Source organism: Zootoca vivipara, chromosome 10 (assembly GCF_965207765.1).
Source record: "Zootoca vivipara chromosome 10, rZooViv2.hap1.1, whole genome shotgun sequence".
NCBI lineage: Eukaryota > Metazoa > Chordata > Lepidosauria > Squamata > Lacertidae > Zootoca > Zootoca vivipara.
The window spans coordinates 16,675,894-16,820,072 of record NC_142593.1 but is presented as its reverse complement, the minus strand read 5'-3'; the positions used below and the strand labels follow the sequence as shown (position 1 = coordinate 16,820,072).

At 42.9% G+C, this 144,179-nt stretch overlaps 2 protein-coding genes across 3 annotated transcripts; one reads left to right on the top strand and one right to left on the bottom strand.

Annotated features, from left to right (window-relative positions):
• The first annotated feature begins 46,608 nt into the window (after window positions 1–46,608).
• SRFBP1 (serum response factor binding protein 1) lies at window positions 46,609–89,099 on the top strand. 2 transcript variants are annotated; one of them, XM_088653152.1, is made up of 9 exons: window positions 46,609–46,764; window positions 56,705–56,867; window positions 67,528–67,616; window positions 68,670–68,742; window positions 78,831–78,902; window positions 84,341–84,422; window positions 86,137–86,869; window positions 87,640–87,677; window positions 88,754–89,099. In XM_088653152.1, exons 3-9 carry the CDS (start codon window positions 67,537–67,539, stop codon window positions 88,930–88,932), a joined length of 1,257 nt encoding a protein of 418 aa, XP_088509278.1. In that variant the 5' UTR covers window positions 46,609–46,764; window positions 56,705–56,867; window positions 67,528–67,536; the 3' UTR covers window positions 88,933–89,099. The 2 variants fall into 2 exon arrangements, with proteins under 2 accessions (XP_088509278.1, XP_034955710.2); XM_035099819.3 differs by lacking the exon at window positions 56,705–56,867.
• Window positions 89,100–92,208: 3,109 nt separating this feature from the next.
• LOX (lysyl oxidase) lies at window positions 92,209–109,804 on the bottom strand. The gene is made up of 7 exons (XM_035099963.3): window positions 107,826–109,804; window positions 106,333–106,441; window positions 103,586–103,723; window positions 100,230–100,386; window positions 98,841–98,936; window positions 98,623–98,738; window positions 92,209–96,081 (listed from the first exon to the last, which is right to left on the bottom strand). Exons 1-7 carry the CDS (start codon window positions 108,469–108,471, stop codon window positions 96,075–96,077), a joined length of 1,269 nt encoding a protein of 422 aa, XP_034955854.2. The 5' UTR covers window positions 108,472–109,804; the 3' UTR covers window positions 92,209–96,074.
• Window positions 109,805–144,179: the final 34,375 nt, after the last annotated feature.

Below are 144,179 nucleotides of genomic sequence, written 5' to 3'. Positions count from 1 at the left end.
AACCTCAATCTGTTAGCTGCCATCCATCCTCCAACCGCCTCCAGGCACTCACACAGGACCTTCACCGCCTTCACTGGTTCTGATTTGTAAAAGAGGTAGAGCTGGGTATCATCCGCATACTGATGAACACCCAGCCCAAACCCCCTGATGATCTCTCCCAGAGGCTACATGTAGATGTTGAAAAGCATGGGGGAGAGGACAGAACCCCGAGGCACCCCACAAGTGAGAGCCCAGGGGTCTGAACACTCATCCCCCACCACCACTTTCTGAACACGGCCCAGGAGGAAGGGTGCAACTACTGAGAAGTTACCCGCTTATGTAATCAGCCATTTGCCCAGCTTATTTATTGAATTATTTTGATGCCATCTTCCAAACACATTGGCATTCATGGTAGCTCACAGTCAAGTGACCATCACTGAAGACAAATGTACAGCAACTTTAAAAACAACAACAGCAACCTGCCGCATCAGTAACACCAAATAATTGATGCGTCATCAGTGTCTGAATCAGCAGGAAAAGCCACTTTGTCTCAGTATCAGGAAACCAAGCAAAAGAGAATAGCATTTCAACCATAACCAAACGAAAAGCTCAGGTGAGCAGGACAGCCGTCTCATGCAAAGGGGGTGTGTCTTGCATGAGAAGTGACACAGCCCATTAAATAGAATCTAGCTTTTTGAGTTAGGACTGTATAAATCAGATATGAGCTTTGAAATGGCGAAATGCCAAGGATTACCACTGATCCCATTACTCCAGCTAAATGCAAAGTTAATGAGCTGCAGATTCTGCTATTGCATCCAAGTAAATAAAATACAACAAGATGTCAGGAACATTTAAACAGAGAGAATGTGTGTTATTACACTGGCAAGAATACATTTGTGGAAAACTATACACATGGCTGTTTCTAATAAAGAGGCAATTGTAAGTTGTCAGGTTCCCCCATCCCTTTCTTTCACTAACGGAAACAAGTTTATTCACAAGCATAATTGTCCTTAAGTAATTCAGTGCTAGGGCACCCTCTTGTGGACAGAAGTACCAACAGGCACACTATCCTCCTTCAGCATAAGAGCTTTGTCTGTAGCCAACCCTTCCATTAGACCGCCTAAGGTGGCATCTTCCCACTGCCCAGTGGTAGGGCTGGTCTGTTGAAATATATTTGCAGGCTAGATCAGATGGTTTGGGCAAAATAGCTTGGGAATAGGACTGGACTGTATGCTGGATCCTGATTTTGTATATGGGAAATGGACATGAATCACTATGAAACTGACAGCAACAAAAGCAAATAATTGAAAGCAAATGTGTGAGCTTGTGTTCAGGATGTCCTATGCACTATATGCAGGGCTAATTTTCTAGAAAAGGAGGTGCCAGGACTCAACATGAACTTGTTCTCTTATACAATCATACCTTGGGTTACGGCCGCTTCAGGTTGCGCGTTTTCAGTCCCGGAATGGGTTACTTCCAGGTTTTGGTGCTCACATATGCGCAGAAGCGCTAAAGCGCATTTTGCACATGCGCAAAAGCGCTGAATCATGACCCGCGCGTGCGCAGATGCGGCGCTGCAGGTTGCGAATGTGCCTCCCACATGGATCAGGTTTGCAACCTGAGCGCCCACTGTAAGGTCAATGGCGTCCACCTGAGAGGTGCCAGAACTGAGTTCCTGTGAGTTCCAGCTGAAAAAAAGCCCTATATGGCTACTCTTTTTTAGCACTAGCAGGTGACAAGTCTATTACTGAAGTGCCGGCCCTCTAAGTTGTTTGTATGCACAAATAATGGAATTGTAGAGTTGGAGGAGACCCTGGGGATCATTTAGTTCAACCCCCTGCAATGCAGGAATGTGCAGCTGTCCCATACGGGGATCAAACCTTCAACCTTGGCACCATCAGCACCAGACTCCAAGCTATCCATTCTGATAATCAGCACCAGAAGGAAACAAACACTGCTTTTCAGCAATGCCCAAAGTAGCATTAGATTTTTCTCAGATATTAATTATTACACTGTGCCTGTGGTTGTTGTTGTAGCAAGTGTCAGGTGAACCCTACGGAAGACTGCAGTGTATAAAAACATTGGGAGTGAGAAATTATTCTAGTGGTCTTGTTGCCACCGCAAGGAGTTTACTGCCTCTTTGTTACCATCAGGCTGTTCATCTGTCAGTGTGACAGAAGCATCCCGTATAGAAATTTTGCAGGTGATGCTTTTGGGTAATGGAGAGAACATAATAAGAGCGCTGCCGGATCAGAGCATCCTGTTCCACAGGAACCAGTGCAAGCAAGACGTCGGTGTTGTCATGGAATTCTACTCAATATTAATCCAGAGCAGAACTCTGATGCATAGTTAGCAAAGTAACAACTTAAACACGTTGCAGGATTCCGATGCCAATGAAAATTTCATCCAGCAGAACTTTACTGCTACTGAAGGCAAATGAACATAATGGTCACAAATTCAATACATTCAGGACTGGCACTGTCCATAAGAAATCCAGTTGCAGCAGAGTTAACTTAAACTTACAATAACTTATAATAAGTCTAAACCTTAACACTATCTATGCACAGAACACAACACCAGAAGAAGAGAGATAGAAAGAGAAAGTGAAGCTCAGGCTCCTTCTGGCCTTATTCTTATAGTCAGCATGACCTTGACAGAAGAGATAACAGAACCAGTTTAAGCCAGCTGTGCTAGCTTCTCTGAAGGTATAACCCAAACAACATGAACCTTCTGCTTGTTTCTTTCACATGGAGAAGCTACCAGAACCCCCTTGAATTACCTGAATCTGCCCTACCTGAATCTAGAACCTTTTGAATTACATACAATAGGAAATATCTCTAGACGTCAGATCAATACTTTCTGCACTAAGAAATGCAAACAGCAACTCTTGCCATCCACAGCAACTGGTCTACAAATGCACACTGCGTCTGATACTGGTTGGCTACAACATAGCCATCATGAAGTGTCAATTTACTTACTGACAATGTAGTCCTATGCATTTGTGTGTAGCCTGGATAGCTCAGTTGGTTATAGTCTGGTGCTGATGATGGCAAGGTTGCAGGTTCGATCCTCATATGGGGCGGCTGCATATTTCTGCATTGCAGAGGCTTGGGCTACATGATCCTCAGGGTCCCTTCCGACTCTACAATCCTATGCTCTTTACTCAGACGTAAGCCTCAATGAATTCAGTGGTGTTTATTCCCGGGTAGCTTTCTATAGGAAAGCAGCCTGAATTGCTATGAGTCAGGCTGTTATTTAAAGGATGGGTTTGTTTTCTTGCTTTTAAAAACTGGCAACTTTAATTATAGCTACGGTGTTCCTGTGACAAAATAATATTGGAGAGAAATGGTAAATGTGGTGAACTTGATAAAACAGACAGAGATATTGTAACAATCCTTTTCATTTGCTGACATATAGCAGAGGAGAGGGGACACGTATATTGTCTGCTCAGAAGTAAGCCCCGTTGACTTAAACGGGACTTACTTGCAGGTAAGCCTGTACAAGATTTCAGCTTCATTCTGGTAAATCTATATCATTCTGACATACCTAGAGACATTACTAATTAAGTCCCCACAAAAATGTTGCACCATCTTCTATGGATTTCAGGAGGCGGGTCTCCAAAAAAGACTTCAGAGATACACCAGTGAATGCTGTCAATTATATTGGTGCAGCTGCCAGCCTTCATATGAATTGGCCTTAGAACATTGTTTTATCTCTCACTGAAGCTGCTAAGGATTTTCCAGCCATAATTCAAGATGCTACCTTTATATAAAAAAAGCAGAGACATCACCTTGCCTACAAAGGTCTGTATAGTTAGAGCTATGGTTTTCCCAGTAGTGATGTATGGAAGTGAGAGCTGGACCATAAAGAAGGCTGATCGCCAAAGAATTGATGCTTTTGAATTATGGTGCTGGAGAAGACTCTTGAGAGTCCCATGGACTGCAAGAAGATCAAACCTATCCATTCTGAAGGAAATCAGCCCTGAGTGCCCACTGGAAGGACAGATCATGAAGCTGAGACTCCAATACTTTTGCCACCTCATGAGAAGAGAAGATTCCCTGGAAAAGACCCTGATGTTGGGAAAGATTGAGGGCACTAGGAGAAGGGGACGACAGAGGACGAGATGGTTGGACAGTGTTCTTGAAGCTACGAACATGAGTTTGACCAAACTGTGGGAGGCAGTGCAAGACAGGAGTGCCTGGCGTGCTATGGTCCATGGGGTCACAAAGAGTCGGACACAACTAAACGACTAAACAACAAACCTTTATAAAGTGTTAAACAGAGGGTTGGGGGACCCTCTGGAACATAAAGGCATATGGCACAGGGGCTGTGCCAGGAAGGGGCAATCTGAAAATTAGGAATTCCCACTTGCCTGAACTGAAGTGCCTTCTGCTTGCACAGCAAGACCCTTATGCCTGTTTTGTGGACATTCAGAATAGTTGTCCTAGAATCGGCAACATTCCCAGATGAACACCAACTGTCACCTAATTCTGGACAGATAGCATAACTTATACCACAAGCAGGGTCTAATCAGAGCTACCAAAATAACCCAACGATTTTTCCAGCTATGAGCAATTGCTCTAAATATCCTGGTGCCATAACTTCTCCAGAAATCATGCTGTTTTATGGAGTGTTCTGACTACAAGCTGCACTCACCTAATAAGTAGCTAGCACAGATTGCTATCCCCCTGGCTCTTAGTAATGAACTTGTTTGCATTAAAATTCACTTTATCGCTTTTGGAGTAAGCAAAAGTCACAATGCCTTGCCAAATTCCGTCATAACCCAATAATATAAATTATAAAGTCAAATCATGGCAGCCATGCCTACAATATCAAAACCAGATACAGCAGAAGCTAAAACTGGTCAACAGTGGATCCAGAACCCATGAAAAGCTGGGATGAAATAAAAGTCTCACCTGCTTTCTTGAATGCCAGGAGAGACCAGGATTAGAGGGAACCTCACAAATGTGGCTACAGAGAAGGGCCTATGAAGCAGAGGCACCAAGTTGCGCCCAACATTGAAGGGCCCCGTCGCGCATCACATGATGTCACATGTGCATGACATCATCATGTTTTAATTTGTATACCAATTTTCTATCTTACAATACTCAAGACGGTTTACAAGCTGTAGAAACAAAAAAATGTACATCTTATAACAATCTAACGCAATACAAAAATGTGATAATAAAACATAACTTTAAAATAGGCAACCTACGTCAAAAAAGTAACATTCAACAATCATTAAAATAGTATAAAATAATAATATCAACATACAAAAGTTAAACAGAAACCCACTCAACAGTTACAATAAATAATATCTAAACTATAATCAATAAAACAAAGGCAAGCCACAGTACATAAAATAATACAATACACATTGAGAAGCAGAGGGTAGAGGGTAGAGCAAGGCCTTGCCTGACGAAGTCTCTCCCCTCACAGTTCTCAGGAACAGCTCCCTTATGCGGACTCCTAGAGCCAGAGGGTGGGACAAGGCAGGTGGAAGGAAGCCATGTGCATGACATCACTCACAAGGCAAATGCCATACGCAGCACTCATCAGCAGGGTCGTGCTGGAGCACCAGAGATCCACCCCTTTAATACGACTCTGCTGGCAAGCACATCGTGCCTTGGATCTTCACACGCTGGGAATGCCAACCATCGGGAGGAGGCTGAGTGCGGAGCCCAGCTCCGTGCTTGCCCTCCTCTGGTTCCTCAATATTCAGGGGGCCCAGCCCCTTTGTCCCCAGATATTGAGGTGGCCAAAGACCCCCTCAGCCTCCTGCAGTCGGTGCCCCTGCTGTTAAGGGCAGCAACAGTGTAGGCTTCTTGTATTGTTGAAACAGGGCATTTCCAGTTAATCTTTGTGGCTAAGGAAGTGAATAAGGCACACGGCACAGGAGGAGTTTTTCACCCTCAATATAATCTCATGCGGATCAACCTGCAGCTTCTACATTGATAATTAATTAAATTTGCATACTTTCCTTCATCCAAAGATCTCAGGGAGGGCTGCTCGCATCATAAAAATACAAGATAAAAACACAAGAGACATACGAAAAACAAGAACAGGAAAATACCAACCAATAGCACCTCCCAAACACATTTAAAAGGACATAGGATGTCAAGCAGCCAATGGCCTGGTTGTTGAGGAACATTTTTACCTGGTGCCTAAAGGTATATAATGAAGGTGCCAAGGAAGACTCCCTGGGGAGAACGTTCCACAAAGATCTATATCCATAAAACAGAATTTAGAAACACAAAGCCCTCCAGAGGTTGATAAATGACAGCTGCCATCATCCTTGACCATTGGCCATGATGGCTTGAGCCGATGTGAGCTGAAGTCTGACAACATCTGGAAGGTTGCCTGTTCCTCATCTCTGGTATAAGAGAATCAGCCATAAAAAAATATAAAAATTGACAATTATCAGACACAGTCCTGCACAGCCCAGGGTGCATCTCTTATGAATCATAAAGCTAAGAAGCATTTGGATGGATAATACTTTCTTACAAAATTCACAGGCACGGAAGCAGATGAAAAAGACACATAGAATTTTTTTCCCCCCAATGACTTTGGCAGAGTTGGTACCAGTGCTTCTTGGGAGTCAGCCAAAGTTGTCGTCCGAAGTAGGGAGATAGGCTTATCAGCAGACCTAAAAGAATGGTCTGTCAATTAGAATAAAAGATAAAAGCAGCAACGACAAGGCAGGGGGAGCTGAATGCAGCACTACAGGGAATCTGTTTGGAGAAAAGAAATATGGAATACCTATGTCCCTGCTTCTCAGGCAGGAATGAAATGTTGAGAAAGGGAAATTGCCACAAAACTCTTGACAAAAAAATGGCAACAAACCTGATAGACTGTTAACATAATGGGAAATGATGATAGCAAGCTCCATGATAAAGGGGAGAAGGAAGGGATGCCTCGTGCCAATCTCTGATAATTCTATCATTGAGTAGGTAAATCAATAAAATTCAGAAGAATTGTGGCACCTTCTGGTCCACTCCTAAATAACACAGAACATGAAATATGACCTGCATCCTGGAAGCCCAGCTGATGGCTATTTCATATAGACAAGCTACTCAGGTGTGTAAGAATATGACAGAGCTCCATATCCTCTGGAATCCAGGCTGAAACCACACCAGCTCTGGACACAGGTGAAGAAACCCTTTGCACAAAGGCGAGAGTGTTTCTGCTTCCTCTTTCTGCCTCAATCAGAGGCAGCAATGTCTCCCACTTTGCAAGCTCCAGGACCCTCTCAAACAGAGAAAGTATTAGTTTACCACCCAAGACCCCCTCAGTATATTTTGCCACTGCTACTGCCCCAACTCCTCTGCCCCTCCTGCCACCTCAGCACCTTTTCACCGTGCAAAGTGACATACACGTCAACTGTCCCAGAGAAACCGGGACATTATGCCCCCCCCCCAGCCCATGAGAGCACAATGGCCATTTGGGGCACCGTGCTCTGGCTCATTTCCGGGTCAAGATATCACTCCAAGAGAAAAAAAATGTATAAAACCAATTCACATCTTTGCTGGAGGTGTAAAGAACTAGAGGGAACAATAAACCACATGTGGTGGAGCTGTAAAAAGATTTTAAAAAAGCTTTTGGGAAGTTATTTATAATGAACTTTTAAAAAATGTTTACATTAACATTTACCAAAAACCCTGAAACCTTCCTCTTAGGTATTATGGCGCCAGACATTCCAATAGAAAGGAGGATTTTTATGTATGCATCAACAGCAGCGAGAATGCTGATAGCCAAAGGGTGGAAAGGAGAAAATACCAACTAAAGAGGAGTGGCAGATTAAATTATTTGAGTATACAGTATATTTAAAAGAACATTGTACCCACATCAGACCCACATCTAATATGCTTTGACTAACTCGCATAATAACACAAGTCAAAAAGAATTCAAACAACATTTAATATTGGTTAAGTTTACTGAAAAACAGATGCAGTCAATAAAGAAATAAAGGACCCACACAGAGGAGGTCGGAAGCCCCTAAACAGAGAAGAAAGTTACTTTCTTTTTTTCTCTTTCAAGTTATATTGTCCTATTTTTGTATTGGTAGTGGTTTGCTTGTAATGCTTTGGTGTTTTGGTGTTTCAAGGGGAATGGATGTATTGTTTAAAAACCAGGAAGGATTGAACTGATTAAAAAGAAAGATATCACACCGAAAAAGCACTTTCTCAAGTCCGCAATCTCACACGGCGTCCCAAAATGCTACACCCGAAAAAGCGCTCTTTCTGGGTCCACATTCTCTCATGGGATGTGTTGCCATCTTCTGGGAGTGCGGACCAGGAAGATGGAATCCCAGTTTGGGGCCATGTCACGTTGGAGGGTATGCAGTGAGGTGGCTGGGTGCTGCGTGGCTCTTTTGCCTCTCCGAGGCCTTCCCTCTGCCGGGAGCCTCCTCTTTCCTTTTGCCCGATGGCTATGTTGACACACTGAAGGCAGTGGGAGAGAGGAAGAAAAAGGAGGCTAACTCTCTGAGCTATGATTGGAGAGTTTAGCTTTGAGGATGGGATGCCATAACGACTCTGTAACATGTGTGAGAGCAGTGTTTTGTGGTCTTCATCATTTGTCTGGAGCTCTTAGCTTTGGGAAAGGGTTACAATGTGGGAAATGACATATAATGAATTTGAAAAAATGTTTAAAATAACCTTTGTAAAGAAGAAGAAGAAGAAGAAGAAGAAGAAGAAGAAGAAGAAGAAGAAGAAGAAGAAGAAGAAGAAGAAGAAGAAGAAGCTTTTTTTATTAGGAATTGTAGGTCCCAAAGGAACAGAAAAGACTTTTTATGTATACAACAACAGTCGCACGGATGCTACTAGCCCAGAGATGGAAAGAAGACAAAGTCCTTACCAGAGAGAAATGGCAAACCAAGCTGTTGGACTATTAGCAGGATTCTAATCTAATAACACTTGTAATGTAACAAACACTATGGACAATATGGAGAGATAGAAAAATATGGATTATGAAATAATATGCAGTTGAGAAGGTGTACAATAGGATCCATGAAGGGGAAGGTGGGAAGTCCAGAGATACGAAGAAATCTCTAAATATGGATATGCAATTTGGATTGTTATAATTCTATATTTGTAAAATCAAATAAAAATTACTTTAAAAAAAGGTAAAGGATTGCAATGAAGACTGTGGGCCAGCCAGCAGCCATGTGCTGACCTAGCAACCACCATATTTCTGCTGACACCACACATTGCCCCATCCTCTTCCTTCCTACTCAGTGGCGGCAGATCATACTTAACAGTATGCCACCAAATTGGCTGTTCCTTGAATACTGACCATTAGTCATGAAGGAGGGAGGCTGCTGTTTATATCATCCTTCCACAACCCTGTACCTCCAGATATTTTGGACCACAACCCCAAGCGTCCCTGACCATTGGTTGTGAAGGATGGGACAGAATAGTGTAGTTCAGAACATTTGAAGGGTGCCAAATTGGGGAAGGTTGGTTCAAACTTCATCCCAATTATATTCCGTACAACATGTTACAATTTTGCAAGTATTTGTTAAGGGTAGGATACCTCTGAATTTAGGGTTTTCCATAATTTCTATAACTATGTGTCACTGCCGCTAACAGCTGTTATTTTGCAAAATATACCCTGGATGCCGCCTTAAGAAAATTTTTGTTTACTGTCTTAGGCGAGTGGAAATAAAGGGAATAATGATTAAGCTTGCATCCATTCCAAAAACCACCTTCTCCTATCCTGCAAGATCTCAGAAAAACGGGACATGAGTTTTTGCTCACAAGTAATAGGCATACATTGAGAAAAGCTCTGTAATTTCCTGCAAGTATACCATAGTAGCTACAACATAACATATCATTTTAGAAGCTCAGTGAAAAACCACAAATGTTATGGAACATTAATCTGTAATGAGCATAATTTATGAGAACATTTGTCCTACAAAGGTGAAGGTATTTCTTCATAATAGGGGCATGTTTCATCTGGTTCTACTCTGATGTTGGCTTTAGCAGTTATCTTATGAAAGCAGCTCTTAGAGGAGATATACATCAGGGAAAGGTTCCCTGAAGGGAACAATCATTTGAAGGATGTCTCTTTACATTTAGTGGGGAAGTTTGTCCTCCTTCAGAGTAGCACAACTTAAGCTTTGCAAATGTAGCTCCCAGTGGCCCTTGCAATACCAGCTGACATCTCTACTTGCTGTCTCATTTAATTGTACACGACTGACATAATTCACAATCACATGCAGCTTGCCTGTAAATTTAATCCAGTTTACTCTATTAATCCTATTCATTTTCCAACTAATCTCTCATCATTTATATTGCAGATAAGGATGTGAAAAACTGTCCCATTTGTTTCCATGAATGCTTCCACCATTGGTGAACAATGTGTCGTCACATGTTGAGGACACTTATCAGCAAATGCAGCAATGTGGTTCTTAGGAACAGACAAGGCTGTTGTACAGTCAGACATTGGTTCTTGAACGGAATCTGTTCTGGAACTCCGTTCGACTTCCAAAACGTTCAGAAACCAAGGTGCGGCTTCCGACTGGCTGCAGGAAGCTCCTGCAGCCAATCGGAAGCCACGTTGGACGTTTGGCTTCCAAAAACAGTTTGCAAACTGGAACTGTTACTTCTGGGTTTACAGCATTTGGGAGCCAAAATGTTTGAGAACTAAGCTGTTCGAAAACCAGGGTACGACTGTACTTGCAGACTTTCTAACTGCTAAACAAGTTACTGTTTCTTTTTTCCCATTGATCCACACTAACTAATATTTTGGGGACTCAGGTGGCACTGTGGTCTAAACCACAGAGCCTAGGGCTTGCCAATCGGAAGGTTGGGGGTTCGAATCCCCACAACGGGGTGAGCTCCTGTTGTTCGGTCCCAGCTCCTGCCCACCTAGCAGTTCGAAAGCACGTCAAGTGCAAGTAGATAAATAGGTACCACTCTGGTGGGAAGGTAAACGGCATTTTTGTGTGCTGCTCTGGTTCGCCAGAAGCGACTTGGTCATGCTGGCCACATAACCCGGAAGCTGTCTGCGGACAAACACTGGCTCCCTCGGCCTATAGACAGAGATGAGCACTGCAACCCCAGAGTCGTCCACGACTGGACCTAATGGTCAGGGGTACCTTTACCTTTCTTTTTAACTAATATTTTGCTTCAGAGACTGAAAATCATAGATATTCACAGCATCCCTTACTGTGATCTCCACAGGGGTCTGTTTCTTTTTATAATGTAACATTGTGGATATTTATTTGTGTGTCAAATACAAAATCCATAATGAACAAAATAGATACAGTAATCAGTTCTTAGTATTTTATTGATACAGTCCGCAAACCTGTGAACACTTAGCTGTGACACTGGGGTTTATTCTGAGTAAGCATGCAGAGGTTCTGTTGCAAAGATGTCAAATGAGCATGCTTCCCTGAGAAGCAGTGCTCATCAAAGACTCATTGATACAGTAAAAGTAACACATCTGCACAGATTCAGCAGAAAAGAATGGAATGGATAGGATATTTTAAACCACATTGCTAGTGGGAAATCTGTAAATCAATAGGCATGTGCCAGTGATTTTAATGATAACATTACTGTGTTGTCTAGAGACAGAATCAAAATGCAAATGCGCATGATTATATATATTAACATAACCAGATGCTTACAAGACATTTATTGCAATTAAAGTGACATTAAGTAGTATGCTGAAATACAGCAATCGTTTCCCTGATTCATCCAAAAGAGAAAGCGGTGGAGTTGTTGTTTTTTTACTGCCAAGCATAACATTTAAAAGTATATAATAGCACACCTGAACGTAGTTCTAAAAATCGCTAACTGGCTATGGGCAACTTCTGAAAAAGTATTCCCACAAGTGGCTCAGCATTTTCAATGCATGGCATCCATTGATGTGTCAGATATAAGCAGGCAGAAAGACAAATCCCTTCACATTATAATTTTCATTGTAGGGTTCCTTTGCAACTGCTTCCCAGAACTTTGGGCTGGTGAGATAACCAATAAACAGATGTGGGGGTGTTTTGTTTGGTTTTTTTTTAAAAAAAATATGGGAACTGAAAATATGAGGCCAGGATGTAAGTGTGGCAATGCATCAGTGAAATACAAGGTGAGAGAATTTAGAGCCACAAAATCTGAGGAGAAATTCGTAAGCATCTAATTCTGTCTGCCATCCCGTAAAATATTACTATTAGCTGCAATTTTGTTGTCTTTTAATATATGCTGTAAGCCACTGAGAGTGACTGGAGAAACCCAGCCAGATGGGCGGGGTATAAATAATAAAAGGAAAGGGAGGAAAAGAGGGAAGTTAGGGAATTTATAAAAGGAAGGTGTTTCTATGGAGATACAAGATGTGCTAGGCAATCCAGATAAGACGGCAAACACGTAGAGTACACTCCAACATTTATCCAATGAAAGTAGGGACGCCCTACAACAAAGCGGGACATTTCAGGATGAAATCAGAAACTGGGATGGCTTCTGTAAATACGGGTCTGTCCCTGGAAAGTAGGGACACTTGAAGGGTCTGCAAATATGGGGGGGGGGAATCATGGAGAAATGGCCCATTTTGGGAAGAAAAAAAAAGCTCAGGGAAAAGTCTCAAGGCCTGAATATTTCAAGGTCAAACCAGACATGCCTAGACATTGGCATGCATGTTTTCTGTTATGTAAATTGCAGCCTTCAGGAAGTCTTTCTCTCCCTGCTAGAGTGCTACCATAATACATACTGTATCTCCTCTCTAAAAATGCTATTTGCATTTCAAGGAAAGCCTCCCTTTGCACTACTGGGAACTTCAGTTTAAATCCAAGTGGCAGCTTTAGAGAGATTATCTTTGCCAGGAGCACAGGGAGAGAAAGGGTTAAGCTCTCCCTCTGCACCTCCTCTCCCCATGGCTCCAAGCTCCCCCAAGGTTGCTATTTGCACAACAAAAACCATGCATGCCAATTGTATTCCCCTCAACCCAGTGTTCCCCAAACTTCTACACTTGACAGAATCTTTATGGCATCCATGAGTGTTTATTGCCTACTGTGTGTACCTTTAACCCTGAAGATGCTTCCAAGGAAGGAGCTGCGTTGAGATATAACTCTGCTGAGCATGGATACTGTCACACACAGAGAGTGAAAGAAATCCTTCTAAATCATCCATCAGAGGTTGATGGATTGATCCAACAATACTACCCAATGGTCTCTTTCACATGTCTCTTTTAAACATGTTTAAAATAAACCAGGGTTTAAAGGTGAATGTGCAGCATGCTCATGTACGCTGCTGAAATTGCAAGTGCTTCAGCCCTCCCCCTTTCCTGCTGCTGTGCTGCTGGGGGCTAAGTTTGTGTGGTGTCTGAACCCAGGCTCAAGGTTTGTTTCTCTCCAAACAAACCATGAGCAGTAAGCTAAGAACAAACCTCGATTACAGGTCATAGGTTTTTTAGAGTGATAAACAAACCACGATCCCAGGTTAGCTCCTCTCAGCAGGAGAGAAGCGGAGTGCTCTTGTTTGTTGCTTTTTTTCTGGGTTGCACTAGTACACACGATGGGGTGAGCTCCCGTTGCTCTGTCCCAGCTCCTGCCAACCTAGCAGTTTGAAAGCACACCAGCACAAGTAGATAAAGAAATACTGCTGTGGTGGGAAGGTAAACAGCGTTTCCATGCGCTCTGGTTTCTGTCACAGTGTTCTGTTGCTCCAGAAGTGGTTTAGTCATGCTGGCCACATGACCTGGAAAGCTGTCTGTGGACAAACGCCAGCTCCCTCGGCCTGAAAGCGAGATGAGCGCCACAACCCCATGGTCGCCTTTGACTGGACTTAACCATCCAGGGGTCCTTTACCTTTACCTTTTAGTACAGTTTAAACCAGGCACCCCCAAACTTCGGCCCTCCAGATGTTTTGGACTACAATTCCCATCTCCCCCAACCACTGGTCCTGTTAGCTAGGGATCATGGGAGTTGTAGGCCAAAACATCTGGAGGGCAGCGGTTTGGGGATGCCTGGTTTAAACTGATTTATGTACTACCTAGGTCAGTGCGTACATACATTAAAAAGCAGTATAGTGATCCAATCTATATGTTATTCCCATGGGAAATGCCATCCTTGTGGCAGATGTCTCCTACAAATCATAAAGCAGAACCGACCGTGTGAAATCATCATATAGCGAATTACAGTGCTTGTTTTGTGGACCTGGCAAAACCACCACACAATGCTTACGCATCTAGTAGTTTTATTTCACAAAGATTCATGTTCTCTTTTATGACACAGTTCCCATACCCTATACTAAAGTAGTACATCATTTCAGACAAGGTCATTTATCATTACAGTACATTATGCACTAATTTCTTGCATAACCCGGTAGCATAATTCTTAATCATGCATGCAGCTCACATATTATAAACAACAGATATTAAAGACATTTTGAAAATGACTCTCATTACAAGGATGTCAAAAGCAAGGATAGATTTATTTCCAGATTTCCTCTTGTGGCAGAACACACAGTGCACTTACTCTACATACTAACAAGATCTTTTTATTTTTTTGGTTGCGGCATTTTTTATTTAGTTGAAATGAGCCACTGTTTTAATACAGAGGTGGTGAGTCTCAGGCCTGTGAGCTGAAAGTGCCCCCAGCCACAGCATTCCTATCTCGCCTTCAGGCACAGCCGGCCCACCCAGGCCGTCGGCCTGCCCAGGTTTAAATGTATGATAGACATTGCACGTTCTTTTGTAATTCAAGAAAATATTTGTAAGGGGGAGGGCTTATAGGGAACAGCCGCCCCTCAGCCGCTGGCTGGCCCAAACTTTCCTCTCCCCATCGAGAGTCGAGAATCTCTGTGGCCTCATTGACTGCCTCTTCCCGCTCTGCCCATTTCCAAAATGTCCACATATATCAGAGGTATATAAGAGGACAACCCAGCCTGCTCAGGCCTGTGGCATTTTGCCGCTCTGCCCATTTCCTAAATGTCCGCAGTGCCAGAAGTTGCTTCTATGCATGTCCGGATGTGCGTAGAAGCGACATCTGGTGCTGTGGACATTTTGGAAATGGGCACAGCGACATCGGACGTCGCTTCTACGCATCTCCGGAAGTGCGTGGAAGCGACTTCTGGCACCGCTCTGCCCATTTCCAAAACGTCCGCATATATTAGAGGTATATAAGAGGACGACCCGGCCTGCGGCATTTTGCCGCTCTGCCCATTTCCTAAATGTCCGCAGCGCCAGAAGTCGCTTCTATGCATGTCCGGAAGTGTGTAGAAGCGACATCTGGCGCTGCAGACATTTTGAAAATGGGCACAGCGGCATCGGAAGTCGCTTCTTCGCATGTCCGGAAGTGCGTCTAATTATTTCCCGCAAGAATTAAATGATAACTAATCAGAGGCAGCTGCAGGAGAGCTATGAGATTCAGGTGAAAAAATGAAATGTACCCTGAGATCATCTTCTGCGGCCCTTCTTTGTCTGCCTCCTCCTTCAGAGGTCCGGAGGGTGGCAACATGAGAACAAGGCCTTTTCTGCAGTGGCTCCCTATCTGTAGAATGCTCTCCCCAGGGAAGTTCGCCTGGCGCCTTCATTATACACCTTTAGGTCTTAGGCAAAAATGATCCTTTTTAACCAGGCCTTGGGTTGATCTAATTTACATCTTATGCCCTTGTAAAATGTGTTCTTTTGGAAGGCAGGGCTATTGGGTTGTTTTTATTTTAATTATGTATTTTGTGGGTTTTTATTTTTATTTTATTCTGTGAACTGCCCTGAGACCCCCAGGTATAAAGCAGCATATAAATAAGAAGAAGAAGAAGAAGAAGAAGAAGAAGAAGAAGAAGAAGAAGAAGAAGAAGAAGAAGAAGAAGAAGAAGAAGAAGAGGAGAAGAAGAAGAAGAAGAAGAAGAAGAAGAAGAAGAAGAAGAAGAAGAAGAAGAAGAAGAAGAAGAAGAAGAAGAAGAAGAAGAAGTGTGCACATGAATATGGTTTCATCCCTTTTGAGCAAAGCACACCTTGTATTATGCTGGCAAATCCATTGCCTTCTGCCCTGGAAAACACAATATGATTCATGATTGCTGTAAAGTTTCTCACACCAGTTCCTATGGGAAGCCATATTTCCACAACATGAATTCGGACAAGTTTCTTTTACCTCTCACGCAAGTACATTGATCCCTAAAACCACTCTACAAAAGTATGATTAAATGCTACAGCAGAACTTAATTTAAAACCCACTTATTGGTCCAGAGAAAAAATCAGCCAAAACATAATGCTCCAAAATAGTATCAGGGCTATTTAGAATTTTCAGGAATCATGAATTTGTCGACAGATGCAAAAAAACCAAAAAGGGGATAGTAACTATTTAGAAATGCCCCAACCAACAACAAAAAAACCCACTTCTTTTTTATTTTTATTTTTTAAATCGTTTATTTGCCACAGCATATATTTCAAACATTCTCATAATCTTAAAAACCATAAAATAACACATCATGTGCTCCAATCTCATTAAAAGGAAAGGGATGCATTAATGCATAATGCAATGTAATCCACTTCTTTTTAAATGTGGATTTGTTGCACTAGGGTAATTTAATCCACTTTAAAATGCACATACCAAAATTTCATAATATGTACTTGAATTGCTGCTGCAGTCAGGAGACACCCGAAGTTTTTCTCAACCTAATGATCAGTGGCTTCAGCAATTTCAATTCTCCCTGCCTCCCAGGTGAGAACATCAGGTTGGGAAGAATCTGGCAATATTCCAAATCTGCATTGCCTGCTGTTTTCTGAGTGAAGATCTAAAAAGGCCCCATTCACAAAGTTTTGGGTGATTTGGGTCTTGCGTGAGAAGTGTGAATCAGATCTGCTTGCTGCTAGATCTGTGCTTTCTGCCAGAAAGGTTGGGGCTCTGCCAGGTTTCTGCCTTTCTGCTAAAACAGCCCAGATATCTTCCTGGGAAGATCCTGATATTGCCAGCCTTAAATCCATGTATCGCTAATTGTTTTCCGTCTGTATCTAGATGGTAAAGTTTGATAGTTTGTCTGGTCTGGCTTTCTTCTTGCAAGCACTAGGATGAAAAACATTGCTTTAGAAGAGCAAACAAAAATTGAGCTTTTCGGATAATTAAATTAATCAGAGGTGGTTTTTTTGCAGGGAGAATAGTGCCTACAACCAAGTGCTTAATTGTGTGTGAAGGCACATTTTTGTTCCTTTGACACATGCAATTACAATGCTACATTTGCTGCATGCAGATCTGTTTTTGTTGACTAATTCCACTTATGGGTTGTTTCCTTTCAAATTGTTTCGCGCAACTTTGGCACCTTCAGACATCCGGGAGATGTGCTACTCAATTTTTGGATCTCTCGCATAGCAGTAATTGGGAAGAGAATAAAGTGACATTTAGCAGGAAAATGGAAATCTCATATATTATTTGTCATCTGCCTCTCAAGAGTAGAAAAATTGCCATATTTGCAATATTTATTATAGAGTTCTCCAGAGATTGTCCTGTACCCATTAGTTAAACCCAGGTTTAATCCTTTTTGAGGATTTTTGTTTTACTCCCTGCCATAGAATTTTTATTTTTATTTTTTTCATATTTTAATGAGGGAGGGACTCATTGCAAACCCTGGAGTTTCCCAGAGCTGAGTTCTATTTCTCACTTATGTGCAGATGGTGTCCCTTTGTGTTCTTTAGGAAAGACACTCAGATAATTTGTTTGCTATGAAAATGTCGGGGCCTGCAACAAAATGTTGCAGCATGGAGTGCCATTGTTCAGGTTTCCTCCCACTCCATTGCATTCAATAGTTCGCAGCAGTACGAGCAAGACAAGCAAAATAGGACGTGTAACATTAAAGGACACTACCCCAAACTTGTGCAACTGGGCATTTATTTATTTTTTACAGACTCAACATTCGTTGGGGCCAAATGCATAATGCATTTCCAGTTTGAATCATTTGAGTGGCTAGGAAATAATGCTAGTTGCCAAATGACAGCCTGCTGCCACCTTTAGCGCTTTCCAGATCGAATGTGCACACCAAGGTCACATGTCTGCACTTCTGCCACTGAACGAATGAATGACAAGTCGTGTGTTTGATCATTTAGAAAGGCATGGACGAAACCCAAATAAGAGAAACTAGAAGCATCGGATGCTAAATTATTCTGTGCCACCCTGTTACTCGAAAATACAAATTAGCCTGTGCTCAGGGCAACGAGCTGTTGAAGTTTTAATGTGGAAAGTTCTGCTTATTACCATTAATTAGAGGTGTCCTGACAACTGCTTATCACTCACATGCCAAAGAGGACCATGCAGAGATGCCCAGCAGGACATGAGTAGCAAGTAATTAATGACATCATTTTGCGAGACCCACCTTAGGACAAGCCAAACTCTTGAGGCTTGTGACATTTACTTACAGAAAATGAATTATACATGGTGATAAATGGGTCCCTGAAGGTCCAAATCAGGATTAGCCTCTTTTCTGATGTGCTGGTGTTGAAATGTGACAAAGGCAAGACACATTAAAATTTAGCATATATATCTTAGTGGAGATCCAGCAAGGCAAAGGGCAATTATACACCCCTTCCAAAAGCAGTAACACTATATTAATAACATTGCCTCATACACAAGTTCTCAGTTATTATTTCTAGACCATCTAATCAGGCACTTGCCTTGGGGAACTTATATGGAAAAGTATAGCCAAAGCGTTCTAAACAAAAATGAAAATTGTGTGCGTGTGTGGTAAGGAAGGTGTTTGAGGTTTCTCTCACTGGGGATGGATGCAAATTTTCAAAAGAGAAAGCCTTGTTCTGGTTTTGAGTCAAAAGGAACTATTTAGTAAACATAGGAGATGCAGAGTCAAACCAATGGTTCCTCTAGCACAGTATGTATCATTACACGCCACCCTAATTTTCAAGTGGTGTGAGATTTCAGGGGTACCAGGCGCACCAATCAAGGTCTATGTTTCCTTTTGGACAATGAGGCACCGCAAAGCCTGTAGTGTCTTTATGATATAAGGTTTATTTACACATATATACAAAGGTAAAGGTAAAAGGTACAAGGCCCCTGGATGGTTAGGTCCAGTCAAAGGCGACTATGAGGTGCAGCGCTCATCTCGCTTTCAAGTCGAAGGAGACGGCGTTTGTCCACAGAAAGCTTTCTGAGTCATGTGGCCAGCGTGACTAAACCGCTTCTGGAGCAACAGAACACCGTGACGGAAACCAGAGCGCACGGAAACGCCATTTACCTTCCAGCCGCAGCAGTACCTATTTATCTACTTGCACTGGCATGCTTTCAAACTGCTAGGTTGGCAGGAGCTGGGATGGAGCAACGGGAGCTCACCCCATTGCACAGATTCGAACCGCCGACCTTCTGATTGGCAGGCTCAAGAGGCTTGGTGGTTTAGACCACAGCACCACCCATGTCCCTGAGATGCAGGGGCGTAGGAAGATAGGGGTGGTGGGGGCAGTGCGCCCCGAGCAACGCGATCCCAGGGGCACCATCGCAGCTGCCCGCCCTGCCCCCCAAACGCGCGCCCTGCCCCTGCGTGCAGCACGCCCCGCCCCGGAACATGCGCCACGTCACTCCAGAATGCACGCCACGTCACTGGGGGCAGCGCGCCTGCTCTCCGCCCCCGGTGGCGGAACATGAAGCTCTGCCACTGCTGAGACATGTGTGTGTGTGTGTGTGTACACACACACACACACACAACCTTAGCCTAGATGGAGGGGTTCACAGCCAGGGCCGTCTTAAGCATATCTGGTGCCCTGTTGCTGTGGTGCAAAGATCCCTCCGACCCCCCACCCCACCCCGTATCCCAGCGTGGCTGTCTGGCGGGTGTTGCGCGGCTGCCGCAGGCACAGCCACGCGCACCCCCCTGGCGGCCCGGCGGCCCCCTGGCGGTCGGGCACCCTGCGCCACCCAGCCTTGCCGTAGGGCCGGCCCTGTTCACAGCAATGGTACCCCAAAAGGTCCCTGCTTCTGCTGTAGCCATAGCCTTGCACTCCAGCTCACATCCCAGCTAACTCTAACCCACTGGTCTAAACCCTCAGATTTTTTGAGGGAGAGAGAAAGCCTATTCAATTTGTGCTTTTCACATCTATCCCCAGGGGAAAATTGCTACTTAGTGCTTCACACCGCTGGACCTGCCCAAGTGAGAAATGGCTTGGCACATGGAGACCCATTCTGAATATTTGGTGTCATTTCCTCAGGATAGCACTCACAAATCCAGTTTATCTAGTTTCATATAACATTCCTCCACCCGACACCTTTTGTGCCGATGTTAGTGGTGGATTGAGCTAATTGCTGCCTTTGTCACTGGGAGAAGGTTGCACACAGCATTTTCTCATTTAGTCATGTCATGTTGCATATGAGGCTACCGAAAAAGGCCCTACGGAGATGTTTGGTACAGGTTGGCAACTCTCCAGCTGGTGCATAACAGGGCTTAAACGTTTATGCAGGATGTGAGAAAAGATACTGTTAAATGCTCTTTAGCACCACCCCTTCTGGGTTTAATGCTGTTCTCTCTGATAGACATTTCTGAAACATAAGTCTGGACAGGTTCTTTGAACCGACTGATCCACTTTGGAGAAAAGGAGTAGATACTCACTCTGCATATAAATCCCGGAATTCCTCCTGACCAACAATTTTCTGTAATGTCACGGACATTAGAATCAAAGGGGGAAGCTTCCATCCTCTCAATCTTGCATTCCTGACTTGTGTATTATACAGATTCCAAATAGCCCTCCAGATATTCAGTACAGTCGTACCTTGGATCCTGAATGCCTCGCAAGTCAAACGTTTTGGCTCCTGAACGCCGCAAACCCAGAAGTGCGGTTTGTGAACGTTCTTTGGAACCTGAACATCTGACATGGCTTCCATGGCTTCCAATTGGCTTCAGGAACATCCTGCAGCCAATCAGAAGCCACACTTTGGTTTCCAAATGTTTTGGAAGTTGAACGGACTTCCGGAATGGATTCTGTTCAACTTCCAAGGTTGGATAACATAGCAGCTGACCTGATGCGTGCACAAAACTCTCAGTTAGTGGTGCTGCTAGTGGTGTATCTTGAGGCTGAGATTCAGGGCCTCACAGCCCAATAAGCTCACATATGACCACCCAGAGAGCAGCAGACGATGGGGGCAGCATCATACAGGGCCTGCTGGCCAAATGGGCCTTTTTTTTCCTTTGTAAAAGTCTGTTATAGCCACAGGGTGGTCAGTCAGGCATGCGGATGCTTAGATATGCTCATCTTATTATCTTTACTTTAAAATAGTTTATCATTTTCTACAAAAAAAGATTGCTTATTTCCAAGTAAGGGCTTATCCACTCTTCCTCTTGTCCTCCTTCAGGGAAAGCTGCTCTTTAGTGCTCAATCGGAGCAAATAGACATTCGGGTTTTCCCCAGGTGGCCATTGGATCACTAATAAAGGGTGGTCTTTTGAATCAGGGCAGCGAAAGCAAATCCCCGTCCTTGTAATCACGGCCACGCTACAATTTAGTGAGTTTAAAATATGGGGCTGCACATGCTCAGTTCCTTTTTAAAAAAAAATCTAGGTTGGCAAACTGCGTTTGTTTTTTTGCTCCCCGCATTGTCGTTGGTTAGCTCCAGGAATAGCTAAGAAGCCCTCTTATTGGAGCGCTCCCTTTGGTAACAAACTGGGCAGTGGGGTGGGTGAGAGGCATGCAATGGGTTATCCCACTGGGTGGCCTCCCATGCTCCCCACTGCCTGGCTGATCAGTGCTCAGGGTGCCTCGTAGCTGTTCTCTGGTGTAATCGACGGGATATAAAGGAAGATGCATTGCAGCCATCTGATGTGATGGGAGCAGGGGAGGGGTGCTTGTATGCAATGGAGCAGGCTGTGTGCATCAGTTTGTGCTTATCTGTGCATATGAGTGAAACAAAATGGAGAGGGGGAACCCCCATCCAAGCATGTGGGATGTAGATGTATTTTGCTGTGTGCTGGCTCTCAGCCAGCAGCACATGGGCTCATTCCCATATGGGATGAACTCAAACTCTCTTCTGTAACTACAAGCTAAAGTCTGCCTTCAGGGAACCTACTGTGAACTGAATGTGAGTAAACGTCTTATCATTACTTTTTTTAAAAAAAGTCTGCTGTGTCTTTATTCTTTTTAAGAGGGAAACAAAGGACATTTACCAGGATCAAACCCGATCTGGACAAAGCCAGATGGGATTGCTTAAGTAAAGAGATTCAAATGAAATCTACCAACTAGCTTCCTGCTATATACTGGGGAATGTACTCTGCTACTGACTCACTAGCATAAGTGAGGAAGAATAATATTTAATCAATATATTCTCTCCTAGTATCCACAACATTCCCACACAGCAGACCTGGACACCACCTGCATGCAATTCTCAATCCACTGGGTCCCCTCACATGGGGTCCTCAGGTGCAAAAGATTTCCCAAGCTCTTCTGTTAAGTATATAAGGGCAAGGGGGACTACAAGGTGGTTTGGGAAGTCTGGCTGAAGGCTTCACGTGAGGAAATTACTGAAGTATGGACAGCAAAAGGATTAATAAACAGAACCAGTATTTTACTGTGCTGTTCACATATACTAGCAGCCTCATATCCAATGTTGCTCTGGAATTCTAAGAAACCAAAGAAACAGTGCCGTTTTGAAAGTTGCAGTCCGCCATCTTGATTCAAAATGGCATCCAATTGCATCCAAACATCAACAAAAAAAACCCTCCTTGATATCAGGAAGCAATCATTCAAATCTCATTACGATATCTTAAGTGGTGTCCAAACACATAGAGAACACACTAACAAAGAGCTTTCCAAAATATTTAGCAGATCGATCTGCTACTCAACATAACTTTAGAACATAGGTGCATCTTACGAACAGTGACACTGTGCCATGAACAAAACAAACTGTTAAATTAACATTACTACCAAGTGGCATGGTTATTCTGGAAATGTTTCCTCTAGCTAATCAACAATGACCTGTATATGGCTGTTTCTACGGTCCTTGAGACCTCTTAATTATAGTACAGCAACCATTACGCTGCTGGAAAATGCATTCCATCTCCTTAGCTGACTTCATTTTTTAAAGCTGTTAAGTACATTAACAAATTAGCATCATTTATTAATGCCATAATTCTGTTATACTGTTTGAACACTGAATAATGCATAAACATCATACTTGAGTCTCATTTAGGGACAGATTATCAGGCTGAAACATACTGCATTAGTGTTACTAGCAGTGATGAAATCAAGCTGTTTCTGATATTGCCCCACAATGCAAAAGAATATTTGAAATCACATGTGAGCAATCTGTGGTCCAGGGGCCATATGTAGCCCCCAACCTCATTTTATGCTTACCCACCTCCTGAAGCTATCTCATTCTTCCTCTGTAAGAAGAGGTCTGATGCCTCAGCCAATGGCCCATATCATGGGTTGGCAAACTAAGGCCTGTGGGCTGGATCAGGCCCAATTGCCTTCTGGACCCAGCCCACAGACAGTCCAGGAATTGCTATGTGGTTCGCCAGCAGGCACGTTCTTTCCCTCTCCCTCCCACGGCGCCGGCACCTCCTCCCTCCCTCCTCCTGGCTTCTCCCTGCCCTGCCTAGAGGAGGAAGGGGGCTGGGTTTTGTTGGTGCCAGCAGCAGCAGCAGCAGCTCTTGAGTGGCTGCCATTTTAAGCAGCCCCTCTCCGGAGCCCTTTTGCGCATTGCTCATCGTCCCTCCACCGCTGCCGCTGCCACCAGCCCCTGCCACTGAAAAACTATTGTGCTGTTAATGTTGCTTCAAAAATAATTAAGCCAGAACACGTCTAAAATGTTTAGGTTGCTAGCCACTAAATATCTCTCTCTCTCTCTCTCTCTATATATATATGTATATGTATATATATGTGTGTGTGTGTGTGTGTGATCTTTTTCATCAGCTGCTGCTACATACTCAGTAATCACATAAGTATACAATAAATTTGGGAATTTGATCTTCTTTCCTTTGTACCACATTTTTAATTTGTCTACATTGAGTTCTCTTTTGTTCCTATCTACCCACCTTTCCAAGGAGAGATGATTTTGAATTTATCTTATAAACTGGAATTTGGAGAGGCAACCCTTCAGGGGTTCCTTCAGGGGTAATTCCTTCAGGGGTAATCAGTTGAGGACTGAATGAGACTTTTGTAATCCAATGATCCTACGGAATTTAAACAGGAAATGCCAAGTGCCTACAGATTTATTTTGCTTACAGCATTATTATTATTATTATTATTATTATTATTATTATTATTACCATCACCATCATCACATATGCAATACTCAACGAAGATGCAATACGGTATTTGTCTTCAGTTACCCTTTCAGGCTATGCTATGTTGGTATAGCACACATTTTAGACCAATGCACATGGTAGATACACAGTATCTTGGATTGGCAGGGCTCCGAAGAATGTGTGGTTGTTAGGGACTAGACTGAGGAGGAATGGTGGAGACCGCCCCCCCCCTCCTGAACCTTCCAGAGAAGAGGAAGACAGGTTACAACAGTGGTTTGAGGAAGGTCACAGTTCAGAGGTAGATGAAGGGCAGAGCTGGGAAATAATGGGAGAGGAGGAGGGGGAAGCAGAGCCAGAGCAGCTGGCTGACATGTTACCCCTAGAAAGCATTCCAGACCCACCCCCTTATCCCAGAACCCGGCAAGCATTGAAAGTGGGAGAGCAAAGGGCTAGGAGACAAATGGCCATAAGCGGCCACCATAAGGTGGGTGGTGCTGTTGACGATTGAGGAGAGAAGGGGGATGGAGATTACTCCAAGCAACGTCATTACTCTAAGCCTCTCTCAGTGAATATTGAATAAAAGACTTTGGTAAGAACTCTCCTTGCCTAGCTATTCCTGGCAGCCTACTGACAGTGGCGAAGGCAGGGGACCAGGAGAGTGATTTATGGTATGTGACACTGCACACAAAGCAGGAGCTATGGACGGACGAAGAGTTCGGGCAACCCAAGGCAGAGGAAGGTGCACAGGAGAAAGAAGGGATGGGTCAGGCAAGAGATGGGTCAGTCGATTTCCCAATGTCTCCTATAACCAGGAGGGGCTTGGAAAGGTAAGAGCGGTGGTAACTTCCATGCAGGAGAAGTCTCAGGTTACAGGCACGCAACCCATCAGAGAAGAGTATGTAAGCCCTGCTGCTACAACTGATCTATAGGGCTCATACCTGTGGACCACTGCTGTGTGTGTTTGTATTGGAGCACCGTGGAAGCTGCTGTAAGTGTTTCTCTTTCCAAAAAGTGCTGTCAGGTGTGTGCTTCTTCCTTATCTGGTATGGGCCACGACACACAAATGTATTTCCCTCTGATGTTTGGTCTCGTTTTCTGACTCTGAGGTGTAATTAGCAGAAGAGGTGAAGGAGTCAGTAACACAGGTCTATGACTGCGGCAATAGAAAAAGAAATCTAAGAGGAAAACACGAAGCACCAACATCCACTACTGTGTCTCTCAATCATCATTCTGACCACCGCTACACAAAATGTCATGGCATTGTCATGTGACGGAACTCATGCTGTTGAAGAAACAGAAGATCGTTTCCCACCCCTGTCATTAACTATCAAAGAATTATAATCAGCTTTAAAGCTATAAAATTACTGTTCCACTTTATCAAATGTGACAGCTATCCTCTTGTGTCCAAAGATAACATTTTCTTGTGTGATGATTATACATTCCCATCAAGCTGTTACTACATCTTGCTACTAAGACTTTGTCTTGTTCAGTTTTTGCCCTCCCTGGTTAGCACTCCTTGAGAATCTCATGTTTCAAAGTTATGTCTCTCATCCTCTGATGCTCAGTTCATCTTTATTGTATATTTGCTGTCCTAAAATCTAATATGAAATTTGGATCACTTCCAGATGACTTGCTTATCAAGCATTACTTCTGTTTTTGTTTTGTTTTGTTTTGTTTTGTTTTGTTTGTGGGGAGGTTATGGCATCACATCAAGCAGTTATTATCTCTCACTTTGCAGCACATTGCCTGTAACTTTCCTTACTGCAAAAAGTCCAGATAGTTTGGGAATTTGTTGTGTGCGAGCATCAAATCCACATTAACTGTGTAACCTGAATTTGCCAGCATCTGTCTAAAAGCAGCTTTGGCCTTCTGTAATAGAATTTAATTCTATGAACAAAAGAAGCTATATCTCTGGGTCCTCGGCGCCATTGGACTCATGAAGCACTCTTTGTGTATTTCAGTTTGCAACAAATGGTGGGTTAGTTCAAAACTAGAATAATTCCTAGAAAAGGGGAGAAGTGGTTTTAGGGTAGCACAACTGGTGAGTTGCCCTGGGCACCATGTTGCAGGAGGCACCAAGCAACGCTTTAGAACTGAATGCAAGAGGTGCCAAATTTTAGTGATACATAGAGTTGCCATATGTCCAGATTTTCGCAGGTGTGCCATGTCCTCTTTTGGGGGGCCAGATGTTTTTGGTGCTTGGCTTTGTGCTGTTTCCAGTGGCCACCAGGCCTTGCACGGCCTTCCTGTGGCTGCACTCGGCCTCGTGCTGGTTCCTTCAGCCGCCAAGCCTGGTGCAAACTTCCTGGGGCTGCTCAGCCTCCCATCATCTGGAGATGTAGCATTTCATGAGCTGGAAGCCAAAGACAGCAAAGGTGAGAAAGGAGGGGGAAGGAGGGGGTGAGCAGGTAGGCAAGAAAGAGGTCAGCGGCAGAGAGGGGGGAGGGACAAGATTGTGGCACGATGTGGGGAGGTACCTGGAATGTACCAGGGTTTTTTCTCTTTAGAATATGGCAACCCCAATGTTGCACAGGGCGCCACTCAATTCGAGAATCCAAAGTCTGCCAATATCTCTCTCTCTCTCTCTCTCTCTCTCTCTCTCTCTCTCTCTCTCTCTCACACACACACACACACACAGGCTTTTTTCGGGGGGGCCCAGGGGTATGCATACCCCTAAACATTTTGTGAATCTAAGTTTGGCCTCATTGAGGGGCAGTATTTCAATATGAGTAGGAAAATGAGAGTACCTCTAAACATTTTTTTGGGGGGGGGGAAGCACTATATATATATATTTATTAGTTTTCAATTACAGTCCAGCAAAAGCTTCATTATTACAATACCAATATATAATAAAATCATTAATACAAATCATTCAAATACTGAATTATATAATTTAGATAAAGTGGCCCTCCGCATGCTAAATTTGATGATTTGATGATTTTTCTTATTTCTGCATTCCAAAATCATATTAATTTCCACTAAATAATAATAATAATAATAATAATAATAATTTTATTTATACCCCACCCATCTGGCTGGGTTTCCCCAGACACTCTGGGCAGCTCCCAACAGAATATTAAAAACACGATAAAACATCAAACATTAAAACAGGACTGCCTTCAGATGTCCTCTAAAAGTCAGATAGTTGTTTATTTCCTTGACATCTGATGGGAGTGTGTTCCACAGGGCGGGTGCCACTGTTGGGAGATTCATTCCCCGTGTGCAGTCATAGGTTTATTGTGTATCATATGACTGTATGTGTTTTCATTCCAGAGTGGAAATGACGTAGACAGGATGTTTGTCTTACTGTGTTCCTAAGTGGGACTGTTGTTCCTTTGTTCTTCCTCTTTGCTGTGTGATGCTAGAGAGAGAGAGGGAGCCATGATGAAGAGCTCCGAGTGTGTATTTATATGTAAATAAAGTAGATTAGCCAAATGCTGTGCTACTGAGTCTGTTACGCAACTGTGCAAACCTCTGCCTATCTGTGAAGTGTGCTGGTGTTTGTCTGACACCAGTCGCTGTGATGTTCGGGCTGGAGAATGCTTATGAAGCTCCCTAACGATCACCCGGGAGGGGGAGAACATGCCAATCCATGATACTGTATATCTACCATGTGCATTGGTCTAAAATGTGTGCTATACCAACACAGCATAGCCTGAAAGGGTAACTGAAGACAAATACCATATTGCATCTTCATTGAGAGAATTTCAGAAATAGACTGGAAAGAGAAGTTGCTGAATTGCAACTTATCACCAAGCTCAAAACCATGGAGGGACCTGGTTTGAACAGAGATATCGGATTCTTATCTCATTATACATGATAAGCGATCTTCAGCCATCTCTACCCTTGCTTTTTCATGCAAAACCATTTGCAGTCGTTTGCGGTCATCAACAGCTATCAGTCAGTCAATCACCCATTTCCACCACCCTTCTGAGTGATCCCCCCTCCCCATCCCCACCCCTCCCCACCCCTTCTCTACATAAGTGCCTGGAAACTTCCATTTCACTGTATCTGAAGAAGTGTGCATGCACACGAAAGCTCATACCAAAATAAAAACTTAGTTGGTCTTTAAGGTGCTACTGAAGGAATTTTTTTTATTTTACTTCGATCCAGACTAACACGGCTACCTACCTGTAACCGCATCTTCATTGAGTATTGCATATGTGATGATGGTGATGGTGATGGTAAGGCAAGGCATTAAATTTCTAAAAATCAGTAGAAATAGATTGTCCCTTTGTTTCAAAGCCCTGCCTTTTTCGTATTAAACAATCTTGCTTTTTCTGCATTTTTTAAAATTAATTACTTTGATTTGTACACTGTGCCCCCCCCCATTAAAAGCATCTCGCAACAGAACAACCCAAATGCTGAGCAATGCATTGTTTTTCTTCGGTAGGCTCTCTTTCCAGCCACAATTGCTGCAGGGTCAGGGCTTCTGTCACCATCAAAGAGGCAACAGCTCTCTATGTTGTAGCCTCTTCTGTGGCAACTGGAGTTCCTCTTTGAAACATTCGAGACCAACCTAGATGAAATATACTCGGAGTCACATAGTGATTTCATGCTCTTTATCGCAGCTCGTAAAAGAGTGAAACTGAAAATTTCCCTCAAATCCCAGGCTTTATATACTGTACATTCTTTACACAATGGGTCCTGTCTGATTGGCTGATTCTGCTTTCCTCCTGGAGCCTGATTGGGCTGCTCCTGCAGACCAATCAAGTTGTTGCATTCTAGGATTCTACCTGCCTATTGTTCTGGGAACCAAGCTCAGTACATAACACTAGACATGACTTCAAACATATCATGGTCACACTTGCCTCAGAAGGAGGCTGTCTGAACTGGAGCCAATGCAGAGAAAAGGAGATTATCCTTTTCCCTGCACATTTCCCTACCCAAATTCCGCGCCAGAGCTGCTGTTTTCACCCCAAAATGTGTCATTAGGAGCAGAAAGCAGTTTCGGGAAATGAATGATCTCCTTGTGTGTGGCCCCAATCCAGCAGCTATTTTAAAATGTGTGTGTTTGGGGGGGCGGCGGGAAGAGTAAAAATGCAAGAGTGACACAGGCATGTCCTGCAGCCTTTTTGATTACCTTAGATTTTAATATAGGACCATTAATTAAGCTTAGAAGTATGATGGAAGGCCTGAATAAACTGACTTATAATCACAAAAACATCAGATAATAATGAGCCGCATTATGCTCGGGGAAATTTTATTTGTGAGAAATGAATGAATGTGTCTAATAATATCATGAGCACAACCGGAGAGGCCCTCCTTGAGATTATTACAATCTGCGAGGCTGTAATTAAGGAATGAGAGTAATTTCTGAAATATAGAAAATCGTATAATACTGCTTTCATAACTCTGCTCCAAAGAGTCTTATGAGCAGATGATTTTTAAAAAGAAGTAATCTCAGACAGGGTTCAGTGAAGGACACACACACAAAAAAAAGTGCAGTTATGACAGCATGAGTTATTTGTTTTACTTAAAAGCTACCTGAAGTTGAATTTTTCTCCTAACTAACTACAGCACACAATCCCCTTTTTAGTTTTAGGGTAATTTCACTTTCTGCCAGGTTCTCTTTTCTCTCTCCACTCTCACTTCCCGTATCCTGGGAAGTTCTGGGACTTTTTAGGTGCCAAAGTTATTCATTTTATTTCTACCTGCATAGAAGGGTCAACAAACTAGCGATTCAGATTTATAGACAGTTACTCTAGTGAAAATTGTGGAAACCTTTTGGAAAAAGTGTATCTCTGAGGTTTGATTATTATTTTTTATTTTTGGGGGGAGTAGTACCATAAAATTATGTATTAGTGGAAAGATAATTTAATGAAGAATGTAATGCAACAGAGTTTGTTCAACTATCTGTATTCTATCAAAAGTTACCGCCAAATAACCAGAAAAAAAGAAGCGCAACTTGCTTAGGTTGACGTGCAGTTGCTTTCCTTCATTTGAATGTACTGTAGCCAGGGCCGGATTTAGTTCTGAAGAGGCCTTAAGCTACTGAAGGTAATGGGGCCCTTTATATGTCCAGCTGTCCATTGTCGACAACAAATGGTCACTGTTTTTTGTGTTGAATGTATGCTATATGGTAATTTATGGACCTAATAGGTATCTAAAGCCATTTGCACATAACAAAATATGTATTTTATCAAAGTAATTGTTGAATTGAAATACAATTAAGAAGAAGTATATGGCAAAACTAACCAGGAGATTCAGGATCCAATAAGACAAGAACTTTAAAAAAGAATGGGGGAAATTTATAATTTACTTAGGAGACCATTGTAAGCAAATTAAAACCTTAGCTGGACTTTAAACCTCACTTGTAGTGTAACAAAAACTACAGTATGGACAATTCAGAAGGATAAAAAATTGGATAGCAGACTGATATGAAGTTGTAAACATTGGTATAAGGACCTATGTAGGGGATGGGGGGGAAGTCTGGAGATTCAGAGAATCTCACTAAATATAAATAATTTTGTTATAAACATATATTTGTAAAAGCAAATGAATGTTGTTTTTAAAAAGGAACAATTTGGCATTTAATTATTATTGTAACGATGCATTGATCGGCATTTTGGTTGTTCTGTTGTGAGATGCTTTTTATAGAAAAATAAACAGCGTACAAATCTAAGCAATAAATTAAAATAAACGCAGAAAACAGATCAGATCAGAGAAAAGCAAAGTCATGTGGTTCTGTGTGTCAACTTACTCTTACAATCAAGCTGTTAGTTTTACGATTTGGATCAGAAGCTTCTGAGATTTTCCAGTGCCCTCAATTTCAAAGACGTGCTTTCATAGTGTGACACTTGAAAAGAGAAGTACGCAGTTTGAAGGCTACCACACAGGAAAAATCCACAATGTTTCAAAAATAATATGTTCCTTTCCTTTCATTTTCTCTTGGCAAGGCAGCAGAGAGGTCCACAAAGGACAGGGTAAATGGGAGAAAGATTGCAGGCTGCTGAAATAAAAATAAATAAATAAAAACAAGAAAATGCCAGAATAACACTTCATATCCCAGTAACCAGTTATTTCAGCAATTTTCATCGTCACATGCAATGCTGGGAGCATCTATTAACAACTGGCTGTATTTTTATTAGGAGAAAATCTATAGTATTGAGTACTGCCTAAACTTTACAAAATCTTCAGAGATATTGCTGCCGTGCACTGCTTGCCAGTTGCTGTTTCCTATGCTAAAATTTTAGCTTTCCCCCCTTTTCTGTGTGATCTTTTTTAAAATTCTAAAATGAATTAGGCCACCTGGGTTATTTATGAGACAACTGCATTGTGAAACTCAAATTATTCCTAATACTTTTTAGCAATATTGATATTGCTCTCTGTGTGTGTGTGTGTGTGTGTGTGTGTGTGTGTGTGTGTGTGTGTGTGTGTGTGTGTAGTACAAAAGGCTACAACTTTGAAAACAGGATCTGTCGTTTTCTTTTCTATGTACTGGAGTCTTCAGAAAGAACCTACACACGGGGGGGGGGGGTTGCCATAAATAAGTCAGAAATTAAATCGTTATAACAAAAGAAAAAAAAGCTATGGGAAACTTTTTTTTTGCTCTCCAGCAACATTGGTGTTGCATGTTTATAACACATTCAAATCACTGCTTTATAGATTCAAAAGCTTTATAGCTGAATGGTGTTGTCAAAGCTTGATAGTGCTGTTATTGCAATCTGATATAGCATGTATCATATGCTAAACACTGTACGCAGAAATTTAAAAATAAATAGGACTTGCTGGCTCATATTATAGGAGCTGAAGATGGAATCAATGGATAATGAGTGATATTCTAAGCCGTACCCAGGGTAGATCCATTGAAATAGAACTGAAATTCATTGTTTTCAAATCTTCCCTGGAGCAGGAAGATAAATTTGGAACAGTGGTTTGCAGAGGGACATAGTTCAGAAGGCAGAAGCTGGGAAATACTGGATGGGGAACAGCTAGCAGAAGAAGCACTAGAAGAGAGTAAGCAGATTCACCGTCTCTGGACAGCATCCACCCCCTCCCCTTCTCCAAATACACAGAGAGCTCAGAAAGTGTCAGAACAGAAAGTGCAGAAGGTACAAACTCAGATTACAAGATGTAGGAGAGTGACATAGATTAATAGGGACAGAGGAAGGAGTGTCCCTTAATTGGGAGCACCACCATTCCTAGGAGACGTGTTCTTTGTTCTCTCACTGTGATTATTAAAGATTCTAACTGGAAAGATGTTCCTTCCATTTGATCCTTTATTTACTGCCATGGGGGAGTAAGTTGATTGCCCAAAGCCTGACACCACTTGAGAGGTGCCACGACTGAGTTCCAGTGAGTTCCGACTGAACAAAAGCCCTGAGAACAACAAAGGGATACAGGAACGCAGCAATACCTGGGAAGAATGTGTTGCTTGGGCAAGACTCAACTGCAATAAGACATCTTCATATAATCTCTCCAGGAGGTTCCAGTAGCCAGCGTGGATTGGTGGAGTCAGCCATGGGCCTGAGGGTACTTCAATTCCAAGGGATGGTTGATGCTACAACCTGCATTTGAGTGGCTTACAGGCACATAGATTCATTGACTGTTGCTTCAAGTTTCTGTAACTCCAGAAACTACCCTATGGATCCCATGGAAATAAATTCCATGAAAACTAATACGGGAAACATAAATTTGTGACATGGGTTGGGTACCCAATGCAAGTGTGTGGAATAACTTAGAGCAAAATATTTGTCACTGAAACATTCTGGAAAGGCAACGTTCTTCCTTTATTCTGAAAAGGGAACTCACTTTTTCAGAATCTACAAAGAAGAAAGTAAAAATTTCCCTTCAGCAGTAGGAATATCACCTTGGAGATACACACAAACTCAAAAGGGGAGATTCTTTTGAACAGTGTGAACTTTTCAGGAGATGTGTGAACTTTAGAAAAAACCATCTCTTTTCGGGAAGTCAAGTCTTTAAAGAGTTAGCTACCCTTTCAGTGTTTCTTTATAAAAAGATCCCTAGCAAGATAACACCAGAAGTGACATGACATCTACACCTCAGAGGTTGCCCTTAATTGACACTTCTTTTCCTTTTGGAAACTTGCTGCCAGTTTTGGTTCACGAGAGTCAAGATTACTATTAATCCCTGCACTAAGGCTAAGGAAAAATTGCTGCGCTTGGGCATAAACTAATGGATGATTAGATCTGATTTTTGAGTGAACTCAGAAATTATTGTTCAGTGACATTTTAAAGCTGAGAGAACTTCACAGCATACATCCACCTTAATTGGTGATTACATAATGTTCAGTCGACTGTCAGATTTAAATGCTTCCTCCGTCTTACTTCCAACTCCCCTTTCTGCAAAGGTGGGCTGGATTAAGCCTAGCTCCTGTTTAGTTTCCACACTTGGAATGTGGAATGATGGTGGAGATGAGGCAGTCAAGATACTTATTTGATTTGAACAATCCTCTTCTCATTATAAAGTCTGTTATAAGCTAATTTGGCTCATTTCACCATCCCACGCTGACAGTCTTGCCTAGAGATGTGAAGGCCTGGGAGGGGGAACCAGGAAAATGCAGGGGGGCAGGTGGTTCCCCCCCATTTTCTCTTTTTTTTCCATTTCCCCCCGGCTTTTTCCAAAGCCTTTTTTTCCTGGAAAAATGGGGGGGGGGTGTTTTGATATAGTTTGAATATTCCAGGCACTTTCAATTTTTCTGGAAAAAAAGCTGCTTTGGGGATTAACGGGTAAAAACTGTGTGCCCCCCATTTTTCCTGGGTTTTTTTCCAGGCCTTCCCATCTCTAGTCTTGCCCTATCCAATGTACAGATTTTACTCAGGAATGGGAAACCTGTGGCACTTCAAATGTTAATACTAGGTAAAGGTGAAGGGGCCCCTGACCATCAGGTCCAGTCGTGTCCGACTCTGGGGTTGCGGCGCTCATCTCGCTCTATAGGCCAAGGGAGCCAGCATTTGTCCACAGACAGCTTCTGGGTCATGTGGCCAGCATGACAAAGCTGCTTCTGGCAAACCAGAGCAGCACAAGGAAATGGCGTTTACCTTCCCGCCGGAGCGGTCCCTATTTATCTACTTGCACTTTGATGTGCTTTCAAACTGCTAGGTGGGCAGGAGCTGGGACTGAGCAACGGGAGCTCACCCCGTTGCAGGGATTCGAACCGCTGACCTTCTGATCAGCAAGCCCTAGGCTCTGTGGTTTAACCCACAGTGCCACCTGGGTCGAAATGTTAATACTATGCAAGCGTAATACCAATCATGGACATGGCAGGCCTATAAAAGAGAAAGAAAATAGCATAAATATAGGTTTTTACAATACTGAACAGATGCAATACTGAAATACACATTTTCAAAGAAAACCCAATGCAAGAGAATCCACATCTTATTGTAAGGTAAAGAATAAGGGTGTGGTGTGGGAATAGACAAAAGATAAGTCATGGATGAGGAAAATGAACAGGGGAAATGTTAATTAAAGCTAAATCCAGATGAATTCATCCTTTGCAGAGACTATATTGAGATGGGGTGATGATTAAGAGACGTCATACGGGTCTACCAAATACCAGCATAAGCCTCAGTTTCTGCAGTTCCCCATGATGCCTGATTTTTTTCCTTGTCTGCAATACGTACAACCTTTTTTGAGCCAGTTCTCGATTGCAAAAAAATGAACCATCTTTTTATCCCTGGGCTATAACAAGGCAACTACAAGATGAAGGATAAGTGGTTTTAATGTGACTGAGGAGTTCTGGATATTATTCTTAATGATTAATAGCTCTCTGGAAATGCACATGGTGCTTTAAGAAATATTATGATTAAAAACAGATATATATATATATATATATATATATATATATATATATATATATATTCCAGATTCAGAGAGAGAGAGAGAGAATATTCTCTGACTGAGATTCTAAAGCCAATTTTCAGGACAGCTTACAAGAGCTTTGACACATACATATGAAATATTTAGCATTGCACAGTTTTTGAAAAGGTGAAACAACATTTTATGTATTTTAATTCAGTTGCATGTGGTGGAGTTAGCCATCCCTACATTCCTCCCTTTGGAAACTCCTGGTGGCTGTTTTCAAAGTGGCTTGCAGGTTGGAAGTAGCTTCTTCCAAAGCAAAGACTGCATATGTGTCAGTTTGCACTTTAATTCCTGAGTTTGCTTTTGAGTGAACGTGCTAAATGTTCTTATGATGGCCTGTGAATCACGACCCTACTTTAAACCACAGGGAGAATGGTTTACTGACAGGACAGGGACAGGACAAGCAAACACAGCAATAGAACTGCTATAAATCCGCAGGTTTTCAGACTCATGTTTCTATATATTTAGCATCGTGACTCTGCTGAAATCTCACAGGCATATTCACTCAGTAAATCATGTCAGTTTGGGAGGCATTGCTTTAGTGGAAATAATGACACATAGTGGCAAAAAGTCCCCAGGCATTGTAGCTGAACTGCTACTTGCCACAGTTGTCACAACTCTGAAAAATGTCCAAGCATAAAGTGAAGCACAAAAGTACTAACTGTTTAGAAATTGCTGAACACACACACACACACACACACACACACCCCATGATATCTTATATATTTCTACAAAAAAAAATTGCTTGATTGTGTTCAGTTGGGTTTATGGATTATGGAAGAATATGTCGGGCAGGAACGAGTGTGGTTTTGAGATTTGGAGTGAAACTTTTTTTAAAAAATTGCATGACATTTTAGTTGGTAGCACAACCTAACGTACCTGACTTTAATCCAGTTTAGACCAGTTCAACAAAGGTGATGTTGAATAATCCTTGCTTCCACACTGGTGAACTTTGCTTCTTCCAGTACACTGGCATTAGTTTGTCTGTCTTCCCAAGCGATATGTAAAATTTTTCAGACACACTGTTGATGGAATTGTTTGAGGAGTTGGAGATGGCTTTTATAAGTGCTCCATGTTTCACAAGCATACAGTAAGGTTGGTAGTACAAAAGCTTTGTAAACAAGCATTTTGGTTTCTTTCTGGTCCTCAAACACTCAGGAGAAAGCTGCACTCACAGAGCTCAGATGATGCTGGAGTTTGGCATCAATATCAAACCTTTTGTTAACCAGAACTTAATTATAGAAATGAATTCCAAATATTGATTAATTTGTCCATGACAAGTCTACATTTGTACACAGCTTGTTCATGTGTAACCAGTTTGACCATATCTTCAATCCAATCGTTAAAGGGAGCTGAGTCTTTATTTTTCTAATTCAACAATACCATTTTTTTGTCATAGTAAGGGTGCAGAGAGTCCCTTCATACTGTTCCTACAAATATATAACTTTTACAAGAATGTGTGAGAGATGAAAAGCTAAGCGAGAGTCACATTTGGTGCGGACTTAATGAACAGCTTGCAGCTACGCAACCTTTTCCATAATAAATCACTGGTGTAGGGAAGCCCAATTACTACTGTGTAGGCCAGTGATGGCAAACCTATGACACGCGTGTCTGACGTGATACGCAGAGCCCTCACTGCTGGCATGCGCCCATCGGCCCTTTCGCGCTGTTGTTGTCCCCCCCCATTTGTTCTCCCGCTCCTCCTCACGCTACAGCTTGTCTCTGCTGTTAAAATCGGATCCTTTTTTGTTGTTGTTGTTGCTGGTAGCCAGAGATTGGTTTTTTAACCCTTTCTGTGCTGTTTTTCTGGCGCTTTGGCAGACTACCGTGTTTCTCATATTATAAGACACGTCTTATATTTATTTTTTCCTCAAAAAAACACACTATGGCTTATTTTCAAGGGATGTCTTATTTTTTTTCCTCCTCCTCCTCCTGCCGCGGCCGGCATTGCTGCTGCCCCTATCACTATGTCTTATTTTCGGGGTATGGCTTATATTCCTTGAATGCTTAAAAATCCTGCTATGGCTTATTTTATGGGCATGTCTTAAAATATGAGAAACAGGGTATGTCAGTGCTGCGTGTTAGTTCCAGCAAAGGCATTATTCATCATTTATTTCTGTTCTCTTCCCCCCCCCCAAAAAAAGTGCAGCAGCTTTGGGGCACCCCCCCCCCAAAAAAAGCAAAGCAACTTTTGCACCTCCCCAAAACTTTGGCCAGCAGCTCCCCCAAAAAAGCTCAACAATTCTGGGCACTTTGTGATAAATAAGGGTTTTTTTTTTTATAAATACTTTTTTATTAAATTTTCCAATTAAAAAAAACAATTCAATTATTTCAATTATATCCAATTATACATATACATATCAATTAAGCCAAATATTATGCCAAATCCTTAAAACAATTTTTTTTCGACTCCCCATGCTCCAAAGTCCTGGGATTTTAAGCAGCTGTTAACATTGCCATCCTAATCCTATTGTCAAAATCTTGCTGTTATCCATCATAGTCCCAATCTTTTCAATAATCCTTCTAGATGTTTTCCTCTCTCTTTTATCTTTCGTCGCAGCTTCTGAGATAAGCATCAAACAAGATTTAACACTGTCCATTTTTCCTGTGTGGATTTTTTATCCAGTCCAACCTCCCCATAAATCTCTCTTAGTCCAGTATGCCTTTCTTGCCACATCAACAGTCCGACACAAACCAGCGCCATTTTAGGAATCTCGGATTCTATGCACTCTTCTTCCAAACTTCTTATAGATTTTGCACGAGTCCAGCTTTTGGCGTGGAACAGCTGTTTCACATTATGTATAACCTCTTATGATTGACTTACAGCCTTCCTCGTCCTTCAGCTGGTCCCCGCACTCCGAGACTCCCGTTTGGCTGCTACTATCCATCAATTTTCACATACGCCACAACTCAGCGCCATCTTGAGTGCCTCGGGATATACCTTCTTCTTCCAAACTGATTATGAACTTAGCGAGAGAACAGCTTTTTAGCGAGGGGCCGTAATTGATTTATAGCTTTCCTCACCTTTCTGCTGAACCCTGCAGTCCGAGACTCTGATTAAACCACAATTAGCTCTCAGATTCCAAAGACGCCACAGCTCGTAAATCCCACTCGTCAGCGGCATTCAGGCAATACTGATAAACGTTCCGGGGAGGGAGGGTTTCCAGTTAAAAAAAAACATTTTCTAAAATCATACCAGATGATAATCCTCTATTTAAATAAGATCCAATTCCACACAGTTCATTTCCATTTCTCATTTGTCTGAAATAGTCAGGCAGTCCGTCCAGAAAAGTTATATGTACGTCTTAAAATATAAAAGTAGAAAGTTCGATAAATAAGGGTTTTTTGGTTTGGTTTGGTTAAATAATTAGTTTTTTGTTTATTAAATACAGTTATATGTTACAATTGGGACCCAGGTGGCGCTGTGGTTAAACCACTGAGCCTAGGGCTTGCCGATCAGAAGGTCGGCGGTTCGAATCCCTGTGACGGGGTGAGCTCCCGTTGCTTGGTCCCAGCTCCTGCCAACCTAGCAGTTCGAAAGCACGTCAAAATGCAAGTAGATAAATAGGTACCGCTACAGCGGGAAGGTAAACGGCGTTTCCATGTGCTGCTCTGGTTTGCCAGAAGCGGCTTTGTCATGCTGGCCACATGACCTGGAAGCTATACGCCGGCTCCCTCGGCCAATAATGCGAGATGAGCGCGCAACCCCAGAGTCGGTCACGACTGGACCTAATGGTCAGGGGTCCCTTTACCTTCACCTTTATATGTTACAATTATACATTTTTGTTATTTAAACTATAAATATCGTGAAATTATGTTTTTTTTTCTCGAAGTGACACACCACCCAAGTTATGCTCGGTTTTTTGGCGAATTTTGACACACCAAGCTCAAAAGGTTGCCCATCACTGGTGTAGGCACTGGGTGGAAAGGGGAGAATTGTGTCTTTACTCCACTCTGAGCTTGGAATGGAGAGTTCTCCTTCACCCCAATTCCCTGTCCGGCTGAGATTGTGTCATGCTGAAGGGTGGGTTTAAAATACTTTACCTAAAATCAGCACAAAATAGCTTCCTGCTACCATCTTAAGTGCACATGTAGTTTGGCCCCAAGTGCCTCATATCACTGGGATCTCTGAGGATTTCCACACCTTCGCTGTTACCTGTAAAAATCGCTAATTGAGTGGAGGGGGGGAGCGCACCACTCTTTGTAAAATTAAAGGATGTGAATTTAGAGGAGTCTGTAAAATGGCCAAGGTATTAAACAAGAACTTTGATATATTCACAGGAGGGCCTGCTGAAAACCTTGCCTTAAATATTTAATTCCGTATTCGGCTTCCCAGCTGACCGACTCTTATTAGAGAAATGAAATTTAGATTAACTTGGCACAAAAAGCAGATGGATATCACTTAGGGGTTTCAGCAATAGAGGGGAGGAGATGGAAAATGCTAAGTACCATTTGCAAAAAGAGAGAGATGGCTTTTTACCCAAGGATGCATAGTTAGCATCCTTAAGAGGTCACAGCCTACATATAAATGAGGCGGCAGCTTTAGTTCTTCGGATCTTTAATGAAGTGTTGTCTCTGGATGTTCCTAGTCCTCTCATGTGATTCCTCTTTATCTCATTCAGAAGTTTGCTGCATGCTCCCTTCTACCTAGACAGTGGAATTAGTGGAAGCCTGGAATTTAAAACAGAGTAACGCTGAAGGCCAACTCACCCTAAGTTTTGTTGTTGTTGATGATTTATTCGATTTCCCACCCTGCCCTTCACCATAAGATCCCACTGTGAGTTATATAACGATTACAAGAGTAAAACTTGTTAAAACAATTTGGTTAGAAGAATTGGATGGAGATACAAACTCTCATATACACAGTGTCAAAGTGGAATTAGCTATAATGAATGGGAATCACAGACCTGTGCAGCAGTCCTCACAATAGATTCATTCAGAGATTACTCTCTGGGCAAACATGCAGGAGAAAACGTGTGTATTCCTTTGAAGCAGGAACTGAACACTCTAACCCAAGGACCACCTCTTTCCATATGAACCTACCTGGACCAGGGCCGGCTCTAGGGGTAGGCTGGGTGGCGCAGGTGCTAGGGGGTCAGCAGGGGGGCGCTGTGCAATGAAGCCGCGCGGAAACCACGCTGCGCCCGCCCACCAGCCACGGGAAGAAACGGGGCGGGGCAGGGGCGCCAGAGCGATCTGCGCACCATGGCGCCAGGGCGCCCAACCTGCTTAAGACAGCCCTGACCTGGACCCTGAGATCATCTTCTTTTGTGTGTCTCCTTTTTTGTGTGTCTCCTTTTTAAGATTTACAAAAAAAATATTGACATAATACTTCCTCCCTTGTCTCTGCACTTAAACAGCTGCTACAGCATCTTATTGCTTTTGGATCCTTGAATCCAAGCTCTCCAAATATCCTTTTACCATCTTTGAAAAATAGAAACTTTATGTATTTTTTTATTTATTTGAGCAAGAGGATATGGGATGATGAGATCTGAACTCTTGCTTTTTATTATTGTTGGCCTGGAATACTGTGTCATCTTCTCTCTCCTAAAGCTTCTGCCTGGATGCATCGATAGCTGCACATTCTACAAAGCAACGGCGGGGTTTCTTGACCGTGTTAAGGCACATCAAAACATCTTACTTCATTTGGAGCTGTGGAAGCCTCTAATTTTCTCAGTTTTAACACCCCTGAAAAATGACACAAGGACACATTTCATTCCAAGGCAAAATAGCAGCAGTCTTAGACAGGCAGTATTTCTGTTGCCTTTTCAGCAGCTAATGAAGACTTGCCTTTTTAGCTGATTCTCTCTCCCACCCCACCTCACCCCAGTCTGCACCTGTCCTGGAACTGTTTTAATGTTTTTATTGTTTTATTACTCGATGTTTGCCATCCTGGGGTACTTAGGGAGGAAGGTGGAATATTGTTTTAATTAATTGATAAATAAGATATCTCATGGACTATCCTTATTACAGAGGGGGTTATGCTCCTTTACACAACTCCATCCTTTTGATGATAATGGAAAAGACGCCAGTAAGTTGCAAGTAGCTAGGCAAGTTTAATTTCCCCTTCTGCTTTGCTTAGGTAGGTGGAACTGACAAGGCACCCTGCAAATGCAGTTTTAGGCTGATGGGAGCTGCAGTCAACGTCTTCTGAAGGGAAGATCTAGGACTATCCCATGCAAGTTCTCCAGCTGTTTTTGGACTACAATTCCCATCATCCCTGACCACTGGTCCTGCTAGCTAGGGATGATGGGAGTTGCAGTCCAAAAACAGCAGAAGACCCAAGTTTGGGAAACCCCAGGGCCGGCCCTAAGGAAAGGTTGGGTGGCGCAATGTGCCAGGGCGCCGGACCGCCGGGGGCGCTGCAGTGCGCCTGCCAGATAGCCGCGCTACGCCCACCAGACAGCCCGACTGCCCTCCCGCTCGCCCTGCTCCTTGCCTCCCTCCCGCTGCGGGTTCGAGTCCCGGCCTCAGCCTGGCAGGTTGGGTCGGGGGCATGAGGAGGACAAGAGGCCAGGCGCTGCGCGGCACCCCCCCCCCAGTAGAGGCCTCAGCACAGGAGAAGGCGGCACCGGCGCCTCGCAGGACAACCAGGCAGCCTGGCCCACCCACTGTGGCACCCCTGAGCCCAGCCCACCCTCAGCGCCCGGCCCGCCCATGCCATGTCCCTCCTCTGCGTCCGCGGTGAGTTGGGGGGAGGGGGGAGGGACCTTTGCGCCATGGCACTCGATGTGGTTAAGATGGGGCTGGGAAAGCCTGATCCTTTGAAACAGTTTCTTCAGTAGGTTCATAAGACAGAGTCATCTGTGTAGAATGTGTAGATGTGTTTTAAGACTATCACACACTTTCATTATTATTTGAACATTTTAAATAGCTATTTTAAACTCTCTTCACTGATAATGTTATTGTTTTATTCTTTTGTAAACCACTTTGACATGTTGCCAAATTCAAAAAATCTGCCCAGAATAAAATTTCACCTTCAAAAAAGAGGATTTGTCTGGGGAAAACTGGATGTATAGCAACCCTACTCATTGTTGTTTTCTGCTAACATAAGTGTTGTAACCTTAGATCAAGTGATAAAGGTATTTGGTTGCAAATCTCCATTTTGTAGGGAGTTGCCTGTTTAGCCTTTCTCTGAAGATGATAGAGAACAGATGGATATAAATGCCTCTCTAAGAGCTGTCTAGCCTTAGGCAGGCTAAGGTAGGCTAGAATGGGGGAGAGAGACACGTTTTGATTTCTGGAGTTACCTTTTGATTCTAAGATGCTGATCCTGTGCGGACCAGCATCTTAGAATCAAAAGGTAACTCCAAGACAATGTATGGATATTTTGAATGTATCTTTGATATTTATGTTCGTTTTGAGGAGTTTTACAAGTACAAGTTTGAATTAAATTTTTTGAATCTGGACAATGATTTCTTCCAAAAGGAGGAGTCAGTTCTTACGTTTCAGTCGCTTCAAACAGTGCAATATTAATATCTGCAATACCTGCGACTTTTCTTTTGTGGAATCAGACTTTCATCTTGCAGTGGTTGGTGACAGGTGCCCACTTGCATAAGATAGCTGACTGTAAATATAAAGAGGTGCATGAACCAACCGCATGAGAAGCTGGGTGTCCATAGTGCCTGGTCAAGAGACAAGATGAATTTGATCGCCTCTGATCTGAAATGCGAGGCAACAAAGAGTAATGAAAATGTGCTTCCATGTGGGGCTGGATGCTACAGATGACTTCTGCCCAGGGCTTCCGCATGTCTCCTTCCAGTTTACAAGTAGGCACCATATGGCTGGTAACATCTCTCTGTAGCCACTCTGTATTAAACCTTGTATAACTGCTTATTAATAGGATTGCCTGTAACTTTTTGCAGCTGCAAGAGAAGCAGACTTTCAACATATGTTGCTTTCCTAACTGCTGCATCTCTATGACAATTAAACAAACAAACCAACAGACCCACACCTATTGAATTTTTGCCCTTTGCACAGCTATTAAAGGCACAGAATTTCAATCACAATTAACTGCACTGCTAATGGAGCTTTCTACCAACGTTAACCAACGTTAAGCTTTAAGTGATGTAACCATGTAATCAGCTATGAACTCTGATTCTGATTACTTTAACTGCAACTAGGTGCTGCCACATCATCTCACAAATATCTACACAGCATGTTCATTATCTTCACCGGCGTAAGATATTTCTGGCATATTGTCTCCAGGAGATTTCATAAAACATAGTCATATTTGCCTTCATCACATAAAGACAGCAGAATGACTATGTAATCTCAGGTAGCATCAAAACATTACACACTTCTTGGTATATTTGCTCATTTGCAATGTGTCTCAAGTGTTCACATGGGATGCAGCTCAAGAGAAAATTATTTGTCCACCAGAGCAATTTGCCTAGTGGCTAGAGCAGGAATCCCCCAAACTGCGGCCCTCCAGATGTTTTGGCCTACAACTCCCATGATCCCTAGCTAACAGGACCAGTGGTCAGGGATGATGGGAATTGTAGTCCAAAACATCTGGAGGGCCGAAGTTTGGGGATGCCTGGACTAGAGTGTCTTACAGATACCATCTCGTTTCCCCCTATGGTTTCAGAGGGGCACCACAATTTAAGAAGGATATTGAAAAGCTGGAACATGTGCAGAGGAGGGAAACCAAGATGATCAAGGGTCTGGAAAGCAAACCTTATGAGGAACGGTTGAAGAAGCTGGGTATGTTTAGTCTAGAAAAGAAAAGACTGAGAGGAGATTAGATAGCCATCTTCAAATATCTCAAGGGCTGTCGCATGGAAGATGGAGCAAAGCTTGTTTTTTTTTTCTTACTCTGGAGGGTAGGACTTGAACCAATGACTTCAAGTTACAAGAAAAGAGATTCCGACTAAACATCAGGAAGAACTTTCCGACAGTAAGAGCAGTTTGACAGCAGAACGGTCTCCCCCGGGAGGTTGTGGACTCTCTTTCTTTGGAGGTATTTAAGCACAAAACTGTTCTTCTTCCTGTGATGGAAAGCTCTCTTCTGTGTCTCGTGTTGCTTTTCATTGCTGTGACTTTTGCATTTTGTGTTACTTGAGTTGTATGATGTTTTTAGAGATGTTGATAGGTGATAGATGTTGGGTTTGATATGAGATAAGCAGAATACAAATCATTTACAGATATAAATGCTCTGGCTTGCCAAGAGAAGAAAAGAGCTGATGCAAATTCAGTGTCCAGCTTGTCTTGCAACCGGAGTAAAACCAGATCGATCCATATAAATCATGGACATAGCTCCTGTTTGTGAAATCAAGCTTTTTATTTGTATCAGTCCCCTTTCTTTGCTTGTCCATGATGTTTATCAAACCAGGCCCATGTCTAAGTGTGAATCATGACAGAGGACAAAATGCTTTATCAAAAGAGATGCCCAAGAATGATCTGAACTAAGGTGCCTATTAATCCTCAGCAGTAGACTTCAGCCTTTTCATACCCAGAACCCACCTTTAACCCATTCATTATTTTTTATCATATATATGTCTGGTGACAGTGCTGATGTTGCGACTCACATGACCTAGTAGTCTGTCCTGACTCAAACCGTTGGTCTAGAGCAGGGGGTTCCCAAACTAAGGCCCGGGGGCCGGATGCGGCCCAATCGCCTTTTAAATCCGGACTGTGGACGGTCCGGGAATCAGCATGTTTTTACATGAGTAGAACGTGTCCTTTTGTTTAAAATGCATCTCTGGGTTATTTGTGGGGCATAGGAATTCCTTCATATTTTTTTCCAAAATATAGTCCGGCCCCCCACAAGATCTGAGGGACGGTGGACCGGCCCCCTGCTAAAAAAGTTTCCTGACCCCTGGTCTAGTGCATTCCCTGAAAGTGTTTGGTGGAATCTGAGTCCCATACCCACAGAGACTTACCTTTCCACAACAACTTCAAACTCAGGTCTATTGTTTCTAAACTGGAGGGGAGAAAGCAGCAGTACTCACATTGCCCTCACATTCCTGCACAGACACAGGGAAGGCCTCAAAGACAGTAGGGATATCAGTTTTGTTCCCAAATGAATATGGAACACTGTGAAATTTTAAAACAAACACAAAGTGCAACTAGTAAGTTATTAGTGCACTGAAAACACTTCAATACAAACCAGAGGTTTCTGCCTTTTTTAAAAAAAACCACACAACTACCTAACCTCAATATGGTGTGCAGTATGATGCAATTGCAATTATAGTGCAAGGTATCTGAGCTTGCAGCCATCCACAACGAGCTATCATTACTATAGGGTGTTCTCGTGGCAGTTAAATATACTGTATATGACTTCTTCACAGGATTGGAAGGTAAGCTCACTGGCAGCTGCTAGCAAAAATAGCAACATTGCCTTGCAGAGACAATGTGTTTCTGACTACCAGATGTTGGGGATTAACAATATGAGATGGATATTGCCATCCCGCCCTGCAGGCGAACCTCCTTGAGGCTTCTGTCTAGCCACTGCCAACAGAGCGGATGCTGAGCTAAATGGACCATTGTCGCAACCCAGCATGCCCCTTTGCAAAGGTGCACAGATCCAAATGTTAAACCACAAATCCTATAAAACGGAGCCATCTGATTTAGATTTAATTCAGATTTCCCTTTTTAAAAGTGCCTTAAAGAATATAATTCCTAGACAACAGTGCCACCCAGAGGCCAGCGAGTCACAAGTGTACTGTACTCCCCAAAAAGTTTATTTGACTAATTATCCTAAACAACAGTGCCACCCAGGGACCAATGAGTTAATAGCAGATTTATTTAAGGATATATTAAAGGTAAAGGTAAAAAAATAATTCCGAATAAAGCACAGTAGCCTAGTCTCTATCCTAAACAGTATGAACTGTAAGCAGCATGCAACTTGCATTGCACAGCAGTGCTGCTGCTGTCAAAGGCTTTGCATTTGAAACATCCATATAAACATATACAGCATGGCTTGTATCCAAAATAGCACTCAGCCAGTTGTCCCATTAGCAGGAGGATTTCTGCTTTGCAATGGAACTTCCTCCCTCTCCTCCCCCTGCACTCCCCTAAATCTGTTCTGGAGGTTCCCCCAACCCCCCAGAGCTTATTTAGAGAGGGTGTGGAGTGCATGTGGGGGGAGGAAGTTCCATTCCACAAGTAAAAATCCTTGTGCTAACGGAACAACTGCATGCTACCGTACTGCCCATTTTGGCTTAAAGAGCTGAAAAAGGCAATATATGTTGGCAAAAGAAGTGAAGGAATGCAAACGTTTGCAAACGAATGTAAAATGACTAGAATTATAGCGCTTCAAGAGCCATAATAATAATAATAATTTATTATTTATATCCCTCCCTTCTGGCTGGGTTTCCCCAGCCACTCTGGGCGGCTTCCAACAGAATATTAAAAAACAATAATCTGTTAAACATTAAAAGCTTCCCTAAACAGGGCTGCCTTCAGATGTCTGGATACCACATTGCCTTACATTGAACATAACCAAAAGAGAGGTTGCATTTTCCTTTGTCATCATGAAAATCTTTAATAAAAATCATTTTTTTAAAAAACCACAGAACTGAAGCGGACTCGAAAGCAGCCAGTTTGCCCTCCTAAACTATAGAGGATGAGCTGCAGAGCGGCACCCGGAAAAAGCGCGCCGGAAGGAAGGGCCGCGCATGCGCGTTGTTGTTGTTTCGCTCGCGTCCGTCGTGAGGAGAGACGCGAGGGGCGGCGAGGGTGTGTTGCGCGCGGTGCTGCGCGCGTGTGTTTGGGCACAGAGCCGTCCCTTCCGCGGAGCCCCCGTGCGCGCGATCCGAGGGGAGGCGATGGCGCAGGCGCTGAACCTCAACAACGAGGTGAGCGGGGGGTGTGTGTGTGGAAGCGCCCGGCGGGTTCAGGATGACCGGTCGGGGAAATGCGCGCGCGGGGTGGGCTTGCTGAGAGAGGATCAGGGCCCTTCTAAGGGAGTCCTTGCGGGGGGTTGGATTGGATGACCCTTGGGGAGCTCCGTGAATCTCATCGCACCGCTGAGCAGGAGATGTCGAATTACAGATTTGGGCGTAATTATTGGCTTCGGCTTCGGTCTACTACCCTTAGCAAAAAAGGGGGGAAAAGAATAAAGGTAAAGGTGAAAGACCCCTGGATGGTTCAGTCCAGTCAAAAGCGACTATGGGGTTGCAGCGCTCATTCCGCTTTTCAGAGTGATGAGTGCTGCACCCCATAGTCGACTTTGCCTGGACTTTGCTGTCCAGGGGTCCTTTACCTTTTTGACCTTTTTCCTTATGTATTTTTGTGTTTTTATATTGTAAACTGCCCTGGGATCTAAGATAAATGTAAAGGGCCCCGGGACGGTTAAGTTCAGTCAAAGGCGACTATGGGGTTGCGGCGCTCATCTCGCTTTCATGCTGAGGGAGCCAGCATTTGTCCACAGACAGATTTCCAGGTCATGTGGCCAGCATGACTCAACCGCTTCTGGCGCAGAGGAACACCGTGACAGAAACCAGAGCGCATGGAAACACTGTTTACCTTTCCGCCGCAGCGGCACCTATTTATCTACATGTGCCGGTGCGCTTTTGAGTTGCTAGGTTGGCAGAATCTGGGACAGAACAACGGGAGCTCACTGCCGTCAGGATTCAAACCATCAGCAAGCCCAAGAGGCTCAGTGGTTTAGACCAGGGGTCAGCAAAGTTTTTCAGCAGGGGGCCAGTCCACTGTCCCTCAGACCTAGTGGGGGGCCGGACTGTATTTTGGAAAAAAATATGAACGAATTCCTATGCCCCACAAATAACCCAGAGATGCATTTTAAATAAAAGGACACACTCTACTCATGTAAAAACACCAGGCAGGCCCTACAAATAACCCAGAGATGCATTTTAAATAAAAGGACACATTCTACTCATGTAAAAACATGCTGATTCCCGGACCGTCCACGGGCCAGATTTAGAAGGCGATTGAGCCACATCCGGCCCCCGGGCCTTAGTTTGGGGACCCCGGTTTAGACCACAGTGCCACCCGCTTCACTACCCTTAGTATCACAAGATGGTCACGAGAGCGCTTGGACTAAAATGGTCAACCCAGAGCTTTACATTTCTGGTTTATCACCGCAACAGTTATTAATATTGGGCTTCGGTAAAGCAAATAAGTAAATCACAGTGCCTATATGATATCGAGCAACAGAGTAATTTGGCCACCATAAGGAAGTTTTGTCCAAGGTATGGTTATTTGCCACCTAGTCGTTTTGATCCGTTGGCACCCTATCTGCAAAATGTAATAATTCCAAAATACAGACGTGCTTTCAATTACGCAAGATTTAATATACTGTACTGCCTTTGGCTGTACTTGAGGGTCAGTTTCAAAAAATCCCACTGGAAATGTTTCTTTCCACGTGGAGATGGCAGTATTGAGTCAGTGGCTTATGTGCTTCTGGCTTGCACTCTTTATAAAGATTTGAGGAGTGAGATTATTACCCCTCTACTATTGTCCATGGTGAGTCATTCAACCATTGCTACTGTGTTCTAGCACATCAAGATAATCAGGTGACAGCAAAAACTGCAATTTTTTTTATAGCAGGGGCAATTAGAATAAGATCTATTATTTTATTATTGTTGTAAACCTCAAGAATGTATTTTCTATAGTTAAGTTTTTACCTCTATCTTCAGTTCATTTTATTTTATTTTATTGCTATGGCTAATGGCTGATGCAAATAAAGATTCTTCTTCTTCAGGAGCTCTGCCTTGGCTATTTTGGCCTTGTAGTGCTGCTGCAAAACTCCGGAGCCCGCTCAGTGTCCATTGCCCTGCAGATATCGATAGCAATGCCCATTTGATTCTCCATAGGGTCATAGAGTTGGAAGGGACCCGGAGGGCATCTAGTCCAACCCCTGCACTCTGCAAGGATCTTTTTTGCCCAACGTGGGGCACAAGCCTAAGAGTCTCATGTTCTGCTGACTGAGCTATCCCACACAACATTTCCCAGGTGCTTTTGGAACAGCTGCAACCCCATGCCTCTGCATGTTTACCCTCAGTAGTAGACCCTGCTAAGTGCAGTGGGGCTTAATTTCAGTTTAGGGTGCAGTGAGTTACAGTATTGGCTCCCCCCCCCCCCCAAAAGGGCACTGTGTTAGGTCACATCGAAAGCATACATTTAAAGCACTTTTCTACAACGGTCATGGCTACCCGCAAAGAAGCCCGGGAACTGCAGTTTCTTAAGGGTGCTGACCTCAAAGTCCTACTATTGCCAGCACCTTTAACAAACTATAGGGTTCTCCATGGCTGTTAAACTGGTATAAGAGCATTTTAAGTCTATGGTGTGGGTGTGGTCTTAGTCTTTTACAGCAAAAACAACCGAGTGTCTTGTCACACCTGGAAAAAAAATTCATCAAATTTATTATAGCATACTTTTTTTTGCAACTTTTCAAAATGCATGTTTATATTGATTAAATGACCTGTGGTCCGCAAAAGTTTATGTCTTAATGCTCCTTCTGTCGACCCAACATTTGGTTGAAACATTAACTTTGCCTTTCCTCCATTTCTGTGACTCTCTTTCCTCCTCCTTCCTTCCCTTCACATACACCTGTCTTCATTGTCTTCTTTTCATAGTTAGTTTTGTGTTTCACGTTCTCCCACATCTTCTCTTTCCCTGTTTCATAGTGTTGCTGTGTATTTTTTGTGCAGAAGTAAAAGAGCAATCCTGCTCCCTTCCCTGGGGGACTGCTGAAAGCATGAGTGGGCAGGCACTACTGCCAGTGGTGGCCTTACTGGTGGTAGCCAGCACAAGCCCTCAAAACAGGGAGTTGTTGGAGTAGAGAAGGTGTGGAACTGGGCCTGTTAAGGATTTGCTGGTTCAGCTACTGGTTGGGTCTCTATGCTGCACCAGCATGGAGTGGATGCAATGAAAACTCGAAGCTTGTGGCCATAAGTGGTAGGGCTGTGGACGCGTTGTTCTGCGCTGCTACTTCTGCTTGGGAGTTAGACTTGCTCCATAAGGCTTACAAAATACGTAAGGACACCAGTTGTGAAGGAGAAGGTTGGATTTCCTCCTACGTGTGCATCTCTTTAGTGATTGCATGGAACAGCATCATGTCGTTGACACCTGAAGAAGTAGGTCAATTTCTAAGACTGTAAATGATGAACTGTTCTGTCCTCTGGTGTCCGACTGTAGGTCCAGTTAGATGCCTTGACATTCAATTCTTATGATTCTCTTATTTGACAACTTCCAGTGGGATCACTTTGTCAGTCTGTTACACCAAAAAACAAAGCAGGTGAAGTAAACTCTAGTCCATGAAAGCTTATGCCATAATAATTTTCTTAGGCTTTAAGGTATCACGAGATGCCTTCTTCTCTTTCATTGGGTGTTTGATAAATTGGATACTTGCATCAAGTTCACCCATGCTATCTTTTATTCTTTTTTTAATGCTAGTTTTAATTGTTTCTTAGTTAGTTGTCATGCCTTATGCTGATTTTAGTTGGGTTTGTGCCTTTATTGTTTTGTTGTTTTTATTGTGAATTGCATTTACTATTTTAGGTTTAGATCTGACACACTTGCAAGTGCTAAAAAATACAATAAGTGGTAGAAATTGTTTAAGGTTATGAAAGGGATAATACATTCGGGCAATACACTTAATTTTGCAGTTGTTTGAATATCAGACATAAAATTTAACACTGGTTAATACTATTTTTTATCTATATATATAAAAAAGTACACACTGTACTACTGCCTCTTTATAGTCTGCTTCTTCCTGCTGTCCAACTTGATCATACAGTATGACGGCTGCGGTTTATTATGAATTCCCTCCTTTTCATATCCATGTAAAGTACCTTTTCATAAGAGATAGCTGTTATTGGGTAAGAATTGCATGAGTGTCTGTTGCTGACTTGGAATTGGGAGTAGCGACAAATACGTATTATTTTATTCAATTTCTAAACTGCCCTTCATAATCAGTTACGATCCCAGGGCTGTTTACAAAACCAACGTCAAATTATTAAAACAAAGACTTTCAACCAACAGTTATATTTTTAATTGGAACAGCAGACATCGCTCATAATCCCTTCTCAAATTATATTCCCCAAAAGATCTGGGTGAAGAGGTAAGTTCTCCAGCTGGGTGCCAATAATGATGTCACCAGTCATACCTCCAAATGAAGTTTCATAGACAAGATGCCAACACAGAGAAGGCCTTATCCCATGTCATTGTCACATGAGCAGAGTTAAGAACAATGTGTCCTGCAGATCCTAATGCACAGGCAGGATAATATAGGAATATGTAGCCACAAGAAGCCATTGTGCTGTATGTGTGTGAATATTATTGATCTCATTCAAGTCTCTGAACTGCTGGGAAAAGAAAAATAATCTATTCATACATTGGTATGAAGCAGGCTTCATTTAAGGTTAGTGTTGGAGCAGGGATTGATCCCAATTTGCAATTATGCTTGCGGTCTGGAAACAATCATTTCCCAGAGACCTTAACAATCAGTGATGCATCGTTACTTTGTATAATAGAATTTTGTTTCTTCCAGGCATGACATTTTGGCAGAGAATAATCTTAAAGAAAAAATTAAGATGAAATGGTCACATATTTTAAAATATACACGTAAAATGGCTTTATGTGCAAAATATACTTGAAAACGTTGCTAGGTGGCAGCACAAAATAAGTAATAAGCTCCTCTTAACCCTCACCCCTGCACTGCTTGTACAAGTTCTCTTGCAAATGTGCTTAATTTACAAACTGATTAAAGGCTTAAATATATGTAGTATTCCAAACAGAATTGTGAGATGTATTCTTTTAGGACAGAATCCCCCCGCCCTTCAATGTTTATGTATACACTTTTAATGGCACTTGGGTATTTGGGGTGAAATTTCAGGACTTCATTCTGCTTTCCTATAGATGGAGCATAGCAAAGCCCTCTCACCTATTTTGCGAGGAATTTGCTCTAATGGAATAAATATTACCGCTTTGTTTCTCCCATTGCATCTATTATATTTAAGACCACATAACACCCATCCTGAAATACCTACATAGACTCCCAGTACGTTTTCAAGCACAATTCAAAGTGCTGGTGCTGCCCTTTAAAGCCCTAAACTGCCTTGGGTCTGTATACCTGAAGGAGCGTCTCCACCCGCATCTCTCAGCCTGGACACTGGGGTTCAGCGCCGAGGGCCTTCTGGCAGTTCCCTCACTGTGAGAAGTGAAGTTACAGGGAACCAGGAAGAGGGCCTTCTCAGTAGTGGTGCCCGCCCTGTGGAATGCCCTCCCATCAGATGTCAAGGAAATAAACAACTATCTGACTTTTAGAAGACATCTGAAGGCAGCTCTGTTTAGGGAGGCTTTTAATGTTTGATATTGTCACCTTTTTATTATTAATATTCTTTTGGGAGACACCCACAGTGGCTGGGGAAACCGAGCCAAATGGGTGGGGTATAAATAATAATTATTATTAGTTTAGTGATTCAAGCAGACTTGTAAACTAGGTGTATGAAAACAATTTGTGTATATTGTACAGTGGGGCTTACACTGTTGGAAATATATTTAGGACAGTATCCATTGGTCTAGTTCACATGTGCATAAGCAGGAAGGTTCACATGTCACACAAAATTATGGCTTGGTGAGGCATGCATTAGCAGAAACAAAGTATCAATAACTTAAGGTTTGCATGCTCTCTTCTCCTCTTCTTTCCCTGCAGCTGCAACAAGGACTACAGCAGGGTTTTTTCCTGCTTTCCCTGAATCCTGGATTGTCATGTTATCCAGACCAAGGATCATACTTTATAACAAACTTTTGTAGGTTTTAAATCAAGCCAATGTCAAAGTGTGGTTTCTGAAGCTCAGTTGTTTAACAGAAAAGCACGATCCTTGGTCTGGACAACACACGAAGTTGATTTGGTAATGGAAACCAAAACTTAAAAGCTACCCAAGTTGTCCTCCCAGCTGCAAGGAGGAGAAGCGGGAAGGATGGTGGTTTCTTCCTGCTCATGCACGTCTCAGAATACCATTTCTAGGCCACAGAAGTCAAATCTTGAAAGCAGGTTTAGAATTGAAAGGTCATTTCCTAGCCCTTATGTGTTGTAAAGCCAAGTGCATTTTTCCTTTTTCAAATTTCAAAACTACAGTAGACCAGGCATCCCCAAACTTCGGCCCTCCAGATGTTTTGGACTACAATTCCCATCTTCCCCGACCACTGGGATCATGGGAGTTGTAGGCCAAAACATCTGGAGGGCCGCAGTTTGGAGATGCCTGCAGTAGACCATGGGTAGGCAAACTAAGGCCCTGGGGCCAGATCCAGCCCAATCGCCTTCTCAGTCTGGCCCGCGGACGGTCCAGGAATCAGTGTGTTTTTACATGAGCAGAATGTGTGCTTTTATTTAAAATGCATCTCTGGGTTATTTGTGGGGCATAGGAATTCATTTCCCCCAAAAAATATAGTCCGGCCCCCCACAAGGTCTGAGGGAGAGTGGACCGGCCCCCACTGAAAATTTTTGCTGACCCGCTCCAGTAGACTAAATACAAAATTTGCCCTATTGGTAGTTTTATAATTGTCCAGAAAAGCTACCGGCAAGTATGCCTTCTGTTTGTGTAAATGGAGGGCTTCAGGTTTCCCGTCCTTGACATATATTGCCATCTTCTTTCACTGCCTAAGCCGGATAGAAGTCTTTAAACTTTTGAGTTGGACTATTAGTAGACATGGCGTGGAATTCAGTGTTATGATACAACAAACGTTCCTTATATACAAGCATTTCAGCTTGCCAGGCAGAAATGCCCACCTCTCCTCCCCAGCACACTGTTATAGAGGTTCTTCTGCTTCCCCTACAAAGCCAATTTCAGGGTGTGGAGGCATGCAAGAGGAAATCCCCATTGCAGAAGCACCTGGTGGGACTCATTAGGTGAAATCCATCCATAATACCTAAGCAACTGAGCCAATGGCTCTGGAAATCTGTTATGTGAACTGCCCTGAGACCTCTAACAACAACAACAACAACAACAACAACAACAACAACAACAACAACAACAACAACAACAACTCCCTCAGCTTAATACTGCAATGGGTTTCAACTAGGGATGGGCGATATTTGGTTTTCAGCATCAAAATATATCGCCAGCTAAACACCATGATATACCAATATATCATTCTCTAAAATAAGGATGGAGCTATGTAGAGACTTTGGCTGGCTTCACGGTTCTTCCTGCATCGTGATTTTTGGTGGCACCTGCTCTTGTGATTCTCTGCTCCCTTGCAAAAAATGGGGGCAGTTGAGCCAGCAGAGTTAACGGGCTGCTGGAATCATGAGAAGCATTGGCTGGCTTCCCGGTTTCTCCCACATTGTGATTTTTGCATAGCGCGCACACACACACATCATGATTCTCGATATATTGCTGGGTCAAAAATGATAAAACCCGATATCACGATATGGATTTCAAACCAGTTTTGGACAAGACATCACCCAGCCCTAGTTTCAACAACATAGCCTACATTTTTCAGGTTTTATCTGTTTTGGAGGAATTTTGGGCAAACTACTACTATTTGCAAATATATATTAGAATGGTGATGACAGCGCTATCGGTAATCAGTAAATTAAAGTGCCTTATTTTATTATGTTGGTTTGACCATAGCTTTGTCCTTTTCAAAGCTGGATTTGACTTTTGAAAACTGATACGCACAGATGTGCTGTTCAGTCTGTGCTATTTAATACATGGAGACTTGAACAGTGGCTCTGGCTAGATATTTGCTCAGAAAAAGCTAATAATTTCCTAGGGAGAATAGCTGGCCACTTCACACACACACTTCCCCCTGCCCAGAAATATGCTGATTTTCCCCCTTTTAATTTCTAAAGATAAGGATGATGAGCTAAATTTAGACTATTATAGTAAATTGATAATTCGACACATCTACCAAGTATCTCCTACATAGAACTTTGTCAGTGTTTGCTAGAAGGCATTGGCAGACTGTATTCAATTCAATTTAGTCTTTTTGTTCAAAGGCATGAATGTGTGGATTGTTAAGAAGCAAACCATTCTTAGGTTGCCCTGATCCTTTCTTCATTCTTTGAGAATACGTGTAAAAAGTTTGTCTCTTGTTTAAAATAGTTTAATATTCTCTAGCAAGTTCTTTAGTAAGAATTTCCTGTGATGGATTGAGTTCTGCTGGAAAAAAATCTCTTGACATTCTTTCGGGCCATGTCAGTGTTCTCAGCAACCATTCTGATGAAGCTTATGAAATTTCCAAGCTCAGCCTCTGAGATAGAATTTAGAAGAACATTTCCCCCCCCCCCCTAGGATCTCTTCCAGCAGCTATTATTCAAGTTTTGAGTTGCCACATCATCAGTTGCAGAACATTAAAGGCATACTGTGACCAGCAGATTCAAGCACATTTTTTGCAGCAGATTATGAAGAAATAAAAAATGCAGAGACAGCCTGCGTACTTGTTGCAAGCTGAGCAATATTAAATGAATATAGATGAAAATGAGATTTTGCCTTCCCCTTCTGCTCAGAGTGGTTTGTGTGAAGTGCATTTGGTTGGGCCACGTAGGCTAGTTAGAGGTTGCCAGAAATAAAACGTGGCTGCTTACTTGGGCTGGTGCGTAATAAAAAAAATTGCAAGCTCAGTCATGGGAGCTTGCTGTTGACTATATTTAAAGAAGCTGTAACAGAGCTGTGATGAAAACACTGTCTGGTTAACTGGCAAAGCTACAGGTGTCTAAAAGAGATAGTAATTGTACCAGGTGACTTTTAATCAGAACTGATCATTCATATTACTTATTGCACATGACACCCCTTCATTTTCAGTCATTGAACTGCTGAACACATCATTCATTTTTCTTTGTAATTGGGATGAGGCTGTTTTTAGTGTGCCTAAACTCTGAATGTCATTCCTAAACCTGAACAATCGTGTCGTGTATAACTGAAACTCTGATGCGTACAATTCAATTTAATTTGGTGTTTTTCCAGCATACAAAGGGAAGATGCAGGGTTTCCCCCCCCCCTCCCCAGTCCACTTCTCGGTCTCTCTTCTGATTCAATGACTTCTACTGCATGCAACTCATCACAAAATAGACCCTCCTTTGTAGAAATGAGAAATATGTCAACTTTTGCCTGCCTTCTCCTTGCCAGGCTCTGTAGTACAGTATGTTTCATTTGTTTTTTAATGGTTCCCTGTTCCAGTTCTGCTGGCGAAGGCTTTGCAGTATGGTGGTTAGAATTCTTTTTGTTTAACTTTCTGGTCCTGTCAAAAACAAGAGAGAGACAAACCACAACTTACACTCTCTTGGTGTAAACACTAATTTGAACCACTGAGCTTATGTATCTTAGGACCTATGACCCTGAGCTACAAGGATCTCTTCTTTCGGCTTAAATGGAGCTACATGCTCTGTTGCTGATCCTCAGTTGTGTCCTGCTTCACTGCTTTTCTTTAATCCACAGCAAATATTGACCATAGACCCAAACATGACACTCTGCACATGTCCAGAGACCTCCTTGCCACTTACTGTTCCCAGGGCAAGGAGTAATTGGGGCATTAAATGGCCCACAAGTAAATTGGGGCATTAAATGGGACATTCTGCCCCTCCCCTATACTTCCCCAGCTCTATAGCCATCTCTCCATTTCTTTTCCCACAGCTCACCATAAACTAACAAGGAAAATCAATAAATTAGCTTGGAATTCTCTGCCATACATTTATCTGATTGTCCTTTGCTTTTGAAACACTTGCCTGTTTGGTTTAGGTTGCCCTGGGGAAGAGAAAACAACTAACAAATTCTAATTCTAATGATGATGATGATAACAACTTGACCTCATTCATTGCTCTCTCAGCGCCACACTCTACCCATGTACAGCGTGGGGATAATCGTGCCTACATGCATATCTTTTTATGTTTGGAGCATTTGGAATGTGCCATTTAAATGCCTTCTTTACATGAAGCTGGTTTAACCAAGCCTTCGGCTGATTAATATTCTACAGCCATTTGTGTTTGCAGGTGGGTGGTTACTATTTTGTTGCTTCCATTTTGACTATTTGTGCCTTGAAGGGCAGTACAGTGGTACCTCTACTTACAAATTTAATGCGTTCCAAATGCACATTCGTAAGTCGAAAAAAACTGTAAGTCGAATCCCATAGGAATGCATTGGGAGAAAAAATTCGTAAGTCGAAGCAATCCTATCTAAAAATTCGTAAGTAGAAAAAATCCTATCTAAACCGCATCCAAGATGGCGGACGGAGCTCCATTCGTAAGTAGAAACATTCGTAAGTACAGTTATTCGTAAGTAGAGGTACCACTGTATATAAATCAAACAAATACATGTGGGAATGTTGTAATAATGTGTAATTTATAATTTGAAAAGAATGTGAAGTGTGCCATTGGTTCTTGGTATCCTCCTTCAATGTTTCTTCCACATTAACAGGGATTTTGTCAGTCTTCAAGATATTTTTGAGCAAGTTGGCAAACAGTGCTGATGATAGTACCAGCTAGGTTCACAAGTAAAAACTTTTGATTCTTGTGACTTGGCAAATAAGATTTGACATCCAGGTCACTTCTGTTTTATATTTCCTGTCTTTTTAGGAGTGTCAGCTGTTACAAGTTTTGCTTATGAGACCATGTATTTGGCATAAGAAAAAGTTGCTTTCTTGCAGCAACTCCATGATAGATGGTGGAAAATAGGTGGCCAGTACAGTGTTAGCTCGGGTTACAGACGCTTCAGGTTACAAACTCCACTAACCAGAAATAGTACCTCAGGTTAAGAACTTTGCTTCAGGATGAGAACAGAAATCGCACGGCGGCAGCAGGAGGCCCCATTAGCTAAAGTGGTACCTCAGGTTAAGAACAATTTCAGGTTAAGAACGGACCTCCAGAATGAATTAAGTTCTTAACCTGAGGTACCACTGTATTAAACATGCAAGGAATGCCGATTGCCAGTAATGGTTGGGAGGAATAACGGTATACACTACCCTAGAATGAGGTACAGTGAGGGGGGAAAGTATTTGATCCCCTGCTAAATTTGCCCTCTGACGAAGAAATGAGCAGTCCATAATTTTAATGGTAGGTTTATTGTAGCTGTGAGAGACAGCTACAAAATAACAACAGGAAAAAACCCCAGAAACCCAGAAGACAAAAGGCAGATTCAAATACAAATCAAAATATAAAACTGTTTTGTTCCGTAGATGATAGATAGATAGATAGATAGATAGATAGATAGATAGATAGATATAGATAGATAGATAGATAGATAGATAGATAGATAGATAGATAGGAAGGCCTAATTTAATATGTGTGTAATACTAAGCCTTCCCAATCTTGGTTTCTTTTGACATGTAAAGAGAGTGCAGAGTGGAGAAGCAGTGGATGTGGAAAGGAGGTGCTTAGAACCTTTCTGATCATTACAGTGGTACCTCGCAAGATGAATGCCTCGCGCAACGAAAAACTCGCAAGATGAAAGAGTTTTGCGTTGCACGAGGGACTCACAAGACGGCGAGGTTTTCTGTGGCCGCTGCTTCGTCTTGTGAAGTGCAGCCATTAAATGTAGTGTGGCAAGGCGGCAAAGGAAGATCAGCTGTCAGCGCGGGAAGCTGACAGCTGATCTTCCTTTGCCATTGGGGACGGAGCCGAAGCGTGGCGGTGCGGTGGCTGCCCCCGCCTGTCTTCCCCGAACCAAGGGGAAGACAGGCGGGGGTAGCCACCGCATCACCACGTACAGCCGCCATGGGACAGGGCTTCGGAGACCTCCTCCGAAGCCCTGTCCCATGCCGCTGCCAGTCCCCCGGAGCTCATAGGACCGCATTGATTAAGTTTCAATGCATTCCTATGGGAAACCGCGACTCGCAAGCCGAATTTGTCGTAGGACGAATTGAGTCCTGGAACGAATTAAATTCTTACAGTATTTATTGATTCAGATGGGGAAGAGCTTCTCAGGGGAAAGGGTTGCAGGGGATAAGCTGTGGTGGGAACAGGTTAAGTACCTGTTGTTTTCTGCTGCTTCTCCTTGCAACTGTGTGATTCTACTTTGTTTATAAGAGCCAAGCTCCAAACTGGAAATCCTTAGTTGGGCACTGATATTTAGTTCCAATCGTAGATCTCTTTTCTTTCTTTTTTAAGAAAACATTGGTATCCATACCAAATTAGTTGCACTTATATTCCCTTTGCAGTCATTGGGACAAATTGCTCATTACTTAAGTCAAATTGATTTCAGTTCATTAACTTTTTGGTCTACAGTTTTCTAGTGTGTTACTTTTTGTCTGTAGCTTTTTCTCACTGTGATGATTATGCTAATTTGTAAGTGATTATACTGACTTCCATATTATAATCCAAATTTGTTTAGCTAAATGAAGCAATTTAGTCTATATTTGGTCTTTGTACTCCGTCCAAATTGGATTGGCGGCTTATCATATTTGAATTAAGGCAAGCCATGAGAATAAAGCAAAGAAGAATCCAACAAGTTTGAAAGGGAACTTACAGCTTACTGCCAATTTAAGAGAATTGTGGCCATAGCATGTGTGTTCTATATAAAGCTTACTACAGCTGTTTTCATGTCAGTTAAGGAGGCCTGAAAAGGGGGCTAGAATCTAAAATTCAGAAAACATTATTCTCTTAGAACTGACCATTCAGAAATCTTCATTTTATTTGTTTTTATGCAAAATGATTTAATCTGCTAAAATCTACTACTCATTTAAGTGAAGGTTTTCCTTTGTATATAATTTTAAGTTTGCAATGCCTACAATTGTGGCAGCAGTTTTTTGGGGAGGCAGGGGGCCAAGTTTATCTGTGTACTTTTCTTCACCCAATACTCTCTTCATGCAGGAATGCTGAACAGAAGAAGAAATATTGTTTCACAAAAATTCCACAAAATAGACAGACATTTTGTAAGGAAATACTTCTCACTGCCTTCTTAGTTTTTAAAGCATTTTTTTTTCCAATTGAGGGAGGGTAATCTGCTTGTAATTGAATTCACACACACCCATCCACCTCGTACCCTAATTTATGTCACAAGTCACTGGTTATTATAGTCTCTATTTTCTAATGGTTCCACAGACCAACTTGAAAAGCAGGTGCAAAATTTGATGCTTGCTTGAGTAGCAGTTGTTCTTTGGGCAAGCAGGTGAGCGGCTGCATCTGTCTTTCATCACACACCACCACCTTTCAACAAGAAAAAGCATGTTGCTGTCAAAAGATGTGTCTGGCATAATCAAAACTCTACCAGTTGCAATTTGCAAGATGCTTAAGGAAGGGTGCATAATAACGGGTACAGAAAAGCCAGTGCTCTCAACAAGATTGCCCAGGTAAGGATATCCAGAGGGAAGAGGGAGTGAGGATTAGCTTGGGTGGAGCAAAGCAGAGCAGCTTGAGTGAGAGAAAAGTTTTCCTTTACCTGATGCCAGATCACTTACTTATTTCACTAGTTTATCTTGCTCTACAGCCAGAAAAAGAAAAACCCACCCCCATAGTGGTTTACAAATTGTCAGTGAGAAGTCGGTCCCAGGCCTCAGGCTCACAACATAGGAGACACAACATGAAAGGAGAATGGACAGGAGGGGAGTAGGAAAACTGAGCTCAGGCAACAATTCTTAGTTACAGAGATCTTGTGGTGAATTGCAGGAATGGAAAAATTCAAAGAGGAAGGCAAAATTTGCCAGTCTAAAGAGAAGCTGCTCTCACATCCTGATGCAAAGGCTGTTTGGGGAAAATTCACACTTTGATTGCTGATGGTAGCCACTGCCATGTGCAAAGTTAAGTTTTGTGCATGCCATTGAAGACACTTGAAAAAGTGACCTTGGCAACAACATCCAGCAGTTGGATGGTCACTGAGTGTTGACGTCTTGTGGGCTCAGTGGTCATATGCCTTGAAACTAACAGAATTGAGGTGCGGTAGGAATGGTGTCCCGCTGAATGGCTTCTAAGTTAACATTGTTAGAATCATAGTCAAACCTGCATTTTAAGTTGTTTTATAGATGTACTAGCTGTACCTGGCCATGTGTTGCCATGGCTTAGTCAGGGCCCCCGTTTCCCAGGACAGGGGGAGGATGTGACCCACCCCCACGACCCCTGTCTGTTTCCCCCCCCCATATTAAGGATTCGTCGTTTGGGGAGGGTCTGTGTGGGTCCCCCGGTGGGGGAGGGGGGTATCTGTAGGTAATGTTGGGGAGGGTCTCCCGTTTCCCCCGTGGTGGAGGTGTTTTCGGGGAGTAGTCTGGTGGGGGAATCGGGCCTGGTTCCCGGAGCGGCCTGGATGTCGCTGGGCAGTGTTGCCTCTGGGGTGGCCTGGTTCCTGGGGCGGCGCAGTCTCTCGGGCGGCCTGGATGTCACTGGGTGGAGCTGCCTCCAGGGCGGCCTGGCTCCCGGGGTGGCGCGGCCTCCAGGGCGGACTGGATGTCTGTGGGCGGAGCTGCCTCCGGGGGTGGCCTGGCTCCTTGGGTGGCCTGGATCTCGCTGGGCGGCGCTGCCTCTGGGGCGGCCTGGCTCCTGGGGCGGCCTGGATCTTGCTGGGCTGGTCGGTGAGTTAAGAGGAGGAGGAGGGGGCAGGATTACGGCCCTATTGCTACACAATGGTGTCTTTTCCTTTTATGTCCACTGGAGGGTGCAATTTTTTTTGCACAAATTCAGGTTTTAGGTGTGATATCTGTCCAGTCTAAGTGCATGCAAACACTCGCATATTCGCATGTGACGTTGTGGCCAAATTTGAATACGATCGGGCAATCAGTTTCAGAGAAAAGTGGGCTTTAACAAACAGATAGATATTCAGTCCAAGTGATTTAATAGTGTCCGTAAGCTTTTACTATAAATTCAGTGTCAGTTTTTCTTGACTCTCTTTTACTACATGGGTGTTCAAGAACAGAATATAGTTCTCATCCTGACCCAGGTTGGTGTTAATGTTTTCATACTTTGACCTACCGACGGTGATATGCTTTAAGCTATAGATTTGTACCGTTCATGAGAGCTCTTTCCCCTTTTGGTCAGACTTTCCTATGAATGTTCTTAAATTCTTGGCTGTGGATTCGCTTAGGTTGGACCCCTTCTTTCTCTCCAGATTTAAAGCAAGCCCCCAAAGTAGCCAAGCATAACATTTTATTCTAATGTAATATTTCTTTCCAATATTTGCCACCCCTTACAAGGTCTTTACAATGTATAATCTTTGGTTGTGGTCCAGCGAGTCCTTTTAATACACCCTCTTGGCATTCCATCACCCTCCGCAATCTCTAAAGCATGCCTTAAACTTCTCTGCAGTTTGTTAGTTAACTGAGCTCTGCTAGATTTTTTTCTTTCTTAAACTCACTGCACCACAGTTGTCATGAGTGGAATAATCAGATGCTTGGGATTCCATTGGGTGTAGGAAAGGAAGGAAGGAATTGTATTTGATTAACATTCTCAACTAAGTTTAATCTGTATGCCTTCTCGAAGTTGGGTTCATTTTGGCTGCATGGGAAAACATGATTACAATTGAGTAATTACGTGAGAGCCGAATGAAGTGATATTTGAAAATGACGCAAGAATGACCTACACTTGTGAATTTGCTAGAGGAGGCATGGTGGACACATGTACCGCCGAAGTGCTGCCGTTCCAATTTTCAAGTTCAGAACATGAATTCCCATTTTTTTTCTTCCTTGGTTCTCATCTGGCTCTAATCCAGTTCAAACCTTCCCTTACATGATGCTGTCCTTCCTCTTCCCTCCCCCTGCGATGCTCTGAAAGTGCTATGTTAACCATCTTTAAGTATCTTCAGTTCCAAGCATGGATTTCCCAACCATCTGCTACATATTTCCCCATACCCAGGTCAATATCTTGCATTGTTAAGAAAATAACATTTACATTAGAAATATTAATGTTTACATTTCAAAGCACTGCGGTCTGCGCAAACATCCCAAGCCCAATGTGTTCCCACCATGCGCACAGTTGATATCTATTTGCTTTTGCACTTTACCAGCCCCCTTGGATGAATAGGGTCCTGGCTTTTGCCCCAAACCACACAACAAAGGAAATTGCATGTAAGTGAAGAAGTAAACACTTTTTATATCAGCCTAGCGATACAGACTCGGTAGCTAGGAAAGAGCTCTTACAAAGGCAGACAAGCAGCAACGAAAAATTCAGTCCGACAGCAAAGGCCAAGGTTACTGGCAAGAGCACCAAACTTCAGGAGAGCTGCTACGTTGTTTCAGTAAATTTCCCCGCCTCTCTGCCAAGCTTTTAAGCAGGGAGAAGAGGCAGATTAGTAATGAAGTCCAAAGACAATTACCATATTTTTCCGCGTATTGGACGAGGTTTTTTGACTCAAAAATTACGTCAAAAAACTGGGGTAGTCCAATACACGGATAGTGGCGTGGGGGGTGGGGAGAAGCGGCAGCCAGCTTGTTGGCGGGAGCACAGCTTCCCCTGATGCCACACGGAGCAGGGAGCGATCTTGGGGGTGTTTCCTGCGCACAGCTACAGGCGGGGGGGGGAGGAGAGAAGCTGCACACCGCCAGCCACCTCAGTGGGAGCGCAAATTCCCCCGATGCTGCGTACGGTGGGCACTCCCTGGATTGTTTCCCGCACAGCGGCATCACAGGAGATTGTGCTCCCGGGAAATGATCTAGGGAGTGTTTCTTGCCCACAGCTGTGGGGGGGGAGAGGCTCAACAACTTTGGGCCATCTCCCCTCATTTTCCTAAAATTAAGTCCCCAAAAATAGGGGGGTCTCATACAAGAGGCTGTCTTATAGATGGAAAAATATGGTATTTCCAGGACTCTGAGGGCAATGGTAGGATCTGCAGAAGCTGGTTGGTTTGCCAGACACATTCTAGTCCCTTCACATTTCCTTTCAGGCCACCAGATACCCAAGTTGTTGCATGTAAGGTTATGTATTGCACAAAAAGGCCAGCTGTTCAGCTGTCACGGCATCGTTGACGTGCCTGAGCTCCTAATGATTCAGGATACATGCGCAGTTAACAGTAGCCAAGCCCACTCGCATGGAAAAGGGAGAGTCTTTGGCTCCTTTCCCTTCTGCTATTTCCTGCAATTTGGTGAGCACAAATAGGTCTTGCAGTTACAGAATCATACAATGGTATTCATACAATTTTCACTGTATTCATGCTGTTAACCCAGAAGTGGCTTCAGCTAACACCCCACCGAAGCTCTTTGAGCCCGTCTTTGGCATCTAAATGCAAAGTCAGATCTAATAGCTCTGTCAGGCTGTGGGAAATCCCAGTAAAGAACTCCATCTTGTCTGGATTAGGCGTCACTTTATTACCTTTTCTCTCTCTCATTGCTGATCCAAACACGTGTTCAGAAGATTAATACCCTGAGTAAGAAGAAAAACTAGATGTTGGAAGCATATTGGTTGAAAGAAGCTTGCTGGAGACATTGGACAGCAGCTGATTTTTCCACATGATACTGTACTGATTTGGACTAATGTGCCAAATCAGTATAAGATAACATGTCCATATGTTCTTATGCCACAGGGTGTGTCCTCTTTCTTGCATCCATGGCCAGCAGTTAGTTGACCCTTGGGTTCCTAAAAATATACTATGTCTCCACACATAGTCCTGGAAAGAATAAATTAAATATTGGATAGGAAGTTGAAAATATATGTTTGAGTACGTAATGATCTGCTGTGATTCTCTAAATGGTAGGCCTTGCTTGTGCCTGGTTGTTGTTGTTGTTTTATTATAGCTTGGGAACTTTTCATCTATATCAGCTAACATATCCATGGAAGTAGGTGGGTTTGCCGTCAGTTTGCCAGATCTGTGACAGGCAAGAATTGAACTTGTGCCGCTAAGGAGAATGTATTAACAACTGCAGACATGTCAAAATCCAAGGCACAGTCCCTTGTTGAGGAGCAATGTTGTAGTGACAAGTCAGATGTACAAGTCTGAGCACCTGATTCCTTAGGAGAAGGTTGGAAATCTGGTGGGAACAGGTTGGATGGGCAGGTACAGGATAGACGATGGGCCTTGTTTGGCCCTGAAGTTTTGGCAGAGAAACATTTATATAGGGTGGCCAAAAACAACTGATGGGAACCCCAAATTTAGTTTGAGTACTTGTGATTTATAAACTCCATTTTCATATCCGTACATAAAAGAGTGACCTAGTGAGTTCCGATTAAAATATTTTTATTTTTTACATGATAGTTTATTTTAAGATTTGTGCACGGAGCCTTTTTCCTTATAAACACTATCAGGGATAATATTTATGGACAATCATTTGCTATTACAGGCATCGTTTATTTTAATTTTGACTCTGCAGAAGTATTTTTGCAAGCCAGTGCTTCCTGTTTCCACGGTAGTAAGATGGAACCGTAGCGTGGCATGGTCACTCTGGCCAAATTTCTAATTCCTGACCCAATTGGTTTCAGATATGCAAACACTTCTACCTTGCAGTAAACTGTTTTTAAAGGGTTTTAGTTTTAGTACCGTTTTACATCAATATTTGTTTCACATGGGGTGCATTTTCCCAGAGGGAGGCTGTCTTTTGGGAGACCGTCACCAGGAAAAGGAAAACAAGCCTTGTATATTCTCTTGACTCTTCAGGTCAGGCTGATGGTTTGGAATTGCTGCTACACTTATACTTCCCACTACTAAACAAATAGGAAGTGTCTACAGAGTCGGAATTTGAATAATAAACTAGTTGTATTAATAAATATTTTCTCAGATCTTAGGAGAGGAAATAGTGACATTTTACTTACAGTATGTGTTTTTTAGTAAATTTCTAGCCTGCTCTTCCAAGGGCAGCAAGCAATACAATTTACAATTTAAGGCAATGCAATTTAAAATAAAAACATTTTAAAACATTTAGAGCATCTAAAACATTTTAGAGCAATCACATAACTTCATAGTTGCTAATTTCAAGGTTGCTATGGTCACCAGGTGGCGCTGTGGTTATACCACTGAGCCTAGGGCTTGCTGATCAGAAGGTCGGCGGTTCGAATCCCTGTGACGGGGTGAGCTCCCGTTGCTTGGTCCCAGCTCCTGCCAACCTAGCAGTTCGAAAGCACATCAAAATGCAAGTAGATAAATAGGAACCGCTACAGTGGGAAGGTAAACGGCGTTTCCATGTGCTGCTCTGGTTTGCCAGAAGCGGCTTTGTCATGCTGACCACATGACCTGGAAGCTATACGCCGGCTCCCTCGGCCAATAATGCGAGATGAGCACGCAACCCCAGAGTCGGTCACGACTGGACCTAATGGTCAGGGGTCCCTTTACCTTTTTTTATGGTCAGTAGTATCCCATCCAATACCTAGCTAGAAATAGATTTTTTTTATTTTCTCCTGAAAGTCAGCAATGAGGGAGGCAGAAGCAGCTCGCCAGGGAGGGCATTGCACAAATAGAAGCACCCCCTAACCCAGTCCCTGGTCCATGCCAACTCGGCAGCAGCTACAGGTAGCACCATCAACTGGGCTTCCTATACCCGGAGGTCTCAGGGCAGTTAACAGGAAAAAATCAGAATATAAAACCACAAAATATATAATAAAAATAAAACAACCCAGTAACCCCCCCCCCCAACACACACAAAACCACATTTTAAAAGGGCATAAGATGTCAATCAAAGTAAGCCAAGGCCCGGTTAAAAAGGAATGTTTTTGCCTGGTGCCTAAAGGTGTATAATGAAGACACCAAGCGAACTTCCCTGTGGAGAGCATCCTGCAGGAGCTTCCTGCAGCCAATTGGAAGCAGCGCCAGAAAAAAGTTCGAGAAACCTTTGCTTCCAAAAAAAGTTTGAAAACCGGAACACTCACTTCCGGTTTCCGATTGTTCGGGAGCCGAAATGTTCAGCAACTAAGCCATTCAAGATCCAAGGTATGACTACCACATTTCATGTTCTCAAAGCAATTGACCTGATCTCAAGTATGGCACCACATTGTAAGAGAGGCTAGTGTTGGTATTTTTGGTTATTAAACATACTTTAAATAACTTGGGTAGGCTAGCATTCTATTTTTAACTTTGGAGTGTGGTGAGTTCTGTCTTATTTTATTTATATGGGTTGCTTTTTTAAAGGTGTTATCCCTGTCTTTGTGCTTCAATTGTTTTTTTACCTATTTATTGCATGCTGACCTCATGTTGTAGGACATCATGGAAGTCCTGTAGGGTTGCCTAGAAATGTTTGATCTAAGATAAAATTTGGGCCTGGGGCTTCTTGACTGTCAGTGCCCATTTAGTCCATTCACTGCACCAGAAAACAGTCTATTTCTCTGTGAAATGGAATTTGAAAGAGTGTTTTTCCAAAGAATGAGTCAGGTTTGCATTAACATCATCTTAAATTAAAACATTCATGTGGTTAACTGAAGGAAGTCTTGTTCTGTAGAAGGCTTAGAAGAAAGTACAGGTGTTTTGTGGTAGTGCGAGTACATAAATGAACAAGTAACACAAATAAGCCGTCTTCACCTATAGCCAAGCCTAGGTCTAAGAAAATTAAACATGACTGCCTAGGAATGTCCTGGCTATTTTATGGCTTGTTTCTTTTCAGAACTCAGACATGTTTTGAGACTTGGTTTGTTCCTCAACTGGCTGGCTGTTTTTGGAAGCAGTTTTGACTTTTAGCAGCAAAAAATGAATTCAATCTTTTGTTAAGCAAGGGAGCTAACTATGCTCAAAGCTGTTTGTAAACTTTGAGTGTTTATGCAAAATATGCTATTGATGTTGTTTTTTACAATGCATTTTCTTTCCCCCCCAAAAAAACAGGTTGTGAAGATGAGAAAAGAAGTGAGGAAGGTCAGAGTGCTGACAATTCGCAAGCTAACTAGACATATTGCAAAACTGAAGGCAAAAAAGTAAGCTTAACAATTACTCTTTTTATGGTTTTCTGCAGTCCCAGGGCAACTGGTAGTAGGAGCTACTGGCTCTTTCTAGCAGGAAGGTGGGAAGCAAGCATCCTGCCCCTGCCCCTCTCTGACCAAAAAATATCCCTCTTGCCATGATGACATACTTCTTCCTATAGCCTCCCCAGTGGTCCTAAGTCTCCTGATTAGTAGTGAAGGTCACATCCTTTCATTTTCTATAAAGTGTTTTAGAATTTCCGGGTCAGTTTGGTAGCTAAGCCAATGGACTGTCCAAGCCTGGAATCATGGTTAAGGAATCTCCTCCTTAACCAGAGGCATAGTGTGGGGAGGGCCAGGGCGACCGTGGCCCTGGGCGCAGATTTTTGAAGGGGCACGACGAGGGGGCACAGCCAGGGGTCCTCATCAAGTTTGCAGCAGTGAGAAGGCAAGCCAAGCTGCACCTGCTCCAGGCCTTGCGGGCTGGGGCAGCACTGCCTGCACCTCCTCTGGTGAAGGGCCATCTGTGTGTGCCCCACCCCTGAGCCGCCAAGAGGGAGTAAGGGGGAAGGCCCCACCACCGAGGAGAGGTGAGTGGCTCTGGCAGCCGTCTCCTCCTTTGCTAACAGGGGTCCTCAACCCTCAGGTCTGTCCTCATAGGGTGGCTTTGAACCTCTTTCTTCCTCCCCTCCCCTCCCCTCGCTTCACCTCCCTTGCTGCCGACTCAGACCGCCGTGGCTCAGTTGGCGGTGAGGGTTTGGGCTGGCATGGCTTCCACACGTATACACACACACACACACACCGGGCTCCAACAGCCCATGCTACACCACTTTCCTGTAGCCAAGCTAAGTTAGACCTTGGATTAGCTGCCATTCTGCACTCATATGATGTGCAAACCATTCCACTATGCTCCCAGTGCAACCATGGATAAGAGATTGCCAAAAAAAGGTGGGGGAGAGAACTGCACTAGGCCTTGGTAACTATTACCATGAATTATTTTACAGTGAATAATAACGGAACATAACATATGTAGTATTGCAATATTATTTAAATACCTTCCTCTTTCAGGGGCACAGAAGATGCAGTATTGAAAAACCATAAGCGTGCAGAGAGGTTACTGGAAGAAATTCATGCCATGAAGGTAATGCTATGCATATGCTTTTGAATATCTAGTCTACAAACTGCTTAAATTACAAACATCTGTACAGGTCTTTTTTAAAAAAAAAACCAAAATCCACTTCAAATAAATTTGTTTCAGATTTTGTATGGACTAGTTTTGGCTGTAAATAGAACATATGAGAGAGCAACAGACCACAAACGTGGTGGGAGACTATTTTTAAATTTATATTTTACTTTTTATTGGTGCAACTGTCAAGGTGCTAGACTAATTTGACTTGTATGTGTTGCCAAGCTAAACTAGCATTTGTTTCCAACAGACCAGTTTGCCTCAATTTTTAATTCCTGAACTAAATGATGACTGTTCAGTGCCTCTGCTGCTCAGAAATGCGATGGACATTTTGATGGTTGACATCATAGTTCCTAGTCTTCCCACTTGCCAACTCCTTACATTTTTCTGCAATGCTGTCACTGCTCTAATGTGCAAAGCAGTAACGGACAAAATGGATTGAAACCAAAGTATTTTTTTCTCTTCTGAAGCCAGGGTATTCATTAGCATTTGCAAGGCTCTTTTACTTCTCTTACACTGACATGCTGAGCCAGTAAATGTCTGGCAGGCTCTTGAATAACAGATCTTTTTTTGTAGCAATGAATAGCTTAATTACAGTCTCTTTTCTTCACACAATATTTATAATTTTTAATGTCAAAGTGCAAGACTGGTCTTTCAAACTTAGCCATAAGATTAAGCTGTAGGAATGCTGTTTTGCCCTGCTAATGAATGCATAGTTTACTGTTCTAAACAGGTGAGCTATAGTAATTTTACACAATATGCTGGTTCTTGGAAGTATTTAAGAACTCATTATTAATGAAAAGTAGATTAAACCACTTCCACTTAGAAGGTGCCTATAGAAGTGCCCTAAAATGTATACAACAGTTTTCAAAGCACATAGCAAATGCACTGGTCTTTGTATGCTTATAACTTTAAAAGGGGAAATAAGGAAATGTTATTTTAAGTCTCTAAGACAGGCTACAGCCAAAAAACAAAATAATAGCAGCACTGGGATGGATCCAGAATTTTGCTTAGCAGAGTTTCACTGGCACTGGAAGGAAGAAGTGATTTTAGTTTATTTGTTCTTTTCTCTGACAACCTCTACACCTTCTGAAAACTGCTCCATAGGGTTGGAGACCTGCAGGAGCTCTAGAGACAGCATGGCAAAGGGGGAAGTCAGTGGAAATCATCTTCCATTCCGCTGGACAGAACCAGAACCCAATGCCTTCTATGAATGAACTCTTCCATTGAAGGAATAGCCACTCTGGATCCAACCCTTTCTGCCCTTTCTTCATTCCATCAAAAATGAAGGCTTTGGGTATCTGTGTAATTGCAGGGCACAGCTATGTTTTTGGACAAGCAAATGGACTTGCATTACAGAAACTTGATGGTGGTCTTTCAGGTATCCCGCTCCCTGCAGAAACCAGAAATACTGATTACTTGTGCCATTAATATAGCTATTCCTATTCCCTTCAAGTTCACTAGAAAACTCCCTGTATAGGAATTTCTGCATGTTGCTGTCCCTGAAAGGGGTCAAGCCTTTGAAAACTTTGAAGCACTCATAAAGTGAACCGTTGCAAGCTTGCATTTGGAGCACTTTCAGAAAGCTTAGAGGACACACACAAAGCAGCCCCTGCCAAAATTGTCAACCTCCTTTCCCTGCTCCAGGGCCTGGGAACTTTCCTTGGTGAAAGGAGGGGAAGTGCCTGAGGCAGTGAGTGCGCCTTGGGCTCCTCCGGTTGTCTTTTCCTGCAGGTGATGGGACTGAGACTACCAAGCAGAGGCTCTCATATTTTACACTCTCACTTGTGGGGTGTCTCACTTGTGGGGGCTCTCACTTGTGGGGTGCCTCAGGGTTCTGTTCTCCCCCCCCCATGCTTTTTAACATCTACATGCAGCCACTGGGAGAGATCATCAGGGGGTTTGGGCTGGGTGTTCATCAGTATGGATGTTCATCAGTATGCGGATGATACCCAGCTCTACCTCTCTTTTAAATCAGAACCAGTGAAGGCGGTGAAGGTCCTGTGTGAGTGCCTGGAGGAGGTTGGAGGATGGATGGCGGCTAACAGATTGAGATTGAATCCTGACAAGACAGAAGTACTGTTTGTGGGGGACAGGAGGCGGGCAGGTGTGGAGGACTCCCTGGTCCTGAATGGGGTAACTGTGCCCCTGAAGGACCAGGTGCGCAGCCTGGGAGTCATTTTGGACTCACAGCTGTCCATGGAGGCACAGGTCAATTCTGTATCCAGGGCAGTTGTCTATCAACTCCATCTGGTACGCAGGCTGAGACCCTACTTGCCTGCAGACTGTCTCGCCAGAGTGGTGCATGCTCTAGTTATCTCTCGCTTGGACTACTGCAATGTGCTCTATGTAGGGCTACCTTTGAAGGTGACCTGGAAACTACAACTAATCCAGAATGCGGCAGCTAGACTGGTGACTGGGAGCGGCCGCCGAGACCACATAACACCGGTCTTGAAAGACCTACATTGGCTCCCAGTACGTTTCCGAGCACAAAATGTTGGTTCTGACTTTTAAAGCCCTAAATGGCCTCGGTCTAGTATACCTGAAGGAGCGTCTCCACCACCATCGTTTTGCCCGGATACTGAGGTCCAGCACCGAGGGCCTTTTGGCAGTTCCCTCGTTGCGAGAAGCCAAGTTGCAGGGAACCAGGCAGAGGGCCTTCTCGGTAGTGGCACCCTCCCATCAGATGTCAAAGAGAAAAACAGCTACCAGATTTTTAGAAGACATCTGAAGGCAGCCCTGTTTAGGGAGGCTTTTAATGTTGAATAGATTACTGTCTTTTATTTCTCTGTTGGAAGCCGCCCAGATGGGCGGGGTATAAATAATAATAATAATAATAATATATTATTATTATTATTATTATTATTATTATTATTATTATTATTATTATTACAAGGATCTCCGCCCAAAAGATTCTGTAACTCCTATTTTCAAGCTTTTCTCCAAGTGAAGTTCATTATGTTTGTACCTCTGTCACAAGTAAACATGATGTTTCTTTGCGGAACAGATTTTGAAATGGATTCAGGGGCAAAACCAGCTTTAACTTGGAAAATAAACCATTTCTATTTTGCAATGTAACTTGCATTATATGAAACTTGAAATACAGACCTCTGTGTGTTGAGCACTCTAATCTCATGTCAAGTTGGGGTGTGAGTTTACCTGGTTTTTTATTTTAATGTAAAATACTTTTCAGGGTTAAAACAATCTGCTACGTGCTAACAGTTACATATGAAGAATTGTTCAGTAGTCCCTGTGTATGGTGCCTAATAAGATTTGGGCACTTGCGCTTTAAAAATGACTACCAGCCAGAGGATGGTATGTATTTGATGGAACTTGAGAAGTCCTGTCACTAACTGTTAAAAAGATTAAAGTTTTTATCTATGGCAGGTTTGTTCTTAAAGTATATTACAGCAATGTGGTCTGGTCCAAGGGGCTTTCCCCCTTGATATTGTCACTTTATATTTATTAAAAGAGGACTAATAGGCATATGTTGTAATCGGATGATTCAGTAATCCCAAACATTCCAAACTCAAAAGCTAGAAATATCCTCTTTGCAGGGAAACAACATTGCTTAAAAATTCTAGCTACGTGGATGAAAAAACTGGGTTAATTGTTTGCAGGAGTTCTTGAAGCTATTGGAACAGAAAACTGTTTTTAGATTCTTCAGGCTTCATTTTGCCAGAACTGTATAAAACATTTATTTTAAAATACAGGAAAGAGACAAAGAACGCTATGAACCTAGCTAGTTCTTCCTCTGTACGTGATTTATTTTATGGATGTCCAAACTGGACATATAATATGTATCTGTAGAAAAAGAAGATGGATTACAATAATACTACCATTTGGCCTTCATTGATTCAATTTATTCTATTTCACAAAATATTTATATCACGTGACATGTTACAAGTTTTCATGTAAACCCGTGACACTGTTCTGAAATGAGCATTCTGGGCCAGTGTAACAGAGCTGGGGTGATGCCCAGATAACCCCTACTCACGGTAGACCCATTGAAATCAGTGGACTTATGTTACTTAAGTTCATTGATTTCCATGGATCTACTGTTAGTGTGGATTAGTTGAATGTTGCCTATGATCCGTAAACCCTAATTACGAAATTGGGAACTTGCCATAAGATTCCATGGTCCCGGCAAGGAACAAATTCCCTCTTCCTGCCTTAACAGCAGTTAAGACACACTTCAGTATCAACACAGCTGACCATTAAACCTAAAGAAATGTCAAGAATAATATGCCTCCTATGGTTCAGAGTTGGTTATGAATTTGTCTGCATTCAAATACAGTGGTACCTTGGTTCTCAAACAACTTGGAACCCAAACACTGCAAACCCAGAAGTAAGTGTTCCAGTTTGTGAACTTTTTTCCGGAAGCCGAAAGTGCTCCGTTTTGAGTATTATGCTTCCGTTTTGAGTGACACATCTGTCGGTTTTGTGTGACACACTTCTGTTTTGAGTGTTACGCTGAGGTCTGTCTGGTTTTGCTATTTATTTTGCTTTTTTGTGACTGTGTGAAACCCAGTTCAGCTACTGATTGATTGTGTGACTGCAGTACATTGTTTATTGCTTTCATTTTATGTATCAATGGTCTCGTTAGATAGGAAAATTCATGTTAAATTGCTGTTTTAGGGGTTTCTAAAAGTCTGGAATGGATTAATCCATTTTGCATTACTTTCTATGGGAAAGCGTGGCTTGGTTTTGGAACGGACTTCCGGAACGGATTAATTTTAAGAACCAAGGTACCACTGTATGGACCTTATAGATATAAACAGTTTTCTACATAAATTTGTATATGTGTTTGTATACCAGCAATAGTTTTTTGGAATTGTTTGAGTGTATTTCTTCAAAGTGTGGTGGCAAATGACAGCGCATTGATCAAGTGACAGCGCATTGATCAAGTTGCCCTGTTCATTAGCTACACCTTGGATAATAGTTTTACTTTAGCCACAGAGGAAGTGGGGAAATCCTTCAACACGATGAGAATGGGGCTGAGCTATTATGGCCAGCTCTGAACAGCAGGCGGGTACCCCTTTATTTTCAAACATGATTGAGGCAGTTCATTAACATTAATTTCTGAAATAATCGCCACACGCCATTTAACAAAACTGAATATGCCTTCTTGTGCACTCTTTCATCCGCAAGTCGTTTGTTCTTCCATAAGGGGATGAAGTCTTTAGGGATCAGCTGTCAGACGGGAGTAGTAAGTTATGTTGAAATGCTATCAGTCAGAGTGCTATTCGAGGATGTCAAGTACAAACACTTAAGAATAATAGGATGACTGTTGGGGGATAGTACCTGAAGAAAAATAGCCCAAGAGACAAGGCTACCCTTGGCATTTAATCAAGGTGTGATCACTCACTCCTTGTTCTGTTCGTTGTCTCCACTCTCATCGATTTATTTTCCTTGCAACTCCCTTGCCCGCTTTAGAATGGCTACAGAGTTGTACATGTATGCATATTCACTGTTTGTGCCTATAATGCGATACATGCAAGACAAAGAAAGATATGGGGAAAGGCAAAGGACCCCTGACAGTTAAGTCCGGTCGCAGACGACTCTGGGGTTACGGCGCTCATCTTGTTTCACAGGCCAAGTGAGCTGGTGTTTGTCCGCAGACAGTTTTTCCGGGTCATGTGGCCAGCATGACTAAGCCGCTTCTGGTGAAACCAAAGCAGCGCACGGAAACGCCGTTTATCTTCCCGCTGGAGCGGCACCTATTTATCTACTTGCACTTTGGCATGCTTTTGAAATGCTAGGTTGGCAGGAGCTGGGACCGAGCAACGGGCGCTCACCCCATCGTGGGGATTTGAACTGCCGACCTTCTGATCGGCAAGCCCAAGAGGCTCAGTGGTTTAGACCACAGCGTCACCAGCATTGCATTTTAAAAAATGTTTCTGGAATGAGTTGCAAGCTTTTGGGGGGGGGGGGGTTACGTGATTCTCTCCTCCCAGCAAGATGCATATGTTCCTGGTATGAAGACGCTTCCTTCTGCTTTTTGAAGTTGCCACAAGTTGCCTTTTTTCTATATGTGTGCTGCTGTAGCAGGATGGCAAAATATAAGCAGATTAGAATGGCTATGGCAGCTTGAACTTGTGCTCTGTGCAAGGAAGAGTATTAATATCACACAAGAGAAGAACAAATGGCTTCAAGATGAAATTTTTATGCACCACATTGTCTCTTCTGATGTCAGTTCAGGGAGTAGGATCATAAATAATGTTTGTTTTTCTTAATTATTGGGTAATGACAGCCAATACAATCCAAAACAGCTTAATGGCTTGCCTTGTGCCCAAAATGGAATTTTAAAAATCTGCTCTGTGTTCAGACTGCTTTTGCTGCTTTTCTCTTCTCTCTGCTTGAATCTCAACCATTTTAAGCATTCTTGCAGTTGTTTTTCAGTGCCTGTGCCATGTTGGTAAATATGATTGCAAGAAAATGGCTCATTTATTTACACACACACACACACACACACACACACACATATACATACATATTTCTTGAACTTGAATTCTAAATTTGCTACCAAATGGAGTTTAGAACTTTCCTGAAGAATTTATAAAGCAAAAAAAGGAGATGGAACTATGTGCTGCCTGTGAATTTACAGCTGGGTTTTCGAGCGAAGGATTTTTTTTTCTACTTTACTTTTACAAAGTGGCATGAATACTTCATAGGATGTACTTGTAAGAGCAGTGGCTAGCTAAATTACAGTTATACCTATGCCAATGAAATACCATAACATTTAAATTTTAGGACTTCCAACTGTAATACCGTTTTGTGCCAGAAAGGGTTTTAGTGGACTGTTCAAGTTCTAGGTCATGATGAGTTTAGATTGGCTTTACCTGCAGCCAATCGGAAGCTGTGGAAGCCCTGTTGGATGTTCGGGTTTCAAAGAGCGTTCGCAAACCGGAACACTCACTTCCAGGTTTGCAGCATTCAGGAGCCAAAATGTCTGAGTACCAAGGTGTTTGGGATCCAAGGTATGACTGTGTTTGAAAATTAAAGAGAAAACTGCTTATGATGATAGTTACTACCTAAGTACATGGCCACATATCAAAACTAGGAAAGCTTATTATTGCTTTAATCCTGATATTGCTTATAATTGAAATTTGATTTTGACTTTGGGGGAGGTGATGTGGAACACATTTCAAGTAAAAATTAGAGGATACTATCCCAAGCGAATGCTGACATACACAACTGAAGAATTGCTAAGGAAATGGAATGTTCAAACATTGCAATTTTGGTTTTTGTGATTGCCCCACTAAATGATGTTATGACCCAGCTTTTTCCTTTTGTCCAACTTGGTTTTTGTAGCATCGATAACCAAAATACTTTCTGCAGTAGCTCGCAAGGAGCAGTTTGGAGAGCTACTGCTTTTTAAACCACCACAAAATTACGGTCTTGCAAATGAATGTTTTCATCCTAGAGAAAAGACAGTTAATTATATTTCCTATATGTGACTACTGACTTGAATGGGAACCATGGGGCTGAAACCATGCCTCTAGTTACACTGTCTAAAATGCTCATATCATAGTTTCCAGTTTAAACTTTAAGCTGAAGTCATTGCTTCCATTTTGTCTTGGAAGCCTTTTAAAATCATGAAAATAAGTTTAGGAGCATGTCATTGCATTTGAAAAGTTAACTGTGCCAACACTTTTGTACTTAGGAAGTCCAAATCATATCTCACTGATTTCATTGTTGCTTTCCCCAAATACAACAACAACAACAACAACAACAACAACAACAACAACAACAACACTTTATTACAGTTGTAGACCAGAATAAGGAGGGAGGGGTACAATCATTTAAAATCTAAAAAACAAAAACAAAACACTGAAAGGAGTTAAAACAGAATATATACTGGTATATATAAAAGTCCAAAAGAAGCTTGGCTATATATATTCTGTTTTAACTCCTTCTAAAACAGAAGTATATAAAACAGAACATATATATATATATATGTTAGGAACATCAGACAAGAGTGAAAGAGTGCAAAAGGCTAGTATATATAAGACCACTGCCCAACTTTTATCAGTTACACACTATTTCTGTGCCATCACCCAAGATGCACGCTAAATGTTTCTTTGTTAATTCAGTGTTGCCCTTAAATATGAACTTGGAGATACAGTCGTACCTTAGAAGTCGAATGAAATCCGTTCCGGAAGTTTGCAATGGACATTTGGGTTCCAAAAAACGTTCACAAGCCAGAAGAATCACTTTTGGGTTTGCGGCGTTCAGGACCCAAAATGTTTGACTCGCAAGTCGTTTGAGATCCAAGGTACGACTGTAGTGGGTATCAAGTTCAAATTAGTTTTAACTGATTATTCTTCCTTTAGGTTAGGTGGAGGTGGTGTTGGAACTCCTTGTGGGTGAAGTTTATTGTAAAGCTAGTAAGTGGGGTGGGTGTGTTTTCCCTCAGAAGGCATGAGGATGTTTTTCCCCAATTGGCACCAAAACTTCAAATGACATTCCCATCTGCAAAACCTGGTGTGAATTTGACCACAGTAGCAATCAGACGGCTGGAACTTTCATCACTTTGCTATGACCAAAAGGGGAAAAATGCCCTTGCTATTTTAAATTTGCAATTCCAGATGTGATGTGTTGCTTGCATTTCTTACCAACAACCAGACAATAAACAACAAGTTTTAAAATAGAATACTGGAACGAAAGTCCAACATACTGAATTAGCCTAAGCCATTCTCCATATTGTAGCATATTTTGGATGAATTAAGAACATTTTAAATGAAACTGCATAAGGATACCCGTGAACTGCATGTTCAATCCACTGCTCAATGCATTACTTGAATTGTGTCTTGTCCATATGGAGTTGCCAAGATACAGAGGTATGCCAGGGTACCATAGGAACCAACTCCCAGGGGCTGTGGGGGCTTTGACCCCCACAATGAAATATTGGGGGGGCAGACCCCCACAAAGTTGATGGGCATTCCCATTCAAATGGTGTGTGTGCGCTGTATCATGTGATCGATTATGCAGGGTGGGGCTTACCTGCCCCCCTATATTTTATTCAGGTTGGCACCCCTGCATTATACAGAACATCACTAAAGAATGCAATGCCTTATATCCGTTATAAATCATTTACATTTCCAGGTTGACCCAAAGTGGAAGCTGTGTGGATTTTTTTTCTCTAAATCTAACGATTCAAATGCAGATTCTAATCTTGAATTTCATGTACCTTGGTTCTCGAACGTCATCCATTCCAGAAGTCCGTCCAACTTCCGAAACATTCGAAAACCAAGGCATTATTTCCGATTGGCGCCAGCGCCCTGGAAACAATAGCCAACAGCCACATCGGATGTTTGGCTGCCGAAAAACGTTCAGAAACTGGAACACTTCCAGGTTTTTGCCATGCGGGAGCCGAAATGTTCGAGCACCAAGGCGTTCGAGAACCAAGGTTCCACTGTATTTCCTAAATAAGCATGTGTACTACTTGTTAAACTAGCTGCTGTTACTCTGTATTGTAACTCTACCTCATAACTGTACGTTGTATCTCTACCTAGTGTAGCCATTTACACATCACCAGCCCAAAAAAATTTGCAACAAAATAAGGCTATTGTGGCCAACCTGCTCCGAAAGAAAACTGTACAGGAGGTGGAGAACTGTAAATGCCGAGTGGTTGAAATTTGGGGACATTGTTAACTGCACTATGCAGCCGGCATTATCCTAGAAGGGCTGTGTTATAGGTCAATGTGTGTGTATGCGGTGGATTTGTTTTGTTTTATTAACATACAAAATCGAGCATAAAACAAAGCCATCACAGAAAACAGATATGAAATATGAAAACAGAAACAAGGAGGAGGCCAGAGACATCAGTAATGCCTTCCAGATTTTTGGTATAATAGAAATTAAAACAAGTCTATATATATAAAAAAACACCATTAACATAGATATCTTATTTTTCAAGAGGGATGAGTTGCATTTCCAGTTAGATTTTAATCCAAAATAGATTTTAATCCCGTTTTGCTAAAAGGGTGGAATGGAAGCCTTTAGCTAACTCTTTCTCTCTCTCCTTTTCCCCCCCACAGGAGATAAAGCTTGACCACGTTACCAAATTGGCACTCGAACAAGAAATTAATTTTGAGATTGTTTGCAAAAAGGTAGGATTCTTTGTACATTTGTGTGAAGTCATCATATAAGCATGCTCGCAGGAAAGAACCCACTTTCGACCTGGGCAAATATATTTACTGTACAGTGGTACCTCGTGTTACGTACCTAATCTGTCCAGGAGGTCCGTTTGTAACCAGAAACTGCTCGTAACATGAGGCGCGCTTTCGCTAATGGCACCTGCCGTGCTGCCGGAGCGCGACTTCCGCTCGCATCCCGAGGCAAAGTTCACAACAAGGGGCATCTACTCCCGGGTTAGCGGAGCGCATAACCCGAATCATTCGTAAGAGGGATGGTACGTAACACGAGGTACCACTGTACAGCCATCCCAAAGGTTTGTCACAGGGTTTCATGTTGTGTTGGTGCTGATGGCGTATGTCATTGTAGATCCTTCAGAACACTTTTCTAATGTTCTGACTTTTCAACAACAAAGGCATGTTCAGATGCCTGCTTTGGTCATGATGGATGCCTTGATGAGATTTCTGCTCTCAGTTGCAAATGTCTCTGTCCTTCGTTTTTTTCCCCCGTGCACTGCAAGTTTAGAAGAAAAAAGCTCCATGGGATTGTTTTTTCCAGCAAGTTCATAATTTGCAATGAAAACCTCGGTGTTGGAGGTTTGTTATTGCTTGAAATGGTCAACATTTGTTTCAAAAATCATATATTTCCTACAATCAATGGATAACTTAATAGCAAGGATATCATATCACAGGACGGAGCAATTTATTTATTATTGAGATCCATCTTGTTAATTAATTGATATAGTTAGAAAGAGCCAAGTTTCTTGTGCCTGCCGGTGTCCAGCTTACAGCTGTCTTTGAAAGGGAGGCATTCTCAGATTTCTACCAATGCCCTACCTTTCCTTTCAGACCTTGCCAAAGCAGAATGAGCCGATGTAGGCAGATTTGCTTACTCTCTGTAATATAATTTAAGCATGTAATGTGAGTTTCTTTGGTGGAATTTCTGTTTCTAGCAAAACCACAACGTACATACTATTCACCAATATGGTAGTTTAGGGTTTGTTGTGATCTCTTTTTGTTGTCATTGGTTGATGTTTTAAAAGGAAAAACCAATTTATTAATACAAGGTACAGGAAGCAATGGCATTCCTCCTTTCAGTGCTGATCAGTGCATTTCGTTTGGGCCACCACATTTTAACTAGTATGCATACATTAAAAGGAAGCGGAAATGATTTTCAACGCTTCGGGAAGATGAAGAATTAGAACGTAGAATAGGGTATGTTTAATTTAAGTGGAACAGTGGATTGTGGTCAACCTAGCACAAAGTTGGCCACAATGTTCTGCACTCTCCTACCCCATTTGTCCCCTAAATTTGTTCTGGGAGTTCCCTCAACCCCTCGGAGCAGATTTCAGGATGGTTTTAGGGCATGTCCTGGGGGAGAAGAGGAACCCCATTGTGCTAGTGCTGATCATTGCGTCAAATATTTGTGGGGTGGGGAATCTGCTTTAGAGAAGTACATGAAGGGAGAGTTTCTCTCTTGTGCCCCTCAGTAATGGGGAACCTGTGGCTCACAGGCCTTATTAAGCAGGCCAGGCTTCTCTGTTTGGGTCGTGAGGCCATTTCAGCTAAGTCACATCCACCTGTACTATACCTGACATCATAGATATATGAAATAAGGTACAGAGCAGGAAATGGGGCTTGACAGCACCTGCAAGCTACACTGTTCAATACTCAGCTGTGCACTGGGCTTTAGAAGTTGCAAAACACCGACAGTCAGCTTATCGGCAGTGCCTGCAAAGTACCATTCTTCAGCTATGTGGTTTGATTTGAGACCGCACCGTCAAAGGGAAACGGGTCATCTGATGTTACTGTGATATCAGGTGACTGACAGGTGGATGGCTCCACCCACCTGTCAGACACGGCACCTAATGGAGAGCAGAGTCCAGCCCACGGACCAGCCCTAGTTCCCCCACCCTCCATTGCAGCGATCTTATAAGGAGACCGTTTCTCCATCATCAAAAGCGTGAAGGCAAGAGTTTTCTTGGTCCAGATGTGGAACAGTCTGCCTCGACCATCACTGTTTTTGTAAAAAAAAAAAAAAAATTGAAGATGGGTGAAAACAGGTCTTTCCCCAATATATATGTGCCAATAGATTGTCAGTTACCGTGTTTCTCATATTATAAGACACGTCTTATATTTATTTTTTCCTCAAAAAAAAACACTATGGCTTATTTTCAAGGGATGTCTTATTTTTTTCCTCCTCCTCCTGTCGCGGCCAGCATTGCTGCTGCTCCTATCACTATGTCTTATTTTCGGGGTATGGCTTATATTCCTTGATTGCTTAAAAATCCTGCTATGGCTTATTTTATGGGGATGCCTTAAAATATGAGAAACAGGGTATTTGGGACTCGGTATAACTTTGGCAAGCTTTTATGGCTAATGATTGAATAGTATTTTATTGGTAATGCTGTGTTCTTTGTGAGCCATTTATACACTTCAAAAATAAATTAATAAAAAAATTATTTAAAAAATACTTAAGCAATGAATGCATGAGAAAGCCCATTGCTTTTATGCAGTGTGCATTACAGCCACTTGAAATTTATTGATTCAGAAGTTTTGGAATCCAAATCATGATGCTGGCTCAAGGCCATTCACTTTGAAAATGTTATGTTTCCTTCATGCTAATTATACATTTATGTTGCTTGATAGAAGATGCTGGCATTTGTTACGTCATTAATAACAGAACACATAATTATTTACTTGGATTTTTAACATTCTTTGCTTTATTTAAAAATAAACTCTGTGTGCAGTCCTTAAGCCAAGAAGAAACAAACTTCTGTGAAATCTCTGCTGTCGTTTTTTAGCTAAATAAGTCATGGTATTTGTTGGTGACATCTTATACTTGATGTGTACTTTGTAGGAAGTGTGTGCTTGGGATTCTGTCAATATGCATCTCATCCTAAAGTCAAAAGATACATGTGGTGAGCAGGTATCGTTGCTTTTGTGATTTGCACATCTTCAGGGCCAGACCTTATACAAAGATATCCCAAATTACTGCAGTGGGGTAGCCCTGTTAGTCTCTTGTCGCAAATAAAATAAAATCAAACCCCAGACTGTTGTAGCCCCTTAAAGGCCTTTATGGCATTATCGTTTGTGAATTCAAACCCACCTTGTCAGATCTCTGCCCAGTAGGGCTTTTTTCTAGTAGGTTAAAAGGCTGCTCAGAGTTCCCTGGGCACGAATGCAGTAAGAAGCAAGTTTAATGTTTCTTCATAAGGCACAAGATAAGATATCCTAGGAATAACCTTTATAGAGCTTGAACAGTCCCCCGATTCTGTCTGAAATGGAATTGACTGTGGGTGTTTAAAAACCACTGTTTCCTGATAAATTTCCATGGCAAACAGATGCTAACTTCAAACACAAATGGTTGTGGTTACTCTTAAGAACATTGGCGATGTGGGAATGTTTCATGAAGGTGTAAGATTTGTCTCCCTGTGACTAACTCTGTTCCTGCAATGCAGATGATTCAGCCTTGTGGTCTTCAAAAGATTTGTACGTTTGAACTATGTTCTTAAATATTTTCACAGCCTTAAGAATTTGTTGTCTAGCTTAACGTCTCCTCGGTGCCAAAGGTACACTGTCTGCCCGGTGATTTTTGGCTTTTGAACGGAAATGAACTAGCTCAAAAAAAGTTTCAAGAGTTGTAATATCCAGTCCTGGTGCCCGGCCGTGTATTCTTCCTGTTGGTCTACCTCCTCTAAACGCTGTGCAAAAGCATAATGGATAGTTTCCATGTGTACTATAGCCTGCCAAATGGCTTTCCCCGTCACATAGATTATTTCTTCACCGCTAGGAGCATGGGGAAAATTTCAATGAGAACAATCCATTTAATGGGGTTTTTCTGTGGCCACCATATAGAACAGCTGCTACAAATAAGCTGTTTAATGGAGCTTTGCAATGGCAATGCAGTGTTGAGACCCTGAGAATCCTGAGAAATGAAGGGTTCCCCTCCACTCTTGACTACAGAGGAAGTGAGTTCAGTTCCTAAATCAATGTCTTACGAATTTTGTCCCATATACCAGTCCAAAATCCTGCCTCATTGTTGAGTCTCCTACTGATGCAAGGCATGCACTTCATACAAGGAGTATGGGCAGCAGAGATCTGGATGAGATCAGTGGCTACAGTCACTGTGGGAAAGACTTTAAAATATTTTTGTTTTGTTTGGCATTTTAACATCTATGAATAAGCGAGCCTAGGATAATTGTTATCCACTATGCAGTTGACTTTTGGTTTGTTTTTTACATTTTTAATGTTATAGCATCAGAGGTAATTTTTAAGCTAAGATTGAGAAGTGAAAGAGCAGGGTTCCCCAAACTAAGGCCCGGGGGCCGGATGCGGCCTGTGAGGCTCATTTATGCGGCCCCCAGCAATCCCTGCCGCCACCCACTCTTACCGGCGTGGCGCGGCACAGCCGCCCACTTCCAGGTCACCGGGAGCGTTGGAAATAGCTTGCGCGCATGCGCAAGTGTCATTTCCGGTGCAGTTCCGGGCTGGAGGAGGCCCATGCGCACAAGTGATTTCCGGTGTTCCGGCAACCCGGAGGTGCGCCAGAAATTGCATGTGCGCATGCGTATGGGCGCGCGCTCTGGCCCACACCACGATCGGTGCTGGCCGCACCGGCCCTCGGCAAGGTACGTTCGGGGACCCCTGTGAAAGAGTAATGCAGCCTATACATAAAGACTTTGGACTAAGCCCCAATCAACTTGGTGGAATGTACTTCTCGGCAAACATACAGAGCATCAGGTTTTAACTTGATTCATCTATTCATGCAATCCTATATATGCTCATCAGAAGTACATCTTACTGAGTTCCATAGGATTTAGGATTGCAGCATATATGTACTTTAATCTTCATACCCTTGGATGCTTTGAAAGACGGGCCAATATTTTTGGCATAGTGTCATGAGTGTTCTTATTTGAAAATATGACTGCTACAATCTTTTGCCGGAGATATATGTGCAGAAAAATACTAATAAGCTATAAAAATGTGGACGTCACATTGTATGTTTAGCGACCCTTTTTCTCTCAACTGTAACTTTAAATGGGAGGAAATTGAATTTGTTGTAAAATGAAAGATTTTAGTATTTTCCATTCGTGCATGAACTAAAGGTATTCGGTACTCACACAGAAGCTATGGTTGCTCTTTGGTCACGAGAAAGTGTTTCCTAGTCCCACAAATTGGCACAAAGTTAGATTAATTTTTAGAAATACAGATTCTAGCTGTTCCTAGGTCTCTGAAGATAATAGTATTTGATCTTCAGAAATGTCGACTAGCGTGTAGTTTGCTGTAATACCACTGCCATTGGTAACCTTTCAAGCCCCTCATTACAGGATGTGCAGATTTAGTCTTGATAGGGTTGATTTTCCTTTTTGTTTTGTCACTCAACAAGATGCTTCACCATTTTTCTAATACAGCCTAATTCTACAGTAAGAGAAAGAGCCATTGCTAGATTGACAACTCACCCACTACTGAAGACAAAAATTGCCAATATTAAAGGTAAGCCAAAATTTACCCAGCTAATCTTCGTACACTGGAGCATGTACAGCTTTTTTTTTTAATTATCATTGTCTTAAACTGAAGTGTGTCTAGGCATTGATTACCCTCTCAAACTGAGCATTTGCAATAGTTGAGTAAGCTAAATGTATTGTATTCTGTGTACCTGAAATAATGGGGGAGAGAGATCTCACAAGGAAAGCAGTGCATGTACAGATGCATAGCATGCTCATAAGCCAAATGTTTCTGGGTGTGTCTAAGATTTACAGGACTATTCTACAACCATGTACACTATTGCACATATGTATTGTTACTCATACCAACAAGTTGAGGGGTTACGCTAACTCATAATTATCCACTCTTGCTTATTTCCATAGTTGCTAAGCTAGTGAAATTAAACAATGATTCAGGAGGTTCTGGTAGAACAAAGAATACATACTACCGTATTAAAGCAAGACACGTGCAGCTCAGTTTTTATTTAAAGGCTTTTAGAATGAGACCCTGATGAACTGCTTAAGTCTGTGTGTGCTCGAAAGTAATCTCGCTATGCTCAGTAGGACCAATTTTTCTTGGTAACTTATCTTTTCATCTTTGTTTGTTTTTTCTGAGAGCCCTGGAAAAGAAAGGGTCTCTAATTCCCCCACCTCTGTCTTTACTCTATTACTTGGAGAGTTTTACAGCCTTGTATCACTGGGGTCATCTTTAACTTACTTGAAATTTTTCAGTTGTCTTTCTCCAGTAGCTGTAAGAATATGCTTAAGTGCCTTCTAATGACTTTCTAATTAGATAAAGAGTTAGTAGCTTTCAATTCTATGCACACTTACCTACGAGAAAGTCCCATTGAACTTAATGAGAGACTTGGGGTCATCCCATGGCATAATTGTCACCGGGAGCCATTGAGTAAAAAGTCCTATACTCCTGGCTAGCTTTCCAGGGCTTTCATGCCTCTTGGTGCATGGTTCAGTGGACTGGATTAAGAATCCAAATTGTGCGAGAAGGCTTCATATGTCCTGTAGCAGACATAGAACTCAGCTAGAAGGGTAAAGAAAAAGTGATTTACTGGGTATGTGTGTTGGATGTGCGATATAACATTGTGCCACCAGATGGCAATGTGGAGTCCCATTTTTCCGTACCTGCTTTCCCTGTTTAAATTTACAACGCTTTAAACTGAAACGCTTCTTCGATCCAGGCTTAGTAGTAGGTATGACTTTAGGCACACTTGCCAAAGGCGTTGGTCGGATGCCTTATACTTGATGTAAACATATTCCTCTAGAAAACTGCCTTCCCAAACACAGACCTTGTCTGGACCATGTATTCTCCACCCCCATCTTTCAGCCTGGACACTGAAAGGCTCCAAGGGTCTTCCGGCGGTTCCCTCACTGTGAGAAGTGAGGTTACAGGGAACCAAGCAGAGGGCCTTCTTGGTAGTGGCACCCGCCCTGTAGAATGCCTTCCCATCAGATGTCAAGGAAATAAACAACTATCTGACTTTTAGAAGACATCTAAAGGCAGCCCTGTTTAGGGAAGTTTTTAATGTTATATCACTTTTTTGTTGTTAATATGAATAATCTCTTCACGTGAGGTGCCACAGAGAATTTTTTTTCTACTACTGTACTACGGGGGCCCACTCCACCACCCTCCACAATGAAATGGGTTTGCTTTAGAACCCCTTTTATCATTTCTGTTTGTATTTTTACCATTTATGCTTTTTTTTTAGCTGCTGTAAAAGCCTTCAAAGATGTGAGACAGAAGCCAGCAGGACCCATTTCTTCAGAAGAACATAAATCGGAAGAACAACTTACCAAACAATCTGAGCTAACCCAGCATTCCAGTAGCAGTCTACATAACAAAACAATTAAACAAGCTGGGAACCAAAGCAAAATAAAGGTGAAAGAGAAGCCAGGCTCTGACATGGGAAAAGAACAAATTTGTGTGAGAGAGAAGCTGAAAATGGCAGACGGTGAGAAAATATGCGTGTTGGATGATGTTACAGTGCAGGCTGTAGAGCATCATAAATTAGCTCCTCAGGCTCAAGCAGAAAAGTCAGTATATTCCGAAGTTACAAAATGTTTGGATGACCTCCTGAGTAGAACAGAAGTTGATGCATCTGATAGAGAGACGAGTGAGGAAGCTGGAATGGAGAAGGAATACTTTGATGACAGTACTGAAGAAAGATTCTATAATCAGTCTTCTGGCTCTGATGAAAATGATAGCAATGATGACTTCTTCATTGGCAAAGTAAAGAGAACGAAGAAAAAGAAGGGAACAACTGATATTTCATTACCTACAGACCAGAAAGGCAAATGTATCCAGCTCAAAAAGGGCTCGCAGTCTGACACAGCCCAGGACACAGACGCAAAGGGCAAAAATCAAAGCTCAAAAACAATGAAGCTAGAATCCATGTTTTACTCTTCACTGTCAGACACAAATAAGTCCAAATCACTGAAAAGGTAAGCCATCAAAACCCATAATCTAGTTTACAACCTTTTTGGACAAATGTTTTCACCCTTCAGGTGGCTTACACGTTGTGATAAGTCTTTGCATGTTTTCTGACTAGCCTTCTCTGTTGAGTCAATTTTCGTATTAGATTTTCCCTAGAGGAGCTACCATTGTCAGATTCAATAGCTTTAAGGAAGCCATGGAAACCTGAGCCTTATTCATGATGAGACCTTAGGCTTGGCTTGGCTATCCAAACCCATTGGTGCAGAGCAGGGGCAAGGAAAAAAATTGGCCAATTGGGTGAGGTTCTTATCTTCCTCAACTCCATAGATCTACTGGCAAGCGGGCAGGGTCACTGCTTGTCAATCATCTGACGTAAAAATGATGCCCAGTGAATAAAGTTGGCCTGCAGAGGTGGGGACAGAGAAGTCTCACTCATCAGCATATGGACAAGGGGGTTCAGTGTGACTTTCTTTAAGGAAAGCAGCCACATCTCTGCCTGCCCTCCACCTCATGTCGCATATGATGTCAGATGTGGAGTAGGTGGGTGTGGTTTGGAGAAAGTTGCCTTGTGGGACAAATGGGGAGGCCTGGCTGGCCATATTTAGCCCATGGCCAGAGGTTCCTACCCCAGATATAGATAATTCTCAGGTCTACTTAATGTGCTTTAGGTTTCACAGCTATCACATGTTTGTCGCACTCAGTAATGTCTTGACTTCTGAAAAGAAAAGTGAGCATTGCTCACTTTTTACCAATAATATCACACTTTTTTCTGTTCTAGAACTGTAAAAGACCACCTTCCCAGAAGTAAAGCAAAAGGTAAGTCAAGTTGATGTTGCTACTTGGATTCATGCAGCATCAGAACAAAATCTCATTTTGTATTTAAATTGTAGCAGTACTTTTTCAAATGCTTTTAATTGTGTTGATTTTTTTTAAGCATTGCACTTGAACTTTTTAGAGGCTTTTAAATTTTTGGGAAGGACGTTATTACAATCTAGATTTGTACAGCTAATTTTACTAGCCCGACTCCAGGTCAAGCAATCACTATGATTTTACTGACGTTTTGAATAATGTGCTATCCTGGTTTTCATGTTTTCCAAAAGGGTTTATAAGGCACAGGAGTCTCATTTTCATATTTTATTCAAATTTTGGGAGGAATTCAGTGTTGCACCAAGAAGATCATTCCATCAGGGAAAGAAAGCACTTCAGCTTGTCAGATGTAATAATCCCCTTCTCTCTCTCCCCCCCCCCATCCACTGTTCTGCAAGTTCTCCCTGTCCCACCCCAGGGCTAATTTGGGCCTCTGATAGCCCAAAACTTTACCAGTGCCACATAGTTCAGTACTATTTTATACGCAATCAGAAGAAATTACTTTTGAAAACCATATATCTCTGTACCATATTTTGCAGTTTTGCTTGTCCTCCAAAACTGCATGAAATTCCACTTTGCATTGTCATGCCTGGAAGCTTTCCATAAGATAAATCAAAAGAATGTCAGTGGCTTCTGTTTAATGTGTCAATGTAACCGGGGGTGTTGCATCATAAATATATAATAAATAATCCCTAAAGCACATAGGATAGGGGGGATCCCGACTTGTGCTCAGTGGAGCTCTGCGATCTCCCCTCATCTTTTCCCAGGTGCCCCCTCACATGCTGCTCAGGAGGGATGGGAGACATTCTGAAATACCATTGGAGGTGGTGCTGGGGGGCTGCAGAGGGAAATGGGAGAAAATTACAGCTTCACCCTCTTTGTATATTGAGAAGTCTACTGCGTTCTAGATGGGAAATATCCCATCTGGATCCAGCTTCTTATCTCTGAGGCACCAACTAGAAGCTGTATACCTCTATAGTGCCCGAATTGTCGATGCTCTTAATGTCCTATGAATTCTTGTGCAGGTTTTGAAAGAAACGGTCCACAGAAACAGATGTCCAAAGGTTTGAGTACGAAGCAAGGTATCAAGAGAGAACAATTGGAGCAGCCACTTCATCCTTCCTGGGAAGCAAGCAGGAAACGTCGAGAGCAAGCATCTCAAATTACAGCATTCCAAGGGAAAAAAATTAAATTTGAAGACTAAGGGGGTGTTATTTCTTCTTAAGGACTCTTTTTCTTTTCCTCCCTTTTTTTATCTCATCTGTTGACAACTTGTTGACACAGCTGTATAAACTAAAAACAAAGACATTTTCATTTATATATTTCCAATATAACTGTAATATATAAAATAAATTGTTGGTTTTGAAGTCATTTGTCGCAAGAGGCTTTTTTTCTATAGAAACTATTCTACGTTTGTCAGGAATTGCTCCATTTGCCATGTTTTTAACTTCTTAATGGGAACTTGCATGAAAGATCATGGGTATCGACAATTGGTGAAGATACACCTCTTTGTTCAGGTCTTAGATTCAGTGGAATCCTTTTCCTTCTCCTGCATGACAGTTCTGTGCTCCTGTTTTGTTGCTTTGCCATTGGTTGTTTTGTGGTTTTCTTTTATGATTTGAATGCAAATTGTACTCGCTTACATTGAGACATTCAGTGAAGGGCTGGCTAGCTGTTGTGGAAATCCCATAGGCAGAAAAAACATTTTGCTGTACATCGTAGTATCTTAGAATTGTAGCTGGAAGCAACCCCAAGGGTAATCTGGTCCAATACTCTGCAATATAGTAGTAGTAGTAGTAGTAGTAGTAGTAGTAGTAATTTATTATTTATACCCCACCCATCTGGCTGGGTTTCCCCAGCCACTCTGGGCGACTTCCAACAGAATATTAAAATACAATAGTCTATTAAACATTAAAAGTTTCCCTAAACAAGGCTGCTTTCAGATGTCTTCTAAAATCTCAACAAGATCATACATGACTGATGGCCATCTAGCCTCTGCTTAAAAACCTCCAAGGAAGGAGAGTTCACCACCTGTGGTGGGAGTCCATTCCACTGTCGAACAGCTCTTGCTGTCAGAAAGTTCTTCCTGATGTTTGGTCGGAATCTCCTTTCTTGCAATTTGAATCTATTGGTTCGGGTCTTAGCTTCCAGAGCAGAGAAAAAGAAGCTTGCTGCGTTGTCCATGTGACAGCCCTTTAGATCTTTGAAGATGACTATCATATATGGCAAATGATACCATTCTATGCACCTTGGTGGTGTTTTGTTGCTTTTTAAGATGCCACAGGCCTTGGCTGTTTTTCCTTAAAATGTCAGAGTTTGTATTAAATTACTAGTTCTGGAACAAATGTATAAACAGAAACCCCTGGAAAACAGCATGTGTCTTGCAGTGTGAAAAACTGACATGTGCTGTCCAAAAAAGGAAGACTCTACATCAGAGGTCAGGAACCTGTGTCCAAACGTTGGATTCCAGCTCTTGTCAGCCCCAATCAGTATGGCCAATGGTCAGGAATTATGGGAGTTGTAGTCCCAACAACATTTGGAGGGACACAGGTTTACCATTCATGCTCTAAGTGAATGAATCTGTTGTTAAATCATATATTTACCTCCCTACTACAGTGGTACCTTGGTTGTCGAATGGCTTGGCTCCCAGTTTGCGAACGTTTTTCGTAAGCCGGACGTCCAACATGGCTTCCGTGCCTTCCGATTGAGTGCCAGAAGCTCCTGCAGCCAATCGGAAGCTGCGCCTTGGTTTTCAAACAGTTTCGAACAGAATGGATTAAGTTTGACTACCAAGTTACCACTGTACTGTTAAATGAAAGTTGAAAATTTGTATCTATAAATGGTTTCATTAATTTGTGTTTTGATATTCTGAGATTAGAAGGGCATTTGACTGAATTGAATGTCATTATCTATTTTCAGGTCAATTAATTCTTTTGGTTATCTAGAGTGCATTAATTGAAAAAGTAGGGTGTTGTTTTTTATTTTTTTATTTTATTATTATTATTATTATTATTTGCTTATAATACTGCAGGATTTGTCTTTTACGTCCAAAAGGAATTATTTTCATATGGTCCTTCATTACTCTTGGGATTCAAGCTTCGTGTTAACAAGCTGCAACTATTAGTGGCTCCACTGCTTTAAAAGCCTTTCCCCATTTTATGTGCATGTTGGAGAGAGAAATTTTATATATGTTAATGCTAGCCCATTATTAGGTTTTTCTATCCCTTTATTATTTAGTCTCTCATTTTCCGAAATTTACAAATACTACACAACATGCCCTGAATCTCTCTAGTTGATAAAAAATCTTTACATTGGGGAAAAACAAGTTGTGAATGGCTAAAGAAAACTTGCACACTACATACAAAGTAATAAGATAATGCCTTTTCCTGTTTTAGTTGAAAATAGAGAAACTTGAAAACTTTATAGCTTGGGTAGCATCTCTTTACATGTCTCTGGACTGCCAAGAGTGCTTAGTTTTTCTTGGCAATTGATGAACAGGAGAGAATTTCTTACTGATATAACTTATGACCCTAGCAGTATTCCTATGGGGTGTCTAGCACATCAAAGCATTTTTTAAAGTGCTGGATTTACAGCAAAGCTTTTGATCTAAGAAACGAGCTATGTAGACTTTGTCTACATAGGAGGGCAATACCAGGTGAATGTAAATCACATATCTTGTTTTCTTCTATTCAGATAAACCAGTGTTTTTAAAAGAGACATACAGAGAAGTAGCACCAGTTGAAAAGCACCAACATGGAAGGAAAGTCTAGCAACTTTAAAATACATTACTGAATGTTTTTGTTTAGCGGCGTTTTGGACGCATGGCGGACTAAGATTCCGCTGTGGTCATACTGTATTGATACAAAAGTCTCTCAGTCTTATACTGTACTGTATTGTATTTTGTAGAAATAGAAACATTCTGAACTCAAGGAAACATTTGAGTGAATTTACTAGGCAGGCTTACTAAAATGGTGATACAGGAAATTAAACTAGCCTACTGAAGACGTGTTGACTATCTGTCTAGTCTTGTGGCATGGTCCTGATCATGAACATCACTGTTATTTTTATCCTATGAGCTTTGTCCCATAACAATCTTGTCATCATGCATAATTAGTAGCATTTTTACAAGCTTTCACTCTGGAAAGTAGAGGCAGCCCTGTTATAGACTGTTCTCCAAGCTCAATATGGTCTGTCAGCTATTAGCATTAACAAACTTTCTGCTTATATAAGAACTGTGACTGATACATACAAATTTCCTTATCCATGTGTGATGACTTCTATAAACTCCTTTAGCTCTTTACGTTGACCCTCCTTTCCCTAGCAGGGTAATTACAAAATTATCTAAGGTTTGCATCTGAAGTGTCATGTTTGTATTTTTTAGAGAATGAAATGGTTCCCCCATAGAGAAAAACGATACAGTCATGTATATAGAGATTGCTCTTAACCTGTAAGAAAGATTTTGGTGAAAGCTGGAGAGACGTTCTGAGCATTTGAAAAACAAATTTATTCAGGTCATTTTCACATAAATCTGCAACCACGATACAAGAATTAAACGAGAATATGGAAGTGCAATGAAGAATACAAAGCTAGTGTATGAATAATTATAAATAACTTCTCAGAGAAAGATGCAAAGATTTTAAAAGCAAGGCTCTTTGGGAAAAAATGAAGTAAATATTAGAATTCCTCGCAAGAAGTTAGAGTGGCTCTTCACTAAATTTGTAACATTTGGTTGCTTATAAATTTCCTGGCATAAAACTCTATTTCAATTCAAGTTAAAATATGTAAGCACCTTTGTGGTATCTGGAATGTGAAAATGATGTTTTTGATGTAAGGCACAGGGTAGACCACTTGTAAGAATATAGTACTTCAGTTATCTCCAACTAAACCTATGGGGAGGTACAAAAAGGGTGGCTGGGGAAAAATCAGCTTACCATTTAAAAATCCCTTTGATCTAAATGTGAAATATTTGAATTAGAAACATTTTCTGTGCTGTAGTCTGAATAAGGGCCTGCCAAAAAAAGTGCAAGAAAATCTGTGTCATGCAGCTGGAAGGGAAAAGGATTAGTTTCTCGCAAAAAGATGTAGCCCATTAATTCCTCGTGTGTTCCAAAAACCACAAGAAAATCTTCCAAGTTGCCATGAATCTTCATGAATTAGTACCTTTCTTTGTTAGAACAGATCTTGGCAAAGTGAATCTTGGCTGAGGTCTGAATCCAAAAGTGTCAGATATTCCAGTTCACATCATATGTAACAGCAGATAACCTGCTTCCCGCCTGATAAATGGAAACCCAATTTTGTAACTGGAAATGCTGCTAAATGTGGGATAGTGGTCCTACGAAGTTGCTCAGCCCTGTTCCTTGAGATGCCATCGTCAAGCCATCAGCTTTCCCGCTCCCCTGCTCTTCTTAGTAGTCACTGACTCCCCAATACCAGCCCACAGTTTTTCCTGCTGCTACTAAAACACTTTTAAAAAGAAAGAAAAATTTCTACATATAAGCAAGCAAGGCTGCTTACACGCGTATCATGTGCATAGTTACAAGTAGGTAGCCGTGTTGGTCTGCCATAGTCGAAACAAAATAAAAAAAATCATTCCAGTAGCACCTTAGAGACCAATTAAGTTTGTTATTGGTATGAGCTTTCGTGTGCATGCAGACTTCTTCAGATACACTGAAACAGAAGTCACCAGACCCTTATATGTAGTGAGAGGGTGGGGAGGGGTATTACTCAGAAGGGTGATTGGCTGATAGGAATGGTAAACCTGTTAACGGCTGCAATTGGTCTTGTAGGAAAAAGCAAGGTGAGATGGCTAAAAATTATACATTTATCATGTATAATGAGACAAGAATCCAATGTCTATTCAGACCAGGTCTCTCCATGGTTTTAAGTTTGGTAATAAGTTGCATTTCAGCAACTTCTCTTTCCAGTCTATTTCTGAAATTCTTTTGCAATAAGACAGCTACTTTGAGATTTTGTATAGAATGTCCTGGGAGATTGAAGTGTTCTCCTACTGGCTTCTCTGTCTTGTGATTCCTGGTGTGAGATTTATGTCCATTTATCCTTTGGCGTAGGGTTTGGCCTGTTTGTCCAATATGGAGAGCTGAAGGGCACTGTTGGCATTTGATGGCATACACAATGTTAGAAGATGAGCAATTAAATAGTCCTGAGATGGTATGTTTGATGTTGTTGGGGCCAGTAATGGTGTTATTCCCACCACCCTGCTGAGTAATACCCCTCCCCACTCTCTCACTATATATAAGCGTCTGGTGACTTCTGTTTTAGTGTATCTGAAGAAGTGTGCATGCACACAAAAGCTCATACCAATAACCAACTTAGTTGGTCTCTAAGGTGCTACTGGAAGGAATTTTTTATCAGGTGGATAGCAATTGTTGACGTATGAAAGGGTGTTGCTTATGATCATGTGCGATATTGGACATACTACACATGGTAGGACTGGTGATTTGAAAATCCACCAGAACTATCCAAGCTAAGGGGAAGGCACTGGCAAGCGAAATAGGCAGAAGCAGGTCTTGTCAGCCTGGACAGACAGTGGTGTGGAGGACAATTTTTTGTTTAAATTTGCAAAACAAATTATAGTACTAAAAGTGGAGGAGCTTGAACATCTTCAAGACAATCTGAAACGTGTATTCCAAGCCATCAAACATCTCCAAGAAATGGTTATTGAAAATGTCCTTATATTCCCCATGCTTAATGTATATCACTTCTTTCATATTTAATGTATGGAATGCACTCAAAATGCAGCAAGTTTTAGTTCTAACAGCTAAAAAGCATGGTCAACAACTGAATATTTATAGGGCCTTTCAGAAATCTAGTAGTGGGAAGGAAGACTCCCATCTGCTAGAAATTATTTCACAGTTTCTGGGGGGTGGAGAAACCCATCTATTTCACTTTAGCCAAAGGAGGAATGATTCTTCTACCTCTAACAACCAAGTTAGAGGAGTTATGATTTTCTTCACTTGAATTATTTGCATGCTTGCCTGTTGAATCTTGCATATGGCAGGTATTGTTATCATATAATACAGTACTGCATTATTTAGTATGCAGCCTACTGAATATCCTGCTAGTATGGCTTTTTTTAAAAAAAAACTTCATTCTTTCTGACTGCCTACAAGGTTTAAAATACAGTATTCATGAAGAACATCCATTAGCTCCTTGTGAATCAGTCTTTTAAGCCTTATTTTGTGATGCTACCAAACTATATTACTCCTAACCCTTTTTTTAACCAATTAAAGTTTGCACTAAATACTGGAATATATTGAGAAATTCCACCTTTGTAAATAGACTATTTTTTCCTGCTGAGTGTATACATCAGCTTTAATCCACGTTACCCAAATTCTATGAAGGGAGAATAGTTTCTAAATACTCGTAATTGAAAAGCTTTAGAGCTGTATGGAAGGAAGAAAATGTGCAAAGCAATCTGCAGCAAACATTGGAAATGGGTAATTCACTATTTCATAATTCTTCTGAGAAAATGGCTTGTTTCAAAATACCAATAGCCATCTGGTTTAAGAAGATACTTGCCTGCTAATACGTCTAAAATGCAAACACTTTCATCTGAAAAGGTGTAACGAACAGCCACTGCTACACACTAAGCATGAACGGTTCTTAAAAAGTGAACAATACATTTTGTCCCAAGGATAGAAAAGTATCATGCTGGGTGTTTAGCTCTGTTGGAAGTTTCATTTCCCCAGAGTTTGGTCCAGATTTTGCCCCATGACCACTGAATTTTCCTCCTCCTCCTCCTCCTTACTATTTATTATATGGCTGCAGACCAAATAATTGTGAAATTAGTTCCATGACCTTTGGACAGCACTGCCCTGGACACTTGCCACATAGCAATAAACTTCCAAAGAAAATGAAAATGTAAAAAGCATAGTTTTGATATGGAGGAGTTGGAGTCTGTTGTTAAAAAGTGAAATGTGTAAGATTCCATTGGGCATATATGAACCTAAAGTAACTCTTCGAATCTCAGCCTCTTTGAATATCCTTTAAATTGTTCCTTAAGCGCATTCACAAATAGCATATTGATTTTCCAGTAGTCAGAGAAAAGGCATTTCTGTGAATGGGTTAAAACTTCCTGTAGAATTTGAAATACTGTATATAAAGCACCAATCTTTCACTGTCCTCAAAAGTTGAACACATGAATTGAGCGACAGCATCCATTCTGAAGGAGGTCTTAATGCTTCAGAGTCATTAAAATTCTTTTTGTATATACTCTGGTCCTTTTTTTTTCGTTTTCGCTTTCAAAAGTTTTTACATCCTGTCTCAAGTTTATAAAATAATTTCACCTCAAAACCTTGGGCACCGTCGCATAAATTTTCTTTCATCTTAATACCTATTGAAGAGAAAAGAAGTAAGTCATTAAGTATAATATACATCAAAACAAAAGTACTAAATAGACCTTCAGATATCGTCGCTGGATTTAAAATTCAAGCAACATTAGCACAACACTTTTCCTCTGCTTAAACTGCTCCTATTGATTGACCTAAAAGAGATGGAGTAAAAGGCAAATCACTATTGACTGTACCCTGTAACATTAACAAGTCTTGTTAAGAGTTTAAACACTCGTGCACTTAGACAACATTTCATTACTTCCAAATGGAATTGTGCCAGGTTCTTAAAGAAAAGGGGCTGCTCCCAGAACTTCGCTTTAAATTATTTCTTAGCATGGTGAGAAGCTGCGACAAATTCCTCTTGCTGCTCTGCTGATGTCACAGTTGACCTCTTAAGAATCCTGCTGTTTTAGCTCTTGGGCTCTTAGAAACTCACACTTGCAAGAATCCATAAAAGCCTGTGGTGAGGCCTCTTAACGTGTCGATTCTGTAAACCAACTGCAACTTTGGGCTGGTGGTGGCAAAAGTAAGTTCAGTGGGTTGTTGGGATGAATAAATATAATTGCCTATTCATAGGGCTAGCACTGGTGGCTGGTGTTCCCTAGAATGTGTCTAATAGCTCGTTCCTTAATGCAAGCTGAAGAATAAACATGGACATTGGAGCAGGGGCATTAAAGACAAATGTTACATTGTTATAGATAGATGAGCTCATGCTAACGACTGAACACCAGAGTTGCAACTTCCTCTGAAGCACAGATCCCCACCCACAACAGATATCTCCATGCAACCATGTTAACAAGCCTATCTCCCCAGGCACACATTTACATGGAAAAACAGCAAGACCAGATACAGTGACTCCTATAATTGCTGGGGAAAGTCCTGTCCAAAAGACCTCTTGGCAGTGCTATCAGTGTCCAACATAATCCATCTATTTATGCAAGTGTGGGCCTGGACGATGGACCAGACCAACTGTATATGGGCAATCCCCATGGGGCTTGGTAAAAACAGAGTCTGCTTGGATTTGTTTGAACTTCCTTAGCAATGTTCTCCAATGTAAGGATGCTCTATATGTGGAATGCATAAGCAGCATCCGGAAAGTTGTGCGAGCCAGAAATAACAGCTGACGCTTGCTAAGTCCTTCTGCCGTAGGAATGTACAAATCCCTTTAAATCCTCAAAACAAGATTTCTAAAGAAGTATTTCAGAAAGAATCTGATTTGAGTGTCTTGTACTGGCAAGCAGTTCAACACTTGCGTTACTCTTAAGTTCATTCTAGGCCAATCTATCCTATAGATTTGATGAAAAGCCAAAGGATAAAGCACATCATTTCACTATGAAGAGGTCCAAATCTGAAAGCAAAACAACTTGAGTCGAGGCAAAATGACATAAACTGGCCCTGTTCACACATTATGGTAAACCATGGTTAATAGTTTACTCTTAACACTTAAGATTTTTCCTGCTTTGCTCCCCTGCGCTTATAGGAGTGGAAGCAACAAACTCCAATCCCTGGCCTAGGATTACACAGAAAGCAGGGATCATTTTACAAAGAAACCAAGAGCAAACCTCAAACTAGCCATGGTTTGATTGGAGTAACGCAAACCATGGTCCTTGAGGGTAACACTGAGCCAGGGATTGTGCTCACAGTAACTATGATTTATTGTGATATATGAATACAGCCATTGTTACAATGACAAGAAAGGAAGCATGCATTTTATAGAATTAGCCTTTTTAGTCAATAGCACTAAACTATATGTTAGCAGGTGGCGCTGTGGGTTAAACCACAGAGCCTAGCCCTAGGGCTTATCAGAAGGTTGGCGCTTTGAACCCCCACAACAGTGTGAGCTCCCATTGCTCTGTCCCAGCTCCTGCCAACCTAGCAGTTCGAAAGCACGAAGTACAAGTAGATAAATAGGTACCGCTCCGGCGGGAAGGTAAACGGCATTTCCGTGTGCTGCTCTGGTTTAACAGAAGCGGCTTAGTCATGCTGACCACATGATCCAGAAGCTGTATGCCAGCTTCCTCGGCCAGTAAAGCGAGATGAGCGCCACAACCCCAGAGTCGTCCATGACTGGACCTAATGGTCAGGGGTCCCTTTACCTATATGTTAGCATAATATGCACATAACTCAGAATCGCACAATTCCCCCTTCCACTGGAAGCATCTGCTCTCACTTTTAACATAACCATAGCTCCCCATTACATTTGAGCTCAGGAATTCCAATTGATTTAAACCATGGTTTGTTCAAACAAGTGATGGTCATAAGCCACGGTTTGATCCTAGCTTGTTTGAACAAAGCCTATTTGAACTAGCCGTTGATCCCCTGTGATATGAGCACAAATGAATGCTTCTTGAGCTCATCATTCTACCAGATAAGAGGAGGAAAGGAGGGAATATGTGGTTTGGCACTATGTGGTTGAGATAAGACCATAAAGTCTCATTCTATAAAATACATGCCGCGCTTCCTGTAATCGCAACACATTTTTGGAAAGACCATAAAAATGTGTTAATTTTGGTGTGAAACTGTATAAACAGGAAATTACTTACGGTGAAATTGTGCAGCCAGACGCATATGCATGGTGACCTGTATAACGGATGTCGCAACGCACTACATTGTTGGAGTAGTCCGATTCTGGTACCAAGTAGCTTGGGTTTACACTAACCTGCAATAGAAATGCATGTTGTACTTTGTGAGTTCATACGTTGCGATCTTATTTATTAATTTTTTTATTATTATTAAATACTTTAAAATGTAATTTCCATACCTTTAAGATGTAATTTCCAGGTTTAACATCTGTGATATCAATCCATTGGCAGTCTATGTCAGCATTGTATGTGTCGTAACACCCAGGGCTCAGTCCCTAAAATTGAAGTGTAGCAGGATAGTGAAGTGAAAGTCTTAACTTTCTTTTTTTTTAAAAAAAAAAAAAGGCACAGTGTTGACAAATGCCAAAAAGCTTGCCTAGATAGTTAACATTTCTCAGTGATTCATAGCACCTTACTTCCACCATTACTTCTATCAAAATGATTGCTCTCATGCTATATGAATAGAATGGCCCTTATAGAAAAGGTCTAAATTCTAGCAAAATAATTTTGCCTTTCAAACAAACAAAAGATCCAGTATTTTCACATTCAAAAGCAAAGGAGCCATTTTCATGAAAGGCTAGGATATCAATGCTGCTAGTCACAATCACTATATTCTTTCCCCCACTATATTCTCCCCCCCCCCAGTTGTTGCAAGTCACAAGGACAGGACCTCCTTGTGAGCTTCCCATTAGGGTAACTTGGTAAAACAGAGGACTTAGGTTAGGCTCTTTCCATGTCTCATTGCTATTTTGCTAGATTAAAAGGGAGGCTTGACTTTAGGAAATGTATTTTTGTCCTGAAATGACAGCTCCTCTTAAGCCATGAACTCGCAGTCCTTTAGGTCTACGTAATATGTGTTCCTTTCCCTACCCTGAAATCATTCTGAGTGGTGCCTGGCTGCCCCTACGAAAAGTACAATGTTTTGCCACAGACTGTGTGTCACTTGGCAAGGGTTGCGTACTTGCTGCAGAGAGAAAGCTCATGGGTATACTGAGAGCTGGCAGCTATGCACATTTTTAAAAAATAGGATGCTGTCTTCATTTGCTGAAGGAAATACTTTGCAACAAGCACAGGTCTCAAAACAGCAGATGAAGCTGCAAGAATTCTAAAAGAATTCATAGTAGCAATCAGATGCTATAATACTTGAGAGACTCAGCTAGCCAGTTTGCAGAAAAGTTAGGAAAGCATTCCAGGAGCTAAATCTGTAGGGGCTCACAAGAAGGTAGTTGCCTCTAAACTTAGTTGTACCCCTTGCAACCAATATAGGGATCAGAGCTGGAAGATATCACAATACATTGTCTGAAACTGGTTTGAAGTTCAGATTGTGATACTGGTTTTAATGTCATTATCCAAGAGACGGCATTTCTACATCTCTCTGTGAATACTGAATAAAAGACCTTGGTAAGAGCTTCTTGTCTTTCCATTACTGGCAGCCTGCCGTGAGGAAGGGGAAACAGATTCCCTGAAGCCTATATGGTGCTGTTGTTTCAGGGTCAGTCAAGACTGATGTTTGAAATCCATCTATATTCTGACAGCAAGAGATGAAAAATTATCAGCGACTACCTTACCTGCGTATGTGATGTACACGCATACCTTCTATAGTATCCATAATCGCAGGACGTATCTTCAAGACAAAAGCTTGCTTTGTGTCCTTCAGCTACTCTCCTTTGGGAGCTTGCTTCAAGCAAGTCATAATGGCTGAATTCATCCATACTGTGGTAGTGTCTGTTAAACCACAGGCAAACTTTTTTATTAAGTGTTAATCCAACAACCATAATAACAAAATTAATAATAATAATAATAATAATAATAATAATAATAATAATAATAGTGGCCCAGCAAAACAACATTGGCATAGAGCCTTACAACCGCTGTTTATTATTCCAAACTAGTGGGCGAATATTTTGTTGCTCTATGATACTGTTCTTCATATAGTTCCATTATTCAACAATTATATTACAAATACAGCTCTTGAGAGTAAATTGTTGCATAGCATTTAGTTTGCTTAAAGACTAAGCAAAATCGTTGTTCCAAAATTTCCTGCTGCAAGAAGTAGGAAACACCTAAGTGTCTACAGCAGGGGTGTCAAACTTAAATTCATCGGGGGCCGCATCAGCAGTTTGGTCACCCTCAAAGGGCCGGTTGTGTCTGTAGGACTATGTGTCCACTCTTTATTATCATAAATTATTGTCACTGCATTCAATTATTACTGTTTTTTGTAATAATGTAAGCTCATTCCCGCCCCCACGCGGATCACATTCCTGCGTCGTGGCGCGTGTGTGGGAGGGGATGTAAACGAGGGAAATTTGAACAAAAGGTGGGGGATCGACGGCTTCGGGGGGGGGGCTCAACTAAACCTTCGGCAGGAAGGAGAAAGCCACTGCTGGGATTAAAAACCTGCAGATGGAAAGAGGGCTTCCCTCTCCTGCCCTGCGCACACCCAAACCCCGCTAGGCAGGATGCCACACGCTGCAACCCACCCCATGCTTTGGAGAGGGGCAGGAACATGTGGTGCAGCGCCAACTCCCTGCTTTGCTTTTGCATCCTCCCTCCTCAGCGCCAGAGTCCCTTCCCCTCGCGCTGAGGGAGGGCAGCGGATTTCCCGAGGAGGAAGGCGGCGGCAGCCCCAGCGGACGTGCATCTTTGCCTCAGAGCTGCTCTTCCCCCCACCCACGCTGTTGTCGTCTTCGCCGCCGCCTCTCCCTACCGGGACTGCAGGCAGAGGAGGCTTGAAAACCTCCCCCCCCAAAAAAAAATTCCCCTCCCACCTACTCAAACCGTGAGGCGACTCCATCTGGAGCCCTACATCACGAGGGGCTGAGAGGAGGCGGCGGCAGAGCGGGAAGAGCAGGAACCCGTGCCGTTGTCGCCGCCTCCCTCCCGGCCGCCCCCCGGGGAGCAGCTCCGCCGGAACTGAGAAGCCAAAGGGCGGCTCGGGGGTGAGGGGCAGAGCAAAAGCCAGGCACCCTCCCGAGTGTCTATGAGGAGAAAACGGGGGAAGAGGGAAGAGAAACCCGGCTCCATCAAGAGAGCGGCTGTTGTGCTTCGCCTACTTCCCCCTCAGGCTCACTCCGCGTCCCTTTCGCCCGCTCGCTCGCCCACCTCCCGGATGCAGCCGAGGAGAGGAAGGGAAGCGGCGGGCGGCGGCTCCCCAGTGCCGCCTCACTCGCTCTCGGAGACAACAGCAAAGCCCGCCAAAAAAAATCCAGCGCTGCTCCGTCCCGGCACCAACTTTGCCGGCGACGCCTGTAGGGCTTTCCTACCTCCTCGGCGGGCTTCCTCCTCCTCCTCCTGCATCTCACTTCCCCGTCTGGCCGCTGTGCCACCGCCCCCCTCAGCCTCATTCGAAATTGAAATTCCCTGGCCAAGGCCGTCAGCACAGCTCCAGTGCCCCGGCCTCCGCCTGCAGCCCCGCCCCCGGTTTTGACCCTCGGCCAATTGCAGGCTCCAGAACTACTGTCAACGGTTAATGTCGGCAGCGGCTACGCGGGCCACATGATGAGGTCTGGCGGGCCGGATTAGGCCCCCGGGCCTTGTGTTTGACACCCGTGGTCTACAGTATATTGGATTGTCCAATTGTTACCCTTGAATACTGTTCATCTGAATTAAAAATGCTTACTTTGTATACTGTAAATTCCAAGGATACTATGGATTCTGATTCTTTTTCTATCAGCAGCTCCCAAGTATTTACGCAAAATATTTTGAGCACTGTGTTAAATATGTTCTAGTTTTACACACATTGCCTTATTATGCTTCTGATTATTCATTGGTGGTATTTTGAAAGGCCTGTTCTGTTGCTACCTTATATTTCTCTCAGTAGAGTAGCTGGAGGGGAAATTCAGGTAGGTAGCTGTGTTGGTCTGATGCAGTCAAAATAAATAAATTGTCCAGTAGCACCTTAGAGACCAACTAAGTATGTTCTGGGCATAAGCTTCCATGTGCATGCACACTTCTTCAGATACCTTCTTGTGTGCATGCACACAAAAGCTTATACCCAGAACATACTTAGTTAGTCTCTAAGGTGCTACTGGACAATTTTTTTACTTATTTGGAGGGGAAATAGGTTAACTTTAGACAGCCACCTCAACATCTTCTCTCCATTGTATTTTCTTATTGTTGATTCCAACAGAAGATGGAATCAAGCAACACGTTTCAACACAAATGTCCCTCTTTGGGTCTAAAGCTGCATTTGCAGGTCCTCCCAAGCTGATGTGAGTTGTGGTACCAAATATCTGGAGGGCACCAAATTGGCAAAGGCAGGTCTAAAATTGTTGAAGGTAATAGTTGCCCTATGTGTGGCCTAAGCAGCTGAAAACCAAAGGCTACCTTCTGTCTTACAGCAGTCTTCAGATCATAGAAACCATACCTATGTTAGCACATCTTTGAATCTTTCTCCTATGCAGGAAATGCTCGTTGAGTTCAAGAGCTCGGGTACCAACATTACCTTGAGTCAACCGATTTCACCCACCTAATTCATCCACTAATTACTGAATAAGTATGCTCTGAACGTACAAAATGTATACATGGAAGATGAACAAGTTACATTTTCCAGCTCCTATTTTCTACAGTGGAACCTCGGTTCTTGAATGTCTTGGAAGTTGAAAGTTTCAGTTTACAAACGCCAAAAACCCAGAAGTAACTGCTTTGGTTTTCGACTGCTTTTTGGAAGTCGAACGGTCTTCTGAAATGGATTATGTTTGAAAAGCGAGGTTCCACTGTATTCCTAAAGCAGGGTCGTAAACTTGAGTTCAGTGGGTAAGGGATCAACTCCTGCTATCTTCTGCATGGCAGCATGAGCAGGGGAAGTGAGGGGAGGGGAGGAGAGGAGAGGAGAGGAGAGGAGAGGAGAGGAGAGGAGGCCACATCACAACAAACATAGCAAGTGAACATAATTGGAAAGTACCATACTGAGCCCTTCACTCACTGATGACAACTGTGCCACTCCCAAGAGTATCGTGGTCGGCTTGGCAAGAAATCCGATGTGCCTTGGTTTTTCACTCTCTGGGGGAATCTTAGAAGCATTCTATTATCATAGTCTCTGACATCCGACCTGTAAGCTGAGCTGCAAATATGTAAAGCATACATGCGTATGAAATAGGCTTGAAATTGCTCGTTAAACCCACTTTGCCTTATGGTGCGACATTTGTATTTATTATAGTTGAAACGATCTCTTGGGGCTTTTTAGAGAATGCAACGTAACGAGAGCTGAAGCTGCTTAACAATGTCCAATGCGGTATACATATATCAGTGTTTTCCCATCTCTGCAGACCCTCTCAAGTGTTAAAATCGGCAGAGGGAGCCCTCTTGGTAGTTTCCCCACCCCTACTGTGAGAGGGGTAGACTGGGAGAGGGAATTTTCTATGGCAACTCCTAAACTGTGTAATTCCTTCCCCATAGAGGAAGAAATCTTCATTGTGCAGTTTCCATTATATGCTGAAGATGTCCCTCCTTACCCTGACCTTTGGCACCTGAAAGATGTATTTTAGGAGCCAGCCACCCTATTCTACTGACTTATTTGTTTTAACTGATTTTAATACTTTATTATTAAATTGTTGAAACCTGTCCTGAAACCTCACGGGTAAAAATAAATAAATAACAATTTACTGTTGTTGTTATTCCAGTTGCTATTAATGTTGTTTGACTCCTTTTTTTATTATGCCCAGCACATGCCAAGCTGATGGGCGTAACCAATTCCTCTCCTCAAATCAGAGGAAGTATGTATTATTTCGATAAAATATTTAGAAAACTATTTTTTTTAAAAAACTAAGAAGAAGTAGGCCATGGCTGAACGTCAGATAAAACATATCCCATGCCTACTTTTATTTACTGAAATTCTATTTAACTTCCATTGTTGGTGGTGTCCTATGAAAGGTAGACTTTCTGTTGTTTAAATAGGCCAAAATTTGCTTTGCATACTGGGCCACCAAGTCCAATTTTTTTAACAGATTTTTTTGGTGTCTGCCGAGTCAGAGTAGGAGTCCATCCCTCTTCCTGCTGATCATGTCCATGTGCTCTCCATTTCCTTCCACTCCTGCCAATTTCAGCAGAGTTTCTATATTTCCACTTTAAAATGTCAACTAAGAATACGATGGAGTTGCGTAACATTAGCTACCGTGTTTCTCCTAAAATAAGACGTGCCTCTAAAATAAGCCATGGCACGATCTTTTAAAGGCAAAAATATATAAGACATCCCCCAAAAATAAGACATGTTGGGGGTACCGGTACCTACCCGACCCAGCGGGAGCCGGCAAATGCAGCAGCACGCGCCAAGCCCCAGCCCAGCGGGAGCCCCAGCACAGAGACGCGCCGAGCTCCGACTGAACGGGCCCCAGGACCCGGCAGCGGGTGGCGCACGAAGCCGCAGGACCCAGCAGGAGCCGGCAGCAGCCCCAGCCGCGCCGCGCCGCCCGAAACCCAGGGACCCGGCAGCGGGCTCAGCGGGCGGCGCGCGAAGTGGCAGGAGCCGGCAGGAGCCGGCAGCAGCCCCAGCCACGACGCGCCGCACTGCCCGAAGCCCAGGGACCCGGCAGCGGGCTCAGCGGGCGGCGCACGAAGTGGCAGGAGCCGGCAGGAGCCGGCAGCAGCCCCAGCCACGACGCGCCGCACCGCCCGAAGCCCAGGGACCCGGCAGCGGGCTCAGCGGGCGGCGCAAGAAAGCCTCGTACCATGCTCAATAAAAAAATAAGACATCCCCCGAAAATAAGCCGCAATGTGTTTTTTTAGAGAAAAAATAAATATAAGACGTGTCTTATTTTGGGAGAAACACGGTAGCTATTTTTCTTTCATCCTCAAGTACAATATACTCTTAATCAATTTGCTGGCACTACTGCAAGTGTAAAAAGCATATTACCAAATCTTGGCTGGCATTGCTATGAACTAATTTTTAGAGGCTGTTTTGCATAACAATATTCCATCAGATCTAAAATACATTTTTCATATATTAGTATCTTCACAGCCTCATCTTATGCATATTTATAAAGAAGTCTCACTGAGTTCAATGGAATTTTCTCCCTGGTAGATATGCATTGGTTGAAAAGCCATAATAATAATAATAATAATAATAATAATAATAATAATAATAATCCAAAAGCAAATGGTTTATTAAGAGCTGACTGTAAATTGCAATCATCAAATACCAAGATTTGGCCTTTTTAAAAAACAAACAAAAACCCCCAACTTATTTCACAATTTGTAAACGATGTGTTCAAGGGGGACTTGTTTTCAAAAATTAGCAAAGCACTGACTTAATGAAAAACAGGCACTTGTTAAGGCAGTAATTCCCAAACAATTAGGGCATGGAAACCTTGTAGCTTTGTCATCCAGCTCTCAGCAGAGGGTAATAGAAACAGTATGTTTCCTCAACTGAAATGGAGGCAGAACTCTCCGCTACTTTTGAAATTAACTCCTCTTCCCTCTTGTTAAGCTGCCAGTGTGACATTTTGACATTTTTGTCAGTGTGTCCTGAGCTGTGATGTAAAAGCAATGTTGTGGTTCCACACAAAGTTGGTCATGCTTTGGTCCTACTGAAAGCAACGGTACTTTTAAGGTAATGACAACCAACTTATCCCACCAATTTCAAACCCTCGTTTTAAGACTCCAGATCTTCCCATCAGATTCAGTTAGGAATCCAATGCCAACATAAACCAAGGGGCAGGAGTGACTCTTGTTTACCTTGCTAGGCAGTTCTCTTCAGCAGCACACCTCAGGTTGTACATGGAAGTCCTCTGCACATAAGTGGATGCTTGGATGTAATACGGATCTGGTACCAAGTCTGGGAGACCTGCAGTGTATCATGCCACAACATACAAACAAAAACCAACAACAGATCAAGCCCAGAACATGTTTGCAAACTTCATTTTGCCTAACTTAGAGGAGCCACAAACTAAATCTTCCTAAACACTACATACAATCCACATCTCTCACACCCATGGCTGGTTAGCAAGAACCAAGAGTCATTTTTCTCAAGAACAAAAGGGGGGAAAACATGAAAAGACAACGTGCCTTGCAGATTGGCAGATACTGTGAAACACAGCACTCTCCAAGGCAATTTTTCACATAAATCTTCAAGGCATTCTTCCTCATAAGGACACCAGCTGAGCAGGACACTTAAGTCTGCCAGATCAAAATACCAGAAATGTATCCGACACTGTGGAGCTTTGCTCTTTGTTATATGGACCTGCAGCTATGCCGAAACAAATGATGCTCGGCATCCATTAGGCAGGTTGTGGTTTGAATTAACCCCATTCAAAGAGCCTGAAGAGAAAGGGCATCTTCCAGCCTTACTTTAAAGCAAAGAGACAGAGCATTGGGTTCCTTTGTTCTGGGAGTGGGGAATTGGGGGGGCAGGGGTGCTATAACCATAAGGCTTCTTTCTTCAAAGCCTGCGGTAGGGGTCTTAATTGATCCAGGGTTCAGCCCCAGCAGTTTGGGCACAGGAGCAGATGTAATAATAGCAGTGCCTCTGAGCATGCACAGAGAGCTTTTTTTGATGACTGGTGAGGGGCTTGTGGGCTGGAGTTAAAATGTCAGTGTTGCAGTAGGACAGAACCCCACTTCCTCCAGCATAAAGGAAATGAACCAACGCTAAGATAACAGAACTTTTGTCCTGAAAAACCACCTTCCCACTCCAGCTAGCTGCACTGAATTGTAGGAGAAAGTTGATTTGTGGGTGGGTGGTGGTTGTTGTTTTTTAACATTAGGCTACTACTTTTTAAAGTACAGAGGAAAAACCCTTGTTGGAAAAAAATATTCAAGTTTCCAGTGAATAAGGGATACTTCTCCTGCAACAAGTTCCAGGCTGACAACGCAGACGCGGTGAGGGGCAAGGGGGGAGAGCTGGAACCAGATGTGGAATAATGGCTATGGAGCCGGCCGCCTTGCCAAGCGCTCCGTGTTAAACGTGCCGTCTGGCGGGGAGGGCAGGATTTGCCACGTGGCTGCGTCGGGGTTGGGTTATTATTATTATTATTAATTGAATTTATATACCGCCCTACACCCGGAGGTGTCAGGGCGGATGGCAGAACAAAATCCAAATAAAATCCCCCCCCAAAAAACCACCACGTTTTAAAAGGGGTGGTTGGGGCTTTTTTTAGGTCACTGCAGGGGCGCAATTCCTCGCCCCTCTTTCTCCAGCGCCCGTCGCGTGGCGAACTGCGCGCTCTTACCGTACTGAAAGTAACCGGTGCCATAACCGGGCCGCTGTCGGCTGTCGGGCCTGGGCCGCTCGTACGTGTCGTAATAGTTATAGTACGGGTTGTCGTCCGAGTACTTGTACGGGTTGTAGGGGTCATCGCCCACCATGCGGTCTACGCCGCGCGCCCGAGGGAAGTTGCTCAGAGGAGGCGCGCCACTGCTGTTGCCCAGCCTGGAGGGGGCGCTGGCGAGGGGCGCTCGTTGAGAGCTGCTGCTGGCAGAGCTGTCGGCCCCGCGCTCCCTGTTGCCGGCGGGCTGCTGGTAGCCGGCTTGGAACCAGTGCTGCGCCTCGGGTCTCCGGGTGGTGCCGTCGGCGGCGACCGCTTGCGCCCTGCGCGGAGCGGTGCCATTGCCCCGGAGGAGCAACACGTGGCCGCCGTGCGCGGGCTGCTGGCTTGCGCGCCGCCGAGGCGGCTGGTACTGGGAGCCCACGCTGAGCAGGCTGTATAGCTGCCCCTGATTCTCCCACTGAATCCTTTGCCTCCACACGGCCGGCGGCGGCGGGTTCCTTGGCGGAGGCAGCGCGCCCGACGGCGCGCACAGCAGGCAGCTCCAATAGACGCACGCCTGCAGTTGGGCCACACGGAGCAACAGCGGCGGCCGGGTGGAGAGGCGCATGGCGGCGAGCGGGGTACCCCTTGGCACCCCTGGGTCCTGGAAGGACCGTCGAGCCAAACAACAGCCCGATGGCGAAGAAGCAGTTCTTGCAGGCGCTTGGGCGCTCTCTTCGTACACAGGTGGCAGATTTCTCCTTTGCAACAAGCTTCCCCTCTCCTCCTCTCCAAGATTGCTAAAAGGAATGCGCTCGGCGCGGGACTGAGCGAGCCGCCTCTCCCTCTTGCTTTTGCTGGTGTCTGGAATGAAGCGGCAGCGGAGGGAGGGGCGGAGGGTAGGTGGGTGGGAGGAGATGAGGGCTTTTTAAACTTTTCTGGCACGTTTGCAAAGTTACACAAGCCCATTCTGGCAGGCGGCTCCTGCGCTATTTGTCCGCGTAATGCACTTCGAAACGTGCCGGTCCCACAGTTCCCGGTCCGGTAAACAAAACAACAACAAAAAAACCCTCTTTTCGCATCTCTGCCTCCTCGGTCAGGCTTCCAGCCTCGTGCACCCCTAAGGCTGCGTTGCCACCTTTGTTTGGCAAAAAGACAGGACCGGGTGAGGCGGGGCGGTTGGTGAACCGTTTTTCTTCTTTCATCTATTACTGAAGGGGCTTCAATGCGTTACAATCGAGCTCAGTCGGGCAAACACAGTCATGTGTTCGAGCCCCCAGTTGGGCAAAAGATTCCTGCGTTGCAGGGGTTGGACTAGATGACCCTCGTGGTCCCTCCCAAATTCTATGATTCTACAGCCTAACAAGATGGCCCTTCTGGAACTGGCCACACACACACACACGCGTGCACACACACGGATTTGCAAATTTGTCTGTGCTTGGCTACCCAGGGTTTAAATACAGGACCTTGCCATTCAAAGACATTCATTTGGAGAGGATCCGTAACTTGGCACAGAGGGAAAGAGAGAAAGAGAAGGAGAAGACGTAGCGTTTTACATTGAAATATGGGGCAATCTTGTATTATACAGGGCAGGGCAGGTGGACTGGCAGCCCTGCGCTACCCCTGGCTCTGATCGCCCAGAGAGACAGGACCAGACAGTTTATCTACTAGGCGCTCGGTTCAGCAGGGGCCTCCCTCTCTCCACAATCTGCAGGCACCTCGCCATCCAGGGTTAACTGCATGCAGGCCTTTCGCTTCACTCAGACAACTCAGGCTGCCAGGTGGCAAAGGACTGCCAAAGTATGCAGAGAGAGAGAGAGAGAGAGAGAGAGAGAGAGAGAGAGAGAGAGAGAGAGAGAGAGAGAGAGAGAGAGAGAGAGAGAGAGAGAGAGAGAGGGAGAGGGAGAGGGAGAGAGAGGGAGAGAGAGGGAGAGAGAGGGAGAGAGAGGGAGAGAGAGAGAATATCAGCCTAGCTAGAGAGACGAGAAAGCAGGGTAAGGGAGAGACGTGGGAGATGGCTCCGGTGAAAATACTTCCCAGAAAACATGTTTCGTTTCAACTGGAGCTCTGGCAGGGGAAACTTGGTGGCGGCTGCAGGGTGAAAAGGGAGGCGGGGTGATGCCTGTAACGCCCTTTTCATTATAGCCCAAATCCTCCTCAAATAAACTCAGGCATACATACCAGGTTTTGTTTTCCTCTCTCCGAGTCACATGATGCGAACTCCGCGTCTGGTGGAGAAGAGGCTCACTTCAAATCAAGTTCTCCGGGAGGGCTGCCCCACCGTCCTGAGAATATCAAGGGGGCAAACGTAAGGAGTGGAGAAGGGGAGAAATTGGGTTCTCACTTCTCCATCCTTTAGACAGAAGGGTTACTACCCAGGATATGAATCGAGGTAACCTGACCCATGTACATAGCCTGAATTTAGGTTAGGGGGTGGGGCAGGACACCCACCTGTCATCCTCTGTCTGGCTCCGTTTAGCAGATTCAGAATGAAATGTCTCTACAACAGTTTCTTTCTTTTGATCCCAAGGGCTCAGGAAAACCTGTCAAATTTTGTCTATGATTTCTACTTTTAGTTAAGAATTTTTATTTGTTTACTTGATGGGGGGGGCAGCTGTTACACCTATGACCTGACTGCACTCCCGCCCCCACAAAGAGGGCAATTAAAAACCCTATTAAGTACAGACTCCAGATATTTTTGATGTATCTGCATCAGGTTAAAAGGATGTTTGTTAATGAAATCATTGAAAGGGGACCCCTCAGTCTTCTCTAAGCTAAGCATACCCAGCTCCCACAACTGGTCATCATAAGGTTTGGTTTCCAGACTATCACCTTGGTCATTCTCCTCTGCACATGTTCGAGCTTGTAAATACCCTTCTTAAACTTTTGTGCCCAGAACTTGGCACAGAACTCTAGGTGGGGTCCAACCAAGGTAAAATAGAATGAGACTATTACTTTCCTTGACACAATACTTCTGTTGATGCCGCCTAGACCCCTATATCCTGTTCACATGTACTGCTGTCCACATGCTGTTCACATGTACCATTTGTCCCCCATCCTATATTTGTGAATCTGATTATTCCTGCCCAAGTGCAGAACCTTGGCATTTGTCCCTATTGAGATTTATTTTGTTAGTTTGGCCCCAGTTCTCCAATCTGTTAAGGTCATCTTGAATCCCGATTTTATCTTCTGAGATATTAGCTATCCCTCCTAGTTTCGTGTCATCTGCAGATTCAATGAGCACCTCATATTCCTTCATGCACATCATTTATAAAGATGTTGAACAAAACTGGGTCCAGGACAGAACTCCATGGCACTCCATTTCCCCCCTGAATGACAATGAACCCTGGGTTTGGTCCGTCAACCAGCTACAAATTCACCTAACGGTTTTGCTGTCAAGCCCACATTTTACCAACTTTTCTGCAAGAATATCTTCAGAGACTTTGTCAAGGCATTACTAAAATCAAGATACATTACACTCACAGCATTCCACTGATCTACCAAGCTTGCATCTCTGTATTAAAGATAACAGTTTAATCTGGCATGACTTGCTCTGAAGCAAGCCATGGTAGCTCTTAGTAATTACAGCATACTTTTCATGTGTTAGCAGAAAAGGTGGGTGTTTTGGTCCTAATTAAATAGGCACATGTTTCGGTTCTAACTAAAAAGTAACACACAGTTCTTGTTTTGATCAAATTAAAATGCAGGGGCGATGAGGCTTCGTAGAATTTGTGTGCACAGTGTATAGGGGAGTTGGGCACACACTATTCCATTTCAACAGAGGGAGCCAACTGAACCTGCAAATGTATGCTATCCAAACATGTTAGAGACCTTGCCAGTATTCCAGACAAAATGGAAACTAGTGAGCCAAGTTTACACTGGGGTGACTGAGAACAGAGAATGGAGCTCTTTGGCAACACCGCTTTCCTGTCTGCAGCTTGAAAGCATGCAGGTGTGAGCTCTTACCCCTTGTGTCTCACCCACAATGTGCTATTTTATATGCAGCACTGAACCCTTTCTCCTCCTTTCCTTGGTCAGCCTCACCTCTATTTTGCATATCTGGAAACATTGTTACTGCTGCTTCATTATGAAGCAAGGGATTTCACGCAGCCTAATGTTGCAGAGCTCAGTGGAGGGAGAAGCCAGCCAACCAGCCGAGTCTCAGGGGGGGTACTTACCTGGAGGCAGAGTCTATATATAAGCTTCAGTCCAGTCCTAAGGTCAGGAGTATCTCACTTCACATAGTCAGACAATCCGGGGGTCAATAAGCAGCAAGGTCTGCCCAGGAATGATGAATGTTGTTTCCAGCAACTGACTGAGGCTGGAAACCCTGCTTAAGAACGCTGGAGCCAGCCGGTTCACATCAGGAGCAAGAAGAAGACTAATGAGCAGCAAGTGGAGTCACTTCACCTTCTGCTCCTTCAGGCTGCTGCTCAGCAGGTGAAGCCGACTCCTGACCCACGACACCTAAATGCGGCTGCATGATAATGCTCTTAGCCAGGGCCAGATTTAGGTTTGATGAGACCCTAAGCTACTGAAGGTAATGGGGCCCTTTATCTGTCCAGCTGTCCTTTGTCAACAACAAATTGTCGCTGTTTCTGTGTGTGTTGAATATATGCCGTATGGTAATTTATGGACCTAATAGGTATCTAAAGCCATTTGCACATGCAGAATGTAGGCACCCTACATCTAGAAATGAGCAAACCAGTGATATTTTAGGGAGCAGGCTAGCAGGCAGGGCCCATTACTTACATCATAGGAGCCTACACATCACAAAACACTGTTGCTCTATGTTTTATTTTATTTGTTTGTTATCTTATATTTTGGAAATGTATGTCCAGTTTTTTCCCTTTACTTTTTTTTTGGGGGGGGCCACCAAGAGAGTGGGGCCATAAGCTATAGCTTGTTTAGCTTATATGTAAGTCCAGCACTGCTCTTAGCTATCATCAGCTATATAATCAACAACCATTTTGTGTGGGGGTTCCATTCTTGGCTCCCCCAGTGTGTTAGTGAAGTGCGTAGAAGTGTACCCCACCCCATTACGCCCCCACCCTTTTTGTGACACGTGGATTGATGCTTTCTATCACTTCTGGCTTCTGCGCCATTCACATGTGCACAAGGGCTGCTTGCCCAGTCAGGAGTGAGTGGCAGTTGTGGCGCATTGCATCGGGCTCCAAGACCCCCAGGAGCGGCACCTATTCAGGCTGTTGGCATATGCCCTGGCTGGCTGCAGGGCACTTTGGGAATTCCTGGCAGCCACCAATTTGAATTCTAGCCAATCTGGCCAGGCCAGAGGGGAGGGGCCAGGGAGCAGTCCAGAGTGTAGCAGTCTTCACTCTGGTCCGCTCCCAGCCCTTAAAATCAGAGTCTTTTGGAAGTGCATTAGTTGGTTGCTGCCTTCTAACCAGGTTCTTATTTTCTGCACTTACTGCAGTAGGAAAATCAGAAACCCTTCTCGACAGTCGAACCCTTCTTGCTATTAATTTGATGATGATGTAATAATAATAATGATGATGATGATGATGATGATGATGATTTATTTATTTATACCCTGTCCATCTGACTGGGTTCTTCAGCCACTCTGGGCAGCTCCCAACAGAATTAATAATAATAATAATAATAATTAATAATTAATATTTATTATAATAATAATTAATATTTATTTTAATATATAGTTTAATTAATAATATAATATATTATTATAATTAATAATAATAATAATTAATAATAATAATAATAAAGCAATAAAACATCAAACATAAAAACTTCCCTAAACGGGACTGCCTTCAGGTGTCTTCTAAAAGTCAGATGTACACTATACAGAAAAATAAGCACTATCAATCCTATTCTAATATATTGCTTTCCATAAGTGTGAGAACTCCCATCTGTGGCATGTATACTGACTGCAGAGATTGCCTTCTATTAGTTTCAGATACGGCATCACACGTCCCTAAAACTTTTCCATTGCGGTTACTTGGTTTTGTTCTTCACCCTGTGTCCCTAAGAGCAGCAAACAATGAATAAGTCAGAGGAAAATGGGAAAGTCTGGAAAAGCTGGAAAACATAGCCATGAATCAAAGGAGCCTTCTGTCTTTCTAATCTTCACATAAATCTCACTAGCTTCACAAATAGCTTGTTGTTTCCCAATGTGTGATATTAGAAAATGTTTCCACACACTATGGGAATCATGCCATAACTTTTTGTGACTTTCCTGATGACTTTACTGTTTTTATGAAAACAAAGAAAGCATGAACCGAGGACACTGCTGCCCCCTAATCGGAAGAGCACATTTTTACCATTTTTTTCCAATGTACTTTGTGTGATGTGCTTTTAATTTATCTGGACTTTGTGAGTCACAACAGTGCTAGGTCAACAATCCTGAAGACTGAAGTATTCTAGTGAAGATTGGGTTTATTTGTTCATGCAGTGCTTCTAATCTTTGTGGAGTCTTGCCAGGTGGAAGGAGATAGGCTTGCTAGAACTTAGTATAGAAATCACATCGACCTCTGCTGTATTTACACAATGAGATGCTTAATGCCAAAAGCAGATCAGACTCACCTTGACCACTGCCACTACCATGATGCTCAGAAGAGCCAACAAATGGTGGCTTGCGCTTTCCATATTTCTCCAAGGAGATCATATGTGACTGGTAGTGTCTGGGGCAGAGGAGTGACTTTGGTGCCAACCCTCTGGCAGCATGCACACATGGAAGTGATCACAAGAATCAGGGGAGTCACAGGAATCTACTGACGAAGGTATCTGTGGATAAATGCAAGGTTGCGGTCTTTACACCCAAACCACTTCCCCTAAGAGAGATGAGGTATTGCAACATGTTCTCCTCCCAGGTGTGAGGGGAACGTGAGGCTTCAAAGGAGGACCATGCCCTGGAGTAGTAGTGGTAGCAGCAGCAGCAGCAGCAATTTATTTATACTCTGCCCATCTGGCTGGGTTTCCCCAGCCATTCTGGGTGGCTGCCAACACAATAGTAAAAAAAAAACCAATAAAACATCAAACATTAAAAACTTCCCTAAACAGGGCTGCCTTCAGATGTCTTCTAAAAGTCAGATAGTTGTTTATTTCATTGACATCTGATGGGAGGGCATTCCACAGGGTGGTCGCCACTACCGAGAAGGCCCTCTGCCTGGTTCCCTGCAACCTCACTTCTCATCGGGAGGGAACCGCCCAGAAGGCCCTCGGCGCTGGACGTCTGCTCTTGTAAACCCTGTGTTGGCATACCCATTCATGACCAGAACAAGCATAGGCGTACATTAGGAATATGCCAGGTCATCTTATTGGTCCATGTAGCCCAGCCTGGTCTACTCTGAGTAGAAGCGGCTCAGGCAGAGGCATTTGACAGAACCTACTAATCGGTGTTTTAACTTGATGCATGGAATTGTTTTATCTCTGGGGGATGTTTAATTAACGTCTTCCTGTCTTTTTGCATCTGTGTTCTGTTGTCTTTAATAATGCGGGCTCTGTTTTTGTTAATTATCATTCTGAAGCTCAGAATCAGCATACATTATTGTGTATGAAGATAGTATTAGAAGCCTGGGCTTCAGTATCACATTCCCTTTGTTTTTTTCATCCATATGCTACGCATTATAAATGCTTTGAAATTTGATTTGTTGATTTAGAAGAAAGATAAAGTAAATTAAATAGGATGGGATAAGTCAGAGGGGGGAATGTTGTCACTGATTTTTCCATTCCAATAGCTGATAAAGAGAGCCCATCTATCTCAATAAATGGGTTGTTTTGCTGATCAATTAGTGCTCTTTTGTTATTTTGTTCCTTAAGGAGACTTCCCATATGTTCCCATATGTGCATGCACACGAAAGCTCATACCAAAATAAAAACTTAGTTGGTCTTTAAGGTGCTACTGAAGGATTTTTTTTATTTTACTTCGACCCAGACCAACACGGCTACCTACCTGTAACCATATGTTCTTCAGTTAGAGTTTTTATTTTGCTTTGGAAAAGTTGAGCAGTCCAGATTTTTTTTGCTTTGTGGGTAAAGTCGTAAGCATTTGTCAGTCTGTATTTTCAGCCTCAGATTTTAACACACATAAAAGTATTGTTTCGGCATTTCTTGATATATTGTGGCCTATAATTTATTGTACTACTTTTGTTGTTGTTGTTGTTTAGTCGTTTAGTCGTGTCCGACTCTTCGTGACCCCATGGACCAGAGCACGCCAGGCACTCCTGTCTTGCACTGCCTCCCACAGTTTGGTCAAACTCATGTTCGTAGCTTCGAGAACACTGTCCAACCATCTTGTCCTCTGTCGTCCCCTTCTCCTAGTGCCCTCAATCTTTCCCAACATTAGGGTCTTTTCCAAGGATTCTTCTCTTCTCATGAGGTGGCCAAAGTATTGGAGCCTCAGCTTCACGATCTGTCCTTCCAGGGAGCACTCAGGGCTGATTTCCTTAAGAATGGATAGGTTTGATCTTCTTGCAGTCCTTGGGACTCTCAAGAGTCTCCTCCAGCACCATAATTCAAAAGCATCAATTCTTCGGCGATCAGCCTTCTTTATGGTCCAGCTCTCACTTCCATACATCACTACTGGGAAAACCATAGCTTTAACTATACGGACCTTTGTAGGCAAGGTGATGTCTCTGCTTTTTAAGATGCTGTCTAGGTTTGTCATTGCTTTTCTCCCAAGAAGCAGGCGTCTTTTAATTTCGTGACTGCTGTCACCATCTGCAGTGATCAAGGAGCCCAAGAAAGTAAAATCTCTCACTGCCTCCATTTCTTCCCCTTCTATTTGCCAGGAGGTGATGGGACCAGTGGCCATGATCTTTGTTTTTTTGATGTTGAGCTTCAGACCATATTTTGCGCTCTCCTCTTTCACCCTCATTAAAAGGTTCTTTAATTCCTCCTCGCTTTCTGCCATCAAGGTTGTGTCATCTGCATATCTGAGGTTGTTGATATTTCTTCCAGCAATCTTAATTCCGGCTTGGGATTCATCTAGTCCAGCCTTTCGCATGATGAATTCTGCATATAAGTTAAATAAGCAGGGAGACAATATACAACCTTGTCGTACTCCTTTCCCAATTTTGAACCAATCAGTTGTTCCATATCCAGTTCTAACTGTAGCTTCTTGTCCCACATAGAGATTTCTCAGGAGACATCTGAGGTGATCAGGCACTCCCATTTCTTTAAGAACTTGCCATAGTTTGCTGTGGTCGACACAGTCAAAGGCTTTTGCATAGTCAATGAAGCAGAAGTAGACGTTTTTCTGGAACTCTCTAGCTTTCTCCATAATCCAGCGCATGTTTGCTATTTGGTCTCTGGTTCCTCTGCCCTTTCGAAATCCAGCTTGCACTTCTGGGAGTTCTCGGTCCACATACTGCCTAAGCCTGCCTTGTAGAATTTTAAGCATAACCTTGCTAGCGTGTGAAATGAGCGCAATTGTGCGGTAGTTGCAGCATTCTTTGGCACTGCCCTTCTTTGGAATTGGGATGTAGACTGATCTTCTCCAATCCTCTGGCCATTGCTGAGTTTTCCAAACTTGCTGGCATATTGGGTGTAGCACCTTAACAGCATCATCTTTTAAAATTTTAAACAGTTCAGCTGGAATATCATCACTTCCACTGGCCTTGTTATTAGCAATGCTTTCTAAGGCCCATTTGACTTCACTCTCCAAGATGTCTGGCTCAAGGTCAGCAACCACACTACCTGGGGTGTACGAGACCTCCATATCTTTCTGGTATAATTCCTCTGTGTATTCTTGCCACCTCTGTACTACTTAATTGTACTACTTAAAGTACTAAATTGTACTACTTAATTGTACTACTTAAAGTACTAAATTACAATCATTGCTTGTTTCCTTACAGCTGTAGAAGATACAGAGATAATCCACTATTAGCCTTCTGTATCTCCAGCAGATTATATTTGTCTGGTATATTTTATTTGACTGCTGCGGGGTGAGATACAACTGGTAAATGGATTCAGATATTTTTCTTTATGTTAGCACTTATCAGTAGTCTTGGTACTGCTTTAAACACGTAATTCCACTCTGTTGTACAGAGAGGTTGTAATAGTTTAGATCTTTATCCTTTTTCCTTTCATAAACTGGCTGTATTTGGGTTAGATCTATTTCAGAAAGCACTGCATATATTTCACTGATTCATTTATTTGGTGAGGAATTTACAACGAAGGTTTCAAATGGCGTATAAGCTCTAGGCACCCAATATTGGTTATTTGTTTGATGATGTATCATAGGTGGGGGGGGGCTAGAAGAGTGGTGATCTGATTTGATTGAATTTGGGGCTGACTTGATTGTAGGAGATAATATATCATTCACTGAAGCAATTTACATAATACAGCATTTTCCCCTAGGCTGAGATGTTTATAAAGCTGCACAATCTGATGCCTGCAAATTCATTTATTAGAACTGAGGCTATAGTTGAAAAGCTTGGAGCTATCTTTTGTGAAAACTTATTCTAGAGAACCTTGAACAGAGATTTGATCGAGGTTAATAAATTTGGGTTTGAAATTTATTCCTTCCTGGTCCATAACATAGGGTCCTTGAGGATAATCTTACTGCATGATAGTGATGGGTAATATAAGGTACCCCCAAACCTACTTTTAAGACATACCCATAAAATAAGCCATAGCAGGATTTTTAAGCATTCAAGGAATATAAGCCATACCCCGAAAATAAGACATAGTGATAGGCGCAGCAGCAATGCCGGCCGCGGCAGGAGGAGGAGGAAAAAAATAAGACATCCCTTGAAAATAAGCCATAGTGTGTTTTTTTGAGGAATAAATAAATAAATATAAGACGTGTCTTATAATATGAGAAACACGGGTATGTGTATATATATATATATATATATATATATATATATATATATATATATATATATAATCAAGAAAGGAGGTTTGGGGGTACCTAATATTTTATATATATATATATATATATATATTCCCTTGTGATGAATTTTTTTCCATTTCTTTTGCTACTCTATTACACTGTTTTGTCCAATTTGGAAAAGGAAAGTTAAGAACAGAAACAAAGATGTTATTGAAATATAGTCATTGTGATGCTGGAAATCTTTCCCACCAGGACAATGGATAATTCTGTCAACTTCGAAGTTATTTATCTATTTCTGCTACTAATATCTCAGTGAGGTTTTATTGTCTGTAACCTATCATTGTGCGCTGTCTTACTTTGTACAATGACTGCGCTTTTCTCAAAGTTTAGCATGAGGGAGAACCTGGGATATAAATCTGGGGCCAGTCCTACCATTAGGCAGAATGAGGCAACTGGCTCAGGTGGCAGATTATCAGTAGCAGCAGCAGGAAGCCCTGGCTGTTCCTCCTGAACCCCCTTCATAGCTGCCAAGTTATCCCCTTTTTTAAGGGAAATTCCCTTATGCTGAATAGGCTTCCTCGTGAGAAAAGGGAAAACTTGGCAGCTATGACCCCCTTCCAGCTGTTCCTCTTGGTTGCAACATGAACTATCCTGGGCCCCCTAATAAGCTAAAGGTTAAGGTAAAGGACCCTTAGCTTATTAGGGGCTAAAGGGTGGTTAAGTCCAGGATGGTTAAGTCCAGGATGGTTAAGTCCAGTCAAAGGTGACTATGGGGTTGCAGCACTCATCTTGCTTTCAGGCTGAGGGAACCAGCGTTTGTCCAACAGACAGCTTTCCAGGTCATGTGGCCAGCATGACTAAACCACTTCTGGTGCAACGGAACACTGTGACGGAAACCAGAGCGCACAGAAACGCTGTTTATCTTCCTGCTGCAGCAGTACCTACTTATCTACTTGCCCTGGAGTGCTTTTGAACTGCTAAGTTGGCAGGAGTGGGACACAGCAACGAAAGCTCAGCCCGTCATAGGGATTCGAACCACCAAACCTCTGATCAGCAAGCTCAAGAGGTGCAGTGGTTTAGACCACAGTGCCACCTGCGTCCTAATATTGCTGGTTTTCTCAGTGGTGGCTGGTGCTAGCCCATCGCCAATGTTGACTCTACTGCCATCCAGCCGGCTTCTGCAAGTGAAATTGAGAGGGGGTGCTATCTCATCCCTTAACCCAGGTAGTGAATATCTTTAGCAGAATCATGCATATTTGTTTTGTATCCTTTTAACTAGAGATGCCAGGGATCAAAAACAAATACCTTCTATGTGCAGAGCAGAAGCTGATCTACAATCCTTCCTCAACTGCACCCAGTATACCTGAAGGAGCATCTCCACTCCCATCGTTCAGCCCACACACTGAGGTCCAGCTGTGAGGTCCTTCTGGCGGTTCCCTCACTGCGAGAAGTGATGCTACAGGGAACCAGGCAGAGGGCCTTCTCGGTAGTGGCACCCGCCCTGTGGAATGCCCTCCCATCAGATGTCAAGGAAATAAACAACTATCTGACTTTTAGAAGACATCTGAAGGCAGTCCTGTTTAGGCAAGTTTTTAATGTTTGATGTTTTATCGTGTTTTTAATATTCTGTTGGGAGCCACCCAGAGTGGCTGGGGAAACCCAGCCAGACAGGCTGGGTATAATTAATAAATTATTATTATTATTATTATTATTATTATTATTAGTAGTAGTAGTAGTAGTAGTACTATTACCATTATGCTAAAGATTATAGAGGTCAAGTGTCCATCCAGTCCTTCTGGTTTAGATAGGTCCCCTCAGTCAGAAGAAAATAGTTATTTAAAAATAAACAAAAATTCAAATCCACCGTCTTATAAAGACTGATAATTGCTAATTGTAAACCTACCTGCAGGTCAGACTTATAGCAGCCTATCAATGCCACTTCTTGAGCCTTTATGGATCCAATGTTCCAATAAGGAAAATGGTATGAGAAACAAAAAGGCCTTTAAAACATTCAAACGTCCCCGACAGGAGAATAATTTCTTGATGAGGTTCTTCAGTAAGATGCAATTTAGCTTGATGCTTAATAGTAATTTGGTACTGACCAATCAGGGTTATTCCGCAGATTCAATATGAATGTACAAGACAAAGTGAAAGGATTTTGCCTTCAATGTTTTATAACAAAGTGGTTGGTTTATGAAGAAGAGCCCTTCAAGTGCCTCAGAAGATGGAAAACATATTTCAGTTGCAAAATCCAAAGCAGCAGGTCCAGAAGCTTAACAGATGCATCTGAGTCTCACTTTCCAGATGGTAGCTATAGAGAGAAGAGTATATTCTCTATAAACCCATGGATGTTCAGGTAAGCATTTTCCAAATGTTGCGTCCCCATTAACTGTGAAACCGCTTACAGAGATTTTGTGGGAAGCAATTCCTAAATGGAATAAAATGAGCAAACTAAAGAAATAAATAACTGATAATACTTCTGCATAAGAACATGCACTGATGTGGGTCAATGCTTAAGCATAAGAACAGATCGACGCAACGGATAAGCTTTCAAAAGCAGGCCAATAATTATAATGTATTTCTTTGCTGAATTGAATGAGATGAATAGAAAATGTGTGCCCTTACAACACTGTATAAGAACTTCCTCCTTTAAAAGTCCTATGTTTTTTTCAAACTGTTCTGACCATTTGTACTGCACTGATGTACGCGGTAACATATATGTAGTTCCACTGAAATCAATAGAATTGATAAAAATGATATAATAATAATTTATTATTTATACCCCGCCCATCTGGCTGGGTTTCCCCAGCCACTCTGGGCGGTCCCCAACAGAATATTAAAAACATGATAAAATATCAAACCATAAAAACTTCCCTAAACAGGGCTGCCTTCAGATGTCTTCTAAAAGTCAGATAGTTGTTTATTTCCTTGACATCTGATGGGAGGGCGTTCCACAGGGCAGGCGCCGCTACTGAGAAGGCCCTCTGCCTGGTTCCCTGTAGCATCACTTCTTGCAGGGACGGAACTGCCAGAAGGCCCTCAGAGCTGGACCCAGTGCAGGGGCAGAGCAAGTGGGGGGCAGGGGGGTGGTCCGCCCTGCGTACTGCCCCGGAGGGAGTGTCACTTGGGGCCACGCCCCCGCCCTCGCCTCTGCATGGCAGCCTTGAAAAACAAAAACAAAAACAAAAAAGCTGCAGGCGCGCTGGCCTTACCTTCCTGCAGAATCCGGGACCGGCAGCCGCGTGACACCGGAAGTTGGGTCAATGTAACTTCCGGTGTCACTTTGCCCTTCTAAGGGCACCAAAAATGGCCGCCGCCGGCTTCGAAAGTCGCTTGTACGCATGTCAGGAAGTGCGTCGACACAACTTCCGCTGTCGCTCCGCCCATCTATGGGCACCAAAAATGGCTGCCGCTGACACCGGAAGTTGCGTCTATGCACTTCCGGACATGCGTAGATGCGACTTTTGAGGCCAGCGGTGGCCATTTTTGGTGCCCATAGAAGGGCAAATCGGAAAGAAAAAAAATGGCCGCCGGCAGGAGAAAATAATGGAGAAAAACGGGAGGTGAAGTGATACAGGGGACCACCGGGAAAAGGTAAGTAAAATTGGGGTTTTCCTGGAGAAAACAGGGTACTTGGCAGCTATGGCGCTGGCCGAGCAATTGGGCGCTGTGCGGGTGCCTGCTGGAGGGGGGGTGGCACTCGGGGCTACGCCCCTGCCCCGTGATCGGCGCCTGAGCCTAGACGTTCCATTTAGGCTCTGTTTAGAAGTCGCGGGGGGGCGCAATCCCCCTCTACGTAGCACGCATGTGCAGCGGGATGCTGTGCATGCGTACAATGTTGAGGGGATCACCCCCCCAACGACTTCAAAATGGAGCCTAAGCGGAGCGCCCAGGCTCCAGGCAGATAACCCACTGTTGCGGCGGGCACGCCACGCCAGTGGGCTATGTACCTGGAGCCTGGACGCTCCGTTTAGGCTCCGTTTAGAAGTCACGGGGGTTGCGATCCCCCTCTACATAGCGACACATGCGTCATTACATAGCGATGCCCCCCCCCCCGGGGGGCAAGACAATTTGCCACCCTGGGTGTCACGGCGCCTCGCTACACCCCTGCCTCAGTGTCCGGGCTGAATGATGAGGGTGGAGACACTCCTTCAGGTATACTGAGCATACCTGGGCAGATAACTGTAGTGAGAATAAGAACAAAATGCTTGAAGTTCTGTTGCTTAAAACGGGAGAGGGCAAGAATGCACTTAATCGTTTCACTGAGAACCGTGGATTTCGGGTAGAGCAAAAAGTGATGCTGATTATGATGGTTGCATCCATAAAAATACGAATCCACAGCAGTCCTAAAATAGATATACAAATTGCACATGGCCCAATCTGATTGGGTCATGAGGTTGTTACGGGCAGATGTGCTGCACTGCCCTGCTGTATGACCCCTGCTTTTCGGCCAGTTTCATTTAAGATGTTGATAAAAGCATAGCGGGCGCTCTATCTTGGTTTCAGAATGCTCGCTTCCAAGCTCTGGGGCACAAGGCTCAGCAAATACCCAGAAGAATTGTGGATAGTTGGAGACACACCGTAATGCAGGGAGCATTAAAGTCCATTGCACCTTCAGCAGGGTATAAATATACTATATTATTATTATTATTATTATTATTATTTATTGCTCTGACCAAGGCAAAAGCAGAATCTATCACCAGAATTTCACTTTGACCAATACAAACCAATTTATAAATATCTGCTGCACTATTAAAAGTTTCCTTAGTGTGAAATGTAAAACTGCACTTAACAAACACATTAAGACATTCAATTGCTTTCAGAACAGAGTTGTATTTCCTTTCACCATCTTCCTTTTTTTCTGTTTTCCTTTTTTTAAACTGCTGGGTCTTGGAAAATTGTAAGTTATGCTGCCTGTCTAAAGGGAGTTTCCTTCTGAAGGAAAACAAAGAAAATTACAACCCTGGGTCCAGTAGAACTATTTATTGCTGTTTACGTCTGTAGAGAGCCTAGAAGTAACACTATGTCCAGCTTTGTTCATTTTATTCTGGCGAAAATGTTAACAATTAAAGCCCCCTTTCTGTTAATATATTTTTCAGATTTCACCAAAAGGTAAAGAAACTTTAAATAACTCCTTACGAGTACACACATCAGAAAGGGCAGGGATTGGGAAAGAAAAGGAGAGGGATGTGCTTATGTTTTTGGGACAGTGGGTTCCTAAAAATGCACCAAATACTTTTGCTAAGTACAAATTCTTCCATGGAATTTAGTCTGGGACACTGTCCAGTAAAACACTTTCTTCCACATCTGCTCTCAAGAGGAAGCTCTCAAGAGCAGCCACTGGGTTGCCTTACGTTCTTGCATCTAGAGAACCTGTCTTCACATATATGCATTTCAAATAATACTAATGATAATAATAAGATGACAGGGTCTTTAAGTTCACAGCCAAAAGTGCAACTTAGTATGAATGAACGGGGAAGGCCAGGGAAAACGAAAATTGTTGAAGTGAGGACAATGTTTAAAAAACAAGCAAGCTAAAAAATGGGCACAGTTCTGTAGTTCCTGCTTTGCAAGCCATCACAATTTCATTCATTGGGATTCACCGCCCTCTCGTGGTCCTGGATTGTAATATTTCTATTTGAAAGGAGGTTAACAAAGCTCACATGGAGCTTCAATGAAAACAAATATAAGAAAACCCAGCCTAATTCACAAAATGATTGTAGTCACCAGAGCTTAAAGCAAAGGGACATATGGCATTTCTAAGGAGTTGTGGCTAAGCTATTGAGTTCATCACATGGTAGTCTCCTCAAAGAAGGCTGCATTCACATGGCAGTTTATTCCATTTCCCCAATGTTCCCTTAACTCTTAATTTCCACGTCATAAACCACTGAGCCCAGGGCTTGCCGATCAGAAGGTCGGCGGTTTGAATCCCTGCGACGGGGTGAGCTCCCGTTGCTCGGTCCCAGCTCCTGCCAACCTACCCTGTTTCTCATATTTTAAGGCATCCCCATAAAATAAGCCATAGCAGGATTTTTAAGCATTCAAAGAATATAAGCCATACCCCGAAAATAAGACATAGTGATAGGAGCAGCAGCAATGCCGGCCGCGGCAGGAGGAGGAGGAAAAAAATAAGACATCCCTTGAAAATAAGCCATAGTGTGTTTTTTTGAGGAAAAAATAAATATAAGACGTGTCTTATAATATGAGAAACACGGTAGCAGCTCGAAAGCACATCAAAGTGTGAGTAGATAAATGGGTACTGCTCCAGCGGGAAGGTAAACAGCGTTTCCGTGTGCTGCTCTGGTTCGCCAGAAGCGGCTTAGTCATGCTGGCCACATGACCTGGAAAAACTGTCTGCGGAAGCGGACAAACGCCGTCTCCCTCAGCCAGTAAAGTGAGATGAGTGCTGCAACCCCAGAGTCGTCTGCGACTGGACTTAACTGTCAGGGGTCCTTTACCTTTTTGTGACATAAAAACCATTTGCAGAACCACGGTGGAATATAGTGCAAGTTTAGTGCTCCGTTCCATCTTACAGTGGTGCCTCGGGTTGCAGACGCTTCAGGTTACAGACGCTTCAGGTTACAGACTCCGCAAACCCAGAAATAGTACCTTGGGTTAAGACCTTTGCCGCAGGATGAGAACAGAAATTGTGCGGCGGCGGTGGCGCAGCGGCAGCGGCAGGCCCCATTAGCTAAAGTGGTACCTCATGTTAAGAAGAGTTTCAGGTTAAGAACGGACCTCCAGAACGAATTAAGTTCTTAACCCGAGGTACCACTGTGTTTGCCAATGGTTTTATTTTCTTCCTGGAAACACATAACAGCCAAAAGAGTGCTAAACTTGTGCTATATTCCACTGTCGTTCTGGAAGCGACTTTTACATTGTGTGAAAGCTCAAATATACTGTGGAAACTAACAGCTAGGGAAACATTGAGGAATCAGAATAAATCCCAGAGCCCAGGGACCATGCTGTGCACAGTTTGCAGAGAGACTTTAATCGCAGCAGAGGTTCCCATTGAATTTGTACCCTGCTCCACAGAGTACTTAGCATTACGGTTAATCTAAGCTTATTTTCACCATTTAGATTGCTCTCTCTTCAGTAAGGAATTATTCTTCAATCAGGCACAATCCAATTAATGCCCAGTAACTTCATTTCAACAAGCGCTACGGCTTCACAACTGCAGAGAGCCAATGGCAGGGAGCTAATGCTAAAGGCTTCCAAGGATTTTAAATGCTGCTATGTAAGCGCTAACTATATCCTGGTATTTTTAGTTTCCAGCACCTGGGGCAGGCAGGTGTACAGAGCTCCCTGGTCCTGAATGGGGTAACTGTGCCCCTAAAGGACCAGGTGTGCAGCCTGGGTATCATTTTGGACTCACAGCTGCCCATGGAGGCGCAGGTCAATTCTGTGTCCAGGGCAGCTGTCTACCAGCTCCATCTGGTACACAGGCTGAGTTTTGTGTGAATTTATTTAAAGGGGAGGTTTAAAGGTCTGAACACGCAACCAGTGCAGTCAGACCAGGATCAGTGTAATATGCTCAAACTGTCTTGCTCCGGTGAGCAACCTGGCTGCTGAATTCTGCACTAACTGAAGTTTCTGAACCATCTTCAGAGGCAGCCCAATGCATAACACATTGCAGTAATCTAACCTTGAGGTTAGCAGAGCATAGACAACAGTACTGTAGTTAGGCTATCCCTGTCCAGATATGGATGTAGCTGGGCCACCAGACGAAGCTGATGGAAGGCACTCCGGGCCCTTACCTTCCAAGTCCCGGACTGCAGAAACCGGGACCGGCAGCCGTGTGACACTGGAAGTTGCGTTGACGTAACTTCCAGTGTCGCTCTGCCCATCTATGGGCACCAAAAATGGCCGCCGCCGACACCGGAAGTCATGTCTATGCACTTCCGGACATACGTAGATGCGACTTTTGAAGCCGCCGGCGGCCATTTTTGGTGCCCATAGAAGGGCAAATCAGAAAGAAAAAAATGGCCGCCGGCAGGAGAAAATAACAGAGAAAAACAGGAGACGAAGTGATACGGGGGACCACCGGGAAAAGGTAAGTAAAAATGGGGTTTCCCGGGGAAAACGGGGTACTTGGCAGCTATGTCCGGGCCACAGAAGCCAACTGAGCCTTGTGTGACAGCAAAGGATCCAGGAATACCCCCAAGCTACAAACATGCTCCTAGTGTAACCCTATCTAGAGAAGGGGATCTCCCACCCTTCTGGTCTAGGAAACCACCCACTAACAGTGCCTCAGTCTTATCTGGATTGAGTTTTATAATGTTGTCATGTACCTGTTTCCCCTATTTTAAGACGTAGCCATAAAATAAGCCATAGCAGGATTTTTATGCATTCAAGGAATATAAGCCATACCCCGAAAATAAGACATAGTGATAGGCGTAGCAGCAATGCCGGCCGCTGCAGGAGGAGGAGGAGGAAAAAACCATCCCCTGCAAATAAGCCATAGTGTGGTTTTTTTAAGGAAAAATAAATATAAGACGGTGTCTTATTTTCGGAGAAACACGGTATTGCTTTATAAGGTTGTAATGTTTTAACAGTGTTCTCGAAGCTACGAACATGAGTTTGACCAAACTACGGGAGGCAGTGGAAGACAGGAGTGCCTGGCGTGCTATGGTCCATGGGGTCACGAAGAGTCGGACACGACTAAACGACTAAACAACAACAATGTTTTAACAGCTGTAAGCCACTTTGAGAAATGCAGATGCATTAGAAAGGCAGGATATATATTATTGAACTTATATTTTGGTCAAACTCACTTAACTGAGAAAACTCAGGGGCTTGAAAGAAGACGAAAGGACTTTAATAGAGTATTGGATAAGATCTGGACATTATGGATTAGAAAGCAGTGACAAGAGGAGGAGGGAACTTTCTGAGTCTGAAGCATGGGGAGTCAATTTTAAATTTGTATAATTTGGCAGAAGATTTGGATTACTTGTTTAAATGAAAGTTGTATAATTTGTATCATTTGAGAATGAATTAGATGCTAAAATTGGAAAATCTAATAAAAATGCTTATCGAAAGAAGAAGAAGAAGAAGAAGAAGAAGAAGAAGAAGAAGAAGAAGAAGAAGAAGAAGAAGAAGAAGGGCAGGATATACATTCTTGAACAACGAGCAAAACAAAAATATATGTTTAGACTGAGAAAATAATTCTTTTTATGGAAATGTGCCATATTGCAAACCCTGAGGGGTTTACCCATTGCACCAAAAGCAGAGGTTAGCTTTGTTCATTGTTGCGGTATGCTTGTGACATCATAACATTGTCTTCTTTTCTCTGAATGGCTCCTTGTTACTCGGATACACCTTTCCCCACAACCATTTGATCTCATGTATTCTGAACAGATGTTAGATAGCCATAATTTAGGATTGTCAGCCATAGAGGCTCTGGAAAACATAATTTGTGTACGTTGAAAGTATCCATATTCTGTTACTCATTCGGCTTCCTCTCCCTCCACTCGAAACCACGGTTCTCTCCCCCAATAGAGACGTTCATCTTATAATGCCCAATCTCTGTTTTTGAAATCGAACCTCTTTAATATAACCTAAAACATCAATGCTCTTGTTTTTAGCCACATTTTATAGAAACCACAGTGTGCTTCAAGAAGTGCATAGTTAAATGTGATACCCTAATTTTTCAGCTGGCTGCAGCTAAAGAATGTTGCTGTTCCCTGTAACTGCTCTGTGCATGTTTCCATTTATACATATTCTGCTTAGATACTGGTGGCTTCCTAAAAGCAGAACCTGATCTTTCCTCCTCACCATCACAACAGAGTGCATTTCCCCCTTCATCTTCTTGTAAAGACAATCCTATGAAACACTAAGGGTCAATTAAGAGTTACAAGCCCCAAGAGTTTGGACTTAGCTTTTAAGTAAGCATTTGCCTTCAAAATTCCTTCCAATAAATAACTTTTTTTAAATGTAAACTTACCACATGGAGGCTTTTCTGGGCTGTGCTACAACCCATCAGCCTGCTTTCCCCAACTTGGTGCCCCCCCAAATGTTTCAGACAACTCCCATCAGCATATGCTGGCTGTGGCTCTCGTAGTCCAGAATATATCTGCCAATAATAGGGCTGTGTTGTTTTTTTAAATGTCTAATAATAACCTTTCCAACTATTGATATTCACACAAAGGTTGCACACTACCCCCAATCTCTACTGAGTGGTAGCAAGAATCCAGCGGGTTCTAGGTGCTCACCCAAGGTGATGTTTCCATTGGGAATCAAGTCATAGTGGAGACTGTTGTGTCTTTGAGAAAAATGATTTTGGGCATCTCTACACTGAAAGCTTTCAATGGAGGGAGTGCAGAGTTTGCAGCATATTCATCTCAAGAGGGACCTGTTGCCCCAGCAGTGCAGCACTGCGTTCCCAAGGCATCCTGAATGCCATACTAGGGTTGCCACCTGTGCTGTATAATACAGGATTGTCCCGTATTTCAACGTAACATGCCATGTCCTGTATTGATTCAGTGTAGGATGCAGTTTGCCCTGTATTTCCATTCTCTCTGTCTCCAGAGAGAGAGAGGGGTGCAAGAGGTGTGGTGCACCTGTGTGCCGAATTCTGGTGGGGTGCCCACCGCTGAAGCCGCTTAAGCTCTTAACACACACACACACACACACACACACGGGTGATTGCAGTCGATGGGTGTGGCGTTTCACCTCTAGAGGGTCTAGAAAGAGTTAAGTTGCCAGGGAGGTAAACGGCCAATGGGAGCTCTCCAGGCAGAAGCTGGGGTATATAAGGAGAAGCAGGCAGACAGGAGGGGGAGAAAAAAGAAGTGGAGTTGAGGGGATTTGATGAGAGAGGTGGAGAGGATTTTGAAATAGAGGGTTAGAGAAGCTAGTGAGGTGAGCGGTGGTGCAGAATCTGTAAGAGTTAAGAAGAGAACTTCAGTGAGGGAGGACAAGGGGGGAACTAAGACTAAAGGTTAAGCTTAAAGTAAACATAGTTGAGAAAGCAATAAGAATTGATATGCTTGTAAGATCTTCACATTAAATAAACTTAATTGTTTTGTTCACTGTTCATCTGACTGGGTTCAAATCAATTGTGTACCAGTACACAGATATACTGGTTGGTGGCAGGAAGGGGAAGAAATAGGCGAGGGAGGTATTGGGTCAATAGACCGTCAAACGTCCGGGGAACCCATTACCAGTGTATCTTGCCACAATGGGTCATTTCCGTTCTCTTTTGCATAAGAGCTGCAGGATCAACATATCCGGCAGCGCCCCCAGTGGTGTCTTTCATTTTTGCATGATCTCAAAAACGGAGAGGCGGAGTTATCACTGCTGCTTTTTATTTTTTCCTGTTAGCGGTTTTCGTTATCCCCCCACCTTAAAAGCTCAACAACTTTGACCTGCCACCCCCCAAATTGGGGGCGCTGGGTGGATTTTTGCACCCTGGCCCCACATATGCTAAATATAGCCCTGTCTGTCTCCCCCATACTCTCCAACACTTTGAAGCCAAAATCTGGGGCACCATCTTGCCAGATGCCATTTTGCCATTTTGGGCTGGGACAGCATGGCAGCCATTTTGCACCATGCTCCCCCCCAAGGGCTTTATCATGCACTGTGCCCAAATTTGTGCAAAATCGCACACACACCCCAGTGCTTTTTGGGGGGGAATTGCACTGCAAAATTGCATATCTTTGCCTTTGTCGCAGCCTGCCAAAATGGTTCTGACCTTCAGCCCCTGTATGGAGTGTGTGTGTGTTTCTATTTCTTCCTTCTCATTCCCAGAAAATCCCTCGCTAAGCAACTCCTCTCCTCCTCCCTGCTAGTTGTAAAAAGTGACAATTTTCCTGTGTGACATCATACCCGCGTTGTCTTGGAAACCTTCCCCTAAGTTACCTGTAGGGTCTTTTGTCTTGTAGATACGGTAGCTTAATAGCAGGGCCGCCATCTTCCTCTGCCTCTCTGTCTGGCAGGAAAACAAACTCAGCCTGTTGGCTCTGATTATACCCCAGCGTCCAAGAATCTAGAAGGGGAAATCTGGCACCTAGGGATCTGGGTGACCCCTGTTCCCCAATGAACCCGTAACAATATTATTGCCTTTCTTTCAATTTGTGACTTAATTATTCTTGCACAAATACTGCCATGTAAACTGTCTCGATCACTGTTTGTGGAAAGATGTTTCAAAAACTTAAATTATTATTTTTCTACCTAAATAAGGATGGAAATAATGATAAAATAATAAACCCTCTGTGCTACAACATACAACATACAAATGGCTTCCTCTTCTTAGCCATCTAAATCCTTTATTCTCATCGCTACTCAAACGTCCTGCTTCTACCTCCTACCAAATGCTTCTTCCGAGAAGAAATGAGAGATGTTAAAATCAACAAGGGACTGCTGTGTTTAACAGTTTATTGCTTCAATGAAACATTTTTTAAAACGAGCCATTTAAAAGCAATGGCATGTAAACAACACAGTAAAACTTCGATGGTACTAACTTTCCTATCCATTGTCTTCAGAAAGGTTGCAGATGCGATGAAGGAGTGTTTCAATATTTCAGATACAGTAGATGAGGCAGCACACGCAGATGACACTGTACATAAATCAATAGTTTGTTTGAGTGATAAGAGACTTGTATTAAATATACTGCCATAACCCTTAATATAAAAGAAAGCAAACATAATGAATGGTACAGCCCCCAAAAGTCTTGTTGACTCAGCTGGAGGAAAGCATTCAAATTATTCATGTGAACACCAAGGCTGATGTAATTTTAGTGAGTGAATTAATTGGGGTAAGTTGCCTTTTATTGTAAGTCAATAGCAGGAAGGAAGAAATTATGATGTTAATTGTCCATAGGTCCAGCATACATTATTTGGCATTATTCTGTAGAGAGATTGGGTACCGTGAATGTAGACAGGTATTAAATGGGTGAGGATGTCATGCAGTGTGCCTGCGCCCCCCCCCCACATCCATAGGGTGGGCTTTGTGTGGTTAGTGTCAGGGACCGTGCTGAGAAGGGCTGCCCTGAGGAGGAATGGTGGGAGCCACCCCACCCCCTGCTTCTGCTCCTGCATCTTCCCAGGAGCAGGAGGACAGTATAGATTTGGAACAGTGGTTTGCAGAGGGGCATAGTTCGGAAGGCAGAAGCTGGGAAATACTGGATGGGGAACAGCTAGGAGAAGAAACACTGGAGGAGAGAGAGCTAACAGATTCATAGTCTCTGGATAGTATCCACCCCGCTCCCCCAAAGTCCTCGAGAGCTCAGAAAGTGGCAGAAGAGAAAACACAGCGGCTCCAAGCTCAGGTTACAAGACCTAGGAGAGATGCAGATTAATAGGGACAGGAGGCGGGGGTCTCCTTATTTGGGACCACCGCCATTTCTAGGAGATATGTTCTTTGTTCTTGTGGGAATGTTAAAGATAGTAGGAAAGGATATATTGAATAAGCATTATCTTTCCTTCTCTCACGCTAGTGAGTGATGTAGCAGAGCAAATTCCCCTCTATAGCTGGAAGCTATATTGCAGATTTGTTTGAATCTCTTAAGTTTATTCCTGGTGTCCCCTTTGATCCTTCTTAAAAGAATAAAGGCACAAGAGTCTTTCTGAGTAACGTAACAAAAACGTTTACTCACATTTCAGTTCACAATTTTATCCCTGAAAGGCAGGCTTTACTTAGTGGTTACATAATAAACAGAGACTGTGAATTCATCTCATAAGGAGACTGAACTCATGTGCTGCTGATTGAGAGCCAGCAGACAGCAAAATTTCATTAAGACAAAATGGCTGCATGAGGGCAGCATGGCAGCAAAAGAACAAGACGACAAGAGAAAGACAAAACTGGACTGAGAAAATGGCTGCATGGAGCAAAGTGTATCACTGACATGCAGGTAACACCCAGCTCCATCCCTCTGTTCAAGAGAAGCCGTTTAGGACAGGCATCCCCAAACTGTGGCCCTCCAGATGTTTTGGCCTACAACTCCCATGATCCCTAGCTAACAGGCCCAGTGGTCAGGGATGATGGGAATTTTAGTCCAAAACATCTGGAGGGCCGAAGTTTAGGGATGCCTGGTTTAGGAGCTTGGAGGTGGTAATGGACTGGATATGGCCCACTAAAACCGTAGCTAAAACCTGAAAAGAGACAGGTGTCCTGTTCTAGGTTCTCAAGTCTGGGAGGAGGGAAGATGGGGTTCTGGAGTAGGCCTGTAGCCTAGTCCTTGATCCAGCATTTGCGCTGGAGGCTCAGGAGCCCTCGGTGGCTAGCAGTGCTATTTCCAGCTATGGCTTCGCTAGCTAGAGCCCCTTTGAGATCACCTGCTCCTCTACGCTCTCATAATTCACACTTGGGATTATTGCAATATATTAGGTAGGGCTGCCCTTGAAAATGACCTGGAAACTTCCAACTGGTGCAAAATACAGCTGTCTGATTGCTGGCTAGGGTTACACTAGATAGTAGAGGATGCATAGTAGAGGATGCAGGTGGCACTGTGCTCTAAACCCCTGAGCCGCTTGGGCTTGCCAATCAAAAGGTCAGCAGTTTGAATCCCCGCGACGGGGTGAGCTCCTGTTGCTCGGTCCCTGCCAACCTAGCAGTTTGAAAGCACACCAGTGCAAGTAAATAAATAGGTACTGCTGCGGCGGAAAGTTAAATGGCGTTTCCGTGCTCTCTGGTTTCCGTCACAGTGTTCCTTTGCACCAGAAGCAGTTTAGTCATGCTGGCCACATGACCCGGAAAGCTGTCTGTGGACAAGCGGCGGCTCCCTCGGCCTGAAAGCGAGATGAGCGCTGCAACCCCATAGTCACCTTTGAATGGACTTAACTGTCCAGGGGTCCTTTACCTTTACCTTACTACATTTAGATTCTCCTATAACCCCTGTGTTAAAACAGCTGCACCAGTTTACGTTGATTTCCAGGCCTAATTCAAGGCATTCACATTCATGTCTGAAGCCCTAAAGAACTTAGGTCACAAATATGGTGACCTCCTTCCCTAAGACCCTCTCAGGTAGGGTTGCCGTATTTCAAGAGGTAAAAAATCTGGACACAAAAAGTTGCACTTTTTCAGGGCAATCGCCCGATAGCCCTACCACCGCCACCGCCCTTGCCAGAACTAGAGCCTGATCCAGAGCCCGGGCTGCCCACACACATTTATTAAAAAACCAAAATCCAGGACATTTGCTTTTAAATGCCCAGATGGGCATGTAGGATCCCCAAAAGAGGACATGTTTCTGGGAATTCCCAGAAGTGTGGCAACTCTACTCTCAGGTGTGATGATCAGCAGAGAAGGGCCCTCTTGGTATATCTGTTGCCCTCAGATGGTTTTGGAGGTGGCAGCCTAGAAGAGGCTATTCTCTGTGGAAGCCCCTAAGTTGTGGTCTGTCTGGCTTTTTCATCATGCAGTTAGCATCATATGCTGAATATGTGTCTCTTTACCATAACCTTTGACACCAGAAATCAATGTTTTCAGGAATCACCCTATTCTTATGACTGCATTTTGTTTTAAACTGTTTTTTGTTTTAAACTGTTTTCAAGAAAGAAGATTCCACCTAAACATTAGGAAGAACTTCCTGACAGTAAGAGCTGTTCGGCAGTGGAATTTGCTACCAAGGAGTGTGGTGGAGTCTCCTTCTTTGGAGGTCTTTAAGCAGAGGCTTGACAGCCATATGTCAAGAATGCTTTGATGGTGTTTCCTGCTTGGCAGGGGGTTTTGACTGTATGGCCCTTGTGGTCTCTTCCAACTCTATGATTCTATGATTCTATGATTCTAATACTGTCTTTTAAATTATTGTAAACCTGCCCTGGGGCCATATGGTGAAGGCAGGTAACAAAATAACAAAAACAACAACAACGGAATACTGTCAAACTAGCCTTTCAACTGTTTTCCAAAGGACAGTAAAGCACTATTAAAATCAGTAAGAATTCTGCTATTGCATTCCATGGAAATAGGATTTCTTTGTTTTACAACACAAATGTATTTGGCGACACAAAGACACAAAGACAAATGAAAAGTACAATCCTTATTTGATCGTCAAACTTCCTAAGAGGAAGTTTCAGGCAAAACAGTACCTAGCTTTAAGTGCTTCAACATGAAATGCCCTTTTAAAATAATAACAAAACTGTTTCTGTTTTAGCCCTTACTGCAGCTCATCCCAATAAAAATATCCAATAGAAATGTCATTATATCTCAGTAGGGAAATAAAATGCCCAGCATATGGAACTTAATGATATATGATGAGAAACATCTTGCAGCTTGACTTTTCAAAAGAATAATAATTTGCAGTATATTGTGCCATCTTTGAATAGATCCAGTTTTTAAAACGGGCTCGTTTGATTGTTCGTTTCAGTTTCTTTTAAGTGGCAACCTTCACGCAAATCTACATGGAAACATTTTGATTCTACTCCCATTTAAATTACGGCGGTCATGCTGTATCCGTAATGTTCTCTCTTTGAAGCATTATTTGTAGACAATTAGAATGCACTGCAATTTCCTGAGTTTTAGTATTCGTCTTATCCACTAATGACAGAAAATCTTCTAAGATAAGCGCTCTCTTTCATTGGGTTGAAAGAACTGTTTGTACGGATACTGCTGTAGGTACCTAATTTTTCACATATGAAATTTAGAACTCTTTGCTTCACCACATTGTAAAACAAGCCACCTCCCTCAAAGGGGGGGGGGGAAACATGGTTTTGATTAAATGAGGGAGCACTGCCCAGTCCTGTTCATTGATCACTTTCATTTCAGTGACAGATTGATTCCAATATGACAGTTCCAGACAGTGCAAGTATGAATTGAAATCCTCCCGAAATACGTTTTGCGGCTGCTTTCATTTACATGCTGCGAGGGCTTAGCCCTGGTTTAGCAGTGTGCGTGAGCCAGGAGCTGTGGGGTCAGTGAAGCCGTCTGGACCAACCACCTAGCTAATGAAACACCTATTCTTATGATCATTTAAGTATATGTTGATAGGAGTTTATATGTTGCAGAATCCCTTTGGTGCATCTCTGATGCATGCAGGCAACCCCCGATTTGCGCGGGAATTACATTCCGGGTCATGGTGCGCTTGAGTGAAATCATGCGCAATTGAAACATGCCATTGCACCCCTGCCCCGCCCCATTCCGGCCCCCACCCTGCCATTTTAGTGGCGTCTTTTATTACAATTCCAGGTCATTTTGGGATTCAGGGCTGTGCCTGTATGTGCAATCTCACACACATGGGTGTACCCAGCAAAGGGCGGGGGGCAGCTGCCCCCCCTAGAAGCAAAAAATAAATAAATTACTGTATTTTATGGACCATATCCCGCACTTTTCCCCTCCAAAAACTGAAGGGGAAAAGTCGCTGCGGGTTATGGAGCGAAGGCACGGCAGCGGATCCCTTGAGCAAAGGCACGGACGGCAGTGGGATCCCTCGACCGAAGGGATGCCTCTGCCGCCAGAGCCATGGTTCCCAGCAGTGGGGGAGGGAGCAGCAGCCCGAAATCGGGGTGTTTTTGCCCCCTTGTGGCTGCAGCCAGCGACAGGAACATGGGAGGGGGGAGGAGCAGCCTGAGCTTGGAGGGGGGCAGACGGGAGCTCCATCCTTCCTTCCATCCATCCTTTCCCCCCCCTTCCTTCCTTCCTTCCTTCTCTCTCTCTCTTCTCTCCCTCTTTCCCTCTCTTGCCCCTCCCCCAGTTTTGATCCTGGGTACACCCCTGCTCACACATATTGGTTGTGTCTAAACAGGGGTTGCCTTCCTTCAATTCATACAAACAAAACAACTTATCAGAATCTCATTAGCTAGTACATGCTTAAAGCAACCCCAAACATACATTTACACAAAGATGCACATACACTTATTATTATTATTATTATTATTATTATTATTATTATTATTATTTATATACTGCCCTATACCTGCAGGTCTCAGTGCAGTTTACATACACACAGAGTCCCTATTGGAAGAGGCACTAAGTGTCAGCAGGATTTTCTCATCAACAAAACATTTCCCTCCAAGTTCAGGATCATAGCTGTCAAGTTCTCCCCCTTTTTAAGGGAAATTCCCTTATGCTTAATAGGCTTCCTCATGAGAAAAGGGAAAACTTGACAGCTATGTTCAGTATTCCAATTTTGCCCCCTCCATAGTGCCTAGTTCAAGGTTACCTGGTAAGTTTCCTTGCTAAATGGGACTTTGAACCTTGGCATTCACTGTCCTAGTATACCTCTTAATTATGTTAAGGCAAGAAAGAGACAAACTCCGCTCCTGTTCTGTAAGGGATCGTGGAGGAAAGTGAATCTCTTTTACTTCCTGAACAAAAGGCCCCTGGACTTATTTGTTTGCAATTTGGCAGGCTTAATCCACTCTGGCAGGGCTCGTGTGTCTGTAAATTTCATCCACTTTGGCCAAAAAGGAAAACATGTTTTTAGATTCCTTGTTATGGCAAATGGGCAACACAGAACTTAGTTCTATACAGCGTGACTCAAAACCCAAAACACACTGAAGTAGAGAGAACACAGAACAACTCAGAAAGAGACTGATTTTAAAAAACAAACAAACGGAGAGAGATAAAAGGCAAATCTTGGAGCCTGTGCACACCCCTAATCCTCTAATGACTGTTGTCTTAATGAATGGTAATATCTACTTTCCCATTTATCCCTTCTCAAAATGGTTGTTATTATTATGGAGAAAGAATGGATTACCTGACACAGCCAGAAATTATTATTCGAAAACAGCTAGGAGGAAAGTAGTTCTGTGGTTTTTTCCTATTAACATTACTCACTTTGACTGACGCTGGTAGAAAAGAGACACATCCAACAAGGGACAAACAGACATACAACGGAAGTCTAGAGAGAGTCAAAAAATGAAAAAAATAACAACTCCTGCCCAGAGACAATGCTGCAGATACCAGATGTTGGTCAGCCTGCGGGAAAATGTTGCCAGAAGCCAAGAGCTATAAGAAAGACCCCAGCAAAGTCAAATAAAAGATTGTTTTGGAGGCTTTTATTCCTTGCTATTATTGCCATTTGTACCATTCTCTCCTACAGGTCTTGGCAATCTTTTCATGAGAAATATTTTTAAAAAAAGACATGCTGTCTTGCTGGCCTACATTGCCTTCCTGAAACCAAAGAGAGGACCATATGAGGACGGTGCTATGTGCAAAAGGCACATTTTAATTTTGTGTGTGTGCCTTTCTTAAGTGCCTGGCTGGCAGAGGATGTAATAATTCATCCCAGGACATTCTTCTCTCCCCCCCCCCACTTCACCTCTTCGGACAAGGGCAATCTTAGGGTAGATGTGCAAGAAATACAGGGATGTTTTCAATAAAAGCTGTAGGTTGTATGATAAGAGCATGGAAAGTTGATCTGTGGCCCTCCAGAGGTTGCTGAACTACAACTCCCATCATTCCTGACAGTTGGCGACAGATTCCTCATCCGTTGACTGGAGGCATCATGTTCGTAGTGTAAAAACTCATTTGGCCCAACCCCCTTCTGTTTAACTTGGGGCCCCAAAGAAAACCAGATTGGCATGTATGATTGTGAGTACAGTACAGCACAAATTGTGTAGTTTCTGGCAGTTGCGTAGACTGGAGCAAATTCAGTTGCCTGAATTTGATCTGGCCTTGCCAGCCTAAGTTTCTCTGCCTTATTCCTTATCAGCAGCAGGTGTTTGGAGCATAAGGATGCTATTTCTCTAGAATAAGAGGTACCAGAAACCAGGATGAACAGATCGCTCATTCTATTAGAATGGCAATGGCGCCCACCTGAGAGGTGCCGGAACTGAGTTCCTGTGAGTTCCTGCTGGGAAAAGCCCTGATTTTACAACTGCAGACAGTGTGACAAGTTTTTGACAGAAGAGAAACTGCAGCATAACAGAAATTAATGCCTTATTGTATTCCTCTTACCTATTATGATAGCTTATCCATTTGCAGTTACAGGTAAGTATTACTCAGAAGGGTGGTGGGAATGGGTGATTGACTGACTGATAGCTGTTGACAACTGTTAATGACTGCAATTGCAGCTATCAGTCAGTCCAGGGGTCAGCAAACTTTTTCAGCAGGGGGCCCGGTCTACTGTCCCTCAGACCTTGTGGGGGGCCGGGCTATATTTTGAAAAAAAATATGAACGAATTCCTATGGCCCACAAATAACCCAGAGATGCATTTTAAATAAAAGGACACATTCTACTCATGTAAAAACATGCTGATTCCTGGGCCATCCGCAGGCCGGATTTAGAAGGCGATTGGGCCGCATCCGGCCCCCGGGCCTTAGTTTGGGGACCCCTGAGTCAATCAATCACCCATTCCCACCACCCTTCTGAGTAATACCCCTCCCCACCCTCTCACTATATATAGGCGTCTGGTGACTTCTGTTTCAGTGTATCTGAAGAAGTGTGCATGCACACGAAAGCTCATACCAATGACAAACTTAGTTGGTCTCTAAGGTGCAGCTAGAAGGAATTTTTTTTTATTTTGTATCCATTTGCAGACATTGTTCTTACTCCATTCTCTTTCTTCTGTATCAATCTTTCTGACTTAAAAAACAACAACCCAACTTTTGAGCCATTCCCTCTTCTCCATGCCCTAACAGACTAGTGTATCTTTTCTTGTCCAGTGTCACATACTGATCTTGCTCTACTTTCTGTTAGCCTGAAATCAAAAGATTATTTTGTTAAAACAATGATAAAATTAACAACTTTGGGGGGGTGATGGGGGGGGATAATTTGTAGTTTGAAAGGGTGATAATGTCCAGACTTTGGCACACAAAGCAGAATTTTGACATAAGCCAAAAAAAAGTCTTGTTGGTTCAGCTGCAGCAGTGCTCAGATGGACAGAAATCCTTCAAACTTCAAAGGGAAATGTGACATATGAGCATTTCAAATGTGTTTTGGTTGCAATGTGATCATCCCTATCTGCTTTGTAGCTTTATTTAATATCCTGTCCACCTTCCATTCCAAATCTGTGATGTCTAGAAGTGACAGTCCTCCTTATTGTAACCCTGGTTGCAATATCTACACATCTGTGTAAGCAGTGGGAAATAAATGCACACAAGACAGTGTCTACAAGAGAAAATTGGCAACAGCAGATGAAACTTCGCAGATTCAAGGAGAAAGTTCTAAAGTTAGACAGGCAGTGCGATGAATATTCCCCCTCTCTATTGCTAAAATGCGACGCAGGAATCCAGAGGTGAAGCCACCCACACTCTTCTCCCGCCGCCTCCAAATAAACCCCTTTATTCTTGTGGGTTTATAAGTAAAGAGACTCTCCTCCCAGTTCACGTGGCCTGGTATCAAAAACAAAAAACAAAAACAAAAACCTCTAGGCTGTTTGATAGAATAACCTCCTGCCACCAGTAAAGGGTCTCACTCGGCTTGATTCCCCCTACTGCAAAAGTTGGCCCTTTCCACACTGGCAACTTGTTGACACCCCAGGTTATCTTTCTAAGCCTCCTCAGTGTTACTCTAAGACACAAAGTTCCGCCTCTTTTCCTGAGGTAAGTTTTGTCCTCTAATGAGTTACTACCCACAGGGTACTTCTGTGAGTCCCGATACCTTGCTGGAAAAATAATGATGATACTGCTTGGCACAAAAGAGAAGAATTTTATTAACCTTGGCTTAGAACATTGTTGTTGTTGTTGTTTAGTCGTTTAGTCGTGTCCGACTCTTCGTGACCCCATGGACCATAGCACGCCAGGCACTCCTGTCTTCCACTGCCTCCCACAGTTTGGTCAAACTCGTGTTCATAGCTTCGAGAACACTGTCCAACCATCTCGTCCTCTGTCGTCCCCTTCTCCTAGTGCCCTCAATCTTTCCCAACATCAGGGTCTTTTCCAGGGAGTCTTCTCTTCTCATGAGGTGGCCAAAGTAATGGAGCCTCAGCTTCAGGATCTGTTCTTCCAGTGAGCACTCAGGGCTAATTTCCTTCAGAATGGATAGGTTTGATCTTCTAGCAGTCCATGGGACTCTCAAGAGTCTTCTCCAGCACCATAATTCAAAAGCATTAATTCTTCGGCAATCAGCCTTCTTTATGGTCCAGCTCTCACTTCCATACATCACTTCTGGGAAAACCATAGCTTTAGAACATAGTTGTTTCTTTAACGTTTCCTGTGTTTATAAGCTACGTTTCGGTTGTAGGTAATCTCTGTCAAACATTTAACATCGAGCCTTCCTAAACCTCATCTAGATCCCCACTATCCTGGCCTCTCAACTTTCTTCTTCACACCTACCCACTCCCTCTCCCTCTCCTCAACTGACAAAACCACTGCTCCCTCCTTTTAAACTGGGGACAGTCCCGCCCCCACCAGAAGGTTATGTCAGTCAGGCTGGAGGTGGATTAACTCTTTTCCAGCCAGGTACCGGCAGGAATAAATATTTCAAAACCGTGTCAATCCGTTACAGGCAGCAACTGAGAATAACTCTTTACATGTTCGAGCAGTCGTGAGTGCCGCAGGCAGCATTACTGAGCACTAGCTACAATTCTGCTTTACACTAGCATACTGGGATATATAGTAGACAATTGGTAACCCCTTAAGAAAACAAGGCTGGTGCCCAGCCAGTCTGAAAATGAATGGAAAACAAAACACACGAACGCCATGCATTTAAAAGAAATGAACCTCAATTCAAATTGAATCCATTCATTTGTTATTTGTTTAATTCCTTTCCATTGGAGCCCTGATAGAACAGCCCATACAGGTCACAGGGAAGGAAACACAGGCTATATCTGTGTGCCTTGTAAAACTACAGACAGAATGGTGACATTTGTCCCATCTATCTGAATCTCAAATGCATCAGGTGTGATCCTTTGGAGGGATAGCAGAATACCTGAAAATTTCATCTCAATAAGATGGAAAACACCAAAGTGACAGACATCAGAAGAGCAGTTTGGTCTCCTGCTGAAATCAGTGGCAAGCAAAAGTGAGTTATAGAAAAAAAAATGAACTGGTCTGAATCAGAAACAAAACAAATGCAATTCATTCTAACAACTGATGTAACAAATGAAACCTTTAACAAAAACAAATGGGTCTCTAAATACAATTTTATTTTTTTGCACACGCTGACAGAACTGAAAGGTTATAATGGTTCCTGCCTTGGTACATATTAAGCTACATTTCTATCCAGTCAGCTGAACTCACATACCTTTATAAACCTTCAGCTTGGGCCCTTTGTCTGAATTTGGGGCTTAAAATGTATAGGGAAAGGGCACATGTGCAAAATCTGCCCTTGGTGTCCCGCAGGACACTGGCTCTTCTCAGACTTTCACATGTCGAACATGAAGGTTTGAAGCAACGTTCTACAGTCGTACCTTGGTTCTCGGACTTAATCCATTCTGGAAGTCCGTTCGACTCCCGAAACCATTCAAAAACCAAGATGCAGCTTCCAGTTGGCCGCTGGAGCAGTTGGGGGTGGATGGGGGTGGGTGTCAGGCCTTGCGCTCCTGCCCTGCCATCGGATTGGGTCTACTCAGAAACAAGCCCCATGGGTTTTCTTCTGGCCGCTTACTTCCAAGGTAAGGGTCACTTGGAGCCCGTCTAGTCCACGGAAATGCCTTGCCTCACCACGTTTAAATCGCCACGCGGGGACTGACTGAGTGGGTAGTGAGGCTTCCAATTGGCCAGCGGGCCGGATTTACAAGCCTGGAGGTCTGGATCCAGCCCACAGACCTTAATTTGAGGACCCCTGTGCTAACAGATCCACAGCGGGGGAACTGCAGCAGTCCTAAATGCAGATATTATGGGGAAATGCAATTCCCAGCTGGGGCAGGAGAGGGAACTTCAGTACCGAAACAATTTTAATTAGATCTAACAAACGAGTCACAGAATGAATGTTATTGACAACAATAACAGAGAGAGTTAACTGTTCTCTTGTACCCTGGGCTTCAGCAGGATTGAGAAGTGATAGCAGCAGGTTATCAGACATCAAACCACCAATGTGGTTGCAAATTATAGATTGGCAGGGACATCCAAAGCGTTTCTGCAAAGAATGATTCCTACACAGCTAGGAAAGAGTTTCATGACTTCATGTGTAGGAGGGGAGTCAGCTATTGTTTGTACACTCTTGTTTGAATTTGCATTATGTTCTTGCCTCATTGCATCAGCTCTGGTACATGACTAAAATAGACCCGTGTTGCTCAGCAGCAGAAAACAAAACATTGTTCCTGCCAACACCATTGGCAAACTGGAGAAAATTTAAACTGAAAGGTGGGTGGTGGAATTAAACCCAAAGAGGTGGTCTTGTCTTTTCAAAAATACAAAAAGTGCACAGTCACTGTCAACCAATATGTTCTTTTTTCTTTTCTTTTTTAAAAAATAATTTTTTATTAAGTTTTCAATTTTACACTTCCAAATAAACATTTTACAAACTTCAAAATATCCAGTGACTTCTTTTATTCTCTTTCCATTGTTCATTTTAGATATCATACATCCCTGAAAATTTTACTATAAGCATTCAAATCAATTCCCCACTTTTACATCCATCAAAAAAATATTTACTCTGTTGAATTTGTCTGAGTGCTGCCAGCATTTTCAGCTGTATACAGTTATTTTCAATAGATTCAATAAATGTTTTCCACTCTTCTTTAAATGTGTGTCCTTCTCGCTCTCTTATTCTATGTGTTAAATCCACAAGTTTTGCATATTCTGCCATCTTAACTTGCTAATCCTCTTGAGTTGGGACCTCGCTCACTTTCCATTTTGGGGCTACCAAAACAGGGTCCGCAATTGTTGCATACATAAGTAACCTTTTCTGACACATAGGAATTTTAGTCTGTGTTATTCCCCCCCCCAAAAAGGACTCTAGTTGTTGTTGTTGTTTTGGGGGGCGGAGTATTTTTAAACATTATTTTCAATTCATTATAAATCATTTCCCAATACACTTTTACCTTTTTGCATGTCCACCACATGTGAAAAAAGTTCCCTCCGCTTCTTTATACTTCCAACACATATCTGATTCTGTTTTATAAATCTTAGCCAACCTACTCGGAGTTAATTACCATCTATGAATCATTTTCAAATAATTCTCTTTCAATGAATAACATGCAGTAAATTTCAGGTCACTTTCCCAGAGTTTCTCCCAGAGGTTGAGATTTCTATTGTGTCCTATATCTATCTCCCAGTGTGTCACTGAAACTTTAACAAGCTCATCTTTTGTTTCCCATTCTAGTAGCAAATTATACATTATTTTGTAAGAGTTCTTTTTCAGATTGTGAGCTTTAGTCCAGAAATCCGTTCTTTCTATCTAATTTAAACATGTTGTGTAACTGATGATATTGCAACCAATCTGTAACTTGGCTCCTTAAGTTTTCTGTTGGTTTCAGTTTGGGTTCCTCCCTTGTAAAACCCAGCAGTAGCCTGTAAATCACCCATTGATCAACCAATACATTCTTACTACTTCAGCTCCATGATAGCCTAGACACACCTTGTGTAAAAAGCATAATGTGCTGCAATGTGACACTTTTCAATGGATGCAAAGAGCTATTGGAAAGAAAACAGGATGGTGGGGGAGACAAAATTAGTGGACTACCAATGCTAAAATTAGAAGCCCCTGTGCCAAGATGGGCAAGCTGGAGTGCTTGGTTGTAAAGGAGAGTTTAGAGATAGTGGAC

Coding starts and splice junctions, on each gene's coding strand:
- SRFBP1 (XM_035099819.3), top strand. CDS start 46,735: ATGGCGCAGGCGCTGAACCTCAACAACGAG. Junction 86,870..87,639: donor AAGTCCAAATCACTGAAAAG/GTAAGCCATCAA, acceptor TTTCTGTTCTAG/AACTGTAAAAGACCACCTTC. Junction 87,678..88,753: donor TCCCAGAAGTAAAGCAAAAG/GTAAGTCAAGTT, acceptor ATTCTTGTGCAG/GTTTTGAAAGAAACGGTCCA.
- LOX (XM_035099963.3), bottom strand. CDS start 108,471: ATGCGCCTCTCCACCCGGCCGCCGCTGTTGCTCCGTGTGGCCCAACTG. Junction 100,387..103,585: donor GAGTGGCACAGTTGTCATCA/GTGAGTGAAGGG, acceptor GTGGTTTAACAG/ACACTACCACAGTATGGATG. Junction 98,739..98,840: donor CTGGAAATTACATCTTAAAG/GTATGGAAATTA, acceptor TTTCTATTGCAG/GTTAGTGTAAACCCAAGCTA.